The sequence below is a fragment of the Sceloporus occidentalis genome, unplaced genomic scaffold, assembly GCF_023333645.1.
Source record: "Sceloporus occidentalis isolate IW3139 unplaced genomic scaffold, rSceOcc1.0.p SCAF_173, whole genome shotgun sequence".
Taxonomy (NCBI): domain Eukaryota; kingdom Metazoa; phylum Chordata; class Lepidosauria; order Squamata; family Phrynosomatidae; genus Sceloporus; species Sceloporus occidentalis.
Window position 1 is genome coordinate 1571736 of NW_028317153.1, and position 124324 is coordinate 1696059.

Consider the following 124324-nt stretch of genomic DNA (forward strand, 5'->3'; position numbering starts at 1 on the left):
GCTATCTATGCCTCGGAGTTTCTGGTGATTTCGGAAAGTTTCATTTGGTATTCCTCTGCCCTGAGAAGCTGCTCCCATGCGTAGTCTTCTGTCGCGGAAATTCGTTTCTCCAGGGCTCCTATAGTGTTGTCTCTGCGAGCTATGTGCTCAAGCAAGGAAACTTTCTCATTCTGCTCACCCAGGCGTAGCATTAAGTGCTTTTTCTGCTGATGAAGACCGATAATGACCGTTTGTAGCTTGTTGACATCACGGTCGTGGCTGTTTTCATCAAGCAGATTCAAATCTGACTGAGATCTTCCGCTCTGAGACACCCGACAGCCGCCAGGACTTGCCTGTTGATATTTATCATGGCGTCTGGGTGACTCTTTTGCACGTTCCCATTTCCAGACTTCATCCGTTGCCCGTTTCGTGCGTTCCAGAGCCGAGACCCGGTCTGCAAGATGGGACAGGGAACGCCTTCGTTCTGTCTGTATCTGGAACATGGTTTGGTTTGTGCGTTCGATTGCGAACATAATCTCTAGGTAGAGGTCGGCTTCATTTGCCTTTCGTCCTCCACTACGTTTTCCTAATCCAACAAGTAATAAAAGCATCATGAAGGTGCAGAGGCACCCCACGATTATCAGAAGAGTATCTAACATCTTCTCACTCGCCTGCTCTGCTGAGCAATGAGAAGTGTCTGAGTTTCACCTGCTTTATATAACCTCCTATGATGACATCACAGAGATTGATGATGCAACAATAGGCGTGGCTGCATCAAGTGGGCGGGGCCTAAATCATTTCAGTTCCAACCACAAATGAGACAAGTCCCTTAAAGCCCGGCTTAATTTTACTGAAATGGATTTTTGTTTAAAAAAAAAAACCTAAAAAGGTAAAAAGTAAAATTTCATAAATGGATATTTCGGTTCTGTTTCATTTCTGGCTTCCAAAGTCGCGCAGAATAGTCGGAAAACAAAATGATTCCTTTTTGGTGCAAAGTTTCAATGTTGATCTTATCACCATGGCAACCATTGACCTGGTTCTTCTGCTTAGACCATTCCTATGCTTGCTATGGTGATAGAACTAATAGAACATTCCATTGGTTCCAACGTTCCAAATGTAGCTGTTGCTCTCAGTACGTTGATATTGCCCTTGATCAAATTAAACTGACCCGTTATCTTAGAACATTAACTGATAATTGCTAAATACCATACGTTATTTGTGGGAAATAATAATATTTTTAAATAAACAGCATGAACTATACTAAATGTTAACAGGAATTTTATTGACACGTTAAATTGGAAGTTCAGTTTACAGATAACATGAAAATCCTCTGGTGGAGGTCAGTGTAGGATGGTCTTGGACTCCATGGTGTAGCCAGCGAGACAAACGGTGGATTCCTCATGTTTCCTGACCATCTGGTGACACGGCCGGCAGCATAGATGGAATAACTTCCGCTGAAGAAACCAACGGTGTTCTCCAACTGTCCAACTGTCAAGGTGTTTGTCCATGCTCTGGGTCTCTTGCTTCTCCGCAGACAGCGGCTTGTCTAGGTGGTGGTTGACTTCCGCTATCTATGCCTCGGAGTTTCTGGCGATGTTGGAAAGTTTCATTTGGTACTGCTCTGCCCTGAGAAGCTGCTCCCATGCGTAGTCTTCTGTCGCGGAAATTCGTTTCTCCAGGGCTCCTATAGTGTTGTCTCTGCGAGCTATGTGCTCAAGCAAGGAAACTTTCTCATTCTGTTTACCCAGGCGTAGCATTAAGTGCTTTTTCTGCTGATGAAGACCGATAATGACCGTTTGTAGCTTGTTGACATCACGGTCGTGGCTGTTTTCATCAAGCAGATTCAAATCTGACTGAGATCTTCCGCTCTGAGACACCCGACAGCCGCCAGGACTTGCCTGTTGATATTTATCATGGCGTCTGGGTGACTCTTTTGCACGTTCCCATTTCCAGACTTCATCCGCTGCCCTTTTCTTGCGTTCCAGAGCCGAGACCCGGTCTGCAAGATGGGACAGGGAACGCCTTCGTTCTGTCTGTATCTGGAACATGGTGTGGTTTGTGCGTTCGATTGCGAACATAATCTCTAGGTAGAGGTCGGCTTCATTTGCCTTTCGTCCTCCACTACGTTTTCCTAATCCAACAAGTAATAAAAGCATCATGAAGGTGCAGAGGCACCCCACGATTATCAGAAGAGTATCTAACATCTTCTCACTCGCCTGCTCTGCTGAGCAATGAGAAGTGTCTGAGTTTCACCTGCTTTATATAACCTCCTATGATGACATCACAGAGATTGATGATGCAACAATAGGCGTGGCTGCATCAAGTGGGCGGGGCCTAAATCATTTCAGTTCCAACCACAAATGAGACAAGTCCCTTAAAGCCCTGCTTAATCTTACTGAAATGGATTTTTGTTTCAAAAAAAAAACCTAAAAAGGTAAAAAGTAAAATTTCATAAATGGATATTTCGGTTATGTTTCATTTCTGGCTTCCAAAGTCACGCAGAATACACGGAAAACAAAATGATTCCTTTTTGGTGCAAAGTTTCAATGCTGATCTTATCACCATGGCAACCATTGACATGGTTCTTCTGCTTAGACCATTCCTATGGTTGCTATGGTGATAGAACTGATAGAACATTCCATTGGTTCCAACGTTCCAAATGTAGCTGTTGCTCTCAGTACGTTGATATTGCCCTTGATCAAATTAAACTGACCCGTTATCTTAGAACATTAACTGATAATTGCTAAATACCATACGTTATTTAAGGAAATAATAATATTTTGAAATAAACAGCATGAACTATACTAAATGTTAACAGGAATTTTATTGACACGTTAAATTGGAAGTTCAGTTTACAGATAACATGAAAATCCTCTGGTGGAGGTCAGTGTAGGATGGTCTTGGACTCCATGGTGTAGCCAGCGAGACAAACGGTGGATTCCTCATGTTTCCTGACCATCTGGTGACACGGCCGTCAGCATAGATGGAATAACTTCCGCTGAAGAAACCAACGGTGTTCTCCAACTGTCCAACTGTCAAGGTGTTTGTCCATGCTCTGGGTCTCTTGCTTCTCCGCAGACAGCGGCTTGTCTAGGTGGTGGTTGACTTCCGCTATCTATGCCTCGGAGTTTCTGGTGATTTCGGAAAGTTTCATTTGGTATTGCTCTGCCCTGAGAAGCTGCTCCCATGCGTAGTCTTCTGTTGCGGAAATTCGTTTCTCCAGGGCTCCTATAGTGTTGTCTCTGCGAGCTATGTGCTCAAGCAAGGAAACGTTCTCATTCTGTTTACCCAGGCGTAGCATTAAGTGCTTTTTCTGCTGATGAAGACCGATAATGACCGTTTGTAGCTTGTTGACATCACGGTCGTGGCTGTTTTCATCAAGCAGATTAAAATCTGACTGAGATCTTCCGCTCTGAGACACCCGACAGCCGCCAGGACTTGCCTGTTGATATTTATCATGGCGTCTGGGTGACTCTTTTGCACGTTCCCATTTCCAGACTTCATCCGCTGCCCTTTTCTTGCGTTCCAGAGCCGAGACCCCGGTCTGCAAGATGGGACAGGGAACGCCTTCGTTCTGTCTGTATCTGGAACATGGTGTGGTTTGTGCGTTCGATTGCGAACATAATCTCTAGGTAGAGGTCGGCTTCATTTGCCTTTCGTCCTCCACTACGTTTTCCTAATCCAACAAGTAATAAAAGCATCATGAAGGTGCAGAGGCACCCCACGATTATCAGAAGAGTATCTAACATCTTCTCACTCGCCTGCTCTGCTGAGCAATGAGAAGTGTCTGAGTTTCACCTGCTTTATATAACCTCCTATGATGACATCACAGAGATTGATGATGCAACAATAGGCGTGGCTGCATCAAGTGGGCGGGGCCTAAATCATTTCAGTTCCAACCACAAATGAGACAAGTCCCTTAAAGCCCGGCTTAATCTTACTGAAATGGATTTTTGTTTGAAAAAAACCCCCAAAAGGTAAAAAGTAAAATTTCATAAATGGATATTTCGGTTCTGTTTCATGATAAATATCAACAGGCAAGTCCTGGCGGCTGTCGGGTGTCTCAGAGCGGAAGATCTCAGTCAGATTTTAATCTGCTTGATGAAAACAGCCACGACCGTGATGTCAACAAGCTACAAACGGTCATTATCGGTCTTCATCAGCAGAAAAAGCACTTAATGCTACGCCTGGGTAAACAGAATGAGAAAGTTTCCTTGCTTGAGCACATAGCTCGCAGAGACAACACTATAGGAGCCCTGGAGAAACGAATTTCCGCGACAGAAGACTACGCATGGGAGCAGCTTCTCAGGGCAGAGCAGTACCAAATGAAACTTTCCAACATCGCCAGAAACTCCGAGGCATAGATAGCGGAAGTCAACCACCACCTAGACAAGCAGCTGTCTGCGGAGAAGCAAGAGACCCAGAGCATGGACAAACACCTTGACAGTTGGACAGTTGGAGAACACCGTTGGTTTCTTCAGCGGAAGTTATTCCATCTATGCTGACGGCCGTGTCACCAGATTGTCAGGAAACATGAGGAATCCATCGTTTGTCTCGCTGGCTACACCATGGAGTCCAAGACCATCCTACACTGACCTCCACCAGAGGATTTTCATGTTATCTGTAAACTGAACTTCCAATTTAACGTGTCAATAAAATTCCTGTTAACATTTAGTATAGTTCATGCTGTTTATTTAAAAATATTATTTCCCACGAATAACGTATGGTATTTAGCAATTATCAGTTAATGTTCTAAGATAACGGGTCAGTTTAATTTGATCAAGGGCAATATCAACGTACTGAGAGCAACAGCTACATTTGGAACGTTGGAACCAATGGAATGTTCTATTAGTTCTATCACCATAGCAACCATAGGAATGGTCTAAGCAGAAGAATAAGGTCAATGGTTGCCATGGTGATAAGATCAACATTGAAACTTTGCACCAAAAAGGAATCATTTTGTTTTCCGACTATTCTGCGCGACTTTGGAAGCCAGAAATGAAACAGAACCGAAATATCCATTTATGAAATTTTACTTTTTAGCTTTTGGGGGTTTTTTTGAAACAAAAATCCATTTCAGTAAAATTAAGCCGGGCTTTAAGGGACTTGTCTCATTTGTGGTTGGAACTGAAATGATTTAGGCCCCGCCCATTTGATGCAGCCACGCCTATTGTTGCATCATCAATCTCTGTGATGTCATCATAGGAGGTTATATAAAGCAGGTGAAACTCAGACACTTCTCATTGCTCAGCAGAGCAGGCGAGTGAGAAGATGTTAGATACTCTTCTGATAATCGTGGGGTGCCTCTGCACCTTCATGATGCTTTTATTACTTGTTGGATTAGGAAAACGTAGTGGAGGACGAAAGGCAAATGAAGCCGACCTCTACCTAGAGATTATGTTCGCAATCGAACGCACAAACCACACCATGTTCCAGATACAGACAGAACGAAGGCGTTCCCTGTCCCATCTTGCAGACCGGGTCTCGGCTCTGGAACGCAAGAAACGGGCAGCGGATGAAGTCTGGAAATGGGAACGTGCAAAAGAGTCACCCAGACGCCATGATAAATATCAACAGGCAAGTCCTGGCGGCTGTCGGGTGTCTCAGAGCGGAAGATCTCAGTCAGATTTGAATCTGCTTGATGAAAACAGCCACGACCGTGATGTCAACAAGCTACAAACGGTCATTATCGGTCTTCATCAGCAGAAAAAGCACTTAATGCTACGCCTGGGTGAGCAGAATGAGAAAGTTTCCTTGCTTGAGCACATAGCTCGCAGAGACAACACTATAGGAGCCCTGGAGAAACGAATTTCCGCGACAGAAGACTACGCATGGGAGCAGCTTCTAAGGGCAGAGCAGTACCAAATGAAACTTTCCAACATCACCAGAAACTCCGAGGCATAGATAGCGGAAGTCAACCACCACCTAGACAAGCCGCTGTCTGCGGAGAAGCAAGAGACCCAGAGCATGGACAAACACCTTGACAGTTGGACAGTTGGAGAACACCGTTGGTTTCTTCAGCGGAAGTTATTCCATCTATGCTGACGGCCGTGTCACCAGATGGTCAGGAAACATGAGGAATCCACCGTTTGTCTCGCTGGCTACACCATGGAGTCCAAGACCATCCTACACTGACCTCCACCAGAGGATTTTCATGTTATCTGTAAACTGAACTTCCAATTTAACGTGTCAATAAAATTCCTGTTAACATTTAGTATAGTTCATGCTGTTTATTTAAAAAATATTATTATTTCCCACAAATAACGTATGGTATTTAGCAATTGTCAGTTAATGTTCTAAGATAACGGGTCAGTTTAATTTGATCAAGGGCAATATCAACGTACTGAGAGCAACAGCTACATTTGGAACGTTGGAACCAATGGAATGTTCTATCAGTTCTATCACCATAGCAACCATAGGAATGGTCTAAGCAGAAGAACCAGGTCAATGGTTGCCATGGTGATAAGATCAACATTGAAACTTTGCACCAAAAAGGAATCATTTTGTTTTCCGTGTATCCTGCGTGACTTTGGAAGCCAGAAATGAAACAGAACCGAAATATCCATTTATGAAATTTTACTTTTTACCTTTTGGGGGTTTTTTTGAAGCAAAAATCCATTTCAGTAAGATTAAGCCGGGCTTTAAGGGACTTGTCTCATTTGTGGTTGGAACTGAAATGGTTTAGGCCCCGCCCACTTGATGCAGCCACGCCTATTGTTGCATCATCAGCCTCTGTGATGTCATCATAGGAGGTTATATAAAGCAGGTGAAACTCAGACACTTCTCATTGCTCAGCGGAGCAGGCGAGTGAGAAGATGTTATATACTCTTCTGATAATCGTGGGGTGCCTCTGCACCTTCATGATGCTTTTGTTACTTGTTGGATTAGGAAAACGTAGTGGAGGACGAAAGGCAAATGAAGCCGACCTCTACCTAGAGATTATGTTCACAATCGAACGCACAAACCACACCATGTTCCAGATACAGACAGAACGAAGGCGTTCCCTGTCCCATCTTGCAGACCGGGTCTCGGCCTTGGAACGCAAGAAACGGGCAGCGGATGAAGTCTGGAAATGGGAACGTGCAAAAGAGTCACCCAGACGCCATGATAAATATCAACAGGCAAGTCCTGGCGGCTGGCGGGTGTCTCAGAGCGGAAGATCTCAGTCAGATTTGAATCTGCTTGATGAAAACAGCCACGACCGTGATGTCAAAAAGCTACAAACGGTCATTATCGGTCTTCATCAGCAGAAAAAGCACTTAATGCTACGCCTGGGTAAACAGAATGAGAAAGTTTCCTTGCTTGAGCACATAGCTCGCAGAGACAACACTATAGGAGCCCTGGAGAAACGAATTTCCGCGACAGAAGACTACGCATGGGAGCAGCTTCTCAGGGCAGAGCAATACCAAATGAAACTTTCCAACATCGCCAGAAACTCCGAGGCATAGATAGCGGAAGTCAACCACCACCTAGACAAGCCGCTGTCTGCGGAGAAGCAAGAGACCCAGAGCATGGACAAACACCTTGACAGTTGGAGAACACCGTTGGTTTCTTCAGCGGAAGTTATTCCATCTATGCTGACGGCCGTGTCACCAGATGGTCAGGAAACATGAGGAATCCACCGTTTGTCTCGCTGGCTACACCATGGAGTCCAAGACCATCCTACACTGACCTCCACCAGAGGATGTTCATGTTATCTGTAAACTGAACTTCCAATTTAACGTGTCAATAAAATTCCTGTTAACATTTAGTATAGTTCATGCTGTTTATTTAAAAATATTATTATTTCCCACAAATAACGTATGGTATTTAGCAATTATCAGTTAATGTTCTAAGATAACGGGTCAGTTTAATTTGATCAAGGGCAATATCAACGTACTGAGAGCAACAGCTACATTTGGAACGTTGGAACCAATGGAATGTTCTATTAGTTCTATCACCATAGCAACCATAGGAATGGTCTAAGCAGAAGAACCAAGTCAATGGTTGCCACGGTGATAAGATCAACATTGAAACTTTGCACCAAAAAGGAATCATTTTGTTTTCCGTGTATTCTGTGTGACTTTGGAAGCCAGAAATGAAACAGAACCGAAATATCCATTTATGAAATTTAACTTTTTAGCTTTTGGAGGTTTTTTTTAAACAAAAATCCATTGCAGCAAGATTAAGCCGGGCTTTAAGTGACTTACTTAAAATTGAAATTGATGTTTTAGCTAACTGAAGACTATTTAAAATTATGAAGCGTGGCAGTTAACGCCGTGATGACTCCATTAAAAACTATTTCAACCAATCAAACATTTTCAATAAAAAAAAAAAAAAAATAAGATAAAAATCTGGAACTGTTACTGGCTTAAACTGAGAAAAAAGATGTTTGGCTCGGAGACGAGAATTACTCTTGTGGTTTTGTATCGGAATGAGCCACATTTCTGCAAGATACTTCATTACCTACTTGTAATATACTTCAATGCACTTTATGTTACTGTAATAGACACAGACAATCATTTTTACTGGCTTGATTCTTCACATCTAATACAATAAATCTCTCGCTTCCAATATCTGACGCGCGGGGAGAGCGGAATAGAGAAGCTGCTCTGCTGGGATATTTCTAAAGTAACAGAATTTTCAGCAAATCCTTAAACAATGTTTCTAGATATTTTCCTTTCCTCCTTCCTTGGAATAACACCACCTGCTCCAGGAGTTTGAGTTTTAGAAGGAAACATCTCATCTTCTCCAACAAAGCTTTTACAAAGAGCTCAGAGGCCACCATGGAGAAGCGAAATAGGTCCTGGAGCTCTTGTATAGTTCCGTATATTTCCCCAATATAATGGGTTTTAGCCCAAACGAAAATGGAGTCTTTGGTCAAAGTTGAGTAGTTTTGAGATGTTTAGAACCTTTGCAGTTGGTGGTTGTCCATCTGACAACTTAGGAGAGCCCTAAAATGTGTCTGTTGTATGAGAACCATGGAGGCCCTAGGGGACCAAAATTCTGGGAGGCTAATCATTTGTATTTCATGTTGAGGATTTTAAGGGTTTATGGTAGGGAGTCGGGAATGTTAAAAAGAGGAGGGAAACGGAGAGGCTGAAGGGCACAACAAGACGCAAAGGAATTAGGGTTCCATTGAAGATGAGACCATCACTGACCAGTGTGTAAGAGAACATATACATGTCACTAATTTATTTTTTTCTTGTGCTACATCATACAGGGTAATATACAGAATTATGCTTTCATTATTGGTACTTCATTTCTTTATTGACATTTTTAGACTGGTTGTTTTAGTGGATAAAAATATAAAATTCTAAGGATATAAGTAATTATTAAATGCAAATGACGCAGGACAATATATTTTGGGCTTGTGTGACTTTGTTAATGGCTTCACCATGAATGGTAGATTAATGATCTATTTGTTTATCGGGATGAGTTGGAATTAATATTAGAGTCATCTGTAATATGATGAACTACTTAAATTTTTCATTATACATTGTGAGACCGTCCAATAAATCATCTGCACTCTGCGTACAACGATCACTGCCCGCGTCTGTGGAGGAGTCTCGGAATGGGACGTGTCACAGAAAGGTGTCACATGGTGGAGATGTCTCTCCGGGGTCTAATGTCCAGTTTTAGGGGAAGGCTCAGTAGTAAGACCAGCAGCCAGGAAGTATAGCTGCCAACAGTCCCAACTACTCCGATTGTGCCGTGTCATGGCAGATGTCCTAACTGTAGAGGCCGCTTGCAGTTCTGAATGCGCAAACCCCAAATGGAGCTCTAAGTAAACATTGGGAGTTCCAGAGATGGAATGTTTTATGGAAATGTAGGTGTTTTAGCATTAAACATACTGAAAATATATTTAAATAATATATACAATGTACATACCTCCCAACAGTCCCAGACTTCACAGGAAAGTCCTGATTTCTGGGCACTGTTCTGTTTTTGTCATGGACCTGTCAGGGAGATGTTGTGATCACCACGGACCAGATCAGGAAGCCTTTACAACTAATTGAGGTTGCAGAACAGACCTCCATTGCTGCTGGTCTCCTCATGCCGTTCTGAAACCGAGTGAGGTGAGGATAAGGTGGCTGCTTCTCTGGAACTACCCACTTTTTCTTGCCCCTCTCCACCTCTTGTGAAGCCCCCCCAACACAGATGTCCCACTTTACATGCCTGTAATGTAAGGGGTGTGAAAGTAGGGTATTTAGAACAGGTTCAGGTAATAAATCTCCTTTATCTCATGTTTTAGTAATAGATACAAATTTAATTTTCCCAACGCTAATAACCTTGAGTGCCGGACTTCCAGAATTTAGCTGAATATTTTCATTATAATCAAAATGCCATTATTCTTATTAAAAATCATAATATATTACGCCTTCATCTTCCCTGCACACCCCCCTCTCCATCATTATATTAGTGATGTACGGCACAGTCGGCAAAGTGACCTTTCCATATGTATGGTGCATGCATTAATCACAAATTGCCCTCCTCGGGGGATTTGTGGAAGAGATCTCGCACCTTAATGTATTTTTAATTGAGTAGCGTGAAGTAATTATGAAATCCCTCATTGTTCAGGTTGTGCGATCGACTGAAGCAAAGAGAATTTATTTAGAAGCCGGATGCACATGCGACCTTCTTGTAACGTGGCCTCAGCGCATTGATCAGTACCTTCACCCCAGAGAGCTTCTGGAGAAGGTTGTGTTGAGGGTATTAAAGTGACCCCTGTAAAGTCCAAAGATGCTCACACGTCATATCTTTGGCCACAGGTTTGCCAAATAGTTTTTCAAGCTAGCAGTTTAGACCCAGATTACTATATTGACAGATATAGAAGCAAGCTTGGACCACGCCAGGGGTGAGCCTAGGTTTAGTGACCCCTAGTGACAGTAACCAAAACACGCACACACATACTAACACGCAAACTCACTCTAGCACCCACTCATTCTAACACCATACACTTACACATACAAACTAACGTATCTCCCCCCTCTCTCTCGCACCACAAACCTTAAGGTCACCCCGACACCATATGCTGACATTCACACATTCATGCTAACACCATACACTTACACACGTACACTCAAACACCATACACACACGCTCACACTCTCTCTCCCATCATCACTGCTGCTTGCGCAGCTCTCCGCCCCTCTATCTGCACTCTAATTTGTTTCCCCAATACTTGGGAGTAAAAATTCATTTCGGGTCAAAATCCTTATTTATGAGTTAATAGGGGATATAATGCAAACTATTTCCTTTAAAGCAACAATTGGTGTTTTTCACAGTTAAGTGACAATGTGCGCGATTCTCTGTCATAAAATTACTTTTTACTAATCTACATTATTTCACAATCGATCTGTTTTTTTTTTAAAGTTAAATCCTATTTAGTTGAAAAAATAGAAAAAAATCTGACAATGTGACGCAAAATAAGATGCTGGCCGGAACCGCCGTCGGCAAGTGGTTTAAAAGCCCCGTGTTTGACGAACGTGACAAATGAACCGGCGAGCCGGCGCGATCATATAGATTGGCCGGTTTAATGGCTGGAAATCTGAATAGCGCATCCCTGATTAAAGGCCGCATCGACGCGCTATCAATCACAGCGCCTTCTGATTAAGTGGCGCGCCGGTCTTTGTCACTGACTAATGTACTTTTTGGCTGAGAGAAGTCTGATTGCTCCGAGCAATTTCTTAGAATTGATAAGAAAAAAAAAAAGAAGTCGAAATTATACCTCGGCGTTCCAGACTTCAGCGACGTTCTTTGCACAGGATTAGGCACGGCGGGGGGTTGATTTAACGCCGACTGGAGGCACAGAGTCGTCGGCTAACCCAACAATGGTCGCTCGTACCTCGCAAAAGCAACCGCTTCGTTCGGAGTGCGGATGAAAACGCTGCGACGTAATTCCTTGCTTTTCTGAGGAACAGACCCCTGGGGCAGATGTTTACGGATAAAAAAAAAAGGTCTACGCCGCTTATAAGCTTTTTTTAATTGTTTTACATTGAGAGGGATTGGGCTGTTTTGACTTGTAGGGTTTTATTCTTTAGTAGTGATGGCTGTCAAGGTGTGATGAGCTGCATCTCCGTTACATTAAATCAAACATGTTTAGGTTCTTAATTGAACAGTTTTGTCCCCAAAATTGCATAGAAACATAGATCGTCTAGTCCTGTTATTTCCTGTTATGTACCTGCCAGGTGTCCCATGTTTTGTTTGGCCAGTCCCTCTTTGGGCCCCAGGTACCTGATGCCCCTCATTTCTAGGAGGTCAGAATGTTTGCTGGGTATGAGGGGATCACAGGGTTCTACAGCCCTAAATGCCCCGATAATGTACATGTACGTGCTTTGTCATTAAGAGGGTAAACAGAAGTGTCACTCTTTGAAGCACTTTGCCGGCATGCATGTTTAAACTCCCTCACTGTTTATCCTCTGCCACTTTTGCTGGGAGGCTGTTCCCTTTATTGACCACGCTGTCAGTAAAGTGACCTTTTGACATGTTGGCAAGAATGATAAGAATTGAAGCCAGGTCATTTCCAGAGAAATCGAGACAATTTGGAGTCATTCTATGTAGAACAAGAGAAAGATATTATCTTGATTAACCCTTTGAGAGCCCTGCTTGAATGCAACGCATTGCTAAAGGGTTAAACTCACCCTTGGGGTCATTTTGTTCCCCCAAAAAATTTCACCACATGCTCTGGCCGTGGAAATAAAACGGTGACATTTAATGACAGTTAAAAGTGTCTGGCAATTAACCGTTACGCCATGGATGCCGCCGTCAGATGCTGGAACTTGGCCAGAGCAATACTAATTATCACCCGGGAAGCCTTACTTACTAATCAGCGCTCTATAAAGATTAGTCCGTTTCCTGCTGTCACTTGCCTATTAAATGGCATTTAACAATTCGGCCCTGGCCCTTACAAATATATATTCTTCTTTGAAAACACCCGACCTCTCTTTCATTATGGCCGCTCTGGCAGCGTCCTCCAGCCTTTCAAAATTATTCATTTTGTTTGAGACCAAAATAAAGAAAATTGGATTCTAATGGCTGGGGGGGGGCAATTGCCGATTTCCCTATTATTATTATATAAAAAAAAAAAACAAGACTGACTTAATAACATATATTTATATGTATATATATATATATTTATTTATATGTGTGTATATATATATCTATATATATATAAATCTTTATTCACATTATAATATATATATAAACTATAATATTAAATTTCACAAGATATAATTACATATTATGTATATGTGTGTGTGTGTGTGTATATATATATATATATATATATATATATATACATATACATTACCTCCATAATTTACTAGCAAAAAAAATTACAAAAAATAAGAGCTCATTTTCCTTAGATTTGTTTGGTTGTGGCAAAAAGAGCTTCTTTGAATCAATTTCCTCCCACCCTCACAATGGCCGCCTGACCCAATCCACAGCAATCAGCAGCTTAACAATATGGGAGAGAGAACCAATTGAGGAGGAATAATCGTGCAGATCCTGTCGTTTTTACGTAATGATAAAAATAACCGGGGGAAAAAACATTTTTAAGGCTAATTCTAAGTTAATTGCTTATTAGTCTTGGTGGTTAGAAATGTAGCTGCAGGGGGTCTCGCCTGCTGTGTGATCTTAGCCGTCTTCTCCTCTGGGGTAAGAAGGTCACAAGGATGGTGAGCAGATGTAGATAAGACTTTGGAGGCTGCAGGGAGGTTCTCGGCCCCCGTAACATTGTGAAGGTGCTGGGCGTTGCTGCCAATGGAGTCCATTGAGGTTACTCATCAGGGTCAGGGCCGGCCTTAGGGGTGTGCGACCTGTGCGACTGCACAGGGCGCCATGGTAGCAGGGGCGCCTGCCTGGGACTTAAATTAAAACATCGTTGTTTTTTTTAAAACTTTATTTAAAATTATTCATGTTAAATAAAGTTAAAAAAAAAACAAACGATGCTTTAATCTAAGTCCCGGGCAGGGGCGCCGAGCGGTTGCTCGTGAAGTTCTCAGCAACCGCTCGACGCCCCTCACTCTCCGTGACTCCGTTGCGGTGCCGGCATCTCGTGTTGAGCGCCGGACTATTCCGAAATGCCAGCACCGCGGCAGAGCGAGAAGACAGATGCCTCCCTCTCTCACCGCAGGACTCCGGCAACAAGGTAAGTGAGGGGGGGTGTAGTTTGAAGGGGCAGAGGGGAGGTGTAGTTTGAGGGGGGGTAGTTTGAAGGGGTGAAGGGGGGGCACCAGAGGAGTAGTCCGCACATGGCGCCACAACGCCTAAGGCCGGCTATGATCCTTGTATGACCCGAGGCCTTCATCGCACTCTTCATCATGTCGCTCTTCATACAGCCCCTCGCCCTCTGACTCTCCTCGTCTTTCACCATAACTTGCTTAATCACGAGAAATAGTTCCTGTTTTTTAACCATAATGTTACATTCTTTCTAATCAAACCCCCCGCTCGAAAATACTTTTTTGGGGCAAAAACAATACATTACAAACTCCATTAGAGCGTATATAGACTGCAGATTGTCTAACGGGAAACCGCTATACTTCTAGGGAATGAATGTTTGCCAATTTCCGCCCGCGGATAGCCTGTCACCAGTAGATGCGGAGGCCCGTCTTTCAAGCAAACTAAGAAAAGCAGCCCACGCCGGTGAAAAATTACTCGGAGGAAATGCAATTTAATTTATTTGGAATAAAGATAGATCTGGCACGGGCCATCTGCTCTGTGACAAATAGCGCGGCCATGGTGCTAGGACGCGCATTCTAATTTCTTCTATCAGTCTCGTATTGATCCGTTACTTGGAGATTACAAGATGGAAATTAGCAAAAAAATCAATTGCCCATCTCTCTAACCTGCTCCTTGAGTCTTTTGGTCCTCCCAGGACCCTGTAAATAGAGCGTTGATAAAGCGCAGTTGATGAACTGATACATTGTATGTCTGCGCATGATGTCTACAATGTCGGGCCATAGCACAAGATCATCATTGCCTGTTTTTTGTGATGGGATGAATCCCGGGATGTTCTCCTTCAGGTGCGAGTCTGCTGGGTTTATTGTCCAATCGTGGGAAGCCTTTTGTATCACATGACAGTTAAGCTTTCCCAGCTAAAAATATATTTAAGTCTTTAAAGTGGGGGTGCGGCCTATATTCGGGGTCTAGCGGTCGATGCCCGGGACATGCAGTTCCGGGCGCCGGGCAGGCAGCGGGGTTAGGATACAGATCCCCTCAGCGGTGCAGGGGACCCGCATCCTACTCTCTGATACGCTCAGACAGCCTCCCCTGCCAGCACTTTCCACGGGGGGAGTGCCGGCACAGGAGGTTGTCTAAGCGCATTGCGCAGACGTTCACCGGCAGCAGCGATGCGCATAAACAACCTCCGCTGCCGGCACGTCTGCACGATGTGCTTTAACAATCTCCCTTGCCGGGAATTCCCACGGTGGGAGTCCTGGCAAGTGAGATTGTTAAAGCACATCGTGCAGACGTGCCGGCAGCGGAGGTTGTTTGCGCGCATCGTCGCAGCCGGTGACCGTCCGCACGATGCGTTTTACCTCTGCCCCCAAGACTTACCAGAGCAGACTCCCGGGTGTCTTGCGGGGCCAGCGGGTGACATCTACGCAATACTCGTATACAGCTTCCGGTGCAGTTGTACTTCCGGACGTTGTATACACATATTGCGTAGATGTCCCCCGCCGGCCCCGCAAGACACCCGGGAGTCTGCTCTGGTAAATCCGGGGGGGGGGGCAGAGTGGCAGCATACCTCGGGGGGAGGCAGAGTGGCAGCATACCTCGGGGGGGGCAGAGTGGCAGCATATCTCGGGGGGGACAGTGGCAGCATATCTCGGGGGGGAAGGTGGCAGCATATCTCGGGGGGAGAGTGGCAGCATATCTCTGGGGGGGGGAGAGTGGCAGCATATCTCTGGGGGGGGAAGAATGGCAGCATATCTCTGGGGGGGGGGGAGTGGCAGCATATCTCGGGGGGGGGAGTGGCAGCATATCTCGGGGGAGGGAGTGGCAGCATATCTCGGGAAAAACTTTTTCTTTTAAAAAGCACCAAACTTTTAGGGTGCGGCCTATATACGGGTGTGGCCTATATACGGGGGCGGCCTATATCCAAGCCAATACGGTATTTCTTGGCGGGGTTTCAGCATTCAAATAGTAGTATGGATCGTGTGTAATGTTACTTTTATGAACACTAGAGGGGAGAGTTCTACAAAGGAGGGGTAAGTTGGTCCATCTCTATGACACACTCTTCTGATCCAACCCTGAAAATGTGTTGCAATCAGAGAAACATTCTGTCTATTTCCATGGTAACTGCTCCACATATAGAACGCTCTTTATAACTCTATCCCGGTGGCTTCTAATGAAGGACGGTCATTAAGTTCTAGAGGTTCCGAACCTTATTTGTGGATTGTTCTAAGTCACATGTAACCGAGTCATTGATACTTTATATCTTTGGGCAACATGCTAAGAATTGTCTGGTGGAACCACATAGAAGGATGAGGCCGCCTCAGACTTCTCCGTCACTCATTTTGGTCTCTCTCCCGATTTAGTAGAAAGAAATTTCATTTCTTGAACGTCGTAAAAGCTCAAGCTCAGCCCTGCTTGGACCTAGACTGCCTGGCTGCTACAACGTTGCGGTATTTTGCATCAAATGCACAAACCGTGGCTTCAGCTGCTTGTAGCTCCATCAATAACAAGGTCTTAATTGAAGCCGAGAAGAAAACATAATCATTGTGGGCAAAATATGTCACTAAATACACTCTCCGGAGACTCTCTGTAACGGAACACTCTACTGGAGACTTCATTTTCTTTCCAGCAATCCCGCTTTTGGCAGATGCTTTGTTTCATTTTACCGTCAAATTCAATTAGTTCTTCACCTGCTACCACCCGAGCTATTAAGAAACACTAGGAAGCCTCCGCCGAAGCTGTCTTTCAATGGGGTTATGATATAGGGACCCTCGTACCGGTGCCAAAAAATGTAAAAACCGTCAAAATGAAACTATAGAGAGATGGAATGGATTATCTCCTGTAAGTAACATGCAGGTATAATAAGTGCTTTGCTCATCGGTGATGTGTATCTTTTTAAGCCACAGTTAGCAAGGAGCCTTTTCATACCTACCAACTGCCAGGCCTGGAGTGGCCATCTGGCACGCCGGGCAAATGCCCGGTAGGCTGTTGGCCGGTATAGCTCCATACTCAGTTGGAGCAACAGATCAGGTGCTCACTGTGTGAACATAAAAACATTAGATCCAGTTGGTGAGCTCAGAGATCGCTCCTTGGTAACCAGTCCAGTTACATTATGGTGGTCTGTGCCAAGTCACCAAAGCCCCAACCATCTCTTCTACTGGGCACAATACATCCTTCTGAGACGAGGTGCTGGAATAGGACAAGGCGTTGGTTGTGGGGGGAGAGTCGAGATGCTGCCTGGGTCACGTATTATATCTCTTTATAAAACAACCATCTTTCCCCACTGAAATTGTTTGTCGTTATTGAACTTTTAGGAAAACATTTCAGAAAATCTTATATTATTTGGAAAATAGTTCTGTTAGCAAAGAGGCGCCACCTGCTGGAAAAGACACTTAACTGCAGAAATTAAACGTATTTCTGGACACAGGGAATTCCCAGGGCTTGGGTTCTATGTATCAATACATAGAACCCAAGAAATAATAGAAGTCTGTCTGGTTTTATGTGCTTCACACTTTGTGTATTTTACAAATGTTTCAGTACATTTTCTTGTAGATACACTAAGATAATATCTTACATATCGTATAATGCATGCAAAAATACCTTATTTTCTATTTTTACGTCTTGGCATAAGTCCATATATGGTTACTCTATCCCTACGCAGACAGGTGTATTGTATATTCAAATACATGGGTGCTCTATTAACGGAAAGCTAGAATTTGCCGGCATTCGGCCCCCGTCTAGTCTGCCCGTTTCTCCTGCTGTAAAGAGTCAAACCTTAATCAGTCGTTGGTCTCATCTTAGATTCAGGAGCCGTATGTCTATCCCATGCATATTTAACTTCCCTCGGTGTATCAGCCTCTACCACTTCTGCTGGAAAGCTGTTCCTCAGTGAAGTAGAACTTCCTTACATTACCTCTCGTGCCAAAGGCATATAAACAAACAGCGTATACTCATTATGAAGTATAAGGTGTAGAGTTGTATCCATAGAAATAAAAAGCATGTTATACCATTATTGGCTAACTGAAGTATAATAGATTGCAAGCTTTTGAGACTCTCGGTCTCTTCTTCAGGCACAATATTAAAAGTGTCTCTATGCTGAATACTTATAGGTTTAGGAGCACCACCTGCTGGCTATCAGTGGTACTGCAGCAACTATTCCTGCCTGCAGAGCTCTCCTTTAATTTGGAGGAATTAGATGAAATTAAACTAATAAAGTTAATAAAAAAGTTTATTTTTCTTTCCCACATTTTAAGTTAATGACAAGCCGTAGAAGCCAAGCAAAGCCCCAATAATGTGTATATAAACATCAAAAATTATTTATAAATCGTGTAACCTAATTTACTTCTAGATATTTGCCAAGACTTTGTGACCTACTTATCTATGAACAAAGACCTAACTACACTACTTAAAGCTAAAGTTTCCTTTTGGAGTATTAGGATGTATGTTTCAAATACCCCCATTACGCAGAATATATGTTTAATATTAATAATAAGCCACAACTGAATGTTTTAATCTTTTATTTCTTACACATTTTCCATTTAAAATGATAAGTAATAATATGTACACAATCTGGTTCCATTTCAGTAAACAAGACCAGTATTAGTTTTAAAAAATCATATATAAATTAATTCTTGCATTTTTCCTTTAAAACAGTGCATTTTAGAAATGCCCATATTTCACAACACTACATAAAAAAAACTGGCAGTTTCTGTAACGTGGGGGTTAAGAAGGTGGATGCCATTGTTAAAAGTCAATACAATTGGTTTAGTAAAAGAAAATACAAGTTTTTAAACCAGAAAAAAAAAAAAACGGCAGTTGCTGGCTGGAAAATTGTGAAATATTTAACCAACTTAAAATACGTTTCTGTACAATATACATTATTTAAAAAGAATTCAAAGACAATGGGTTAATTTTATGTTAATTTAGCCAATGCTTTTATTTTTAACCCATGGCGTTTTAGAGTCCGTCGTATGGTTAATTACACTTGACGATATCCCTCCATCTCCGAACTAACCCTCTTAATTAGAAATTACTATTTAAAAATGAACCAAACGTCCAAAAAACAAACATTCCGGGGCAGAGTCATTTACAAAAGCCAAAAAAGTACATGACATACATGAATATTTAAGTACAAATACTATTCAGTCAATTGGCTGCTTATCTGGAATGTATAAAAAAGTTGCTTTTTTATAATAAAAAATTAACAATTCGATTCCTGTAGATCCGATTGGCTGGGAGGAAGGCGGTATGATGCGTTCTGTACGGTACGGAGGAATGATAATCAATGGTCTCGGAATAATTACTGAATAAAACAAAAGTTTTATGAAGAAGCACCTGTAGGCGCTAAATGTTTTACTTTTAATTTTAAGGTTAGCGTTAAAAGGAAAACTATAGCTACTTTGTATTAGCCAGGTTTAGTCAATTTAGGGGGGAAATGTCTGTTTTGGATCCAAGTTCCAAACATTTATAAAGGTTTCTGGTCTAGACCTTTTTGGGGAAGGAGTTTTTATAAAGATCTTTGTATAGACAGAAAAGTTGGCTTTTTTAGCACTTTTTTGGGTACATTTGTTTAATTTCTTTTTTTTATTTGTCACTTTAAAAGCATTTCATCTCCTACAAATGAGTCAATAAAGTTTTTACATCTTTGTCATTGAGTTACTACAAACGTGATTTTTTTTTTTATCCTGCTATGATATGGAAACTTTTACGTATATTATTTGTTTTTGGAATGGAGTAAAAGTTTTTATCGGATGATATGTCATAAGGTCACTTTTTTCTTACTTTAAATCTTGAAAGAAAATGCTAAACCTTCACACTGATTAGAGAGGCACATTATTTTAGGGGAGCTAAAGGAGGGAGCTGGACGTAGCTGTAAGTCCCAGCAGACTTTCTAGGTGTTGAATCTTGGAACATTACGGTTACCCGATTTCCTGGAGACGTACTAGATAAGGCCACACCGCCCGTGTAAAGGGATTTACCAGAACCATCATTTAATACCCTGCTTTGTGAAGAAGTGGTTTGCAATAGTTTGCTTTTATGGTTCTCCAGTTACTAAGATGCTGAATTCAGATTAAGGCAGTGATGGCTTCTACCCATAACCTCTCTATACCAAGGTCATGGGGGTCATGTTATCTAAAGGCATAAGGTCCTTATATGCTTTCAAGACAACAGATGCATGTATTCTACCGATCAAAAGTTTGGGATGTTTTCATGGAAAACAAGGACATTTCTGGCTGTAAAATAATTACAAAAAGGGTTTCTAACCATGAATTATCCTACTAAACTTAAACTTGGATCAGCGAACACAACGTGGCATTGGAACACAGGAGTGATGGGAGTGATAAAGGACCATTGGAACACAGGAGTGATGGGAGTGATAAAGGGCCATTGGAACACAGGAGTGATGGGAGTGATAAAGGGCCATTGGAACACAGGAGTGATGGGAGTGATAAAGGGCCATTGGAACACAGGAGTGATGGGAGTGATTACAGGCCTCTGTACACCTAACATTTCCAGCTACAATACTCATTTACAACATTAACCCTGTCTGTGCTGGATTTCTTATCTATTTCATGTTATCATAAAGTACAATTTTTAAATTTTTTTAGTGACCCCAAACTTTTGAACGATAGTGTAATTTTGTTCTGTATAAGTCAACTTCCTTTTGAGCGTTTAGAAAATTAACAAATCTAGTCGCTGACCAACTCTTTGGTCATTTAAGTGAGATCTTCACTAGATCTCGTATCAGTTCCTGTAGACACCTTAGGAGATGATCACCTGCACAGCGGCTGTTTGTTAAAGTGGGCACTTCTGGATAAGCTAGGCTACGTTGTCCATGCGCATCTCAGTGAGGAACCAGCTGTGATTACAATATATATAAAAAAACCAAAAAACGGGTAAATTTTAAAAGTGCAGGCTGTTTTCTGAACATGCAAAGTTTTAAAAGTAGACATTGAAGTTAGAAGTCAGCGGCTTTTTAATGTGAAACCATTATAGCTGCCCTAGAAGGTCGAGATAGCCAAGAGTCCAACCTCAAGGGCCGTCCTACCTCTATGATTCAATTATTAGAGGGAATGATTCCTAATATCCGATCCACTATTATTCCTGGTTATTCACACTACACATTTATGACAGTATTATAAAAGCCGTGTCAATATGTAACAAATACCTATACAATAATGTACATTTCTTTTTCAATATACCTTAATTGACATTCCAATTAAATCCTAGATTTTGCCGATGTTTTTGGGGGCTCATTAATAAAACATTCCATTCCAACTTCTTAAAATATTAACTTTAAATAATAACAGTACATAGGATTAAAAGCGTAATACTGGCAGAAATTAAAGAAAAGTTAACATTTCCTCTCCTATTTACAAAATATTCAGTTTTCCCCTAAACTGCAATAATACCTGCGCTATAAAATTTAAATGTAAACCAGCGATGTCTTATAATTTATAAAAGGTTGGTCCCCTATCAGACAAAGTATTTATTTAATTATTTTTGTATTTATTATGGTCCAGACAAAAACTTCCCAGCAACGACCTGAGATTTTAGAGATACCGACCCGAAAAAAGGTTTGTTTTTTTTATATTTAGGCGTAAATGCGCAAGATAATCTTATCTTAGATTGCTACGATCAGATTTGTTTGTAAGAATTTATCTTTAATAATAAAATGTTCCCATTTTTATATAAAACATGTTAAAATATTAAAACTTAGAGGAAAAAAAAATAAAAACGTAAACACAGGAATTGTACAACGAAATAAAAGGAGGAAAAAAGTAAGACTTTGAAAATAAATAGCAAATGTTAAGATAATAAGATAGCTTTGTGCTGTTGGTTGCTGGAAAGTGCAGGTAGCGGTAATGGTGGCGCATCATACAGACTGTTTGTGGCGACAGGTTTCCCACCATCCGTCCGTTAGAAGGATCACTTGTGTTGTTCTTGTTGGGTTCTCGACATGTCCCTCAACTTGGCCAAGCAGCCGGTGGGCCAATAATCCCTTGGAATTTTCACGTCGTCGGCCATCGTGGCAGAATATTTAGTTCTCCGATTTTGAGTTTAGAAAAAACTGTTTTTGTGCTTCTTCAACGGCACTAACGTTCCTGTCCCTTTGACCCAAAAAGAGGTCCTTCATCTCCACCGGAGTCATACATCTACTGGTTTGTGTTCATAGATCACCATCTGCGGGTGGCTGACATAGTCTATAGAGTCTGGGAAAGGAAATATTGAAATATAAAATGTTTTGTTAGAGAATGACCTGCCTGATTAAGTCTTAGTGCAATGCTAAGGAACCGAGAAGAACGTGGTGTCGTGTGTGAGGGATGTTGGGTTTTTATCACCCGGTGGTCAAAGAGGACCACCGTATAAAAATTACAGAGAACGTGAATAGTTTAATAAATATTAAAGGTGTTAAGGGGGGACATTTATGATCATGGTGACAGGGCATAGAGATCACAGTAAGTAGATCTCCGTGTCCCACCTACCTCGGGGCAGACTGTGGCATTTGATCCATCACTTTTAGGTTTTTCGCAGATATTTCCACACGAGGACCCTGCAAAAATAAAAATAAAATGCATACTTAAAGCATTACAAATGGTATATAATGCGTACGTCCCACAGAGAAGAAAATACTTACTGGTTATGTTTTTAACCACAATTATGGTTGCTGTACTTTTTTTTTCATAGCACCAAAATTTGGCTAATTTGGCTATCTTGTGATTTTTAACTTTTAGTCTGAGGACTAAAAAAACAATCGTCTCAGAGAAGCAGAGACGTCATTCAGGTGTTAAAGACTCTGTTCTACGGAGTGTGGTCATGGAGAAGAACCAGAAGTCGCCCTGCCAGTTAGATGATGGACCATTCATTCCTAGCGGACGTTGTAAAGGATGGTTATCTTTACATGGCTGGTGCCTCTGTCCTTTGTGTTTATTAGAGTTCGCACGTTGGGAGCAGATCTGGAACGGTCTTTAAACTCACCTGTTTTCTCATAATGTCGGTGGCCTGCATGATACACTTGGGAAGGAGTCCGTGGCTCCGAGCCAGTATGGCTGCCTGCTCCAGGGACACACTTAATGTACTCCTGTGTGGGAAACGTCACAAAAATGGGGTTAGACATTGGCTAAAAAAAAAAAAGTTTTCTTGAAATTTATACTCCTAGTTCTGCCAACCATCCTTCTGAAAATAAAACCCTAGTTGTATATAGTGTTGGAGTATATAAATAAATAAAATATCAGCACCTTATCCCTATTATAATAATATAATATTATAGTATTATTATAATATTATAGTATTTTATATATATCATATCATATATATGACAGTATATATATATAAACATATATATATATATATATATATATATAACGTAATCATTTATTACATTAGTATTAATATTATAGTATTATATTTTATATATAAATATATTGTATTATATAATAACATAACATATTTTATATATTACATTAAGTATTATTAGGATATCCCATCACCAAATTAACTACTTATATATCTTGTATATCTGCGCATGTGACATCAATTATAATAGTAGAATGCATAGAATTCCATTGGGAAATGTTACAATGTGGTTTAAATGAGGAAGCCAGCAAGGAGACGGAGGGCATATATTTCATGGGGTTTCTTTCTAAGGAGAAAAAATGTTTAGAGGAAAGATGATACCTTTATTGGCTAACTAATTACTGAGATGGTGGTAGATAGGTGGAACCGCCTCCCAGCATATGTGGTAGAGGCTAATACAGTGAGGGATAGTCATATGGCTCCTGAATCTAAGACAAGACCAACGACTGATTAAGGTTTGAGTCTTTAGAGCAGGAGAAATGGGCAGACTAGACGGGCGCCGATCTGCCGACACGTTCTGTGTTTGTGTGCTCACCTTTGCATCCCGGTGCCGCACATCACGATCTGGCAGGCTCCCAGGCGATAGCAGAGCTCCGAGGAGATGGGTAGAAGTCCTGCTCCATAGATATTGGCGCTAGCGTATCCCGATTGAGGCGGTTTGGGGCTAGTGTAGGATTTCATTAACCGGCACAGTTCGTCTAATGCATTTATCGGTCGAATCAGCTGCCAAAACAATATATATATTTTAATAAGAAAAAATATGAAACCGAGCTAAATAGATAACTTGTAGAGCACTTATCCATGGTGAGTGACAACTGATGTGACTCAACTAAAGAGCTGAGCTCAGGTGGTTACAAGTTAAAAGCTCATGGAATCTACCGACTGATTTCATCAGAACTCACCAGGGGTACAAGATCCGGATTCTACCGGAGATCTGCTAATCTGAATGCCCCAAAAAGAAAGATATCCAAGGGCTCCTTCTCTTATTAACCCAACCTAGTGAACAGACTCCTTAACATCATCTTCCTCGCTTCTTACCGAGACCATCTCCATATCCCCCAACATCTGAAACGGCCCGTGACGGACAGTTCTGTTTTAAGAGCCAAGCGGTACTAAGACTACTAAGTACACGCCGCTTTCTGCCCTATTGCGGGGTATTTGTGTAACCGAGTGGGGTATTCAGAAGACGATTAATGGTTTTATTTACCCTGTTTAAGTTATAAAGCCGTTTCCTGCTGTTTCTATACACATTATTGGGGTTTTTAGGGCTGTAGAACCCTGCGATCCCCTCATACCCAGCAAACATTCTGACCTCCTAGAAAAGAGGGTCTCACAAAAAACCGACATGTTAAGAAATTGTGAGAATGGAAAACCAGACTTCGGTATTTTGGGAATCACATCAGCTGGGTTCATAAACCGTTAACCAGGATTTATGAATCTCTTCCCAATGTGAATACCGTGTACCTGATTTCACCAACCAGGCAAACTTCTATATTGTAGTTTCCTCCCGTTATAACTGTAGTATATAAATGTCTATATTAACCAAGAATATAAATGTTCCAAATCTACTAGGATCTGAAATACTTCCAGCAGACATACCCCAAGAGGTACATACACAAGGTTGAAGCAAAAGAAAAAACTACTATAAATTGTAGAAAACCATTAATTATTCTGAGTATGGCTTCTTACCTGATCTATTTTAATAGCAGTGGTATTGGAATCAGTTGACTTTTCAAGGTAAAATGCCCTTTAAGAAGAAAAAAGTTATTTACAACCTTGTCTACTTTTTTCCTAAGAAAATTCTAGATATCAGCCAATCGAAAGAGGCGTGTTATTCGTGTGGCCATACGTCAATCATTCAGCTCCAGGCTGACCACATTAGACGTATCATCATAACATTATGAGCAGATGGCGGTGTATGGGCATAAACAGAGACAACGCACCCTCCCAATAACAATAAACACGACCATATCTTCTAAAAACACGAGACTTTAGTCTTTTATGTTCTTAATACGTTCTGAACAGGAAGTCAGCGTAAGGCTTCACAGGAAGAGAGGTGAGCAGCGGACAATGGCTTCCCCCATGCAGTTGAAAACAAGTATTTCATGAACACTAGTTGCTAAGAATGACTGATACATCAACTGCATCTCCGCGAGGGCATTTTCCTCCTTTTACACTACTGCATTATCCATACCTGAGCTTGCGATAGTAGTTCTGTACTTTTTCCATAGACATTCGGTTTATTTGCTGCTGTAATTCCTCCAACGGGACGTTGGTACCAGGCTCTGAAAGGCCTTCCAAGTTCTCCAGAGCTGTGTTTGAAACATTTGTATTTTGAAAATGTTAATTGTTGCTCTGGACACAGTTACCATTTGGTGTAACCTTTGCATGCATAATAACATAGAAAGATGGCGACCCCCCCCCATAACTTCATAAATCACGCACCTTTTGTAAATAACACTGACTGAAGTTTTAGACTTCCACCGTGTTCAAATCTGGTTGGAAGTTTGGAGAAATGGTAACTATCGAGGTAAAAGATTACTTTCAGCGACTGTCGGCTTCCTTCCACATGATGGAAAACTGAGGTGTCTAAGAAAGAAAAAAGTAGGAAAATCAGTTGTCAGAATATACTATATCACAATTAGGGGAAAAATAAAGTAATGTTCTAAATGTGCGGCGGTAACCATGGAAACCGATGGAGTATTCCAGTCGACTGAGCCTCATTTAGAACTGTGCTACAACATTCTTCATAAGATCACAAATTCTAAGAACGCATCATCTGGTTTATTTCCCGTGAAAAGTGTGAGTGAATGTGTTACACAGCATGCGGGGGGGGGGCAGTATTTTGTGCGTACACCAGCGGATTAAAGGGACTCCTTGCAGTGTCACAAGGGATTGGATGCTAAGCAGAATGAGAAAGCCCTGAAATAAGGTGGGAATAAATAATATAAATATTTAACATTAAAGCCATTTTAGTGAATGGGTTTTAGTGCACCTTCTCCTTTTGCTATAAGTGAGACACTTAATAAAGATACATATTACACGCTATGGATGAGTCTCCCCAGATCCCATAAAACATCCTCAAACCGTTCAGCTGTAACGTGGTTAAAACCACCTACGGACTTTAAGCATCTGTAGGGTTAACAGAGAAGCGTATATACATATGAGATGCCATTCAAGCTGCAGCAGGTCACCGAGGATGACCCAAAAGTCTGTCCTCGCCGTTGGGTCTTTATTAACGCCTTACATCTCGGAATGTCCGTACCGGCGGGATGCAGTAGAAGAATGATCGTGCCCATAAGGACACTTTTCTCTCTTATCCCAGACCAGAACACTAAGGTTATCAGACCCCCACCCCTAGGCACACAGGGTTAAACGAGTGGGGAACAATCATTGGTGGAGTCCCCAAGAAATAGCTTGGGCACCATGTTATGTGCGGATGGGATCACAGCCTCGTAATCCATGTCTCGAATGTCCTGGGTGGATCAAACCATTTATAGCTGAACGTTTACTTACAACAGATGGGGATCCTTGACCTCCAGCCCATTAACTTATAGACAGAACAGATAAATAACTTGCCCACTCGGCACTACGCCTCAGGACGGCTTATATCTGCACTTGTGTCACCCCGTAATGTATGTTCTTAATGCAAATGGTTTCCAAAGGAAATATTCTCACAAGCACCGTAACAATATGAACTAATGGCCCCCGTAAGCGCTCGCTCTTACTCGCCACCAGGGTCTCGTCCATCTCTTTGAAATAAAACACGACTTTGTCCAGATCTGAGAGCGTCACTTTAATGTCTTCCAGCATCACCCGTTCTTCCTCCTGTAGAATAAATAAAGCCGTCACGTCGGGTATTCTGTTCCCTAAGTTTAAGATTTAGGCTTTTTCATCGAATTTTCCTCTAGAAAAGGTCTTTCCTTTAGTTCGGCATTAATACATATTACGGCCACATGATGGCAGTATAGACACGCTGGGGACCGGCCCATCTGTTACGCCTAATAGAATTTTGCAATTTTAGGAACAATTTCAAAATTCTTCTGCTTTTTTATCGCCAACAAGTTCTGTCGTTTCTTACAAGAAAAAATGATATTGTTGTATTAGTCCAACGGGAAATGGAGTCATGTCAAAGATGATACCTTGTAATGGGCATGCCATAGAAAATTAGCTTAAAAATAAGATTTAGGGACCTCAGAGGTCGCATTATATATATATAGATAATCTGAGAACACTCTACAGAACGGTAGACGGTGGAATTTGGGAAGCGTTAGTCTTGGTGTGAGGCGTCCGGGCCGGGTGATGACCGTTGACTTACCACATTGGGAGACAGAAGCGACTGGTAGTTCAGTAAGACGCCGGTGACAGATATCTGTTCCAGCCACTTTCTGCTGGCGTCTCGGCTGCTTTCCTCGTATTCTCCATTATTGTTGTATCTGTAGTTGAGGGCGGCCATCAGCTGCTCGGTAAAAGTGCATATGGCGGCGACGAGGGTCTGGCAGAAAATGACATCTCGCCTTATTTGCAGCTCGGTATCTATGGAAATCAAGGAAAGCGTCACCAAATTTAATGAAAGCCCCTCGATCCTCAGTGTTAAATGTGGTGCTGTCGCCATGGAAACAAATTATCATCGCTGCTCCATAATGTAAGAAGTTTGTTCTTTTGCAGCATAGACCTCAATCACAGCTCCTGCGTGGTCTACCCCTGAGACGTTAGAGCTGAGAGCCGGACGGGTAAGATAGCCGGATGGTCCAACTGTGCCCCCCCCCCCCCCCCCGCAAGGAAGGTGTCGCGCTTTGGACACCTTCACGTTGGGTTGATCAGCGTTCCAGCTCGTAACCGATCCCAATTCACGCGTTGGAGGAAATGTTTAAAACCAAAACGCATTGTGTGTGATAAGGGGCCTCGTGTAAAGTTTTGTTCCTTGAATCGACATAAAAAACATCCCGAGTATTTTTCTTTTCCATTACCAAACGGCATCGAGACTGTGACGTAAATTGCGATACCGGATCCGGCACCTCGCTCGCTATTTTAAGACTGACCTGATTGAACGTGTCTTTCTATAGACCGGGCACGCGACCAATGACAGATTATGCCACGGGGATCATGTTCTAACTGATAACTATATTAAGAACTTACTTTCCTAACTAAAGAAAGAAAAACCCAATATCCACCCGTCTCGGAAAATTAAATAAAATACAAACATTAGGACTAGAATGTCCTCTCCCTAAATGTCTTCTGCAATCGTCCAAAGTATCTCGAAGACGCCATCTGGTTCTTCCTTAAGGTATTAAAAGGCATCGGAGGCGACTGATCGCATTGTTAAATCTCTGTTTTTTGGGTTTTTTTTATGAGATTAGAGGCTACTATATTTTTTTTAACCTACTGAATTGGATACAATAATATAAATATTTTTGAAAATGATAAATCTATCAGTTATTATATAATTCTGATCTTTAAAATCCCCCAAAATACAGTTCTTCATAGTTAAAAGCGAAGGTAATTTGTAGAATGTGGTTTAATTACCTCGTGAGGTCATTGTCATAAAGGTTTCAAGAATTTCTAAGATATTATCGCACTTTATTGGCATTGTAATTAATGTGAGAGCTCCAGCCGAGCTGATTTTGGCTGAAACACGTGGATTCCGTGTACCGTGCCCCGTGAAGGAGTTGTGCTAATTGGGTCAATAAAAGTGAAATATCACCTGTGCATTTCAGCAGCGCCAGAAGAAGCTGATTCTTCCCATCTGGAAAAGAGAAATGGGGAGAAATAGCGGTTAAAATATTTATTGTTATTATTAGTTAGTGACCGAGATCTTCAGCCAGTTAGCGGTTTCAGCAGGAAACTATTTAAAGAGATGTTGCAGCTTAAATAAGATATTCCGTTTCATTTAAGAAAGGATACAAAATGACATTCATCAAAAGCGCATTAAAAGGAAAAAAACACGGTACTGATTCACAGACTTCAACCTCGTTTAAGGTGCAGGAAAATTGCATATCATTTAGGTCAACGCCTAAGACTCCACGTTGTGAACCCAGAAAAAACATATCTGGACCCCGGCTGGCAAAGCATTCTGGGAAATTCAGCCCGCCGGACTCGGAATGCTGGGATACGGAGCCCATGGAAGCCGCAGGAGCTCCGTATCTCACGTTGGCGCAGCCGTCGCTTGAACATGATACACAAATCACAGTTTCAAGAAATAATCTCCCTTAATGTCGTTTTAAAGATTGTTCTTGATTACTCTGCCAGCGAAATGTCTTCAGTACAAACCTTCAACATATTTCTGGATGCTTTCCACGAGAGTCTTGATGGAGTTTGGGAGGTTCCAAGGATCTTCTCGAATGCTGATCTGGATCATGCTTCTGCACTTTATGGTCCACTCTTCTTTCTTTTGGAATTCTAGATAGATAAAGGGAATCACATTTAGAAACATGAGGAAGACATAAAAGTGTCCGTGAACTAATTCTGTACCAAAATTATTACTTTCCGGGACCCAAAGTAAACCTGAGACGGAATCCATAATTTGTGATTAAAAACAACCAGCATTTACTCTCATAAGCCTCTTCGGTTGATACATTGTTGCCGAACCAGTAGCCCACGGCCCAAGTTGTCTTATGGCCTCTTGGGTTGAATCGGAACAATTCAACGCAAATAATGAGATTTACAACCCTTTTATAAAACATTTTTAATTAGTCAATCTCAACAATTTGACCATCATTTTTTCTTTGATTACGATAAATATTTGGGTCTCAATGTGGAACACGCCAACTCTAGCAGTGGATGGTATGAGGATATATATTTATATACGGGCAGGAGAGGCTGAGCTTGCATAATGACAGGCAACCGTCTGGCGTCCCCAGTTTGCAAGTGGTCATGGATTAACCCATTGATTGCTTTAGTTTGAAGGGGTTAATTGTACCTTGCAGGCTGTGATCCATCGGGAAGTGCTTTGTTTCCTCGAAGGCTTTGGACATGACGTTTCCTTTGAGGAGTGCTATAATGGCATCCACCTGGGGAAGAAAAACACCAGACTCAATGACAAGTCCTTTAACCCCTTCTTGACAAAGACTGATTTTACTTTTTGTACCCTTCGTGACAATGGCCTTTTTAACATTTCTGCGCTGCTCGTGTTTAGCTGTAATTTTCTTCTTTCCCGTTTACTGAACCCACACACATTATATATTGTTTTTTTCAGGACAAGAAGGGCTTTCTTTAGATGACATTGTTTTGATTGTATTATTTACTATTAAAAAAAGTATAAAATATGGTGAAAATTTTAGAAAAAAATGACTGTTTCTAACTTTTAGTTGAAAAATCTTTTACTCATCTATAAAAGGTAATGAAAAAACCTGCTAAATAGATTCTACTATTTGTCCTGAGTTTAGAAATACCCAATGTTTTTATGTTTTTTTGCTTTTTTCTACCCATTATGGGGCAATAAGTACAGGTAGCGTTTTGCTATTTCAAAGCCATTTTTTCCAAATCTGGTAATTCTTCCCCCCATGTGCCATTTCAGGTATCTTTGAAGCCGGCCAATGCAATTTACCCCATCAAGTCATATATTTTTGAAAACTAGACAGCCCAGGGTATTCCAAATTTTAACCCTTTCCAAGCACTAATTCTACCATCAGCCTTTGTCAAACTTTATGGTAGTAATTTTTTTTGCATTTGTTTCACACACATTTTACTTTAGGTATGAATAAACAGGTTCTGGTATATGTCACTATCATAAAACACCCCAATATGTGTTTAGCAACATATCCTGAGTACAGCGATACCTCACATGAATGATTTTGCCTGGCTGTTTGGGGGCAAAAGGGCCACATTTGGGGCATGCGCATTTTCAATGTTGAACTTTGGCATTTGGGGATCCACTGCCCATGCCCTATTTGGTACATCTTTGAGCCGGGCCATTTCAGTGTGCCCAACAAAACCATATATTTTTGAAAACTAGACACCCCAGGGTATTTTAAATGCTGGTATTTTAACTCTTTGCATGCACACATTTTACCACCAGCATTTTTTCAAAGTTTGCAGTAGTATTTTTGTGTGTGTATTTTTCCCACACATACCTACTTTATGTATGAATTTACAGCTCCTGGTATATGCCGCTGTCACACGACACCCCAATATGTGTTCAGCAACATCTCCTGAGTACAGTGATACCCCACATGCATGGGTTTGTCATTTTTTGGGGGAACTAAAAGGCCACATTTGTTACGTGTGCATTTTTCTAATTGGAAATTAGATGTGTGGCCATCCTCCCCCCCCCCGTGTTAATTGGGACATTGTTGAATCCGGCCAATTCAATTTACCCCATCAAATCATAAATTTTTTTAAAGTAGACACCCCATGGGCATTTAATATGCCAGTATTTTAACTCTTTCCATGTGAGAATTGTTTTAAGCTAATGTGCTAATTTTAGGACTTGCACACAAAAATATATTTTTTATATATATATTTTAATTTTTTTTTGCCTTTTTTAAAACATTTTTAACATTTTTTTTCAACTTGAAGGTTCCCCTGATAATTATTATTAATTTTATTTTATTTTTAATTTATTTTTTCTAATCACACTGTGATTAGAAAGCTGGGCTCCATTGACTTGCATGGTTGAATGCAGTACCTGTAATCGACCTGCAAGTGGAGCCAGAGTTCTCTAGAGGGTCAGGAGACCGTCTAGCGAACCTTTTCATCTTTATTATTTTTTTTCCCGGGCCGCCGCCATCTTGCTGATGGCGAAGATCACCGGCAGCTGCGGCTGTGATAGCTCTCCGGAGCGGTCACAGTCCATCAAGAGGTAAGTGTTTGGTGTCGCTGGATGCCTCCTGATCGAGGCATTCCAGCGACACAGTTTAAGTTTAGGAGGTGATCGTTGATCGCCTCCTAAACGCTTTTAAAACGGGCGTCCGCCGCCATACATTGTATGGCGGATGTTGACGCCCCGGGTAGGGGCCAGACATGGGCCCTGATTCCGATCATGGCGTTGCTGGATGCCTCGAAGTCGAGGCATTACAGCAACGCCGTTTGGGTAAAAAAAAAAAAAAATCGATCACGGATCGATTTTTTTTACCCGTTTTAACAAATGACGGTCCTGGCACGTCATTTGTCGTTAACGACATGTTTTTCTGTGACGTGCCCGGACCGGCAATTGTCATCAAGGGGTTAATCTACAAACACGTAAAACCCCAAACATGGAGAAGGAACGGAAGAAAAGCGTTTGCTGTACCTGGTTAAATAGATGTTCCAGGCAGCCGTGGAGCTTGTCCTGCTTATCCGATGGGATCCTCATATCACAAGGAAGCTCGTCCCCTGTATAGCAAAAATAAGATCATTATTAAAAAATCCCCCCACACACACACCGGCTAGAATCTAACACTTTACAGCCGCTAAAAAAACAAAATGTCATAAATATATAACGCAGACCATTTAAATATCCCTAGTATTGTTGCCAATAAATTTGTCGCAGTTAAAACACGCAGAGGAAGGATACATTATTTGTAAAAGAATGTTTGATCCGGGCGCTGTTAAATCCACCCCAAATCGAGAGTAGTCACCGTAGCAACCAATGGAATGTTCCATTTTAAATGTCGCTCCAGAATTGCATAATCTCTGTTGTGTTTGTAGGGACGGTCCTGAGATAATCAGTACATGCTGAATAATCCAATTCCACCCCAAAATCTTACCGGATCCCATCTCGTCGCTGCCCAGGTAGGAGCTGTTACTTCGCACGCTCGTGTAGGACAGAACAGAATCCCGATTGCTGTTGCATTCACTAAAAGAAAATTAGGGAAAAAAAGTTAAAAATAAATATAAAAAATAAGGACTATAAACAGCAGTTTCGAATTCTATATTTTACATGTAAATGCCTTTTTTTATTATTATTATTCCAACACTAAAATGATGTATTCAAGTCAACGACACGGAAACAACTTTATATTTATGATTCTTCTTCTAAAGATTTACTAATACACAAAATAAGCAAGTAATAAAAAAAGGGAAAATAATAATTTTGATGGGTAAAATGCTTAATAAATCCGGTATTTAAAAAAAATAAAAAAAATATTTGGAAACACGATTTGTCCACAAAGCTCAGATGGTAAAATATTTGGTGCTCGCATTACGTACCTAGCAACGGGGCCAAAAACGGCCAAAAAGAAACCCAACGCGGTTTGCGATTTATCAGAAATGCGTCAACACAAGGTCTCATATCTTGGGTTTTTCGGAACGCGATGTGTAACTGCATTCTAGAACCTTATTTTTTTTCTTATTATTATTTTTACATATTTATTGTGTTGGTATGAATTTGATTAAGATGCTAATGATATTGACGTGTTGTTTTTTCCTCCCCAAGAGTTTTCTGGAGATGTCATAAAGCACCTTGTGATTCCTGCCAGCGTTTGTACAAAGCGCTCCTTGTGTTTTCTCCCCACTTGCCCCGTGACATCCGTATTTTGTTGGAAAAAATATTTGGCAGAACACTCTGTCTACTTCAAAAAAAATAAAAGACAGTTCTAATTTAATCGGTTTTTTTTTCCTTTTATAACCTGAGCTTTTACTTTTGCTGTTCCTCGGAAAATATGAGACGCAGAGTTTGAGGATTTAAAGGATTGGCTGGACAGGTGCGCGCTCTCCAAACTTTACAGAAAGAGTTGCAGCGGGATGTCATATTATTACGTCATATCTCAGAACCCACGGCTGAAGCACTGATGGGTTGGGGGGGGGCAGTTATCCAGCTGGGGACCTCGCCGCCTCCATTATTATTCTCCTTTCTTTATACAGTCCCTACAGCCAAACGGTCTGACAAAAACTAGAATGGACAGATGAACCGATACATTAGGTAAGGAGGGCTTGGCTTGTGAGCTTACAATCTAGAGGCATGGCCTAAATGAACAGCACATGTCTTAACATTACTATATATAGATAGATATATAGATATATCATGAAGGCAGCAGTAACGTGCGTACGTTTTCCATGGGCTTACAGAGATTTGGTAACTGCGATTATTATAGTAGGTCCGATGAATAGTTTTAAGGCGATTTGTTTATATGCGGATTATTAGCATAAATAATAAATAATATATAATAATAATATTATATTCCTACCTCCTGAGAGCCAGGGAGGCTGAAATGCACCCCATGCAGGTTTTCTCCAGGACTCAAAAGGTTAATGAGGAGGTTAGGTGCCAATATATAAATCACCCAACCGAGAGAGCCCTCTACACGAGATGCCATGAGAATAAATATCTGCGATAGCACCGAGCCTGCGGTCGTGCACCAGAAAGTGCAAAACCAAAAAGTGTGATAGGTTGGCGCTCGTAAACCACGGGGACCTGCGGCCAAACAAAGCAGGGGAGCCGGGTCATGGTTTCTGAGAAAAAGCACTTCCTCCTCATCCTCAGAACACGTTATGCTTTTGTGCAACAAATTATTTCAGCAACAGAACAAAAAGAAAAAAAAAAAAAGACCAATTGTGTGAGGTTCCCAAAACAACAAGACTTAGCCGGGTAGCCTCGACTTCCCAACCAACGTCCATATTGGATAATCCAAGAACCAAGCAGGAGCTCATAGAAAGAACTGACCTGTACGAGTCTCTGTAACTCACGGTGTCGTGGCCGGAATCTTCCTGATCCTCTTCCGATACTTTGAAGCAGACCTTCTTTATTCCTCCGTGTTCTGCTTTGTCCAGGTCCCCTTCCTCGGTCATCAAAGATGACGGCGGTGTCCCTCCCGGCGGCATCGCTTCGCACGTAGACTGCCCGGCTAAAGGCTCGGTTATGGTGGAGAGTAACCTGGAAAAGAACACACAAAGTGTAGGCATCGGTGTGAGAGAACAGAGCTGACGATGGCGCATGCGCTCTAGTATTTGGTGTCGTAGCGGGTTGTACGCAGAAGCGGCGCTTACTTATTAATCTGGGTGACGTATTGTTTCATTTCTTTCACGGCCACATCCAACTTGTTGAAAAGCTGCAGGTACGCGTCCTGTATCTCCATGTCTTCGTGGTTGAGAAGATGGCTGAGACCCCGATCTTTGTGGCTCACTCCGCCGTTCATCTGGGAGAAGCTGCAGCCCGAGAAGCTGTTGTTCAGAGCGTCTCCTTCTTCTGTGTCGATGCACTTCCAAGCTGGGGCCGCCATGCTGGCGATGCAGTGTTGAGAATAGGACATCGGGTTTAAATTGCCAACTGGGAACAATGAGAAATGTGTTAAGCCATTGATATAAAAAGGCTGCCCATCAGCAGCGCCACGGGAGGTGAGAATGGATTCATTTTCTGGCTAGGATAGCAGACCAAGCATCACCAGCAGGTGGCTTACAAACTATGGCTAAGCCGGTTGCGCCTACGCAAGACACGGAGACATCTGATGTAAGAGGATTCTTGAATAAAAAATCCTTGTGCGGTTGTGGTCAACCTTGAAACCCTACGTTTAAAGATATACATTTTGTTTGGGTAGAAGGTTCTCCATGTCAGACACCAAAAAAACACAGCGGGGACTGAATACAACCGGAAATTTGTGAAATTTTAGTTAAAAGCTAACGTCTCCTTTTTCTCTATCTGATGGCTCCACCATCATCATCATCATCATGAAGACGGCTATCATCTAAAGCATCTCAACCCTTTTGTCCTCACAAGAAGCATTGACTCCTGGGTCGCTTAGACCAGTTACCCTTATGAGGCTGGCACTTTATAACATAAAATATGACATAAAAAATAAACATCCCAGACCTCTTGTCTGCTCAGAGTCAGGAGGGTAACCGGACATGTGTAAAGCCCTCTTTACCTTGATCAGGATCAAGACCAAAAAATGAATTTTTCCTCCCGAATCGAATGCTGAAGGACCTTCCCACTGAGGTTGTGCTTTTGGGATAAGACACCTCCATGAGATTAATGTGGCAGTTCGCGGGGCAGAAATCCATGCTCTGAAGAGGGTGCGCTTCTGTCGTGGCTTGCTTGAAAGAGGGACTGACCTTCATCTTCAGTTCGTCGGCAAACTGGAGAAAGGAAAGAGAGCAGCGTGAGGCAAAACAACCCGTGAACGCAGTTAGATTTACATCGCGAGGCAAACAACTAAACTGCGGCACAAAAAGGTGGGTTAGGGTTGAGTTGGGGCTACCGTCCGTATACATCGTCCATATAAAATGGGCACATTACGAGTAATCCTTGTTTTGGAGGAGACTATGGAGAAAATGAGGTGGCAAAGCGCATGGAGCTTTATTAATGCAGGGATATCGCGGGGCGATGTGTAACGGAGAAACACCTCTTGGTAGCTCTTGATCCTCTCGCAGATGTTTTCCAGTTTGGTGTCACAGATGCTTCTGAATTCGAACTGGGGCATGGTCATCACGGACTTGCTCATGGAGATCAGCCTCATGCAGTTCTTCACAAACTGATTGTCGTCGCCAACAAACGCCTGGAGAATCTGAAGGCACAAAAACCAGCGTCCAAACCATTAAAGGGTCAGCCGATGAACGCCGCACACATTATTAATATTCACTTACATTTAAATAGTTTCTGTGCCTCTTAGGTTATTGTTTCTCTTCTTAACCTCTCCGGATCGGTATCACTTCACTAACAGCTACTATAACACTTAAAAACCTGATCCACCGAATTCCACTGGACTGAAACCGATTGAAGGTCTTTAGTCTAGAACTTCGGCAGCTCTAGAACGCATCTGGGTGAACGTACCTTTGCGGTGATTCCGAACGACCCTCTGGGTTCCACGATTTTCTCGAGGACGTAGCATTTGATGCCCGCGGTGCTGGCGTATTCGTAAACCACTCCGTGCTCCATGTGTACGTTTTCCACGCTCAGGCTGACGAGCGGCGCGTCCTCGATGAGCGGAGAAGAGGCTTTCTGGATCAAACCTGCGGAAGCCAAAAGGCAGCTCTCTTACCCAATAATCGCGATTCTATTTCTTTGTATTTGGAATAAATAAAATAAATTCGGTAACAAAAACGTAAAATAGAATGTAAGCAGCATCGCTAGAAATACATAGAATTTATTTAAGCCGATATAGGATAATAAAGCCGCTGCAACAATTTAGTCCAAATTACACCCGTTTTCTGGAGCCACCTCAGAGGAGCTTCACCTCAGCTCCAGTCCTCGCAGCAGCGCTACAACGTGTCAGCCGCCAACATCTATCGGCAGAAGTAAAAACAACTACGGTACGATATATGGACGTCTGAACATGCGCATCGCAGACTGTATAAGTGAAGCACAAGGAATAGGGAGTTAAGTGCCGCCAGCTGTGGGCATCAATAATAAATGAGTTCCTGGGTTTGGAGCTCGGTGACTTCGATCGTCTCTACGGTGTAGCAATGGAGTAAAAGAACTCGCTGAATGGGAGTGCGCACTTCAGAACATCGCCGACACGGAAGGGCGCCCCGCGGCCGCCACCACTTGACCTTTGACCTATTGTATATTCTCATCAGTTAGTGGAACTTTGTCTCCGTGAAGGCTCCAGACTCTCTGCAAGCTGATGTTCTAAGTTAGAACACAATGGAACATGTAATGTAGGGATTACATTCCAGGGCATCTTCACGGCTGTCAAATAGGATCCTAATTCTATTATACTTCTTAAATCTGCATCATCTTTATATTACCTTTCATGAATGAAATTGTGATTTTTTTTTTGTAGCAGATCCGCTTTAAATAGACAATGTTTTATTTTTTTATATATATTTTTTTTATAGGATACCTGCTTGGTTTTCGTGGGTGCCGTCCCTCCTTTCCACGGAGAAGCCGGCTCTGGGGTCCTCACAAAGGTCTCCATTTAAGCATTCGTCAGACTTCACTTTCTGGGCCCGGTCCTCTTCGGCGTCTTCGTGTGTTCTGTAGATCCACTGGAACAGTCCCTGGAAGGGGTGACAACCATTTTAAGCGAGGACTTTCCTACAGCTTCCAGCGACCCGGCAGGTGAGCAGGACACGGTAACCCACTGAGATTTAGGTCAGCATTCCTTAAATAGTTTAGCCGTTTAAGTTATTACAATATAATTTTATTATATTTATATTATTATTTATTATAATTTTATTTATATTATAATTTCACTATAATAAATATAAATATAATAAAATTATAATAAATATAATTGTATTATATTTATATAATATTTTATTATTATTTTTTAAAGACACGGCTCCATCTTTCCTGATCTCTTTTTCTAGACTTAGGAGTCTAGAAGAGGAATACACCTTTATCCCGTAGCGTTAGATTGACAGATTTCTTGATTTACCCATTTAAAGTGAATATCGGCATAGAAATAATGTCTCTAAAACAGGTTTTTAGCTCGCGCTCACCAGCGGATTTTGAGGGTTGTTGCGATAGGTTGCAAAGTGCTCTAGAACCTCGATGTAGCTGTCATGGATCACATTGTTCCCGTTCACCTTCAGAACGCATTGTCCCGGGTGCAGACCTGCCGCCGCCGCCTGAGATCCTGAAAATCACGTTACAAAATATTACATGGCTGAGAAAAAACACTTTTATAAGAACATTTGGAGCGTTTGCTCATGAAATCGGGAGTGAGAAGCCCCGCCAGGTCCATTGAAATGAAATGTTTAGTGGTGTAAACCGTGGCACTTTAACGTGTAAATGCCCCTCTTTGTGCTTTTTTTATTACCCTTCAGGGCCAATAAAACGGTCTGCTGCTATTTCCACCCCGCACCGAGAAACATCCTATACGCAAAAACAAAACAGATGTTTGGGGCTCAGAACCAGACCAGCGGTCCCACATCTGTCGGGGAATAATAAAAAGGTACGTATTCACAGGACGTTAATCTCCGGCACGACCGAGAACTTGTTTCTGACATTAAACCGAACGCTCCGAAGAGACGCGTCGAATAAAACAACGAGTGGGTTGGACGGTAAGCCGAGGCCACCTTAAGAGACCCGATCTTGTTACATGTTGCATGCTCTAGCTTTCTGTAACACGTATGTAACTGCAACCACATGGCTGCTTTAATGCGGCGCAGATCGCCGCGTCTGCACGTCATTTATCCTGTTCCTTTAAGAACCCACCGGTACCGACAGAACGCAGGCCCGGATACACCTGGGTAACGCGGCACCTGGGTCCGCCGAGGGCTAGCACTTTGCTGTATCTCACGTGTACATTCGTTATAGATTAGCCACTTAAATCCTTTTAAGAGATTAAATGTTTCTATCCCATCCCCTCTCACTTCTACAGCCCGGAGGGAAGACGAGACAGGAGAGAGACCCTTAAACACTTACAGGAAGTTACATTACAGGAGGGAAGGTTATTTAAAAGGAGAAATGTTAGAACAAGAGAGGGGTCAGAGGCTGAGATGGAACGGAGGGATGTTTTACTTTACTGAGAGGGTGGTAGATAAGAGGAACAGTCTCCCAGCAGAGATGGTAGAGGGTAATACAGCGAGGGGATTAAACATGCATGGGATAGGCATACGGCTCCTGAATCTAAGACGAGACCAACGACTGATTAAGGTTTGAGTCTTTACAGCAGGAGAAACGGGCGAGTAGACGGGGGGCCGAATGGCCTTATATTTTTTGCTATTCTTTTGCAGACTACGTCGGCCATCAGAAGACGGTGATTTATGAAGATGAAAGACCGTAGACAGAAGACTTCAGAGGAGAGCAAGAAACTCTTTGGGTTGAAGGAACAGAAAAGCAGGCGACTAGACGAGGGCCGAATGGGTCTTACCAGTTTCAATGTAAGCTTCTACCGGACATGAATCCCGAAGGCTGATAAGGCTCAGTGTGTCCAAGTCATGTCCAGTAGACGTCCCACTCGGCCCCATCCAAGCTGCCCGTTTTTTTACATGCTTAACCTTTTACTTTATAATAGGAAGAACATAAATGTATCATATATATATATATTCTCTCACAGGTACAAACACTCGCCTCCGGAGCTCCTCTGCCACGAATATCTGTGTTTACATCAAATTATACGTTTTTTTTGCTGTTTTAATGTCTATAACCCGTGAATCGGTATTATGCTAATAAATCCAGAATAATTTGGGATTTATTTTTTCTTTTTCTTTTATTGAGGGCACCTTTTCCTTACCTCTTCCTACTGCGTGGACGTACGGCGGACATGCGCCTCTGATCTGGAAACACAGAGCTTGGGAAGAATCCGGGATTTTTATAATTCTAGGAAGGAGAGAACAAAAAAAAGAATTAATATTTTATTGTTACCACTGAAGGAGACGATCCGTCTCTAGGAGGTCATCCCGCCATCCGCTTTCCTCTATTGTGTTTCATCTTCTATACTCTTTTGTACGTAAATAATTTCATTGTAACCATTAAGCGTTATCTATTAAAGAGTCTATGATTTGCATTAAACTCTTACTCTTTTGACTTGGTTGCAACGAGTATCCGAATGGGTCGCCTGGAGCAGAACGACTGGTTTAACATGGTCTCCACCTCGGAGAACGGTCGGAGGAACACCAAGTCCTCGTTGATGGAGTAGATCTTCCTCCCAGCCTGCAGTCCTGCCATCTACAAATAAAAAGGAGCAAAGGGCAACACTTGTCAGGTTGTTTTCCCAATATTTCCTGCGCAGTCCAACTTGGCACCAAAGCTCTGCACATAAATACAGTCACAAGAGGAGTCTGTGGGTAAGAGGGGACCTGCGGCCACTACTAGTTTCTGGGTGGCCACTGAGGGATCACGGATCTCTCACCAACTGCTCTTTTATCTTTTGCGCAACCATGATGGTGTCACGTATCTGTTGGCCGCGGCTGAAATCCACACTGCTCGGGCTCCAATTAGCAAAAAATGTCACTTAATTTTTTTTTAAAAATGCTATTTTCTGTCCTGTAGAGAAAAATTGTGTTTCTGCGCAGTTTCCATGGCCGGCACATCAGTTATCTCCCAAGATGCCCCTTAAAAATGCCTCTCAAATGAATTGCCCTAGGTAATCCAGCCATCTTTTCACAAATAAAGACATCTCCAAAAAAATTTAAAAAACCCAAATTTTTTTTAACATTTTTGAAGACATTCGCGTTTACACGTTATCTACCTGCCCAGGAAACTGCGCAAACGCAGCTTCTGCGAAAATTGCAGCTTCGGAAGAATGGATTTATATAAATATAAAGAGCCGAGCGGCACCTATTGTTATTTTGTGAAAGCGAAAACCAGCCCCGCGATAATGACTGTTTTTAAGAACGTTCTGTCTCTTTTGATGCATTACTCGAAATGAATCATGACGTTCTAAGAGTACGAACATCAATTATTTCAAAAGAAAGAAAGACGCTCGCCACTCGTAGATACGTAAAGAATTCTCATCTGATAATCACCCTTTTTTTTTTTTCTTTTTAGAGATACAAAAAAACTATCATTATATAAAAAATGCTCTGAAAAATACCCCTCGTCTTCTAAGTGGGGTCGTCTTCTAAGTGGGGTCGTCTTCTAATCAGACCTCAAATAGAGGTCTGATTATGAGACTAAGATCCAGATCCCCCGCACCGCTGCAGGGGACCTGGATCCTCCTGTCCCCCCCACACACACACTTACCGGTGCTTCCTGCTGTATTTCCGGGGCAGCGGGTTGACGTCTACGCGATCCGCGTAGACAACGTCCGCTGCAGCCGGAAGGAGGTGTGGCTAGCAGCGGGGGTTGTCTGCGTCCGTCGCGGATACCTTCCCCGACTGTCAGAGATCAGAGTTCCCCGCACCGGTGCGTGGAACTCTGATCTCTGATCTCGGGGAAGGTATCCGCGACGGACGCAGACAAACCCCCGCTGCCAACTCCACTTCCTTCCGGCTGCAGCAGAAGGAGACGTCAACCCGCTGCCCCGGCAATACAGCAGGAAATTGGAAGCACCGGTAAGTGTGTGTGTGTGTGTGTGTACGTGTGTGTGTTAAATGGGGGCATAGGGCATTTCTGGAATGCATTATACCCCTATATGCCACTCTGGCACTTAGGGGGTTAAAAGGCATATTATGGGGCAGAGTGGCATATAGGGAGGTATAAGGCATTTCAGGAGGCAGAGTGGCGTTAAGGGGGCATTTAATAGAGCACTCTGCCTCCTGAAATGCCTTATACCTCCCTATATGCCACTCTGCCCCATAATATGCCTTTTAACCCCCTAAATGCCAGAATGGGATATAGGGGTATAAGGCATTTCTGGAGGCAGAGTGGCACATAGGGGGTCAAAAGGCATACCATGGGGCACAGTGGCATATAGAGGGTTAAAAGGCATATCATGGGCCACAGTGCCATATTGGTGTGGCAAGCCTGGGGGCAGATGTGCGTAACTGGGGGACAGGTTGGAAAATACAAGGAAATAAAAACAAAAAAAATATTTTTCTCAATCATAGCTTTTATTTAAAAAAATAGTTTACATGAATTAACATTTACTGGTAAAACTTTTTTCCTTTAGGGTCGTCTTATATTCAGGCTTTTTCTTTTTTTTCCTAAGTTAATATTCAGATTTTGGGGGGTCGTCTTATAATCGAGCAAATACGGTATATTTTTCTTTATTTTTGTGGTTAATACTTTTGAAATTGCCCTTTAACGGGCGTTACAGCCCTTATTAAACAATGCAGTTTACAGGAAAGGTTAAAGGTCGCGACGTTTATAGTGTTGCGATAATACATGAGGGATCGGCTTTATGTTAATACTTCAAAGGGTTAAACAATATATTTCAAAGGATGGGAAACGCTAGGACAATTGGCCAGAGGCTTAGGAAATAGTCAGTCATGGAGAGAGTAGTGGATAACGTGAACAGCTTTCCATCAGAAGTGGTGGTACTATGGGATAAGGATACCTTGAATATAAGACAACGAAGGTCTGGGGGTCTTAAAGGTGCTGGAAAAATAAGTGGATAAAATGGGTTTAAAGTGTTCTTATCTTCTGTTATATTCCAAACACATGCGCGGCTCAAGTCAGATTAGAGTCCGCGGTGAATGCCGACGTCACCGGAGACCGGAAAAAACCCATCAGCAAACTTTAAAAAGTCACCTCTCCACCCCAGATTGTCTATATTCCGAGCACATGCTCTCCGCTACCCCCGACCGCCTCTCCAAACGATGTCTGCCCGTCAATCTAAATGCGATAGTGTGTCTGGAAAGCGGAAGGCGATGTCTGAGCGCCAGGTCACAATTACCGGCTTCCAAGGTTAAGAGCAGCCCGGCTGTAATGGAAGGTTACGCTCCGGCGTAGGAGACACGGATGTTTCTATCGCGCTCTCCTCCTACGCCATCCAAGCAAATTATAGCCCATGCGGGATTCCCGAAAGCCGCCAGGGACTCCATATCGCCAGCGCGGCAGAGCGAGGTATGAACTGGATGATGACCCGTTATACGTCCTAAAAACTTCATATATTTTTTCACAATAAAAAAAAAACAACTCTGCTGGTGCAGATCAGTGTATGGAGAAGGTTATTTGAAGACCAGAAGGTTTTTGAAGTATGACTTTTGCTTCCATTTAGAGAAAATGTAACACAAAAAAAGCCAAGAAGAGGGGAAAATTCTAATAACAGATACATAAAATATCAATCATTTTTAAATTTAAATATGTTTTTTTGCAGAGACAGTGCCGCTTTGGTCTGCAAATCCCCGATGCCTCTCTCTCCTTCCCCGATGCCCCTCTTTTCTAGGAGGTCAGAATGTTTGCTGGGTATGAGGGTATCGCAGGGTTCTACAGCAGGAAACTGATTTATAAATTAAACGGGGTAAATAAACCCATTCTTCTTCTTCTAATTGCCTGACTCGGTTACACAAATACCCCGCAATAGAGCACAAAGCCACATAAAAAGTCCCAGTAAAGCTCTGTCCCCGGTGTCACGGAACGTCTCACCTCTGCGTAGGATCCCTTCCGTACAGATTTCACAACAATCACTTTGTTCTTCTCTTCAAGATCGAAGCCGTAATCTTCTTCTTGAGGTAGAATCTGAAACATGAACAAAAATGGGGAAATAACATGCAATAAACTTCCAAAAGTATAGAATTTGATTGATGAGAGGTAAATTAAAAGGAATTTACCCCAAAAAATAATTTGAGTAAAAAAAGTTTGGCTTCATTTTGCTTATGGAATGTATGAAATATGGAATGTATTGAATGTATAGGAATGGAATATGGGATATATGGAATGTCTAGGTATGGAATGTCTAGGTATGGAATATGGGATGTATGGAATGTAGAAGTATGTAATGTAGAGGTGTGGAATGTATGTAATGTCTAGGTATGGAATATGGAATGTATGGAATGTCTAGGTATTGAATGTCTAGATATGGAATGTGGAATGTATGGAATATGGGATACATGGAATGTATAGGTATGGAATGTATAGGTGTGGAATGTATGGAATGTATAGGTGTGGAATATGGGATATATAGAATGTAGAGGTATGGAATATGGAATGTATAGAATATGGGATATATGGAATGTAGAAGTATGGAATGTATAGGTATAGAATATGGGATATATGGAATGTATAGGTATGGAATATGGGATATATAGAATGTATAGGTATGGAATGTGGAATGTATAGAATGTATAGTTATGGAATGTGGAATGTATAGGTACGGGATGTATGGAATGTATAGGTGTGGAATATAGGATATATAGAATGTATAGGTATGGAATATGGAATGTATAGAATATGGGATATATGGAATGTAGAAGTATGGAATGTATAGGTATGGAATATGGGATATATAAAATGTATAGGTATGGAATGTGGAATGTATGAAATGTATAGTTATGGAATGTGGAATGTATAGGTATGGGATGTGCAAGTATGGAATATGGGATATATGGAATGTATAGGAATGGAATACTGAATGTATAGGTATGGAATGTGGAATGTATGGAATAGATGGGTATAGATTCTCTAGCCTATCATTTGTCAAAATTGTATTTTGTGAAGAAGCGCATTTCCCCTAATGGAATCGCTTCACCTTCCTTACACTTTATCCAGATACAATCAATAATGAGCGTGACATATAATGATTTAAACACCTAAATGTGATTCTTTCAGGAGATTGTGGAATAAAAACCACCACTAATACCGACTCAATGTCTACGTGCGAGACCGTAACACAAACACTTAACGAACTAGAAGATGTAAGAGTTTCTTCAAAAGTTTACTTTGTATCAAAGCCGCTCCCTGCACGGTTGGACAGAACTCATAACCTTTCATTTGTTCTGCTTCCAAGAACTGGGGGGGGGGGTTCGACGACAAAAGAGCGCCGTGACGTATTCCGAGAGTTTACGAGACCGTCCTTTTTTTAATCTTTGGAATGAGGGGTAAACTCTTTGCAGTCAGCGTCAGGTCTGTGGAATGCGAGTAAACGGCGGTATTTATATCCACAAATGAAAGGTTATGAGATTCCGATGTGGAAAGCAGCTGCTGCCCTTCTGGCTTTCGCGTTTTTCTCTGGTTTTGTACTAATTAGAGAGTTCGTCTGGATTTAGAGACAGTTCATCACTATATTCGTGTTATATATTTATCGTATGGGCTCAGACCCGGGATAAACAAACGGGGTCCTGCAGGCCCAAGAAACCCCACGACTCTTAGCTTGGGGGCTTCATGAGATGTGACTGTCTGGCTGAGCAAATGGGAGTTATATTCCACCTGGAATGCCTTACCCCTGCTCAGACTTTTACTTGGTTAGAAAAATAAAACATATACGTTTCTAAAAGAATGAAAACAGACAGAAAAAGAATGCAGAAACGTTAACCGACGATAAGCGACGGCCAGCCTGCCGGGTAGAAACGTACCGACGCCTCGGGCCGCTTACCGACAACCAACCCCCAAATGCAACGCTTTGTTCTGAAGAAGAATGTTTCTATGTTCTAGAGTGTGTGTGACGTGTAGCTGGGGCTGTGACGGCGAATCGGGAATAAAGCCGAGTAAGGAGGTTCTGGGGACGCAGACGTGTTTTTAAATGCTTTTTAAACGTTTTTTTTTGGGGGGGGTTGGGGTTTTTTTTTTTTTAGACGGGGAGTCCGTACCAGGAGGCTCTTGGCTAAGATGTTTTCGATGATCCTGAAGTCGTTCCGCAGCTGTTTGTTCTTGGAGCTGGTCCCCTCCATCTCTTCGTCGCCGTGAAATCGGAAGAACTGAGACTCGTCTTTAAACTCGCTCTTCTCCAGGACTAAGAAACGGAGAACAGACATCATATTAGCAGCGCCACGTTTCAGTACCGTGTAACACGTCAGCCTATTGCTCTATCCCTGAGTCAGAGAGATCCTTCTCTCCGCTTCGCTGACCCTTATCCTAAAATTCCACATCACAACTGGAAACCTAGAATCTGCCAGCAGATCCGGCCCCATTTGGCCCCCGTCTAGTCTGCCCGTTTCTGCTGCTTTAAAGACTCAAACCTTAATCAGTCGTTGGTCTCGTCTTAGATTCAGGAGCCGTATGTCTAACCCATGCATGTTTAATACCCTCACTGTTTTACCCTCTACCACTTCTGCTAGGAGGCTGTTCCACTATATACCACCCCCCTCTGTAAAGTAAAGCCAGCAAAGCCTAAGTAACACAATTCATGATGCCGACAGTGAGCTTCAAAACAAAATCACAACCTGTACGCGTTTTAAAGTGGCTGTGTTACTTCTGAAAAGCTGGCAAATTACAAGCCTCCAGAAGACCGCAAGTCTGGGATTTACAGGCGATCAGCCTCCGAGCAAACACAAGAGCTAAAAAAGGAACGACTAAATAAGAGAGGAGAAGATTCTCAGATACCAGGGGACACGCTGGCACCAAAATAAAACATTCCTTCATGGAGCAGAAGAGAAAACGACCAGGAGTCCGAGGACCTTCAACCACGAGAGCTTTTATCGCTTATTTTAAGGTCACAAAATGTTTTTAACTATTATTTATTTCCAGCGTAAGAAGCCAATTATGTTTCAGAGCACAATGGAGTTTATTTTTCCAAGTCTCCGTTTAATAAAAGATCAGGTATACAACAGTGTGTTACATCCGAAAACATACCAAAAGGCACAGGTATAGAACAGAAGCACAATGCACTGCAAAATAAAGCACGACGAATCAATGGTCATAGGCAAACGACATATCGGTTCACAGGGCGATAATCATGCATGACAGAGATCATCGTGATACGGAACGAAAGGGAGAAGTATGCAAAAGTACATAGTGTGGAGCAGAGGTGCTCAAGAAACAGGGTATATAAGTGGAGATCAGTGTCCAACAAAGACCCCCACAACACAATGCGTATGGTAAAAAGGCACATAAGTAAGCACACGGAGATGTCCGTACGGAGAGAGCAAACAAAAACAAACAAAACAAAATCATGAACACAACATAAAAATCAGAGTCAGATGGCGCGTGTCGCTACAACCACATAACACCTAAGTGCTAGCGAAGCAGCCGAGGGACACAAAGAGAGGGGAACACCCAGAGCAGGGAAGGGTGAGCCGCGCAAACGGACCCAGGGGTGGCAAACCCACACGACCGAAGGGGCTCCTCAGGCGGACTGTAAAAGAGCAGGAAAGCGCGGGGAAGAGGTGAGCTCCTTCCACCAGAACCAGCGCCTGATAAACAAATATTCCTTGCCCCTGGAGGCCCACACCAACTCCTCCATGTGGGCAATAAAGTTCATCCTGCTGACCCAAGCCTGGATCGGCGGAGTGTCACGGCTTCTCCAAAAACGGGGGATAACAGCTTTGGCCGCACTTAATATATGGTACGTCACTGAGTGTCTATAAACAGCGACCGGGAGCGATGTATGGTGCAAGAGAGCCGCCTCAGGGGTCAGCACATAATGAGGGTCATTTACTTCCCGAATCACCCCTTCCACTAGCTTCCAAAAGGGGGTAACCAAGGGGCAAGTCCACCAAATATGTAAAATAGTGCCAGGGCCCGTCTCACACCTCCAACAACGGTCCGGGACATCCGGGAGGAATTGATGTAAAGCGTGTGGGGTGCGATACCACCGAATCAATAACTTGTAGGAGATTTCCTGGATTCTACTTGAGATAGCGCCCTTATGAACCAACTGAATAATCTTATCCCATACCTCATCCCCGGAGAGAGCCGGGAGATCCCGTTCCCAAAGGGCCAGGAAATACGGCTTAGAGGAGCACTCAAGAGTAAGGAGGATGGAGTACAGTGTGGAAACCAGGTGGGGCGGCTCAGACTTAGAGGTGCACAGGCGTTCAAATTCCGTCAGAGGTCTGCGGTAACTCATCAAGCACGGTAAAGAAGCAATAAAGTGGCGCATTTGGGCATAAAAAAAGGTGTCTTGCGGGCGCGGCCGAGACGCCCCTAACAGAGTCTGCAACGGTTTGACTGAGTCCGAGTCAGAAATATGATAGAAACGCAAAATACCGGAAACTAAAGGAGAAAACGGTCTAGTCCTGCCTGTTCTGTAGCCAGGGGCAAAGGCAGGATTGTCAGAGATGGGGAAGAGAGGGCTAGTGGAGGACGTCAAAGAACCCTTGGACATGTATTTCCGGAGGATCCGCATAGTCGGGGAAATGGTGCAATGTTTAAGGCGAGCGGTGGGCCGGGAGGGGGTGGACAGCCACGGATAAGAGTGTATGGGGTGCGGGAGAGCGTCCTCCTCCAGTGTCACCCACTGCTTAGGAGCCCTAATAGTCCACTCAACCACACGACGCAGATGAGCTGCATGGTAATACAACTCCAAGTGTGGGACACCCAGGCCTCCCAGGAGCTTAGGACGAACCAGATGGGAAAAAGCGAGGCGATGGTGTCCAGACGACCAAATGTACTTCAAAAAGACTCGGTGGCATTGCTTAAAATAATCCCTGGGAATAAAAATCGGTAGGGCATGAAAGAGGTACAGGAACCGTGGCAAGATGTTCATCTTAACGACGGCAACCCCACAATGGAGTTTATTCACTAACCTCGCATGATACATTTTATCCCCTCAACTTTACTTTTCATTAAGAAGGGCCGAACCTGGGGAGCTTCTCCTGCAAGGAGGACTCGGCCAGTGCTACGTAATACAATACAGGGTTACATTTTGGGGAGAGATTCTTGATTTAGTTACGAGTTGAAGTGTTAGTGCAGCTTAGTGAATAAACACCAGCATGGGACGTTTAGGAGCCTCCAAAGCTAGCCTAGAAGTTGCTGGTCCCACCGCCCTGTTTGGCGGGTACCACTACAGGGTCACCCTGATCCGGCACGTCGGCCGTAAGAATAAAAAGCCACCATCCGGACGGCCGCCTTACCGTGATGCATGAAGCCATTGTTGCAGAGGCCAACGCCGAGGGCCACGGCTTCCTCTCGCGTCTGACAATCGCCCTATAAAGAGAGACGAAAGTTATTTCTCAGCCAGCTTCCTCATGCCGAGAATACCCCAACGGCCTCAAAAAGACTTTCTAAAATTAGTCCATTCAACGTCTAACAATTACTTGAATCGTCACAATCCTTCATTCATTCACATTTTTTTTTCTTTCGTAAACATTTTCGTCTTATTTTTTCCCGCAGGAATTGCCAAAACGAAGGGAAAAAGAAAACTTACAAACAGAATGCAGACGCATTATCTCGGCTAAATATAGAGGGTTTGGTTTTATACGCAATTAAGGATATTGTTTTATCGAGGAGCGGAGCCCCGGCGGCCAAACGCATTCCTCCAACGACTTAATACGCAAATAACAACCATTAAGATTTCTCGTATTCCGAGCTCGTATCGTCGGAAAACGTTTCAAAGGCAGGAAATAATTGCTTTGACTACTTTTCCTTAAATTGTTTCCATATCCAAAGCAAACTTTGTGGACTTTTTAAAGACAAACGGGTTGATTGCGTATTTTCTTGAATCCCGTAGAGCGAATCTTTTTTTTTTTTTTTTTTCCTTTCTTTTTTTCGTGATATATCAGAATTAAAAGTAAGGGTTCTCCCGAACTGCAACCCGATCCGTATCGTTACATATTTCAATGATTCTAATTACCTGGGATATGAGCCAATCCACAAGTTTACTGCCGGGAATAACGGATTTATACGTCTTTAAATGGTAATCCCGATCTCTGAAAAAAAAGAGAAAAAAAACACATTCATCACAAATAAATGTTCTAAATGAATTAATTAAATGAAAATAGCCAAGTCTGATTTGGTGCTCTTACAAATATATGTAACTACATTCAATTTAATATATATATATATATAATATATGTATTTCTTTTCAGAGATCTTTGCTGGGTTGGGGCGCCTCGAGAATATCTTTATCAAAGCCAGAGATGATCAAACGGCAGGTGATCAGCAATTTCCAAATGTCGTCATGTGACCGTCAAAATTCATATTCCACCTTAAGACACCGGGGCTTATTTTAAGTCCGACTCTGGCCCCGTCCTTTACATATTCTATCATCTCACGGAAATAATGTACAGACGCTTTCTTTTCTCTGTTCTAATCCCTGTTGAGTTGCATCATTGACTGATATTACCTACATTTACTACAAGTAGAAGTACAGACAGCGCGAGTTCATGTTTTGTTACATAGGAGATTGTTGGCTACACAACGACACATTGTTTCATTCTGGGAATTGTTTAAAATAAAATAATATATTATATATATCATTATAAAAATATATTATATATATCATAAAAATAATATATTATATATATTATTATAAAAATATATAATATATCATAAAAATAAAATATATTTTTATTATAAAATTATATATTATTATTAAAATAATATATTTTATTTATCTTTTTAGCTTTCCCTACTGAGTATTGTTACCAGCACTATGCATGTCACATTCCCGGAACATTAAATTTAGTGAAATTAGTAAATATATGGAGCCAATGAGAAATTGCATATCTGCCCTGCTCGCGTCCCATTGGTTGAGCTCTATTCGAATTCGGAAGACTGATATAAAGTATTGTCGAGCGTCTTGTAAGAAATCAAATTTAAAAAGCGATAAAAGACATTCATTCACAGCATGGAGATTATTAGATTTGGAGAATAATTAAGGGAAAAAGACCGTACTGTGATCAGAACACTCTGGAAGCCAAAAAACTTTGTACAAATCACATTTTTATCATTAAATTCCCCCCTCCCATTTTCCGCTATACATATTTTATTGCCGCTGCTTAAAGCACATGGTTTAACCGCGACTTTCAAGATGCAGAAATAATCTATTTAGCTCCAGGTCACAAATTTGGGGTCAACGGTTCAATCCATTTAGTCAAGAGAGCAAAGGTTAAGGGTCAAGAGTCATCAATCACTTATCCCAATCCCCCCAAAAGCTGAATCTTTCTGAAGCGGACGAATGCAGCGAGACAAAAACTTTAAAAAAATGTTTTTACCCTGCAAAAAAATATTAAAAATAAATTAAGATCAGTGCCATTTAATTTAGTTCAACCCTTTCACAACATTAAAAGAGTAATATTTGCAAAAAATAAAATAAAATCAACAATATTTTGTATTAATGAAGGTATTTGTGGTTGGGTTTTAACCAATGTAAACGTCTGTGTATTTAAGGAAAAAATGTGCAACATCCCAGAAAATGTAATAAAAATATTTTATTTTCAACAATGTTGCAAAAAAAAAAATAAAAAAAAATCTAAACCCTTACACAACATTAAAAGAGAAACGTTTGCAAAAAAAAAAAAAGAAACACATTACAAATAAATAATATTTGGAAGGAATGTATTTGTGGTTGGGTTCTAACTTCTAACCAATGTAAATATCTACATATTTAAGGAAAAAAATTGCAACACCCCAGAAAGCTTTGCTTACTCATATACCACAACCTGATAAAAAGTGTCAAAAAAGCACAAATTCGGCCGGTAAGGCAAAACTGCCTGTTTTTCTTCTGTGTGTTAGTGAGATTTCGTACATAAACAGTAAATTTGCAAAATCACAGACTTTTTTGCTGCACAAAAGCCGCGGACAGTACTTTTTCGCTGAGATAAAACTTTAAAAGTGTAAAAATAAACTGACTAGCCTGTTAACCCCTGCTATCCCATTTCCCATAATACACAAAGAATTACGGCACATCCAGTATAACATAAAATGCAAGAGAAGTGCTGAGGTTACTGTATACAGTGCTGGGGGGTTATATTACTGTATACAGCGCTGGGAGGGTTATTACTGTATACAGCGCTGGGGGTTATATTACTGTATACAGTGCTGGGGTTATATTACTGTATACAGTGCTGGGGTTATATTACTGTATACAGCGCTGGGGGTTATATTACTGTATACAGCGCTGGGGGGTATATTACTGTATACAGCGCTGGGGGTTATATTACTGTATACAGTGCTGGGGGGTTATATTACTGTATACAGCGCTGGGGGTTATATTACTGTATACAGCGCTGGGGGTTATATTACTGTATACAGTGCTGGGGATTTGGTCACATGATTTGCCCAAGTATTTCTTCATATCGCTCCACGTCTCCCTTTCGGAGGATCGGGGTTCTGGCAGCCATCGGAGGAGTTCGAAGAAGGAATGCAAGGGCAGTTAATAGCAGGATCTGCCCCGCACATCATTAAGATTCACCCCATTGGTTTTTAGCCAAATGTTTCAAAGGAGCTTCACAAAATTAACCCAATTAATCAATGTAAAGCCCGAAAGGGAGAGAATACCGACTCGGTCTTATCGGGATAGATCCAGGAGGAGGCCGGCCCCTGACTATTAACAGATAAAGACAAACATAAAAATAGTTGTGGGATATTTTTTTTGGAATTAAAGAAGATTCCAGCTCATCAGAGCAAATCCTCCAACATATTGGAAATGTTCTTGTAAAAGCAAAACTAATTCCACGGCCAAACCGCAAGCAGACAGCAACTTGTTTCAAAGACACGTGGGGAGGAATCAGGAAAACATCTGAAGCTGAAGAAAAGTAAAGACTTGTTGGGTGGGGGATTGTATGACAAGCGGGTTGGGAATCATTATGGGAAATAACAAAAATCACTATTTCACAATTCTTAAGCCAATTGTGTTTTGATTGGCTGTCGTGCATCCGCATCATGGTACAGGATAGGGGGATAAAGAGCAATTCTGCAACTGCCCGCTTTTACCAGCTAAGGGACATTGAAAGTGGGACGTGTTTCATTAAATAAAAAAGAGAGAGAAAGAGAAAGACAAAAAAAGAAAGAGAAGGAAGGAGCAAGGGAGAGGTGAAGAGAGAATGACAAAGAATATGAAAGAGAGAATGAGAAAGAATGAGAAGGAGAAAGAATGAGAAGGAGAAAGGGAGAGAAGGTGAGAATGAGAAAGGGAGAGAAGGAGAAAGGGAGAGAAGGAGAGAATGAGAAGGAGACAGGGAGAGAAGGAGAGAATGAGACAGGGAGAGAGACTGAGAGGAGGAGACAGGGAGAGAGAATGAGAAAGTTGTGTTTATCACCTTGCTTTTATTAATAAGTGGTTCATTATAGAGTTCCACTTGCCAGTTTGCTTTTTTATGACTATTTAAAGAACTCTGTTCTCGAGGGAGGAAGCCGAGCCGACTTGAAGTTATGACCACATTTCCTGCTTTGAACATCTTTACAACTTGCCAGAGAAACAGCTGTTCCAACGCACGGCCATCGCCTTCTCTGCGGCACGTCTGAGCGACAGCTCCCGTCCTGCCATACTGTATACAGTCACACGTCCAAAGAGAACGGGGCACCGGGCTCCCAAAACCTCAGCACCGGGGGCCCCTTACCTGTTTTATCATCATAAAGCAAACCGACCGGACGCTGCATTACTCTACACAGAAAGTATCCGAAAACGGTGCCTGCTAAAAAAAAATTTGGACCTTATTCCAGCCATGGCGTGGATGCCAGAAATCCCATGAATGCCTCTTTGGAACACATTCATTATTAGTGCTAAGAGGCTCCGGGAGAAGCTCCGTTGGTGGTCTCCATCCATAAATCAGAACAGATCACACTTTCTGTGCGAAACACAAAATAACAAAGTTCTTTAAACCAAACGAGTCGTGAGTTCTGTACTGTAAGTGGGGCATACGCCCCCCCCATTTTATAATCTACCCAAAACACCCCCTTTAGTTTAGGGGAGTAGCCAGGGACGATGTCTACTACTTGATCAATCAATTAACAAAAATCAACAACATAGACAATATTTACATTTAATATCCCTATAGTTCAAATGTCCCCTTTTCTTGGCAGCCTGACGAACGTTCACTTTGGCCGCAATGTTATTTTTGAGAGTAAACAGGAGATATTTTGCCCCCAAAAATGTAGCAACACTCTCCAGCATTCCGGAACTCTTGGGATTTTCCTATTTCATCAAAATCTTAACACCGGCATTAAAATATTTACTTCCTGTATACTAAATTCCTGAGCGGAGTGCGTCTCAAAGTGACCTCAATATCTCTTCTGGGGTCACATTCGCAATTAAAGAAATAGAATGATGAAAAAAATAATAATTCCGTCCATAAATTCTTTACCGTTATTACCTTCAATTATTACACGCAGTTGAGAATAAAGCTGGGAATTCTTTAATAATCCATAGGGACAATTTATATAAATACATATTATAAATATATGTATATTCTTTTGTATTAAACCTTTTTTTATTATTCATTTTAGTTATTTTGTTACTTTTCTTTTGGGTTCGGAAAATATTTGCCACCATGCACCTAGACCCCCCTTACGCATTGGCCGCTAACTTTGCATGTACAGAAACCTCAATGAAGGGTTAATACGGGCAGGTAGACTCAACTCTATCATTAAAAATGATCTCCGCATGTATTTCAGCTTTCTGATGAAAATGTAACTATGTTCTGTTCTCTTCCGCCAGAAGGATCGCTTCTTATGATTCTTCCCAGACATGGCCGCTCATCCATTGATTAATATTTCCAGCCGTCGAGAATGACACAATGTCATGTAGTCACGGCTCCGCGGCGATTGGTATTAATGTATGATGTATTTTCTCCTCTCGGGGTTGGCGTTGAGTCACGCAGCCTGAAGAAGGCATTCATATGGTAATAGGCATCTGGAAGAGGTGACCTCATGGTGGGATTAGCGAGGGGCCGGTGGCAAGGGCTGCACATCTCCGTATTAAGAAGCTGATCTAAGATGAACTTCGATTTACCCTCCAAACCCATATTATGATTATTGCTACGGACCCCTCTCCCACCCGCACGTTATATTTATAGAATCGACCAATGGCAAAACCCCATATAGAATGAATATTATCTATAGAACATCACACGCTGGTTACGTCATCATCCGTGAAAGGGTTAAAGATTTAGTGCGCTTTAATCTTTGGTTATTAGTCGGATGCACGCGGCTCAATGGTTCACGGGAGAATCTTCCCCATCCCAAAGGTCATGAGCCCCCCAGGAACAGGACACAATGAGGGCTTTATGGCCCGTAGGAATGCGGGTCGGACATCCGCTTTTATTACTGCTTCCAGCGGAGCCGACGGTGCAGCTTATACAACACGGAACACGTAATACCACGAGACACGTCAAACACGTGGGGGGAAAAAAAAAGACAAGGGAGATGTTACATCCCAAATTAATATGCATACTTAGAAAACCACATAGCTGCCAAGTATCCCAGGACTGGCAGGCCAGCGTCTGTTGTATATAATATGCCCCCTCCAGTGAGCAGTTTCTCCAGGACATGGGAAAATTCCACGCAAAGTCCATCATAATAGCGATTTCTGGGTGATTTATCTGTGCCGTCAGCAGCTGGGATAGGGCAGACACCCGCGTCCTGCTCCTGCCATTGTATGATCATATATGGAAGGTATATAACCCCAAGAGTCATCTCGTAGCCAATGGGAGATGAGCGCCAGACAGAGAGGCTGGAGAGAAGCTAGATTTATGGAGGATTCTGTTTTATAAGCTAGTTTACCATCGAGTATGGAACGGGCTTCCCATAAACACTACGGTACACGCTCGCCCCCGGTTAACGTGGAAACTGAATGACGCTACATTAATAAGCTTGCGACAATTAAGAGGAGTCCATTAGAAACCGTGATTTCCCCGGTCCGAGCGGTTTCACACATTAGATAATTGCATTTTTTAATTATGCAAATTATGATCAATGACGTGTCAACACCGCGGGTCGTCTTTGCATGACAAAGACCCGACTTCTGAGCTCATCGCATCTGCCATGAACCTCAGCGACAGAGGCTGCCAGCCAAGGAGAAAAACCCCAACGATCTTTGGCCTCAATGATGCAGCTCGGATAATTTGTGCTTCTTCACTGGATCTAAAAACGATATCGTCGTCCGACATCAAAGGGAGGAAGCATCTCTGTTTCGCACATTTCCAGCTATTATTTGGAAATCAGCATTTGTTCTGAATTATAAAATTAAGAATCTTCTGTTTATGCGACTGGCAGCGATATCAACAGAAATCATAAGCTTGGCTGGTGAGCCGAGACCACCGAGCAGATCCACAAATATAAAACATCCTTTCATTTTAAATTATCTCCAGTCCTTAATTAGCTCCTTTTTTCCTTTTATCGTTCTTTCTTTCATCGAAGCCTGAAGCGACCCGCGCTTCCCTGCCATCATGTGAAGAAGAGGTGGTAGGGCCACAGTAAGAACCAGATCGCCAACCAGAACTAAGATGGCACTCCCCACGTTGGGACGAGCGACCCCTTCTTTTCTTCCGAGGATGAAGCCTAAAAGAGGGCTGATCTTCTAGAGGTTTCCAACAAAAGAGGGCGCACTGAAGTTTTCAAGGAGGGGTGGTGGCTGTAAGGCGCAGCCCACCAAAAACAGAGCGTCCAAGCCCAGGCTTCCCTTGACCTGTACATGGGAGCGGCCATCTTGCTGCCCCATCTCATGGTCTAAATTGTCCTCTCGCCAGAAGATATTTGTGATAATAGCTTTACAGAGGGACCTGCGAGTCCAGAAACAAAACTCTAGCGTTAGAGGCTCATCCACATGCCGGCGGAAGGATTCCAATGTGATCTGCCCTGGGGGGTCATGAGGAATTAAGGGTAATTAGCATGAAATTCCAAGCTATCCATCCGGGGACATCAGAACTGGGAAATATAAATCTAAATACCCTATAAACAAAACATTTACAGCTTAGTGACTACAGGCCGCTTCACCGAATCCCTCATCCCGCCTGTATCTGTAACTATTTGATTACACGCTGGATGCACTTGTGGCTTTCGGCTTACGTGGCCTCGCCGACCCCCAAAAAAAATATTTGCCGTGTAATTTTCTTTCTAAAAACAAGTCGTACCCTGATGAGAAGAGGACGTTTCCCACAGAGAACCCATCATTACGCGCCCCGGCAAGCTTATCGTTCAGACTTACTTGACCACTGGTGTTAAAAGGCTGTGCAGCCGACAGTAGAGTCTCACACCCTGTGAAATAAAAAAAAAGGACACCACGGAATTAACTCACTTACGTCCAGCGAGTCAGATATGAAATATACATCAAATATATTCGCTAATAATGTAGATTTTTAAGCAAATGTCGACTGAGCTTTATAAAGATTAGAAAAGCAAAGCTTTCTTCCATCTGAAGAAGAGACCTCTGAGATCCTCAACGACTATGTTATTTTACATCTCGTACTAAGCCGGGCCAATAAAATGTATCCATACCCAATTATTTTGGGGGTAGATTCTGATATAATTAGACAAATTGTTACAATGTAATAAGAGTTTTGTAAAAGGGCTCTTTGGGTCCCCTGACTCGGGGACCGCTGTGCTCTCATTTAAGCTGATTTATGGCTATAACAAACGTGATACAGCGGGAGGTTACCCTGCCATGACGTGTACTGTAATAATATTCGGGGATCTCTCACACCAGCCATTAGTAAATCTTCCGGGAGAGTGGGTTACGCTGTCATGTTATGTCACGACACAATCACGACCCATTAAACAGGGTTAGACGGGTCACATCTGTCCCCATATTAGAGGAAAAGCCTTTTATTCACTTAAAGTGAGGGTCCAATCAACCTAATGGACTAATTTAACATGCAGGGGAATAACACATTGATTTATTACGCGCTCTGATTGGAGGAATGGTCGACCTACTTAAAGGGCCGACATCATCTTTTTTTTTTTTTTTTTCTTTTTTTTTTATCATCCTCCATCTTAACTTAAAATTACGGCCGGACGGCATTAATATTAATATAGATAAAACTCTAATTTCTAAATCCAATTTCTAGTACTTGGACTGGTTCGTCATTTTCAGCCTCCTAAAAATATCTATAAAAAATGTAAAATATGCCTTTTAAATACAAAATGATCCCACTCTACATCGGGGCAAAACAATAAAATTATTGTTTTTGCTTTGGGTTTGTTCTTTTAAAATTAAAATGTTAGATTAAAAATGGAAATCGTCAATATTCAAATAATATATAAATATAATATATATATTTTTTATTTCTAATCGACCAATCACATGAAAGCAACGTGCCTTGGACATGATGTCTTCGAGTTCACTTCGTGCCTTGTACGTCCCATCATCGTACCGGAATCGGTAAAGGACTTGTTCGTTCTTAAACTGGTGTTTGTCTGAAACTGATAAGGAGATTTGGGATTTGATATTTGCATTAAGTAAAAAACAACGATTTGATTATTTGAGTACGACTGGTGATAAAGTTAAAATTCATTAAAATCGAGCAATCAAGGAAAAAAGGAAACTGTTATATATCTAATCATTTAACGAACTGCATTCTATCTGTGTAAGTCCTAGTTAAAGGAAATATGTCCAAGAGGTTAATAGAAACTTATAAAAATGTATGTTTTTCCTATTACAGTAATAACCCCCCAGCGCTGTATACAGTAATATAACCCCCAGCGCTGTATACAGTAATATAACCCCCAGTGCTGTATACAGTAATATAACCCCCCAGCGCTGTATACAGTAATATAACCCCCAGTGCTGTATACAGTAATATAACCCCCAGCGCTCTATACAGTAATATAACCCCCAGCGCTGTATACAGTAATATAACCCCCAGCGCTGTATACAGTAATATAACCCCCCAGCGCTGTATACAGTAATATAACCCCCCAGCGCTGTATACAGTAATATAACCCCCAGCGCTGTATACAGTAATATAACCCCCCAGCGCTGTATACAGTTATAACCACCCAGCGCTCTATACAGTAATATAACCCCCAGCGCTGTATACAGTAATATACCCCCCCCCAGCGCTCTATACAGTAATAACCCCCCCAGCGCTGTATACAGTAATATAATCCTTTATCTGCAGACCTGGAGCCGCCATTGCTGTCAGTCATGTGATATTTTGGGTGAATTTCCTGCTCAAACACCACACTGAGCTGATGCTTTATGGCAATGCTAATGAAGTCTGTTCCTTCAAAGACTTTCATTAGTTAGGGTGTTCGCGTGGTGATTAAGACTGAGTCATTCTATTATTCCTCACAGGCAGTATGATAAGGAGTCGGGGTGTCTAGTAGATCGGGTTTAGATAAAAGAGTGAGAACTCATACAAACGGCTGATAAGCACTTACCATGATGAATGATGCCATTTTCTAACAATGCTTGGCCCAAGTTGACACCTTCCTCTGCTTTGCTGATCTCTCCGTTCTCCATCAACCACGAGACAAATTCACTGCGTCAGACACAAAACAGGGTGAATTATGAATCAGCTTAACCATGTCACACAGATTCGGCGACGGTAACCGCTGTGACGTCGCATGCGAAGCGGTAACTAACATCCGGAAAATCAGATGCTTCTAATCGTACATAAGCCGGGCAGTTATTTCTCCCCCAAATCCAACCAAAAAATATAGTTAGTTTCCTCATTTCACAAAACAATATAGTAGAGCATAAAAGAAAACTGATACTATGTAGTATTAACACATTCTAGAACAGGCTGTAGGGTCTGGAACCTGGAAGCTTCTACAGAAGCAAAAATACTCTTAGGTGACCTACCACGTTATATATATCTCTACCTAGAAGAAAAGCTTTAAGCCCCCCGCAGTACCCTGAAAGGCTGCCGCCTCTACAAGAAGGATTGTATCGGGGGCTTCAGACATGGCTCAACTAATGATGTAATGTGTTTCCCAATCAATTTGGGAGGTTTAAAACCCCTTCATCGACGGGCCACCGGCTGGTCAACATCCATAGACCATGTATCATAAATATATATATATAGACAGAGCGTATAGAATGTATCCTATTGCCCCCCCCATATGATGTTTTCCTGGCCGTACCAGATCTTACCAAGCGAGCTCTGAGATATATTTAGATATATTTCGCTGTTAAAGAGACACCAGTTGCTCTTGGAAACCGGTAGGATCCAGCTGCAGACGTTATTACGCCGGCTATGAAAGCAACGATTTTAAATTATCTATGGCAACCAAAACAGAATACGCAACGAGCTGCCATCGCTTCGTCTACCGTGCAATTAGACGTCGCCGCCACGGTCATTACTTAATTACCGAAAGTCCTCAGATCTGTAAAGCGCGATGAAAGAGCTTTCGAGAGCCGATCTCTTTGGGAACATCTCAGCGTCGATTGTCCGAGATCCGGACTTCTTTCTGTTCATAAGCGGCCGCAGCGGCTTAATTAACGCTAACAAAGCTCAACACTTGTAGGGTTTCATCGGCTTCTAATAATCTTTAAAATGTTTTACTTTGTTTCAAATGTTCCACTGTTCTTTATGAACATTTCATGACCAGAACACGAAGACAGTGAGCTTCTCCATAACCTTTCAAGGACGCTCTCCAGATTAACTATACATTAAACAGGGCTGGTTCAGTCCTTCCTGCAGGCCAAGTTCCCCGAGGTCGGCCCTTCATTAAGTATAGTGGAGTCACGGAGATAAAAATGCTCAATTATTTTTTTTTATTTTTTTTTTACAAACATTGCCTTTGTAAACGTTACAGATGCTCGTACGTTATCGGTCTCATACCAGGCTGCGTCAAACCAGATGGTTAAACGTCTGCCAAACATACAGCCCATAAAACATGTAAGGACCATAAGAGAAAATACCGAAGTAAAACACAGAAAGGGGATATGGCCCGTTCCAAAAAAGAAAATAATTGAAGAAATTTGGGGCATAATGCGGTCGTAAAGAATTTTTAAGCGAAGAAATGGCCAATTGGTTCTTTTCTGCCGTCACTTTGTATCCAACTAAGCAAAGCTGCCTGACCATTCTGATGGAGTCACTGAAGACATCGCGGGCGTATTAAAGACCATAACAAAAATACGACATCAACCCATAAAAAAACGAAAGCTGTTTCTACGCTAAGCTTTCTGGACCAGAACAGAACCCAAAATCAACGGCACTGTTTAAAAAAAATATATATATTATTGTTTCTTAAATTCCATCTATTCGTAGTACAAAACCTGGAAACGCTCTTAAAATCCAAAAGGGAAGATTCTTATAATTAGCTGCGACCACATTTTTTTATTTTTTTTTAGGGTTTTACATTTTTTAAGGGGGCCTTTAAAACAAATAATATTCATTTTATGGCAAAACCACTTCCTCAGACATATTAGAATTGACGTTTTTGAAGCCGGTGACCACAAAGATTCTTCGCTTAAAAGGAGAATCAAAAGCAGACAGCGTGCGAAATACGCTTAGAAAATAACATTGTCAGGATTACTAGTAGGATTCCGTTATATTTTTCCTGGGAAAAGGATATTCGCCAAATTAAAAAAAAATGCTTAAAACGGAATTAAATATATTAGCTTTTTTTCCAAAGGGAAAACAGAAGCTATGCAAGGGCCATCTGTCCTAGATGGCCCTTGAGCTTTACTCAAAATCAAAAAAATAAACTTGAACCAGATAAAATATATCCTTTTCCTCTAGATTATTTTTTCTTTCCGTTATTAAAATCTCACACTTTGGAATTAAATCAGTAGAATAATCCAATCATTGATCTGTAGTTATCTAATTAACAATGACCTGGACGTGGATTATGGATGCGCGATTGATTGGGATATACTGGGATTTCATTCTGGGGACTCCTGTGCATTCCTTGAGTGGATTTAAAATGGAAAATACCTCAAGACAAATGTGTCCCGGAGCTTTAATCCTTTAAGTGCCAGCGACCCGCGCATCACAAGACTTAATGCAATTTTTTTAAATCAGGCTACTTTAAGATAGCATGGTTCCAAATATGAAATGCTCTTATTTTCAGAGATTAGGGTATCATTCGCATGGATACATAGTAACCGTTCTTAAAAAGTATTTTCCCATATTGGAATTCCATCAGGAACCCCTGGACAAAGAATACATCCATCGATCATAGACTATATGGATACAATAAGATGTTATAAAGAGTATGAAGTCTTAATGTAGTCGGCCGACCCAATAACTTGCATGAATTACCAAAGATAACGTTCGCTAACGTAGATCAGTCCCTGTTATATGAACTGGCCGACGCATGGATGTTTAGAATTTAGTAACATTGTAACTCTCATGTACTTTGTTTATGGTCGTTAAGGTCGAAGGAAGTGATATCCGGAAAACCCCGAAGGGTAAAATACCTGAATGACCCTCTTCCTGAAGGCCAAGCTCGGGATGTTCTGAATTCCTGGTTCCTAAGGACATGGACATGTATTCCATTTTCACAACGAGCATTCCATGAAGCTGGAAACATTCTATTCCCTTAAATATATTCTGCATCCGATGCCACGAACGGCCCTTTCCCGTCCGGAGCTGCACTTACTTGCCATGAAAGCACTTTGGGATCGTGCTGAACTTTCTCCTCCGGTCCTTGATGAGGTTGGCTTTCTTGCTCACCATGTGATACAACTTTTCCCCTTTCTCGGCAATCATCACATAGGCGTCCCGCTCCATTCCCAGCTTGAGACCTGATTGGGTGGAGAACATTACATGCATCAGAGAGAGTACAGAATACATGTATATACCTCTCAACTGTCCCTGATTAATCGGGCCAGTCCCTCTTCTGACCCCAAATCCCTTTGTCCCTCTCTTCACTCCAGATGTCTCTCTTATTTCTGGTTATAAGTGTATCACTATGTTTTCTCTACAGAGGGCACCATAGTCCTCCGCAGAACTCTACAATCCATGTATCCATGGTGATAAAGTCAATTTGATAATGCTACAAAACGCTCATTTACACAGAGGGTAATACCGCTCATAGTCCGCGGGACCGATATCAACTAGGTCGCCTCTAAGGACCAAAAATCCACATTATTATCACTTATTTTAACACTTCTGATATCATCTTCCAGGTGCGTTATTATTACTGGAATAGAGTTTTAGGTGATAATCACAGTGTTAATTGTTGACATATTGCTGCTTATAACCGATAAACCCCGTTTCAAGGTCAAATATTATATTAAAGACATACATCTATGTATATAATCATTTTATTGCTTCTCTTTTGGCCACACAAGGAAAGGGACTGCCGTAAAGCAAGACCCTTGTGCAGTGCGTATAAAAATCAATTAGCTTTATTTATAAAGAATACCCAAACAATAGCAATGATATCATTAAAAAGTATAATAAAAACTTGGTTAGATAGTAAAGAGAACGCAATACATCCCTCAATATTCAGCCAGAATAATAAATGCTTTTATTATACTTCTTTTTCCTTAAAACATAGTGTTTAAAATTTAATATGTCAGCTGTTGCCGCCGTGAGCGTTCATCCATTGTTCTTCAAACGACCTTCTAACCCAACGCTTGCATCATTTCCAGAAACGATGGTTTTGAGCACGTTCCCAAAGGACAGGAGGACAGGGAAAGTCACCAAAACCGAAACGGGGTCCGTCGATTAACAAGACGCGGGGTTAAAAATGAATGGTCATGTGGTTCACAGGGGAGCAATAATATTTCATTTTTTACAATCTGTTATTGGAACATATAAAACGACATACTTAGTAGTATTCATTAAAAAAAAAAATCCTTGATGTTAACGTTTATGATATAAGGGAGAATCCTATTCAAACTCCCGGTTTAAATAAAGTGAAACAAGTGCATATTTTCAATATTTATTAAAAAATGTATGTGTATTTATTTTGGGGGGTGGATATTTTATGTTGCGGAAGTAACACGGCATTAGATACTTGGGATCTGGGCTAAATTTCTGAGTAATTACCATCTATGCCGATAATGTGAGCCCTGTAAGGTTCACTACATCAGAAAGCCCTATAGTCTGGGCTTTTTAAATGCTTTATGACATCACAGGTGATGTCATAACTCTTCGGGTTTCTTTGGGGGAAGTGCTGGTTCTCCGGGTCACTTCTCCTCCCATCACTATCAATTTTTCTGCGTTTGGGGCTAGCCCCGCACACAAAGTCAGTGGCAGAAGTGCGATAATTTACGGATAACGTCTGACACCAACACATTTTTCTTAAAAAAAACCCAAACTGAACCTCTGTGTCAGCCGAGTTTCCTTGGATGATTCCCAGTCCCCTGTCATCATTCAAACGCTCCACGACGATGGTTTTCAGCCAAAATAATAGTGTTCATTAGGAAATGTTATTTTTATATGCACACGGAACACTGATCACTTCAACAGAGAATATTATAGTCCGCGTGTGAACCAGCTGGCTTATATCTGTTTTATCTAATAAAAGAAAAGCTACAAATGCATTTAATTTCTAAAATGAACCCGTTTCTCAATCATTTTTCCAATATTCACAGTCTATTTGGCAGATACAATTTACTGGAAGTTTTACGCAGCTGAAGAAAGCCATGAACGACGTCTAAAGACAATTTCAGAAGGAACGTGTCAGGGTCAGGAGGGTTCCAAGTTTGGCTACATAGAGAAGACTTTCTGGCAAAGTCAGCACGACCCAATGTGGCCAAGGAAGGTTATTCCAAGAAGGTTATTCCCATCTGAACAGGCTGGATTGGTGTAATCCAGCCTGTTCAGATGGGAATAACCTTCTATATATATTGTTTAGATACAGATACATAATTATAAGAGACGTTGGGCACAGGTGGAATCGTGCATTCTGATGGCTTTGTAATATCGCCACCTCATCTCTTGGTGTTCTAACCAAACAATAGAATAGAAGATATGAAATCATATCTAGTCCCCCTTCTGCCATGAGAGTCACCAACTACCCTGGTGAGCCATCTAAGGTCTAAGTAACTATTCTACTTAGATGTCACATTGTATCTCCATCGGTGGTGGTGGTGGTCAGTGGATGAGAAGTTCTACCTAATGACAGACACTCAAAGAACTTTGGTTTTAATTGTTTGTTTGAAGAGCAACTGAGATCCATTCAAGTATGTTTGTCGAGGGGCAGTCAGGGTGTGAATATCCAAATGGAATACAAAAGAAGCAATTTGGATCTCTTGAAATATCTAGTACAGGTTTAAATTCTCGCAATCACTAACAGCATAATCTGTCCTCATATGTCCACCAAGACGAAAACACAAATATGTCGCATTGCTTCGGAATGTTCAAACATCTCCAAGATTAACATTGTTACTACTGTGCCTTCATACATACCAACTATTAAAAAAAAAGTAAATTACCTAAATTTCCTTCTTCTTATTTTTTTTAAACAACGCTAGGCTCAATGCCTTACGTGTTGTAACTCCAGGCTTGGCTGATTAAGGTCATATGTGGTGTACAACATTATTTAAACATGTACAGGAGCTCTTAGAACAAACATAAATTATTCACAAATTAAAGCAAATAGTGATTTTAAAATGAGGAGCCTCCATTAACTCTTTTTTTATTTAACCGATAGATTACGAGGAGCTAAATGAAGACTTATAACAGATTCTGAATATTGAATTTATTCGTCCCCTGCGTTAATTTAGCTAAAAAAAAATACATTTCTGAAATTAGGCAGAAAGAGGACATTAAAAAACACCATGTTTAAAGCGGTATTTGATGTGAGTATGAGTATGTGCTCCAACTCATATTTATATTCAATATCTGTAATAAATATATCTTGTATCTATTTACAAAACAAAATCAGGGCTAAAAGACGACTGTCTATGGACACGGAGCTTTAACGGTATGAATTTAATGGCGAATAATCTGCTCCTCCGTGTAATAAAATATTCTCTCTCTCATACATAGTGCTACCAAAATATATAGATTATCATTTCAGTATCGGAGGTGCGGAGGGGGGGTCTGGCAATCAAAGTCTCATTAAATAAACCCCAACTTAAACATTGGCTCGGCATGCCATGCCCTCCATAAACTTAAAACCGCTTGTTTATCCGGAGTGAGTCCAGACGACTAATCTACAGATCGCCTAATTGACACTTAAATGTGAACGGTGTCAGCAAACAAGCACATCGTCCGAATACATTAAACTTTCTGCGAGCAGAGCTTTCGGTGGCTCCTGAAATCAATACAAAGGGATTAATGGTCCCTGGACGAGGTAGGATGAGGTAGGATGCCGCTCTCTCTTCTCCGGGTTTGTAATTAACCGTGGAAAGAGTCTTCCACTTATCCGCGCTCCATCAACTCCAATTAAATGTTTGACTTAGAGTATTTCCCAGAGAAAATCTTTATTCTCTCGACATACATGACGACCGCTATTATCTGCTACTTGACCATGACATACCGCAGACATTTGAGAAGTATTAATATATACAATACATATTTACCAAACCTCCAATGTGGGGCGTCACATGTGGCACTGCCAACAATATGCGGGTCATGTTGTGATGTCACATACCATATATATGACATCACTAAACATCCTATCTCACATGTACATCACACACGCTGAATTGCATTTTTTTTTACCCCCCCCAAAAATGGACATTTGCTGAAACAGCCCAGAGAGAAGCACAAATTGTCAGGACTCTCCTAACAAATGTAAGGACTACACCTGGTTGAACGGGCACAGGTAATGACGAGGGGAGCCCCCCCGACATTAACCCAAAAATCAGAGGCTGTACATAGGCATCACAGGAGGGTTTATGACTGATGAAGTGCTATGGGATACATATCCCTGTATCCACTACTCACAACGGCTCATTGAAACGTAACAGAAAAATATTTACTGTCCCGCTTGCCGTTGTTAATAAATATCCGGGTTGTGTTACAAGGAGTGTTCTATTATTAACGCGTTATTTGTATCTGTTAGGAAAATGTATTAATTCCATAAAAACATGGATGAGCAAGACAAATAAAAGGTCATCAACTAATTACTGACAGGTTTTCATTTTCCGCTACATAGTCATATAGTACACACGCCGCCATCCTAATGTTACAGAAGCAGATTGCATGTTCATGTTTTTCTGCATCATGGTATTAATTATGCATCTGTTTCCCGATCAATATCCATTAGGATTTACAACCAACGCAGGAATTATTACTGCAAAATACGGGCCACAGGTGCACGCGGAGAACGAGAGAAAGCAGGCGCTTTATTCACCACTCAAGTGCCATATGAACCGAGGGAATTCGAAGAGATATACAGAGTCTACTAAGTGGTTTTGGTCAAAGAGGGAAAGGAATGGGAATGAGAAAAGGAATTCAAGATGGCGGCTCTTGTGGCGTGGATAACGTGGATTCCTGGTGTTATTTTAATTTTCTTTCTTTTAATACATGTTAATTGGTAAATTTGTTAAAACTGAAACTTGCTTGAAGGCTTAATATGTAATACAATGCTTTATATTTTAAAAACACTGAAAAGAGCAGAGCCAGGGAGTAAGTGAATGTATTTCAGTGAAAACATCACAAAATACTAATTGCATTTAATGTTCTAAAAGGTTATAAAATCACTAGGCCTGGAATCCATGGGAACGGCACTAGGCCTGGAATCCATGGGAACGGCACTAGGCCTGGAATCCATGGGAACGGCACTAGGCCTGGAATCCATGGGAATGGCACTAGGCCTGGAATCCATGGAAACGGCACTAGGCCTGAAATCCATGGAAACGGCACTAAGCCCGGAGTCCATGGAAACGGCACTAAGCCTGGAGTCCATGGAAACGGCACTAAGCCCGGAGTCCATGGAAACGGCACTAAGCCCGGAGTCCATGGAAACACAATTAAGTGGTCTTTATGGAAAAATGTATATAAATTCATTGTATTCTTGTATTTTTTGTTAACTTACTCTCCCTTTGCTCTCGCTCCTTTAAGACAGCGTCCATCCACTTTTGTTTCTCCTCTGCCGTCTTCGCCATGCACACAAACCATTTGTTTTTGGCGGTGTTGTGGATTTTCCACCCGTTGGTGACCGTGTAGCCGTTGCTGTGATAGTCGGCTGAAAGGCAAACGCAAAGAAAATGGCGTCCGGAAATACACAATACATCCCATAAGCTCCCGTACATCAGCGTTTGGTTCTTATCCTGTGTCACATCTATCTGTTGGGTTTCATCTTATCGGGTTTCTACAATTACAATGTATTAGGTGTAGAACTGTTGGAATAGAGTATATATTCTTAAAAAAAAACTAAATTGGGTATACTTCTTTGGAGAAAGGGATAGAGGGAGGATAGGATAAAGAGAGACAGAGAAAAAACGGATACAAAACGAGTCTGCTTGACAAGTTGAATGGAGAAGGAATTTGATAGCCCTGGGGGTTGAGAGTAAAAGAACAGCTAGTTCTGGGCACATATATTTCACAATATCCCATTCTAGTCTATTACCAACGATGTGTTCATCCTACCTGTCCCATCCTCTACATTCTCGACCTCCATAACCTCGGTGTTAATCCTCCCGCGGAATATGTATAAGGAACCGTTGATAGATTTGGTTCTTTTCGTCGATTTCTTTCCCGCAACTCTGCCAAGAAAACCAACAATGTTTCAATGATGGAATATGAACTCAAACCTGAATGATTTTCTCGGAATTTAGAAAGATAACGGGCTTTGAGGTCTCCGTTCTTTTTAACGTATTACTGTATGTTCATCTATATTATCAATAAGCCATTAGGTAAATCCAATCTTTTTGAAATAATTGAGATATTGTTTGGTTTTCCCCAATTTGGAAGAAGACGAAATGAACACCCAAGTGTTTTGTCCCAGGAATAAGAGATTTAACAACCTGAATTACTAACCTCAAGTCACCACTTGAGGTCTCGTTTTATCCTTAGAAACTACAGTTTGTAGGTTTATTCAGACTATTTTGCAAAATCTATTGACTTCTCCTGCGATAATATCATACTCTTGTTTTATTGTCAAAATATTATTCCAAGACCTTTATAGAACAACAAGTCCGACCATAACCTACTCTTGTACCATAAAAATGTAAATGTTCTGATTATTATCATCATATATTACAGGGCCCTGTAAGACAACGACCTTTCTAGTTTCCACATAAGTTTATTGTTCTTCATAACCGGTCCATGGGAACATGTTCCAAACATGTGTGTGTCAATGACCGACCCCTGCCTCCCTACAAAGCATTTTGCATATAAGATGGCTGCACATCACTATGTAGTATCTTTTATTACCTGGACTTCCTTTTGCAGTAGACCAGAAGGTTGTCGAAAAGAAAAAACATCCTTTCCTGGATATTTCCGGCCGAGATCTTCAACAGTGTTCCTTGTAGGAGAAGCTGCGTACAGATGTCAGTCAAATTGGATCCCTAATAACCCAAGGAAGATGGGAAGGTGTTAATTTTTCCGTGATAAACTATATTATGTAGCAAATGACCGGGTCCTATTCTGTCTAACCTTAGTGGCCAAAATATTTGGTGGCCCAACATTCTAGCTGGAACACTGACCACACTAACATATTGCAACTAAAACCCTGAGCAGGAACAACCCAGGGTATCCAGACAGAGGAGAAATTCTACTTCAAACAACTCATTACATCCCCTGGAACTGCTGAACCACAAACAATGAACTATTAGGGAGGGCTTCACATTTTTTTATGGTCCCTCAATGTCCTCTTTCTCTAGAACGTCAATGGTGCAATAGCATGCGCATCCACAGAAAAAGTATAAAAGGGGTTAAATGGGAAATGTATTTGCGTCGGTGGCATGGGAATACAGAAGAGAAAGATCAATGAATACATTGAGAGTGTATAGGGCTTTATCTCACCCTCAAGAACATGTCATCACATGCTGATTTATAAAGATCATTTATTCCAGTTTTACATAGAAGAAAACATTAAAAACAATGCATTCCACTCCCCTCCCAGAATCCTCGCTGCGCTTGTTTATACGGAGCTGGGTGCAGCCGGGAGGAGGAATGTCCTCCCGTACCGTCGGTCAGCGGGGTCAGGGTGAGCCAGACCCGGCTGGGGGTCCGAAGCTGTACACAGATCTCCGGCGGGGAGACTAGGAAAGGGTCATTAGCGCAGAGGGAGAGCCATTCATTCCAGACTCGGGCTGATATAGGTGTAGCGTTAATGTATCCCCAGGCTGCATGGGTGGGTCATTCAATGGAATCGAAAGAATTCCACCGACACTCTTATTCCGTCACTTAAATAAAAAGAAGAGGGGGTTGGATCTGATTCAGACACAATCTATTAGCATAGTTTGGTTCAGCCGTATTCACAACTTGAAACATTGTAACATTCCATGGATTAATGTATCCAGCGATAACCTCCAAAGAGGGGAGTTCCTGCAGAGGGTGCTTCATTTGGGGGGGGTCTTACAAGCTTAGAAGCCAATCGAGCCAAGGATATCAAAGGACACCACTGCAATTTTCATTGCCGAGGGCAAGTAGTCAATAATTCAATGCTTTCCTTGGATTATTTTTCTATATCTTAGAATACACATGATGCGGAGGAGCCTGCGTGTGATCGAGGGAACGATACGTGTTCATGTTTCCAATAAATCTCTTGTGCCGACTGCTTTTCCCCGAAATAAATCCACTGTTTGCTAAGCCTATAACCTCCGACCGCTTTCATTTCACGTCCATACATAACATAATGCCAAGTGGAAAATAAATACGTTTACCGTCCGTGCCTTGGAATTATTCCTGTGCGCTTTTATCTTTTATGGATTTATTACTCTTGGAAATACAGCCAAATCCCAAAATATATATATATATTTTTTAATGCCATTAGCCATTTCTTAATTTTGACACTTTAGGATATTTTTACTGCATTTTATTTTAGTCATTAGCATTAGAAAATAATATTTCTGCCTCATTTAACTCCGCCTCTGGCTGCCTCTCCTGGAAACAGGAAGTGAATGCAGTATAGCTACTTCCTGTACGTCTTCTAAGCAAAAATCAGCGCGTGTAGCAGCAGCCAATCACCGGTATATCAATAAAACATCACTGCTCAGGTGGCATACATTTGATTGGTTGACGCTATTCCCACTGATTTCAACAGAGGCTTGGTTCTTATTGAGTGCTACTGAGCATGTGCAAGAAGAATATCCAGTGTGTCAATCATGAACCCCGTGTAGGTGGCACAAAAGGACCCTGTCACTGTCAACTGCAAATGGAGAACTAAAAAAATAGAAATAAAACACTTTGATTCTCTTTAGTTAAATTAGAGAAAAATAATAATATTTTTTTGACCTCCCATCCTTCGATGTGAGATTGTAATTGCTCGAGGGCCTCGAGTTTTTCCATCTGGCGTTTGGTTTCATTGATGTTGGTGCAGACTGTCTTCATGGCCTGGAGAGCGCCGAGGGCCGGGTGGTGGTCCGGGTGCTTGGCTGGAGTCCGTTTAGCCAACTCCTAATAAATAAATAATTTTTAAAAAATCAAGTCTAGAAGTAAGATTTTTGTAAAGTGAATATTTAGAATTCGGCCATAAGACAATATTAAAAACATATTAAATGGGAATCATTCATTATAAATAACCCCCTAAAAATCACCAATATATTTAAATGAGATGCAGAAGCACAGCCCAATGGGTACATTTAACCTTAAAGGGACAGGGAAGCCTAAAAGACAGGTTAAAAGCAGTAAAAAATGTGTTCTATCCGCTATTCTTAATATATTTTTGTATCATCTGGGCAAATTCGTAGAGCCTCTAATTGTACTAAAAGAAGAAAATAATATACTGGGGACGAGATATTATGGATGCCTGTGAGGCCCAATCTTATTGTGTAGGTTCGAAAACCATTAACCAATAAATCAAGACACGTGATTCACAGCCAAGAATCGACCGACTGTCAAAATGGAAGGTTATAAAGAGGACCGTTGAGGACCACTGGCCTTGGCCAAAGTCCTGAACATGAAACAAACGACAGTTCATGATAAATCGCAATGTACGAAGCAGGCTGCTTAGTAAACCGGGGCCTATTCTTTAAGGAACCTGGAAAAAGTGGCACCGTTAAAAATAGAGTTAATCTTGAATGTTTCCATTTGAAAAAGAGACCTCTGAGGTCCCCAAAGCCTTTACATGTTTTTCTATGGTGGCCCAAAAAAGGTATCAACCTCAACTAAAGACTCTTTCTCACGCACAAAACATCTACAAGGAATGATGGACACAATGCAGACATTAAAGGTGATCTTTAATCCAGAGTCCCATGTTTGGCGGTTCAAATGCAACAGGTTGAAAGCCTCGGTGAGAAGTTTCCGCTGGTTTCCATGGTGACATCAGCGGAATTCCAGCGAATGATCTTTTTTTCTCATTCTTCGCTCTCGCTGGTTCCCAAACATCTGCTTTTCATTCAGATCCATTGTCCGCAGTCTGAATGTGATCTCTAATCTCTGTCTGTGTCACATGAAGGTCACTCACCGCACACAGAGGGGCAACAAAATCAGAGCCCCCCTCGCCTACACTACTAAATACCCCCCCCACACACATCACAAACTGCCACTGGCCAAAAAAAAACACACAAACTGGGACCTGGCAAAAGAAAATCATCAGCAATATTCATACCAATATATGGCGGAAATTCCAGTGCAAAACAGCAAATGGGGTGGTTGCTATGGTTAATGTAAACTTAGGAGTTTGCCCAAAAATTTGCCCTTTGTGTTACTTTGTGTTACTAGAATTGCATTCTCTAACCCATCTCGATTAAGGTGCTAGTTTAGCTGGTTTATTTATTCTCATGTCTACATGTTTACCTCCAAGCATCTAAAGTCCGGTATTACCATCCCTGCTGGACTGCCAATCTAGACAACCACTGCGGTTTCCAATTAGTGTTAAATTAGTCCTTCAATACATCCTGCGTGAGTGCTAAACGTCAACAAACCCATGTTTCTGGCACTCCGTTTAATTCCGTCACATCGATCTCCTACAATCTTCTGCCATTCATTTTAAAACAGAAAACCAGACGCCCAGAAACTACTTTCTGAAAACCTGCCAAGTATTCGGGGGACGTTTTTATTGGGTGCGGAATAAACGTCGGAGAAGCTTGTTGTGCTCCGGAGATCGTTAAGAAGTCTCTTGATTGGAGTAATTTAAAATAGTCCTTTAACTTTTCATAAAGGGGAAATTCCCACGAAAATATTGACAAACGTGTATCAACCCAATTCAATAGAGAAACAAAAAACAAAGCGTAAGGAAGTATTACTTTACAGAGAGAGCGGTAGATAAGTGGAACATCTTCCCAGCAGAAGTGGTAGAGGCTAGTACAATCGAGGGAGTTTATGTATGGGATAGATATATGGCTCCTAAATCTAAGACGAGAGCAACGACCGATTAAGGTTTGAGTCTTTAAAGCAGGAGAAACGGGCAGACTAGACGGGGGCCAAATGGGGCCAATAGGTGTGATGGGAGTGTTACGTTATTTGCGCGATAGGTGTGATGGGAGTGGTATGTTATTTGCATGATAGGTGTGATGGGAGTGGTATGGTATTTGCATGATAGGTGTGATGGGAGTTGTATGGTATTTGCATGATAGGTGTGATGGAAATGGTATGTTATTTGCATGATAGGTGTGGTGGGAGTGGCATGTTATTTGCATGATAGGTGTGATGGGTGTGATGTGGGATTCGTGTAATAGGTGTGATGAGGGTAAGGTGTGATGAGAGTAAGGTGTGTGTGATGAGAGTGAGGTCCTTTTAAACTAGAAGTTTATCTAGAAGGTAATACCCATTCTGCGATGTCAGAGATGGGCAGGTCGAGCAGAGAAGACAGACACGATTAAGAGGCCCTGTTTAAAGGTTTTTCACCAAAAATACAGCAAAACATTATTTTTTTTAAAAAGAATAAGCTTTTTTTAAGATGCTAACAATAGTTCTGTATTTTTTTTTTTATGCCATTAGCTTTAGATTTGTTTAATATACAAATCTAGGAAAGTTGAGGGGGAAACAGAACCTTTACCAGAAATATATTTCAGATTAAAGACTGTAGACACCTTACAGCCTAATACACCAGAGAATGTTTCATCACAATTTTTAAACGCACTAAAAATAAAATAAAGCGTCCCTTTAAAAATATAAGTCTATAAATTTAAAAGAAACCTTTTTGTGTTCACAGACCCTACTTATTTTTTTGCTTGAAGGCTAAGAATACATGAAAGCTTCCCTGCGGGGACGAAGCCATCATTTAAATGTCATCACCTCTCAGTAATGCCCCCTTGCCCTCACCCCTGGGTTTGTGAATGAGAAGCTTCTGAGAGTGTCTATGACACAGTCGGGCTGCTAGAACACGATAAAAGAGGAGAGAGCCATATCCACATGCTGGGTTCTTGGCAAGCATTATGCTTTTATTACTAAATAAACACTCCGCTTACACCAAGTAAGAAATCCGCATTCCTACCTGTTGGCGTAACAGAGGAGCCCAATTTAAATGGCATGGAGAAATCTAACTCAAAATATATGTACTAATAAATTAAAAAAAAAATCTAAAAATGAAAAATACGTTTTAAACGGTTGACAAAAAATAAGAATTAAAAAATATATATTTTTGTATTTAAAAACAATAAATTAAGAAATAAAATGAAATGTTAAAATCATCAGACAAAATGGTTAAAAAAAAAAAAAAAAAATAAAAAGGGAAAAAAATATTTATATTTTTCCCCTGGTGCTTTGGACACATGACTCAGTCCTAGAATCAGATTTCTCTGCCTGTTCAAAAATCAGAATAAAAGGTGTTTTTTGTTGCTGGTATAAAAATGTTATTTTGTAAACTCCTTAAAAAATCATAAAATACACACCGGACAAAATAGTTAATACATTTAATGACATATATACTAAATTTTAACAAAATGCAGCATTTCATCATTCCTAGCCCAAAAACATTACTAGAAATATATATATATATATATATATTTTATAATTTTTTTTTTTTTTTTTTTTAATCACATAAAAGTTGGCTTTATTTTTAATTTAGCTGGGAATGCTTTATTGTCACATGACACAGAAGCAGGCAGAGATAGGCTGTTGCCATAGAAACAAACAAACAAAAAAAAAGATTCTTATAAGATTCTGTAAAAGGAGAGACCTTCGAAGAGAATGTAACGGATGAAGTTACATATTAGTTGATAGTATATTAGATATCTAAATAAATGTGCCGATTCTAAAACTATTTGTATTAATAAACACAGCTGCGAAGCTGTCACGGTGAACAGAAAACAGGAATTAGGGAAAAAAAGGGAAATTTCTTCATTTTGGAATCTCAACTAAAAACTTCCTGGCGTTTATTTATATGAACAGAGTTTCTTGGTTTCCCCGTAAGAATAAACATGATTAAGAGGTGGAATTATGAACGTATCAGCTTCGGCCCCGTCTAGTCCTGCTGTAAAGACTCAAACCTTAATCAGTCGTTGGTCTCATCTAAGATTCCTGAGCCGTATGTCTATCCCATGCATGTTTAATCCCCTCGCTGTATTACCCTCTACCACTTCTGCTGGAAGGCTGTTCCACTAATCTACCACCTTCTTAGTTAAGTAAAACTTCCCCGTCTCTCTCTTCTCTCCTCCAAGCCGGACACAATCAGATCATTTAGTTTTGGCCCTTTGCCTTAATCTCAGAGGACCTTTGGAGAGTTTGGATGAAAGATGAGGACGGCCAGCGAGGCAGTCTTCTAGTCGCAGCTCTGTGCATACGCAACAGGCTTTTGGGGAAGTTGCTGAATGAGATGTCAGAAAGTGGAAGGAAGCGACGAGGGGGGTTTTTTATTTTAAAAATACCTTGAGGAGAAGTGGATACTTGCAGATCCTCTGAATTGGAGTGAGCAAATAGCCTTCTAAAGGAATGTCCGTTGTCTTCCTCCCTCCAAGTAACATACAGCTCTGGGGAGAAAAAGGAAATTACAGCCTTTATAACGCGAAGATTCGGAGATATCAGAGTCATCATCTCTCAAACTGCGGATGGCTTTAACTGTTCAGGAAATCCCACCATAAACATCCAATTTAAAAATGTTCACAAATATTCTGCTGTTTATCATACTGCCTGTGAGGAACAATAGAATTGCTAAATCTTAACCATCCAGCCAGACCCACTGACTAATGAAAGTCTATGAAGGAAGGGACTTCATTAGCATCGCCATAAAGCATCAACTCAGTGTGGTGTCTGACCCGGGAAAGTCAGCCAAAATATAACATCACTGACAACAATGGCGGCGCTAGGGGGGGGTTGTTACTGTATACAGTGTTGGGGGTTATATTACTGTATACACCGCGGGGGGTTATATTACTGTATATAGTGCGGGGGGGGTTATATTACTGTATACACCACTGGGGGGGTTGTTACTGTATACACCGCTGGGGGGTTATATTACTGTATACAGTGCTGGGGGTTATATTACTATATACAGCGCTGGGGGGGTTATATTACTGTATACAGTGCTGGGGGTTATATTACTGTATACAGCGCTGGGCGGTTATATTACTGTATACAGTGCTGGGGGTTATATTACTGTATACAGCGCTGGGCGGTTATATTACTGTATACAGCGCTGGGGGGTTATATTACTGTATACAGCGCTGGGGGGTTATATTACTGTATACAGCGCTGGGGGTGATATTACTGTATACAGCGCTGGGGTGATATTACTGTATACAGCGCTGGGGGTGATATTACTGTATACACCGCTGGGGGATTAGATTACTGTATACAGCGCTAGGTGGGTCATATTACTGTATACACCGCTGGGGGGTTATATTACTGTATACAGCGCTGGGGGGTTATATTACTGTATACAGCGCTGGGGGGTTATATTACTGTATACAGTGCTGGGGGGTTATATTACTGTATACAGCGCTGGGGGGGTATTACTGTATACAGTGCTGGGGGTTATATTACTGTATACACCGCTGGGGGGTTATATTACTGTATACAGTGCTGGGGGTTATATTACTGTATACAGTAGCTCATGGGGGGTTATTAATGTTGTGACAGAAAGCAGGGGATGATAATGGAGGGAGTGTATATATCCCCTTATATTTTGCAGGGTGGTTACCCACAATAGGTTTTCTAGCCCCAGGGAGATGTACTGTTAATATTGGACTTATTAACGTCTGTTGTTATTTGTGTGTTTTGGGTCCCTGGGGTGGAGCATTTGGAGAGTAGGGCGGGCCAGTGCTCCACTCCACAGTTTATGAGCAGCCGAAGACCAGCAGGTGGGAATCCAGTCCGGAGATTATCGGATACTCTCCTAGTACTCACCTGGTTCCACTAATTAATGGGAGAGGCAGTTAAGTAGCCTCCTGGTCTCAGGGCAAAAGAGAGATCATTTGGCTCCCTGAGAGAGAGGGAGAGAGCTACCAAAAACACTGACTGCTGCAATTATTGCATATATTGTGTTATTTTGTTTTGTTGGAACGGATAAGCCGTCCAACTGCAGTTAGGTTGGAGTAACTTGTATTAGTTAGTGCTCACAAGAGCGAGGCTTTTTGTTTTGATTTATTTATTTTCTGTTATGCCTGTGACGAAAAATAAAAACAGGCCCAGCCTTTTATTTTACCCTCCTCGTGTCTGAGCCGTCTCTGCAGCCTTGAAGACTGTGTGTAAGTAAAGATTCCCGGACAGAGTACCAAAGTGAAGGGGTATTCTGTCACAATGTATACAGTAGCTCGTGGGGGCTTCATCTGAGCACCCATTGAATTCCCAACATGCTTTGCACACAGCAGATGAAGAGCTGGAGCACAGCTTGCACACGCGCAACTTTTATGACAAGCAATTCAGTTTCTGAGATTAACTAAATCTGGTTTTATTCAGCCCAACACATTTTTGAATCAAAGTGATACAGTGTTTCAGCCAACAGCAAAACATTACATTTATTTCTGTTACAAAACACTGAGGTCTGTGTTTGAGAGTAAATTCGGTTTATTAAGACTCCCACTCAGTACCTATCACTCTCATCATATGGTCTTAATTTAATTTTTTAGGGGAAAAAAACAGCTTTTTCAGAAACTGCCACGTGGACGCAGATAACACATTTTGCTAAAATGTGACTTTGGGAAGATTCACTTAGATTAAAATAATTTAGCGTTTATAAAGTGAATATGAAAAAAAATAAGGGCTATCAATGAGATAAATGTCCTTTAATAGGGACATAGAGGCAACACCCTTCTAGAGTTTATTTTGATGTTTTTTTTTATGTATATAAATATGGGATGGGGGTATAAAGGGGTATTTAATGACCCCCAACCCACTGCGTACAGGGTGGTAGAGGGCGGCTGTCCCCACCTTGGTGATCCCAGTTTTATTTACCATTGCTTATTTTGTTTTTCATTTTAATGCAGCAAAGGTTGGTTAATTTTGTGAATTACAGGTGAGGTCAATGCAAATTCACATTGACCTTGAATGCCCTCGCCAATAACTTTATTAATAGCATCTGTCTATATTCATGGATGTTCAACCGTTATGAGCTTTTATCGCAAGGAAGACCAAAGCTGGACCTTTTTCACATATAGGTTACTAGTGGACATAACATCTTTATCACACACAACCCAAACCAACCTCATAACATTTCCGTAAAGAAGACCTTACCAGAAGAAATGCTCGGACGTCCGGAATCTTGTTTAACTCCATGAGAAGCCTCAAGGCCTTTTCGTGATTGCTGCAATACTCCTCATACACGCAGAAGCGATCTTTCTGCGAGAAGAAAAAAAAAGACACCTTCTCAACTATCCAACAACAATATAATTTTATAATCTCACATTCATAGATTTTACCCTAAAAAGCTATGAATTAAATATGGGGTGGAAAAAAGAGTGAGCAGAAAAAAAGAAAATGTAAAAGGTAAGGTTAAAATACATGTTCCCTTTAAGAAAAAAGCATTTGTAGGCGGGGCATTTGTGGAAGGAGGGCGGAGTACGCAGAGAAACGGAGGTAAGGTGATACATGAGTGGCGTTACTAGGAGTAGGATGGGCGCAATTAAGCCACACCTTCTTATCTCCGCCTACTTCCTTAAAGTGACCCAAACTTTAAAAAAATATATATCCGTACGGGGCATCATTTTGCAAGGATCTGAAGGCTGAAAAGTTCATTGAAAACGACACACAAAAAAAAAAAATAGACTCTGGAGCGGATTGCATTGATTTAATTAGCACAAAACGATTGCACTTTTTGCCGAGCGTCTCCAGGGAAACGCCAATTTTAATATCCTCCAATTACTGTCGGAGCACTGGCTTTTAATAAGCACGTAAAGACATTAAGGAGCACTTAAAAATTAAACCAATTTGATTTTTAAATAGAAGACTGCTTCTCGCATTTCTACAGCCCTGTTTGTTAAATCTCTCTGCAGCATTACCTTAATGTTCTCATAAAGCATACATTGAGTCTATCAAGTTCCTCACTTAAGACAGGACCCCCTGCCCCCAACGCTCGCGATGGGGCCCTCAGACCCCATAGCGCCCAGATACAGGTAGCGGACCGGCTAGCAGGCCAATCACAGGGGCCGTAACAGATCAAAGAGTCCATTTTAACCAAATAGTCTTGGTCAGAGCCATAAAACAAAATATACAGGCAAAGACTGAAGAGAAAATGACCATGAAGAAGATCATTTGGTCGAAACGTCAATAAAGGTCATCATTTAAGGAGCAGAACAAATAATATCAAAACATTTCAGTTATTAAAAAGTTCTCTTTTAACGGCGGAATTCATTTTTTTCTTTCACCGCTCCATTCTCTCCTCCATGACGGACAGAAGTTATGTTATTTGATTTATTAGATTACAGGTAATAGGACGTGGAAGAGGACTCGGCATTCTTGACAAGCCCCGTCTTTCGAAAACCCTGCCCGAGGCCCGCTCGGCGAAGGCCTCCATCACGTTGGACTCTTTGCGTGCAATAAATAACGAAAGCGCTACATTCCTTGCATAATTCACACTACACGCACGGGCACATCCACACTCCATCCCCTGACAATTAATGTCAAGCGATTTGCCACATTTGCTCCCTCGAATATTTCTCAGACATCAGTGCGGTTATTCCGAGCCAGAGGGGGGAGGCTGCAGGTTACCAAGAGAGGGACTTGGGGGGGGGGCACCCTAAAAAAGGGTATACATGGAATCAGAAAGTATTAAAAAGTGAACAAAACTAATAAAAAGTAAACATGCATAGGATAGACATATGGCTCCTGAATCTAAGACGAGACCAACGACTTATTAAGGTCTGATTAAGAGTCTTTACAGCAGGAGAAACGGGGGCCGGATGGGGACCGATCTCCCTGCAGGTTCTATGTTTCTTCATGACTTTTTACTGAATACGTGCAAACATTCCAGCCTGAAAAGTGTGTGCAACGCATTTCCTGCTCTACTTCCATCCAAAAACCCTTTGGTGGATGGAGGGGAGAGGACTGCAGGCTGGACAGACACCTCTGCTCATGTCCGGTCAAGAGATCACTTTTTCCATAGGAAGTGTAAGACGCTGATGGGATTAATAGGATTTAAAGGAAATAATATTGTATCTACGTACGTGATCTGCTCGAAACCTCTGTTACCAAGGCAACCACAAACATGGCACCCACACCTGCGTATGGCACACATTACCCGAGTTACATTTTTTTTTTTTGAGTGTGTTACAGATGGCTCTACAGGAGGCATAAGGATTAAAGTTCCTACAGATCCTGGTTTACCGGGAAAGATACCGGATTTTACTGAGAGACATCTGTATCCTGGGAAACAATGAATCTCAAACAATCCGAGGGACAATCAAATGGAACATTGGATCAAGTATCCATGTGCCAGACAGAATGTCCAAAACTTGACCAGCATTGTTCTATAGAAACACAATACACGTGTCCAATCTCAGGATATTTCTAAGGACAGTAAACGGAATTATGATCTTAAACAAAAAAAATTTCTAATCCTAAAGATTGTCTTTCTTCCTCCTCTCTGGGAGATGTTGGGTTACGGAGATCCAGTACCTCTCCCACGTTTAAACGTAGGAAAGCTCAGATAACTCATTGTGGAATAGGTTTCTTATTGGCTAATCTTACAAACAATAAATAAGAGCTTCTTGGTCAGGAACTCAAAACGAACACTGTAGATTTTTTAGGGTTAAATCTACGAAGGGTAATAGTGAAGGAACTAGAAAAAGTTGTCTAGAAAATAAATACTTTAAGGGTTTGGGTTTTTAATGTTTAGAACTTATTTCAAATCGGCAAAGAACGTTTGTACAGATGCTTCACTTTTCTTTTTTTTGTTACTTTTTTTAATTACTGGTTTTTAATAAGGAATCCACGAATGTTTTTGTTTGAGTTTGTCCCATGTTTGGCAAAAAGCTCCTTGTTGTAGGAAGGCCGGAAACAAGAGAACATGTGGGAGGAACAGATACTCGCGTTCAAACAGGTGAAAAGGGCAAACGTCCAGCTGCTTCCACATCTGCCAAGTCCTACGCTGGACCCCTTTTGGCGCGGTTACTACGTGACGACGCTAAAAAAAAAACAAAGACGATGGCCCAAACCGCGGACAATGAAGACTCTTTGTTGACAATCATCTCGTGACAGGTGACTCACCCATATTAAGGCACAAAACTTGCTATTTGTAACAAATTACTAGAAAAAGAAAAAAGAATTGGAAACGGCACGTTCTGTCCGGACATGAGACTCAGAAATTCCTTAAACGAAAAGACACTGACCTGAAATACGAAGAGCAGAGGCAATACGACTCCTAACACAATCTTGTAAAGACATTAGTTGGGATGAAGCATTTAAGGTTTAGCAGAGTTTTTGTTCTTCCAAGAACCCTTTCGCTCTCCTCTACTCGGCGGCCAGATAATATTTTAAGGTGTCGAGCTCTTTAGTCTGGTGGGTTCCACCAGTAATGACCTTCCAGAAGAAGAGTTCTAAAGTTGGGCATTATTGAGGACCTATCTTTTAAGCTCCAGATCACATAGACCATATGACCATAAAACATAGGTTTTAGAGCATTTTCAGGTGGGGGAAACAGGGAACATTTTTACTAAGGAACAATCAAAAGTTCTGGGTGACGTTTTTTGCAACTTGTGTGGCTGGGGAGGAGAAGTAATGCCCTTAAAGGGGAACTGTTGTCATCAAAGTCTTAACCACAACTAATCTATTACAACAACTTATAACTTACTTACATAGAACCTGCTGGCAGATCGGCCCCATTCGGCCCACATCTAGTCTGCCCGTTGGTCTTGTCTTAGATTCAGGAGCCGTATGCCTATCCCATGCATGTTTTAATCCCCTCACTGTATTAGCCTCTACCATCTCTGCTGGGAAGCTGCTCCAGTTATTTAAAACCCTCTAGGTAAAATAAGCAGTTAATGTCTGTATATTTTCTGCCCGTAAATCTTTGTACTGTGCTACAGAATATTACTATATAAATCAATAAATAATAATAAATCTTCATTCCCTAAAGACATTTTTTCCCAAGTATTATGCCATCATTTTTTCCACCGGTCAGGAAACCCGGTTTAAGAGATTAACGCGCGCTGAGTGTCTAAGGACCGGCTATGATTCTATCAGCAAGGAGTTTGAAAGGGAAAATCTAAAATGTAATTGCATCTAAAAATACCGGCTAATTTGTTTTCCCGAGTTCTATAGATCGATCGCTGACGGGTCGGCTACATTGTTTCTTTTTTTCCCCCTACTTTCCCACCATGGAGGGTTCCTCGGTTTAATGGAATGAAGCCCTGCGCGGCGCAGGTTCCACGTTTTGATAAGTAGGGTCAGCTACGGATCACGTTTCAAAGGCTTTGTTAAGAAACAAGCGGAGAGAGGAAGCTGCTTTCCGCAGATAACGAAACTTACAAATTTTAGGAAAACATTTCCAAGCTCGTGGTGGGATTGCGGTTCTGGCTGTAATGTGACCTCCAGCACTTCCAGAAATTCCTTGTGGACCTCAAGAATATCTTCAATATTGGAGAATAAAATCTAAGAAAAAAAATATAGAATTTTAACGTTTTAGAATGTTATTGATTTTTTTTTTTTTTACTATTTGTATATAAAGCTATAGATTTATAAATTATGTGAGCGTCGGAGTCAGATTAACGCTTAAGGAGCCCTTTAAAAGGTTAGCATCTCTGGCCCTAGGCACTCATCAATGGTCACTTACAGGTGATCCAACCAGGATGTAGCTATACAAAGGGGAGGGGTTTGGGGAATAGATTCAATCCTGGTCTCTCATTGGCTGCACGATGTTCTAATTCAGATCCCCTGAGTTATAACAATACTGTGCAGCCAATGAGAGCATAACATTTATACAAATGACTGCTTTTGTAGAGTTTTCAAAGCTCACATATAAATTACATTTTTGTAAATAATGAAATTCAACATTTTGTAAAAAATTCCATTGTGAGACGTACAAAATCTGAATGTAAAATATCTTAACATGAAAATGCTGAACGGGGCCACGGACAATGCTGAGAATCTAAGGAACAGATATCGGCCAACAGTTGAGTGGATTAGCGGACATTCTAATACCGCACACACTTTATAATCGCTAATGTGACAGAATGATGGAGGCTCCCCCCGCAGTCGGAAGACCTTTGATGTCTCTGTTGAGACTGCGGTCCTTTCTACAATAAAAGAAAGTTTAAAGACGTCCGCGCTTCTTCTAACATCTTCCCCGTGAATGGGTCTTCAGTGAGCTGTAAACAGCTGAGTGGGTTAATATTAAGTCACTTGGGAGGAAAAATGCTTTCATTCTTAACGCCATACAACGTGGTCTCAGCTGCTACATTCACGGGCTTCTTGGTGGTTCCCCCCATTCACGATTCCAAGGAGACATTTGCCAGAGATGATGCCAATCAGGGGCTCTCTATAATTTATTCCCCTATCCGGACAGGCGGTCCATTAATAAAGGGGCATTAAAACCTTCATATAATTATAGCACAGAATGAATGTCATTAACTGCTGGTAATAGGCTTGTCGAAGGGTACGTTTTCACTATTACTCTATGGGTATAAGTTTTCCATGGAAAGTCAAACATATGCGATACGTCAATTGAACCGACAAACTCGTCGGAGTATACATAATGGACCACGGTCAGCAGGCACAGGCTAGCTATAGGGCAAACCAGGCTAATAGCGGTGGGCAGGTAGCCGACGACACCTTGGTGGTACCTTTATTCCCATTCATGGGGCAGATCCTCTCCTTGGTATATGGCACTGACTGGATACAAGCACCCGCACGCTGGCATAAGCGTTATTGCATCGGTCGCTGGCCTTAAAGTGCCGGGATGATCCCCTTTCTGTATATTTTTTGCTATGGTTTTTTAGGCTGTGCGCTCCTCTTTCTGTATATTTTTTGTTATGTTATTTAGGTTGGGTGCTCCTCTTTCTGTATATTTTTTGTTATGTTTTTTAGGTTCTGCGCTCTCCTTTCCATATATTTTATAGTGTGACGGGATCCCTGATATCAGTGTTTTTGGAATGTTTTAATCACTGGACGTGCGCTTTGTTTCATATTAGTTTTTAAAAAGCAACAATTAAATAAGTAAAATAATAAATTGTAATAAACTTTTTGGTATTAAGATTAAAAGACTACATCCTTTTATATCATCTGGGAAGATTAAGGTAGTCGCAGCCGCAAAAGTTCTGACTACAAGTGGTCACATAATAACTTACTGGAACCAAATACAAATTACATTCAGAATTAATATAAACATTTAATAACAACATTATTTCCTTTCAGATAATTAACACTCAGTTTGTATCGGGCAACAATGGCTTCATCAGGCGGTTCTTGAGTTTGCCAAAGAAAATACGAGGTTTATCAAGGAAGAAAAGAAAGCCCCGATATTTCCCATACTATTGTTGGGTAAAAGTGGGATTTTTTTTTCGTTTGTGTTTTGGTTTTTTTAAGGTTTTGTTATTCCAGGACCTGGCTGTCAAACCTCAGGGTGCTTTGATTTGTTATTCTTCCCCTGTGCGTTTCCCTGGTGGGGAGAATTTGGCTCCTGCGATCTTAAAGGCTGCCTGCCAATACGTCTTCACAGCCGTTTCCTGCTACTGTATCGCGAAGCCTTATCTCCCACCATACGGACTTGGATGAATTCTCAACAGCTGGGGGACTGAGCCTCGTAACGGAGTGTAAACCCGACAAGGAGATGTGTGCATGTACGGTCCACAATCATGCACCCCCCAGCATTTCAGGTGTCCACATCAGGACACCTATATTGGTGGGGGGGAGTCTTTCTGCCGGAGGGGGCATGGTCGGACCCTTGAGATCAAAGGGTTTCACCAAACGGTCCATGATACCCACTGCACCCAATACCAGGGTTGTCCCATGAAAACCAGTACATTTGGGAGGTACGTAACCAGAAAATTATACGCATTAAAAAAATAGAGGCCACCAACAAAGGCTTAACCAAACTGGTTTGTGTGGAATTTAAACAGTTGACCAATAGGATACCTATATGTTTAACCCTTTTGGTGTAGAGGGTGGTGTAACATAGCAGGGATCGGTACAGATAGTGGGCTCGGACATAAAGTGGCAACAAAGGGGGAGCCTAATTTGAAAGCTCGTGCAGGGATCGGTCGGCCGGCTAACATGGCGTCAGCTCTCTAAGGAGTATCAAACATTAGCCAGTTTCAAGCATGGACATTCTAATTAAGAACAGCCAATGGGGATCTCTATGGATATTGTAGACTCCCAAACTCTCACGACACTCAACCGGCATTCTAAAATAAAAGAAGTCTGCCTCAAGCCCCTTTAGTAAGTGAGAGACAGTAAGAGTTCTGGGGAAGAAACGGTCTCTTGAAGATACCTTAACATGTTCTTCAGAAATTTTCTCCGTCTTGTCGATAGCATTCTGTCTGATCCTGTGCAGAAACGCCTAGGAGAGAAGAAGACGATACAAATTACGGGGCGAAAGTTCCCAATATTCATAGTTTACATGTTTTTAAATAAGGTCTTTAAAAAATAATTTTCATTTCTCATCAACCAGCTGAAAGGAGAAAAACCACGAGCTTCTGACACTATATTATGGGCTGAAGGAACGATCGGCTCAGGACAGCTTCTCGGTACGGGAATCGAGAGGCTTACGTGCCAAGAAGTTTTTTTCTTGGAAGAACATACTTTCAAAAAATACGACCTACAGAGAAACATTGTTACACGAAAGGAATGCCGACAAATTAAATGACAAGAGAGGGAAACTGTTGCTACGACCAAGTGTCTCCGAACGCCTCGGTTTATAACAAAATGTATCAATGAAGCCCCAGCTGTTGAATAACCGCGTCTGTTTCGCGACCAGGAAAATTCATATGTAAATTCCCGATTTCATCACGGTCAGATGTTCATCTGACTTCCATTAACACGAGAACGAGCTTGATACAACTCGCGGCTTCCCGAAAAGACAGCAAAAATAACCCGGGTTCAGCCAACATCAGGCTCACCGGGAGTTGTAGGAAGACCACCTCGCCCAATGCTTAGGATTAGCTGATGGGAGATGAAGTTTCACAACAGCTTATGATCAAACTTCAACTCCCATCAGCTAAACCTAAGCATTGGGCGAGGTGGTCTTCCTACAACTCCCGGTGAGCCTGATGTTTAGTAACCTAAACGGTGGTCAACGCGGTTCACTTAGTCGTGACTCAAACCTTCTCCTTTTTGTTATTATACAAAAGTATTTGACATTCAGAAACTGTTTACTTTACGACGAAGCCCCAATCTAAACCGAGTGTGTAATTAGGGCTCAGCACAATGGATTTTTATCATGAAATCTTTTTGGGTGGTTGAAGCAACAGTTGTTTGAGTTCCCTTTAATGTTCAAATTGGGGATTTCATGTCTAATTATTCTTAGAAACGCACATTCGCACGGGTGCCAAGAACGCTGCTCACCATTCCCATATGCTACAAATTTAATTCATTATCAGAATAAGCATGTGACGGTTAGCAAATGCTACAAAATATCTCCGGCTGGTCTATTTTGGGAGTGTCGAATGTAGCTATTAGTATAGTTCTGGCAAACTTTTATTCCTGGATGACAGGGGCTTATGGGTATTGTAGTCTCAAGAAAGCCGGAGGTCCGTGTTTCATCTTTGTTTCGTAAATCAACTCTTGGGACCCACTACCAGTCTTTGGGGTCTACCGAGAACAAGTAGTATATCTCTTTGGATTAATCAATTATTAAGGGTTTAATGGGAATCTCAATGCCCAATGTCCTGTCTACTGCACAGAATGGGATCTTCTACTGTATCCGAACAATATATCGCATTATTGGCCTTCAAGTAATTGAATGTCCCTTTGCTAGGGTGGCCATGTTGACAACTTCCAATGGACAATGGCTGGTGTCTCCTAAACCACTTCATATTTTGGTGGCTTTAACGGTCCTCAATACTACCCTTCCGATATCCCTCTTCACAACCCTTTCTGAACCTCTTCCCCCATTTATGATCTTCTACAAGCCCTATCTCTCTACTCCATCATGGCTCTATCCCACCCTCTCTTTCCTTCACGGCCATCACAACCGTCTCTGTCACTTAACCTGATGCTCACACTTCATCCTGTGGTTTTTACATTGAATCTCAATGTGGTTCACAAGGAATGTACTTCAACTTTTATTAAAACAGTTTGATTATGAAGAAAACATGCTTGTAAGATAGCCAAGAACTGGAAGCCAAGTTCTAGTGCATAAAACCAACAGATCTCAACCGAAGACCCAACTGTTTGCGATCAAGGTAGCGCCTCTCCATTTGGGCTTTCAAGGGTTGGGTCATGGATGAGGGCATTTTTGGTTTTGATCGGGTGTTTTTAGGGCTGTAGAACCCTGTGATACCCCCATATTCCTAGAAAGAGGGGCATCAGGGTGGTTTGGGTCCTAAAAAACAATTTAGGAGGGGAAAGAGAGACTGGTTTCCTAAACAGGGCCACTTGGGAGGTATGTCAATGTCCGTTCTTTTTTTGAAACTCGTGCACAACATCTATTGTATTCCTTGAAAAAGACCAGGACATCCCCATTTAATCTGTGTTTGTACAGCTTGCGCTCTAGAATTTCCTCGCACCTTAATCTAGATAGAAATTAACTGTTTTGTGCGCAGAAACGTTAACCCATCACGTGGATCAGATAAAAACGCCAACGACTTAATAAATCGGGTAAATTAGGCACCATAAAAAAATACTACAACTCTCGAAAGTCGAAAGAGATCGGATCATTCATGATACGGTTCGAGGCGGCTATCATTTTTTTCCAGCCTCATGTTATTTGTGATTAAGCCAATGTCCCCAGCAGCACGCGAACAGGAAGATGACACATTAACGAAAAAGGACCACACAGCCGAGCTTTAAAAACCACACGTCCCTCTTCAACAAACACCAACAGATCCTAGAGCCGGCCCTGGAAACGGCAGAAGCCACCGGCGGGCTTAATGGGTAAATAACGTGACTGCCGGGGACTAAAGGCATTAAACAGACCTTTTCAAAGTATGTTTGGGTCTGATATAAATAAACACAAGCAGACAGATTAACCGTCTTTTAAAAAAGCGCGTAAACGTCCACTTTTAGGCGCCGCCAGGACTTAAAGGGGCCCATGTCCACTAAACTGTCCTGCCAGGGATCAACGGCGCAAACGTTTTACTAAATATTATAATAAAAAGGAACGGCTGTTAAACCGGGGTAATCGGATACGGAGCTTTTGTGCAAAGCTTTTTGTTCTGAAATCAAGATGATTATTCCTTAAATATAAGCATACCTCCCAACTCTCTCATTTTAAGCCAGGCAGTCCAAATTTTTTGGCCATTACCTCTCATGACTGGGCGTTCCAATGTACCGATTTATCTCTAACCATGATTCGCTTCCGAACTGATACGCTTCTGATAGATATATATATATATATATATATATATATATATATATATATATTATATATTATATATGTTACTAATTTCTGATGTTTTTTGCTTTAAAATTATAGGGGGGCGAAAAAGGAGGCGTTAGGACATTAAAAAAAAAAAGGTATTCTTTAAAAAATAATCACTGTATTTGCTACCAAAATGCGTCGTTTTATTAAACCGACCCCCACGTTATTCCCTGGAAACGTTCTTACAGACGCGGTGTAAACGCGAAGCAGTCATCTGCGTCTTTCATGTCTCTTGCAGCGAGAAACGACCCCGCTGCTTTCACTGTTACTGAATTAGAGCATTTAAACGCACTTGACATTTAAGACAAATCACATCTCCCACCTTAAGAGGTAATTCTGCCAGCACAGAACATTCACGGGCAAAAGGGAAAAAAAACACTAAAAATGCCTGTAAAACCCACGCAGCTTCTACGCCCCCCGCTGCCCTTCGGCGATTACATAGAGATATTCAGATTTTATAAAGATACGCCTTCCTGCAGCCCAAGCAACTTTATCTGCTGCAGCTTTCTTGCCTCTGAGCATTTCAAATGGCCAAAGAGGAACATTTTCTTTAGTGAGGTGTGGCTGGGGCTTTACCCAGACTTTTTATGTGACTTTGAGCCCCATTGCGGGTTAAAAATTGATGCCTTTTGTACAAGAAGTCAAGGTTTAATAACCAAGATCGTAGCAGAGAGTGACCTTCAGCTTGGAAGCTCTGGATGGGCTTCACTTCCCGTCATCTCAAAGGCTGGCAGAAAAAGCTATGACTACTTTACCCTGCTTTATACAAGCCACGCTATTTTATGGAGGAATCGCCATGGAGATCATGGAGTCTTCTGTCCGAGTCCAAGAAGATCCTTAATAAATGGTTTGTATGCCTGTGAACGTTGGTCGACCAACTTGGCCAGACTCCCAGTAAACATGTGCTCAAGAGTCCTTCGCTTTTCTGTTCCCATGTGGCGATATAGTTTGTTGGAGAAAGTTTTTTCTCCTTAGATGTTTTTTATGACTTTCAATAACATCCCTTTATCTTCTAAACTCTCATCCCCCTTAGGGAGACGTTATATTATATGACAATGGGGTTAGCGCGTGGTCACCGACCATGGCTCGTTCTGTCTAACAAAATCAAGGTTAAGCTATGTTAGAAAACACAATCCATTCAATTGGCTTAGAAAAAAAATAATAATTCTGCCAAGAGTTTCGTTGGTTAAATATAAAAAGTAGGATACCCCAATATCCCAAAATCTGAAGCATTTAATATTCAAGTCCCTTCTTTTTTTTGCCTCTTTGATCATCTAATAAATACTTTGCCTAAATTGTTGGATAGTAATCATTGATTTACAAGGACAGCCTGAAGGTGGTAAATGCCGTTAACTTGAGGGCAAAGGGAACAAGAACTTTTATACATTCACTACAATAGAACCATAAATTAGGATGAATCTGTTTTTTTTTTTTATTCTTGTTGGGTAAAGAAGGCCATCAAACCAACCTACACCAGTTGGATAATAGGGTCATTGATGCCCCAAGTCTTTCTACTTGATACATTGTTTCTGGTCGCGTTGGCCCAGTCTATCCCATCTAACGCATCCACAGACTCCGTGCTCCTCATCCGATTATCGTAAAGGAACCTCGCCAGTGGAACCGATGACCCTTTCCGCATTAAGGCAGCCAACGCAGTGTTAAAATTAGATGTCCAATTTAGCAATATTTGGCTTTTCTCAACTTCTCAAATTTGTAGAAAGACAAAAAGCAATTTGCGAAATGCATGCATGTGATGTGTAACCCAACCATTATTACTACATGCGCTACTCTTCCGGGTAATATTGCGACATGGGGTGGGGAAGTGGACATTCTAAGAAAGAGTGAAATATCAATGGTTTGGGTTTTTTTTCCTGGATGACAGTTTTTCTAGATAAATAACATATATTAGAATTTTCGTTTTTTGGGGTTTGAGGTTTGTTTTTTTTTTGTCCCCCCTCCAATCATTTTTCTTTGTTAGATCGCGGTGCTTGTGAAAAGCATAATTCACCTGGCAGGTTTTAGAAGTTTAGTGAAATAGTCACTAAAGCCACAAATGGGCAAAGCGTGGGCCGAAACTAACCCCAAAAAATCATTCTGATGGCGCATGTTCTGGGATTCTATTTCCTGTCCTTTGTATCAGAGCCGGCCTTGGGCGTTGTGGCGCCCTGTGCGGACTACTCCTCTGGCACCCCCCCTCACTACCCCCCCTCTCTGCCCCTTCAAACTACCCCTCCCCTCTGCCCCTTCAAACTACCTCCCCTTTGCCCCTTCAAACTACCCCCTTCGCCCCTTCAAACTACACCCCCCCTCTGCCCCTTCAAACTACACCCCCCCTCTGCCCCTTCAAACTACACCCCCCCTCGCCCCTTCTAAATTCACCCCCCCTCTGTCCCTTCAAACTTCACCCCCCCTCTGCCCCTTCAAACTTCACCCCCCCACCCCACTTACCTTGTTGCCGGAGTCCTGTGGTGAGAGGGGCAGGCATCCGTCTCCTCACTCAGCACGAGATGCCGGCACCGCGACGGAGTCACGGAGAGTGAGGGGCGTCGAGCGGTTGCTGAGAACTTCACGAGCAACCGCTCGGCGCCCCTGCCCGGGACTTAGATTAAAGCATCGTTTTTTGGTTTTTTTTGTTTTAAATTAAGTACCGGGCAGGCGCCCCTGCTACCATGGCGCCCTGTGCGGTCGCACAGGTCGCACACCCCTAAGTTCGGCCCTGCTTTGTATGACTCTGCTGCAGTAGTCACCAGGGTATGATGTCATACATCAATGTGGGCAATTATTACAAAGGACACCAGCAGAAATCTTGGGTTCCAGCACAAGCCTAAAGACAGGGACCCCCCAAAAAACCCACCACACCCCATGTGCTCCCCACTGCCCTATCCCATGCTGGCAACAGGACCACTAGACCCCAAAGCTCGCAATGTGGCCACCAGGTCTAAATGTGAGATGCTGTTCCCATGGCAACTACTGCCCAAATTGTAACCCCTTCTAATTTACATATGTTACTGCGCTCACTTTACAATGTCCGCCACTACTCTATTTATGTCATGTGATGCAATATAAGGGGACGTAGAAATTGGGCCAAAACGCAATTGGACGCAAAACGCAACATTGGAATCCCCCAAGCCTAGACTCCCCCGGAGGCCGGTCAACTGGAAAAATACGTCCATTTTTTTATTGGCTATAAACTTATTGTATACCACATTATTATGTATTGTTTTATATAGCGCCATCATATTCCATAGTGCTGTACAATGGAGCGTGTCCCAAAGCGGGCGAAGGTACAGAACAAGTCTACGGCCTCGCAAGGCTTGGAGGTCCGCGGTCATCAATCGGGATATTTCACGGAGCAAATAGCCGATCGGCCGCCGATGTATAGATCAAACCTAAACAAACAGGCAGTGTGATACGGGCCGTGAAACCCAAGCTCTGTCCCCCAAGCCGACACAATTCCTCCGCGAACAGCTGGACGGCCCTCCTGCCATCACACAATGAGCGCATTAAAGCGGAAACACTCTGCACTTGTGCAAATCCGACGAGATTTTTTGAATTGCTAGAGGCCCGTCCAAGAACAAGCCGTGCGCGTCAATAACGCCTTTCATGAACCTCTTCGCTAAGGCGACTCGGAGGTGCCAGATGTAGATTAAGAATGTCCCACTAACCCTTCGCGTGCCAGAGGGAGGGTTTTTTTTTTTCTTTTTTGTTTTGTGGGTTTCATCGTGTCTTCCTATTGGCTGACAAAACCGGATTTTATTATTTCAAGAAAAACAACTTTGTATTACTTACATCACGCAGAGAGTAAAAAATGCGTTAACGTTTTTTAACACACGGTACGCAACTTTTTTTATTTTCTATAAGTTTTCTAGCCCGTCGTAAAACTCACTATGATGTTGGGCATTTTGAGCACTCATCTAGAACCCCTCCTACTCCCTGCCCAGTTGTACAACACATTGCACCGATTTACACTCTAATCATACAGTTTGTCAAACAAGGGTGGGTTTAAAATATAAAAAAAAAAAAAAAAGCCATAAAAAAATCCAAGGTCAGGAATATTTAAATCCATTTTTAATTGATTTAATTTTTAATTAAAATAAGTTTTCCAGCCCCAAAAATTCTAAGTTACCACTTCTTCCAAGTATTAAGCCCATTAAAAAAAATTACTAGTCTTTTAGCAGATGACCTCACATGTTCCCGATGGGCTACGGCTATCATTTTAAGCGAGTCCTTCCTCATTATTCCCTCAACGCATTAATAGTCTGGGCTGATTAACTACCTATCCTTTTCCCCATTGTGATGTATTTCCCTGATGAAACCGCTGATATGTCGGCCCCTGGGTGGCCCCTGTAGCAGTACTTCGTATCCGAGATGCAATTCCCATACAAGCCCAGAATACGTCCGCCTTTATATTGGGCACAGTGACAGGAACTTGGCCGGCGGCCCTAAATTCCACAGGGACAATGGGAGAAATAAACTCATTAACTGGGAGACAATGGTCAGGGCTGGTAACACCACGGACAGATATCAGCCGAGCGAGTAACATGCGGGACTCAGCTCAGTATAATATGCTTTTACGATTCATGACTCCCCTAAGCATAACCTATAGGTGGATATGATATCATACTTCGTCATCTTCATACGGGGAGGTCTGGTGGGGAAGCTTCAGAAGCTACAGATCTTAGTTGCCCTCATCTGATGCACGTCATGACATCATAGCTTCAGAAGATACAGATCTTAGTTGCCCTCATCTAATACACATCATGACATCATAGCTTCAGAAGCTACAGATCTTAGTTGTCCTCATCTGATGCACGTCATGACATCATAACCCACGACCCGTTGGATATCACACAGGAGGAAGTGGCCCTTTAATTCCCCCAGATCAAGGAAGTGATGGAAATGTAGGGGGGAGGAGCTTACTTTCTTCAACTTCCTGGAAGTGACAAGCTATTACCATATTTGGAAACATTGAATAAAATTTAGGTCCAAGTTAAACAAAGCACTAAAATAACATGATTCGTACTTTCTTTTCACATCATACTAGGCATGAAAATTAACCCTTGACTGAAAAGCTCCCCTGATCACAGAAATCACTATTGGCGGTAGAGGAAGATAAGCAAATCCCACAATGTTTCTGGAAATTTTTTTCCATCTGTAAACGAGCCTCGGACACAATGTTTGTGCAACGAGACCACAAATTATTACAGCGACGAGTTAAAATAACATCGTGGTGGATACGTCATCCATCGCGGTCAATCAGCCCGTGGAACTACAGAGCCCCTACAAGGCGTCCACGTTACGGAAAGGAGCCTAAAACTTTTTCCAACTTTTCGGCAGAAGATTCCATTGGATTCCACGTGGACGGCATCATATCGAGCCCCAGAAATCGCCTTAGTAAATAAATAGCGCCCACTAACGACACCCGATTAAACCCAGGCTTTCTACTTATTAAGGGCTCCTCTTTCTAAGACTGTTAAGAAATAGGAAGTCTCCATTACTAGAAAGTTCATATTTTAACTGAAAATCTTGGCTCCCGCTTATATTTTCATTAGATCTTATCTGTTTAAACTGTGAAGGGCTGGGAGCAAAAGGTCTGAAATTTTACACCCCGCTGTGATCTCATCAACGGATGATATAAATTGGTATTTTTAACTTGATATACAGAAAATGCAGACAGTCGCCTCATTCCTAATATATAACAAAATAACAAGCACCTGATTTAACCCTTGCTTTAGAAGGTTACGTGCCCTTTCTCCAGCTCAGTTTAACACTAGGACCATCCCAACCCCCGCCCCCCCGCCCCCCCGGGTCTGTGACTGGGGGCAGAAGTGGGGTTAGAATCTAAAACAGAGGGGTGAGTTTTCTGAACCAGGAAAAAGTTAAAATAAATAACAATGAATTCCAGAACAGTAAAGGAGGAAATAACACAGAAAATTGCGATTGTCCAAAACCAAAAGGAGAAGCCCTTTTTACAGGAAAAAAGAAGTTACAGAAAAAGCCGCGTCACAGAGCTTCAGATTCACGGACGGGACGCGCAGAACCGAGAGCTCGGAACGTTTCCATCTAAATGGGATAAATTCATCTAAATATATTATAATTGGCCTAAAATATTTTTTTACAAAATTAATAAATATTCTTATTCCTTGATTGACATTTTTTTATAGGCTGATGCCCCCCCCATAATAAATACTGAAAACACATCTGATGTCCAGTATCTGATAAATAATGTAACAGGCAGGAGGTAGGCGCAGGTCACATGATCCTAGTATCGTTAGTTTGGGGGGTTTCTGAGTTTCTCATCTAAATGATTCCTCTTCATACCTTTAATCGCAGGTTTCTCGCTTCACAGCGGTTGCTGCTACTTACTTCAAAGCGCACAAAAAAAAGGGAACAGAGAAGACAATCGAGAACTGCGTGAGTAAGACGACAAAAATAGTTAATTCCAATTACAGCTTCAGCCTTAAATTTATCTCCTTGGATACGGCTTGTGATTTTTTTTTTACTCTTTTACACTTTTATCGTAACACTTCTGGATTCAACGCGTTTCGCGGCTCCCTGTTCAGCGAAACGCAAATCTGCCGTGTTTTAAGATAAACGTTGGCTGGATGATAATCCCTCGCTTTCAGTGTTTCAATTAGATCGTGAGAGGTCATTGTTATGGGGAGCACCATAGTGGTCAACCATCCCAATTTGTAAGGGACAGTCCTGACAATGGTCCTATGACAGCTGCTGGTTGGCCTAGCCAGGGAACTCTAGCAACTATGCTGTGATATCATGGAGCCACCCGTGTAATGAGGCAGCCTGATGTGTGACATCATTCGCCGCTCAGTAGCCTGGTGAAGGGCACCCAGAGGCAGGAAAGTAAGAACGGGGTGCACAGTAAACTAAATGGTAGGAATATATAGTACAGCAGTCCAAAGGATTGTCTTCTGAAAGACTATCTGATGTCTACCCGGTGGCCCAAAGAATCGGACGAAGCTATATTGTTATTCTATAATATGTGGCACAGACAGATCTTCTCCATCGGGATTATAGATCTCCTGCTCTCTCCAGGTAGACTACAAGCGAGAGCTTGGTTGCAGGCAGCGATGGTGTCCACGATGGTGGCCTCCCATCTCCACGTTCCTCTACTGAGCTGAACCTTCCTTGTCGGTTGTCCACATCCATTCTCTCCTTGGGGTCTATTCACCACACCCTTAGTAAACTCTAAAAACCCCCAAAGTCTTGGCTGCCAAAAAACAAGTAATCGCCAAAACCGAAAAGTTTCCCCACACGTTTTGCAATTTAAGTAAATGATAATAAATAATACGTGGCAAAGGTCCAAGATGTTGAGGACCCCCACAAGTGACCCCATGAGAGGGACCAGCTACCTAGGATGAAGTGTTGGGGACCAACCGTCCAGTTTTAGACCCATTTGACACGATCTACTGAGACACATCGTCCATCCAATCCAAGTCCTCCAAAGATGTAGTTAACCATTCTGCTTTTTTAACCCTTTACATTCTACCAACCACAATCAATCAATTTGTACCCCATACAGAGTAACACCAGTAAAAATGATCCTACCACTTAACCCTTCATCTTGTGCGAAGGTCAACGACCCCGGGATCACAAGACGTTTGCCCCCTTCGGATTTCAGGTCAATTGATTATTGAAATATGAAACCACAATGTGCCGGCAGACAGACGCGGGAAGCACATTCCAAACAAAATGGGCAAAAAGTCTTTTTTGGAGGATTTCTTTGTCGAGCTCGGATTTATATTATTTTTTTCTATATAGCACAACCATATTCCGTGGCGCTTGCAACAATATTACAATGTTTTTGCGCCAACTAAAAAGATATATATATATATATAAATAGAGCGAGGGTGGTGGACTCTGCCTGTGTGTCTTTTTCACGAAGTTCGCTGAAACGCTGCCAACCGGCAGTGAAGCTGTAATGATGAGAGAGCGTAAGACGCTCTAATTATACGATCACACCTTTCGTACGTTTCTATATATTCTGTCCATTTGCCCAGCTCGCATGAGACTGGGGTACAGGGGTCGATATGTCTGCGCACGGAGGGCTCGTTCTCCCGATATTCGGGATATCACCGATGAGGGCGTTTTCTGTGGGGGTCTCTGCAGACCGTGCTCCTAACGCTTTTATATTTAAAAGGTTATTAGAAACATTGATTGGCTGTCGCTGTGATAAAGCCTGCACGACGCAGCCCACCGGCGCCTGACACAACGCACAGCAGAGCTGAGACACCGCACTGGATTCCACTGCATCGTGGTGCGAGTTCCACTGCAGAGCTCACCAAAACACCATGCAGCCGACAACATACCTCCCAAGTGTCCCTCTTTCGAACGCAACACTCAATGTCCTTCTCTTTTTTCCCAGATGCCTTCCTTTCCTCCTCCTGATGCCCTCCTTTCCTCCTCCTGGTGCCCTCCTTTCCTCCTCCTGGTGCACCTCTTTCCTTCCCCTCCTGGTGGACCCCATTTCCTTCCCTTGCTGGTGGACCCCTTTCCTCTCCCTGCTGGTGGACCCCTTTCCTCTCCCTGCCGGTGGACCCCTTTCCTCTCCCTGCCGGTGGACCCCTTTCCTCCCCTTGCCATCCTTTCTAGGAGGTCAGAATGTTTGCTGGGTATGAGGGGATCGCAGGGTTCTACAGTCCTAAAAGCCCCGATAATGTGTATAGAAACAGCAGAAAATTGGTTAATAAATTAAACGGGGTAAATAAACCCCATTATTCTTCTGAATGCCCCACTCAGTTACAAATGATTAACGTATCAATTTAATTTATTTATAGGGGGTTAGAATATTCTTTATCACACGAGAGCAGACATGACAACGACTACAAACAGACAAACTGGTGGAGGACAAAACCCCAAATCCCCGCAGTGTTTTTTTTTTTTGCCCACACTTGGGGGGCTGTCACTGGGGGGCTCTGACTGTCCTTCTATTTGGACATAAAAAAACTAAACTGGAAGCAACAGAGTCTTTTTAGGCTGAAAAAATCCCCTCCCAGACAATGGACTTCAGACCCGAACAATCCCCGTTCACAGGAGCGTCGTGTATAAGGGGCTCTTTATGCGGGGGCCGCGAGAACAAGGAAGCGCTCTCTGTGCCCATGTCTGAGGTCTCGGCTCAACAGAGACCTCCTTTTGTTACCGAGTCCAACAGAGAGGCACAAAAGGCTCTCTGCGTAACGATTGACAGAGACCTACAACCCCCTCCCCGAAAAAAGGAATCATCATGCGCGAATCCCAGGGAACGAAGCAGCTGCAGACGACGCTGGGCTCCCTCTACGTTATTATTATTCTTTATTGATTTATATAGCGCCATCGTATTCCGCAGCGCTGTACAACGGGTAGACACGACATAACGGGTTGACTTACAGAAACAATAGGTGGGGAGGGCCCTGCTCTTGGGAGCTTACAATCTATTTGTACCTTATGATTAGATAAGATCGATGTATATATATATATATATATATATATATATATATATATAAATCAATAATTAATAAAAAAAGTTATTTTTGTTTCATATAATACATTATTTTCACAAACACCACTTTTTTTTATTTTTTATTTTTTTTTTTAACATGAATGTACCATAGTTACATAGGCAGAAAAAAAAAAAAGACACGCGTCCATCAAGTTCAGCCTTTCCTATATATAACAGATCCGGGAGTTTTCTGATTTTTATCAATTTAATCAGAATTGGTTAAAAATAAAAAATTAAAAATGAACAAATAAATCTCAGTGGATTTACTATAATGAGAGTTATTATTATACTATATTTATTATTAAATATCAAGCAAGCGTGATAAAGAGCTATTTTTTGCCCTATTACACAGAACTTCGTATTCTTTAACACGGCTCAGAAAGATTAGTTGAGATCCTTATTACCACCTCTGCCCAGAGACGTATCTCTGAGGCTACTGGCCTTACATGTTGTGGATAGTCTAATGTACTTCGCTCCATACAGCCATTAAAGTCTATTAACGCACAAGCAGACTCTATCAATGACTTCATCAAAAGCACATTTCCCGGGAACGGTCGCGCATGCGTTACCCTTACAGACACACGGAGGCAGCCGGATGAGTTGGGACCGGGGGGGGGGGGGTGTAATTTTTCAAAGCTCACATCCCGAATGGTTGGAAATAACGGGGGTTTAGTGCTGCAGAGACACCACATTTTTAGGCAGATCGGCCCCCGTCTAGTCGCCCGTTTCTCCTGCTGTAAAGACTCAAACCTGAATCAGTCGTTGGTCTCGTCTTAGATTCAGGCGCTGTATGTCTATCCCACGCCTGTTTAAATCCCCTCGCTGTATTACCCTCTACCACCTCTGCAGGGAGGCTGTTCCACTTATCTACCTTCCTCTCAGTAAAGTAAAACTTCCTTCCATTCCATCTCAGTCTCTGACTCTCTAGTGTTAGATTCCGGTCTCTTGTTGAAATAAATTCCCTCCCGTCCTTTAATAACCCCTTTATTTATTTAAATGCCCCCTCCCTCTCTTCTCTCCCCCAAACTATACATACAGTCTCTCCCGAAGTTTTTTGGAGAGCCTGATAATATATCACATGGCTTGCTCTGCGACACCCCCTTTATTTGAGCTTCATATATTTGGAGGGTCTGTACGAAACATATGGGGTCTTAACGGGGACCCCTGCTGGGTATCTTTCAACGACAACAAAAAAGATGCCGCGATGACATCAAAGGTGTCCTACATTTTCAAATAAACGGCGACGGCCTTTCTCTAAAGACCGCAGGATGACTTTGTTGTCACGAGGCTACAGCTCCAATCAGCCTCTCCGCCGAGGGGGGATGGGGTGAAAAAAGCATTTAATTCCCAGCACCTCCAATCGAGAACTTTAGCTTCAGTTATACACAATAAACAGGTTCTATTTTATTTCCTATTTGGGCTTTTTAAAAAAAAATGCCATAGACAGAAGAGTAGAGATAACAAAGAAGTTTTACTTTACTGAGAGGGTGCTAGATAAGTGGAACAGACTCCCAGCAGAAGTGGTAGAGGGTAATACAGTGAGGGTATTAAACATGCATGGGATAGGCATACGGCTCCTGAATCTAAGACGAGACAAACGACTGATTAAGGTTTGAGTCTTTACAGCAGGAGAAACGGGCCGACGAGACTTTTTGGAGCAGCCTGCAGTTTAAGGCGTGATTAGGCAATAACTAAACAGCGATCTTTTCCTAATGTTTCACTGACAGTTCTGGAGACTCACTATTACTGAATCAATACAATCCCTCCGCTCTCTCTCTACAGCCTCCTCCTGCTTCTCACGAAGCCATTAGAGAAGATGAAAGGTTCCCTGGGCACTGGAGCAGAAGACCGGCCGGTGCCAGAGCTTCTCAATAAGCTCACCGCATAAAAGTACGATCAAAAAAAAAAAAGATGGCCGTTTCCAAGGAAGCAAAACTCTTTCCTCTCTACAATCCAATCGGGACATTACGGCCGAGCTTTGACCTACTTCGTGTATAAAAGGTCCGCGTTTGTTCTGCAGCCCCGGCTACGGAATTCTCAGCGACTACTTATCATAAAACTCAAAAAGAAAAGAAATCTGCTAGTTTCCTGATCCTCCTTCCACGTTTGTGGCTAAAAACCTAAACAATACCTGGGAACGCTCAGGGTTTGCCCCGGAGTCTCCCCCGGGGGTTTTGTCCAAATCTCAGGGGCAGATTCTCAATATAATGTTTTCAGGCAGCCGCATATCAGCCGTTTGTATGAGTTCTCGCTCTGTTATCTGATCCCCCCCATCTACTAAACACCCCGAATCCTTATCATACTGCCTGTGGGAAACACTAGAATGGCACTGTCTTAATCACCCAGTCGGACTCTCTGACTAATGAAAGTCTATGGAGGAAGGGACTTCATTAGCATTGCCATAAAGCATCGGCTCGGTGTGGTGTTTGAGTCGGGAAAGTCACTCAAAATATCACATGACTGACAGCAATGGCGGCTCCAGATCTGCAGATAAAGGGGTATATTACTATATACAGCACTGGGGGGGGAAATATTACCGTTTACAGCGCTGGGGGGGGGTTATATTACTGTATTCAGCGCTGGGACTTCCATGGGACTTCAACTCTGATGACACAAGGACTTACAACATTCTGTAGGGAGGATCCTGCACACACACACACTCTGGCTCCAAAATTCTTGTGTTTGAGGTATTTTTATATAAATAGGTTTACTTTAATAGAAAAATCCCAATAACATGTATAAAGCCGTGTAACACACGTGCCGTTAAACCCTGTAACACTTGGCTTACGCTCTAATGCTTTTGGTATGGTCCACACTATATTAATATTGGATGGACTTAACTTTTTGTCACCTAACTTTTTCCACATATGCTTTTCTTTTAAGTGTATCCTATGAAATGACTAAAACTCTCTATTTTTCCCAGCATGCCCTGTTCTTTTTGTTGGCTGTCCTGTTTTCCCAGATCTTTGGCAGACGTTAAGAGTCTGTATAGCCCGACGGGTTTCTGTCACAGCTCCAGGCACCAAGGGACCCGGTCAATGTTCATTCACAATCTTGGAGTCACACACGGGGGGCCAGATCTCTAAACACAATGGCTTTCTTTTTTTTTTGTCCCACTCAATGGACCCCTTTTCTTCCTCCAGCAATTAATTTCAAGAAACCAAAGACTCTACGTTCGGTACAAGGGACCCTCTCCAGAGCTGCGACGGGAGGAAAGATCTCTCTACATCCCTTGGCCAGAGAAGAACGTCACCTGGAGGACAGATGGACCTTATGTTCCAATATTACATGTCAAGCTCCTTGAGAAAAGATTTTATCGGCGGCTGTTAGAATATCTGCTAAAGGTTCAGAACACAACGTCATTTAATAAAATGAAGATTTACTAGATTTTATTATTATTGGTTAATAATCTGAGCCTTATTGGTCAGCTTTTAATTTAAAATATAGAATTTAATTATATATATAATTTATTTTTAATTAATTTTTTTGACTGATGAAAGTTTGTCATCTTATTAGCCTTTCTCAAGAGCTATTTTTTTAAAAAGCCTCACTTTTTGACGTTGAGAAAAATGAGGTACGTTGTCAGACTGCCCTTAAGTGTAGTAAAGGCACAAGGAAGACCAGGGGGTTGGGCCATTTAGAGACAAAATGGCTGCCTACATGCCTGTAAAACTGCTGAAAAAAAAGCAAAAATATAAATACCAAACTATTTGATATTAACATACCTAAAAGCTCGTAACATTATATGGTGTTACAGCACAAGTGAAGGGTACATTTTAAGCAGAACCCCACAAAAAAAATTGTATCTTTACAACATATACAGAGGGCTGAAAAAAAACATGCCATGATGCATAATTTAAATGCTGCAACATTTGTCTCCCCAAACATACTACATTGCTCCACAGAATATTCACGGTGGGTTATTAAAGGGTTAATATTTCAAGCGTCTCCGAGGGTAGCAGAATGTTCCCAGGTACAGTCATGACGTTGGCTTCCGGGTTCCTGGGATACGGAGAGACTTTATCTCAATGATAATGCCGTTCCCAGAGGCGGGAGATGTTTTGTTAGTAGAGATACTGGAGACGTTGTGTTTTGGCCTCCACAAGGCCTTCAAATGGTCAACAATAATTAGGATGTAACCAGCTTGGAGTTCTACCCACGGAATGTTCAGAGCACCAGCGATTATGGGTTATTTATGACTCAGACTTAAGGGGGTCTCAAAAAGTCTTTCCTGGGTGACTTCTTTATATTCAAAAGAAAAACATTCAGCGGTCCTTTGAAGAAAATCAGAGATAATCGTCTCGACGGAGAAGGTCATCACGGAAAACAATGGGAAGGAGAACCCTACAGGAGTTATAGTAATGGGAGAACGGCGCCCTCTTCAATGAGCAGGAAATCCTCTATGATTTGTTGAGACAGACAAATAATCGGATTCTATAGAAACCCCATAATGCTTATCCAGCCGACGTATAGAATACTTTGTTTCCCCTCACGGAGATCGGGCCGATTGGAAAGGAAATCGATGAAAGAGTTAAATGACTTGCCCTGTCTTGCAAAACCCTTCCTGCCGAACCTCCTCCTCCCAGCCTCTTCCCTTGTCGCAGACTACACAATATCGTAACACTGTGTAACACTGTATAAAACGCTGAATAAAACATGTTCCCCGGCACAGAAACCAGAAACGCCAGGTTAATGTAGCACACGAGACGTTCCTCCGAGCGGAGGCCGCTGCCGACTCCGCCATGCGCCAGCTCCATGATGACAAGTCAATCACAGCACCTGGAACGGACTAGGTTTGGGTTGGATAATCCAGGGCCAGATGACCCAATCATGATTTAGAATGGCTGCTTAGACAGCATAAGGTCTTGACTTGTAGACATGTCTATGATTAGGCACCACTAGGCATGAAGCACATCAGGGGCTTGCGGTTTTCCTTTTGTAGTAACAATGTATTTCCGTCGGGCTCTTCCCCACGCCTAATCCGGATGGCCCCCTCCGTGGCCGCCATCTTCACCCCGCAGCGCCGGGATATTAGGTCAAGGCGGCGATCTGCCCCCTTTCTTTTGCGGCAGGGGGACGACTCGCCCGTTAGGTCGGAATATGTTGCTGGGTCTTAAATAAAGTTCAAATATTGTGTTCCATTTACCCAGGACAAAATAAATTAAAAAAAAAAAAGAGGAATTTGATGTCTGAACTTTGCACGCATGGACACCGCCAACTATCCATCAGCCAAAAACCACAGGTCTTCTTTGGCCATTGACTTTTTTTTTTTTTTTTTGAAAAAAAATAGAGGAAACACAACTTGGCGCTTCAGCAAAAGGAGAAGAAGAACCTTTCATGTTCCAAACCAGGGCATGAACAGTCAGAACTCCTCCGTCCGAGGAATGAACGTTAATATCGGCTTTACGCTCTTCCTGGACTAGACGGACATAAAAGTTAAGGGACTAGATGATGTTCAGGCATTAAGCGGATCAGTCACTTTCCCCCAAAAAAAACGTTTTCGCACTAAATAAACTGACACAATGTCTAATAATTAAAATAACGTCTAATCGTTTAAATCTTAACCTTTTTCTGATTAAAGTAAGAGATACAAGGGCATTAAAACGCCCCAATATGTGTATTTTTGAGCAGCCATCTTAACTTCCTGTTTCTCGGGATCTGGCTTCCTCCTCGTTAAGTTATCCCTTCCCTATTGTGAAGTCGCTGATTGTTGTTGATTGGTTCAGGTAGGATTTATAAAGAGTCGGAGAGGAGGGAACCTCAACACAGGAAATTAATGAGATAATGCTGGCTCTGCCACAAGCTGCCGCCGATCTCAGCTTACATAAGGTTTATACTAATCATCGGCAGCTTTAATAAATAAGTTCCCGTTTAGAGATTCAGCCCACAGGAAATAAACTCTACATTAAGAGCCTTCTCGACTTACGAAATCCATCCTGTAGAACATCCTCTTAGTCTCTTCCTTCCGTACAGACTATAAAATAAACCCGTCATATACGCTTCTATAACTTACAGACACGTATATCGCCATTTTTAAACCTTAACCCTTTTTTAGTGAATAAACGGTCCGCGAAGCAGGGGAGACCCGGCACCTTCTGGTCTGGGGGGCAGGTATAGCCAAGTGGCCCCATCGCTACTTTGCCCCGACTCACCAGTGATTAACATACACAGTGGCACACATATTTACACTAACCAATACACTCAAGCTAACACACACACACTCACGCCGACACATACTTACACAGACACATTCATATGAACACACACTTACACGCTCACACATACAGTCTCACTATAAACATACATTACAGCTCCACTCATTTCGACTGTGGGGTCACTTAACGTGACTCTACTGTGTTTCTGCCTCCGCAGTTATACCCCCTGCCCCCTGGGCCAGGACTATATTACACAACAGCTATAACTAGACAAGGAAGTAAACAGCAGAGACATTTCAACGAGGAACAAAAATTAAACTTTAACAAAAGAAAAAAACAAAAAAAAAACTTGCATTACAAAGAAGGTCTTATTTCATAAGTTTCGAAATCTTCAAGTAGCGCTGGCCGCAAGATTCGGAGTCTGATCACAAACATCTTTAACCGGGTGGATCTTGGTTGAGATGCTTCGGTGGAGGGATCGAAAGGTTTTGAGGTTAAGGTTAGGCGTTTCCTTCCTTCTGTTCACAAGATGGTTGCGAACAAACCATGTTTGTGAACAGCATTGGTTAATATTTGGGTTGGGTTTCCTCTACTTGTCAGGTCTACCCCCCCAACCCCCTTTTTCTTTGTTCCTCTTTGCCATAAAACCTTTTGGAGAAGACCTCAGCGCTGGGACTTGTAGGCCGTTTTGTTGACCATACCCTGGGACTTGTCTACTAACGGGACGCCGTCCTGCTTATATCCTCTTTGGTTAGAGAATATAAAGGATGCAGGTCAACGCAGGCAGTGCCGGCCTTAGGGGTGTGCGACCTGTGCGACCGCACAGGGCGCCATGGTAGCGGGGGCGCCTGCCCGGGACTTAAATTAAAACATCGGGGTTTTTTTTAAACTTTATTTAAAATTATTCATGTTAAATAAAGTAAAAAAAAAACAAACGATGCTTTAATCTAAGTCCCGGGCAGGGGCGCCGAGCGGTTGCTCGTGAAGTTCTCAGCAACCGCTCGACGCCCCTCACTCTCCGTGACTCCGTTGCGGTGCCGGCATCTCATGTTGAGCGCCGGACTATTCCGAAATGCCGGCACCGCGGCAGAGCGAGAAGACAGATGCCTCCCGCTCTCACCGCAGGACTCCGGCAACAAGGTAAGTGAGGGGGGGGTGTAGTTTGAAGGGGCAGAGGGGGGGTGTAGTTTGAAGGGGCAGAGGGGGGGTGTAGTTTGAAGGGGCAGAGGGGGGGTGTAGTTTGAAGGGACAGAGGGGATGGGTAGTGTGAAGGGGCAGAGGGGGGTGTAGTTTAAAGGGGCAGAGGGGAGGTGTAGTTTGAGGGGGGGTAGTTTGAACGGGTGAAGGGGGGGCACCAGAGGAGTAGTCCGCACAGGGCGCCACAACGCCTAAGGCCGGCTATGAACGCAGGTCATATAGATCGCTATCAGCCTAGGTCTACAATAGCCTTCCCCCAACAATCCTATTAATTCCGCCATTTTGGAGATAGTGTCACTGTTGCTGTCATTAGTCTACTCTTTGTGTGTCGCGGGACACTTAATCCCTGGTAACGGGGACGGTATTTCTTTTCAGATGAGCTGCAATCGGCTGACAGCGGATCTTAGAAAAACAGCTACACAGGATGTGGTTTCATGACAGATAAGGTTTGGTTGGAGGCAAATCCGGAGTTTTCACGACCAAGTCGTCCTCTGGTCTCGACATATTCTACAGCGACGATCATTATGGCTGCACAACACGGGGCGACCGAGCCCGCCGGGTATTTCAGGATAGCCAAAGAAGGACTTTGATGCAAAGTTTCTCCTACACGCACAGGTGTATTCTGGCCAACTAGGGACGCAGGCCAACGAGGAGAACAGTCCTATCACAAAATTGGAGGGTCAATCAGTGCCGCCTTGTGTGCCTCTGCTCAATGGGCCAGTTACAAGGGCCATATGCATACCCAGGAGCTTTCTGGCTCCGGCTGCCCCACTTCCGAGAATGCGGGTAGGAGGTCCCGCTGATGTCAGTGGGTGGTCTTGCTGATATCGGTGGGCTGTCCCACTGACATCACGGTTAATGGGGACATGGGTGGGGAGTGGGGAGCAACACCCCCCTCCTGACCCAGAGATTCCCCGTAGTGACTCGGAGACTCAGACAAGCGGCGCTTCACCCGGAGTTCCCAGGTACAGGAGATACGAAGCCAGCAAAGCCTCCATCGCATGAAGCAAAAGGTGCTGTACTCATTTATGATGTCATAGCCCAGCAATGAAGAAAGCGCTCGCAGACAGGGTGGCTGAGGATGCTCCCCTGGGTCAACTCCTACAATCCAACACAAACACTAGAAACGCATAGAATCCGCACAACGCGGGAAAACCTGGCGCCAGAAGAGCAACCCGAATGAAAATAGGATTAGTTTAGCCGGGGGGCCGCTTCTAACGGGCAAACGAGGCACTGGAGAGCAGAGACGCTCCGGCCATCAAGTGCATTAAGATGCCGCGTGGTCCCTTTAAATGTTTGTGGCGGTGGTTTTGCAAAGGCATGGCGGGGGGGGGGGGGGGGAATTCTGCATTCAGAGTGCATTCTTCTTTAATGAGGGTGTCAAGGACATTAAGCAGTCCCTTTAATTCTTATGTCAACAAGAGTGTGACAAGAATCCATCAGGAACCTCTGTAACACGAGAGGAGCAACGCCACATCGGTCTCTCACTTAGGTCTCTCAGCTCAGGGACACGAGGATGACATTTCCATGCGACCTTTTATCTCCTGTGCCACCAAAACACTGGCTGGAGAATGATGTGCTTTGCTTGGAATAACCACAGAAACATAGAATCTACCAGCAGATCGGCCCCTTCAGACCCCCCCATCTAGTCCTGCTGTAAAGACTCAAACCTTAATCAGTCGTTGGTCTCGTCTTAGATTCAGGAGCCGTATGTCTATCCCATGCATGTTTAAATCCCCTCACTGTATCAACTTCTACCACCTCTGCTGGGAGGCTGTTACGTTACACAGGTCCATGTCTAGAAGGATATTTTTGGAGATAGCTAGATAGAGATAATCCAGGAGGACCCAACACCTTTCCAACAGCGTATAGTTACCCCTGAATCCCACTTTCTGACACAAAAAATATATATTTTTATCACAGTAAATAATTGTTAGAATCGGTTAAAGACGCGTTTTGGATTTTCTATTCAAACTCCAAGACAAGGGCAATTCGCTCGCCTGAACGGGAAATCCGTTGCCGCGTCACCCGGAACGGCCAATCCGTCGATGAACGTCAGGCCTCCCGGGAACGGCTTCGGGAGAACGGATTTATTTTTATACGACAAAAAATACATCGCGAGGTTTCTCAGGATCCCGGCCGATAAGGCGCTCGATTCAGGGTCACGAAAAGCAAAATACGCGATTAAACACGAAAATACATTCCTGCAGGACCCAGGCGGCAGCGAGACATTATCTGCTTGTTATGGATAATAAAAACAGAAACTACTGGCAGATCGGCCCCATCCGGCCCCCGTCTACTCGCCCGTTACTCCTGCGGTAAAGACTCAAACCTTAATCAGCCCTTACGAAAAAATTACCGCAGTTTTTCTGAAGTAATACTGCAGTTTTTTGGACATGAAAAAACTGCAATACTGCACTTTTACTGCAGTTTTACTGCACATTTACTGCAGTATTACTGCATTTGGACTTCACTGTACTGCAGTTTTACTGCAGTTATTTTTGTAAGGCAGTACAAATGCAATAAAGCTGCAGTACATTGAAGCACAACTGTAGGTTTGCAGTATATAAAAAAAAAAAGTGCAGTAAATGTGCAGTACAGTGAAGTACAAATGCAGTAAAACTGCAGTAAATGTGCAGTATTGCAGTTTTTTCATGTCCAAAAAACTGCAGTATTACTTCAGAAAAACTGCAGTAATTTTTTGTAAGGGAGTTGTTGGTCTCGTCTTAGATTCAGGAGCCGTATGTCTATCCCATGCATGTTTAATACCCTCGCTGTATTAACCTCTACCACTTCTGCTGGGAGGCTGTTCTACTTATCTACCACCCTCTTAGTAACGTTAAATATTTGCTATAACGAGGTGATGACCTTGGTGTATTTTGCTCATTGCGATCATATATTTTCTGATGCATTTGTTGTTTTTTTTTTCCGTTTTTTTTTAAATCACACGCTTAAAACATACGTGTAGAGTTTGGAAATAACCGTAACGTATCTAAAGAAATTTACAGCACGTGCAGTTGGGTTTATTAATGTGATGTAAATAAATACACAAAAAATAAACCCTTCGTGGCAGACGGCAGAGACACACTCACTGCTACAACGTTTCCATACATCTGCTACTGTAAACAAACACACATACATACATATACAAATAGACACACACTAACACATGCGCGCACTACCGCTCAAAAGTTTGGGCTCACCTAGAAATGTCCTTGTTTTTGAAAGAAAAGCACATTTTGTCCATTAAAATAAAATGAAATTGATCCAAATCCAGCACAGACGGGGTTAATGTTGTAAATGAGTCTGAACACGGCTGATTTTTAATGGAATCTCTTCATAGGCGTACAGAGGCCCTTTATCACTCCTGTATCACTCCCATCACTCCTGTATCACTCCCATCACTCCTGTATCACTCCCATCACTCCTGTGTTCCAACGGCCCTTTATCGCTCCCATCACTCCTGTGTTCCAATGGCCCGTTATCACTCCCATCACTCCTGTGTGAATCTTAAAGGTTATGTCATTAAGTTATCTCTCCCATTGGTGAGTTGCTGCTTGTTGCTGATTGGCTCAGGCAGCCTTTGGAAAGGTTGAGGAAGAGAAGAGGAAACGAACTACATAAAAATAAGTGAGTTTATTTACAACGAAACCCGTGACGGAAACCATACAACGAAGAAGCGCTCCTTCTATACATTCCATCTGCCGTATATAAGAAGCCGTTTGTGGGGAGCGTCCAGGTTATCTGGAAACATCCAAGCATCGACCTCGTCCGGACTGCAGCAGCAGCAGGAGGCGGCAGATAAGATTTTACACATTACAAAAAATCAACGGGCGGCAGCCGTTATTGATAATAATATACATTTCACTCCGTAACGCTATCTCTGGGTATCAGACGATTTACAAAGACTGGAACCAGAGGTTGTAATTTAATCAGAAACGGACCAGAAACCACCTCCGGAATTCTGATGCCGAGAGCATTCTGTATATACCTGCTGAGGCCGATTCTGTGTTTTGTATAATACACCCTAACACCCTCTAGAGTGTAAGCTCCTATGGGCAGGGACCTCCTTACCCCTTGTTTCTGCAAGCCGAATTGTTAGGTTATATATTACTAGTTATGTCCTGTTTACCCGTTGTACTTCGCTACGGAATATGATGGCTATATATATATATATATATATATATATATATATATATATATATATATATATATATATATACACACACACAGTAATAAAAATAATAAAAATAATAATATGCATTTTAATTTTCCAACTTAATTGACCTGACACTGATTGGTCGTTTCAAGCAGCCAGTCAGTGGTGTAGAATCATCAGACCCTGGAGGAGGTGGTAAGCTGCAGCTTCTACCAAAGGGAAGTTTTTTTGTATTTTTTATTTTTTTTTTAAGAATGCGTATTCACAAACAGTAACGTGCATTCTGATTTGGGGAGGCCGCCCGTGACATTAAACTGCCCCTGTACGATAGAGCAAGGTTCCAGTTCCTGGTCTACGATGTCATTGAGGTCACTGATCAGGAACACGAAACATTTCTTTATTACTACGATGGACGCAAACTACGGTTTCCAGCCAAGCAGTGAGATAAGCCCTGAATAAATTGGCTTAGAGACCCCCCGAGAGATAAGAGTTGGAAACACAGCCAACAACCCAAAAAGTTGATAATTTTTCCGCAAATAGCCCGATCCGAACCCATTTGCCAATATCTAAGCCTCTTAAAGGGCGCAGGCTTTACGTACAGAGGACGAACTTTCTAATTTGCAAAGTTAATTGGATAGATTTTTTTTTACGTCAGCCCCGGAGCCAAAAGGAAATCACAACATTTAATGAGATTACGGAGGGAAATCCTGCTTCTTTTTTTGAATAGTTTTCCCCCGGAATGACCTTAATGACCTGCGTGAAGAAATCGGCCCTCTCAATAACAACCATCTGGAGCACCTGGCCGCACTCCTGCCATGTGCCCCCCGGATCCTATTTAAGAAGGGGCCGACGCTCACTTGGAGATATTAAGATAAGAGAAGCGCTCCGGGTCTCTGGTTACGTTTCAATGTCTCTGGGAGGCCAGGATTTTCCAAAACACGCACACGTGCGCACACACACACACGCTAATCCCGTTATACCGGACCGGGATTATCCTTTGAGGCGGGGGGGGGGGGTGTTCTGATCTGTATTCTAAATATTAAAAGGTGCTAATAATTGATCCATAAAAAAAAAAGAAATCTCAGGAGGACAGCGAGTGGGTTGACCGGTTGAGAATAAAAATATGACTTTTAGGATGAACATTCCACCCCCCTGATGGCATATAAGCAGGGTCAGAGGCTTAGATGGAATGGAAAGAGGTTTTGCTTTGCTGAGATGGAGGTAGATGAGTGGAGCAGCCTCCCAGTAGAAGTGGTAGAGGGTAATACAGTGAGGGGATTTAAACATGCATGGGATAGACATACGGCTCCTGAATCTAAGACGAGACCAACGACTATGATTTGAGTCTTTAGAGCAGGAAAAGTTTATTATTCATTTATTATGACTTTTTAATAAGACGTAATAAGTCGTAGAGAACGAGGCTGCTGCCCCTAGCAACACCGAACACAACAGAGCGGCAGCGAAGGAATTTCACCCCGAAGACACACTCAGACGTCTTTATGGCGTGACGCTCGGGGCAGACATTACACGGACTCAGAAACTATGACTTGTCGGTGAATTCTGGAGACTTTGTAACAAGACACAGGGACAAAATTAAAGGGACGGCTCGGCGCCCCCCCCCCAACCAGGAATGCCCATTAAAGTGCTTTGTAAGTATGGGGGGTCTTGTTAGACCTCCTGGAACTCTCCAGAGTAGAAGATGCCTTTTGATGGAACCTCCTGCAAGATAAATATTTGGGGTGCAGGGTAAGAGAGCAAAATTATTTTGAGGGGGCGCAATTTCTCATTCTGAAACCAACGGGGGAACTTTCCACGCAGGCGTTCTGAACAGACCCCAGGCCGGACGAGATCTTTTTGGCCGTATATATCTCCTGCGTGCAGATAGCGGGGGGGAAAGGGGCAAATAGATATGGGGGGGTTCTGCAGGATCCCCCCCCATGCATTTGGAAGGGGGGACATGGCTATTTAAAGGGACCACGCAGCCATCATATGCATTGACGTAAATATACCGGTTACCGGAGTATAACACAACTGATAAAGTGAATCGTAGGCTTCGCGCCCAGCAACAGCCAGCACAGAACATAACGGCCACAAAGGGCGGCTTCACAAACAGAACCACTTCCTACTTCCTTTGCCTGGTTTTTAAGGCTTAAGAAGCAAACGTCCAAAACAAAAAAACACACCAAAACTTTATAACGTCTTGGACGCCAAGAGCTTCCGCAGCAGCCGAGGCCTTCACGCTGCACGCATTCTGATCTCCACTCATTGAGTCTGTGACTTAAAGCACACGCTGCGTATTAATTCTATCACGTGTGATGCCATTGATATGCACAGATTGTAATCTCTCTCGTTATGCGATTCCGCAAGAAATCTAATTATTGTTGGCAGTTGGCTGACGGGATTAAAAGCCCCGACACCCTTTTGTTGTGGTAAGGATGCCCTCCGTCAGATAAGTGGATATATATCTACCCCCCATTTGGTTAGTAGTGGAGATAAGGGGGCATCCTTGCTTGGCTCCTGGAGCTCATCAGCCACAGATAAAAGGCAGAATCCCCCTGATCGAATCATCTGTTACCCGAGAATATCACACATCACACCAAAATTCACACTAACCCCTCCGTATTCCAAATTCTTCTCTGCTCCTGTAAATAATCCACATTAAATCCAACGTAAAATACCCACAAATCCGTTACAATTACAAGAGGTATCTGCCGGCCATTTATTTATTTCATGTGCCCCGTACCCCGAGCGTGAGGTTGCATTAGATACAGGAACTCAAAGACGCTTCTACAAAATCTTAAAACATTTTAACCGCAAAGACACAGATTGCAAAAAATATAAATCACTCGTTACATCCTGTTCCTGACGAATTAGGGATGTGATCATGTGCAGCTGTGAAGACACAATTTAACTAATAAGTAAAAAAATAAAGTATTGGGTCAGATTAAAGGGACAGAGTTTGCACCTGACGCTTCTAAAGTTAATAGTATGTAAATTGTTGGTGCTATATAAAGATAATAATAATAATAATAAATGTATGTAGGACACATATAAACCAGGTTATCTGGGGGCTTGAGGACAGATATATGGGACCCTCCGCAGGATGTAGAGGAGAGGAACAGTGGAAATATTATTTAAAACGGACAGTCTGTAATTACATTAATTGCTTAAGTCAGAGACTTAAAAGAAGAATAATGGGGTTTATTTGCCCGTTTAATTTATTAAGCCGTTTCCTGTTTCTATACACATTATCGGGGCTTTTAGGGCTGTAGAACCCTGCGATCCCCTCATACCCAGCAAACATTCTGACCTCCTAGAACAGAGGGGCATCAGGGGAGGAGAGAAGAGGCATCAGGGGATAAGGATGGACTGGACTTCTGGAACAGGGGAACCCAGGGCCGGCCCGACAATGGAGCCGAGTGGGGCAGCCGCTCCAGGCGGCACTTTTGAAGGGGCGGCACTTTGCCGCCCCAAGCCCTTTTTTTTTTTTATTAAAGCGAAAGAGAGAGAAAGGGGCGCCGAGTGGTTTTCGCTTACAAAGCTGTCAGTACCTCGGCGCCCCTCTCTCTCTCTCCTCTGCGGCGAGTCTCCCTGTTCGGTCTCGGTGCCGGCTTGTAATGCTGAGCATTACAAGCCGGCACCGAGACCGAACAGGGAGACTCGCGGCAGGACTGCTAAAAGGTAAGTACAACGGGGGGTAAGGGTAGATAATGGGGGGGGGGTAAGGGTAGATAATGGGGGGGGGGGTAAGGGTAGATAATGGGGGGGGTAAGGGTAGATAATGGGGGGGGGGTAAGGGTAGATAATGGGGGGGTAAGGGTAGATAATGGGGGGGGGCATTTTAAAATTCGCCCCAGGCGGCATTTTGCCTTGGGCTGGCCCTGGGGGAACCAGAACATACATCATTGCATGCGTCATTATTGCTCTGCCAATTGCAAAGTTAAAGAAGAAAGTTGCTGGGGAAAAAAGTCTGAAATAAAAAACATATAAATGTGACTCCTTATACCCCCCAGACGTCTTTCTTCAGAGTTTATGGCAAATATGGTTCTTCCACCATCAACGCCTAACCCAATGATTGCGAGAGCCCTTCAAGAGTTATAATAAATGGAGGTAAATAAAGCAAACTCGAAAAGCTTTGAGGTGATGACTATCAGCTAAAGGAGAAAGAACCTCGTAGAACCCGACGTCTGTGGAGAACGCATAATGATGACCCTGGTTTTGCTGATGTAGTTGACTAAGTGCTACCTTTCTTCTTGACCGATAGGAAGGATGCTGCCAAGACCTCAAGTCCAGCACCTTCCAGCCATTGTCTGGTAATTCTGAAGGCTACATCCCAGCCCTTGGACCATTTGTTTCTTGGTGGGATATGAATTCTCAGCCAAGGAGCAGATGGACTACAACGAGTAATGAGACTATATGGCAGGGTACACCCGATATTAGATGGAGTCTTCTAAGCCTCATCTTTAAGGTCTTAGACACTTCTCCGGCCGGTGGCAGCCTAAACTCTGACCTTATTCCATAAAACCCAACAAACCCTTAGAAGAACATGGAAGGAGTAACGGTCCTGGTAAGTAAGTGGCCTACAGATTAACAGAACAAGAGGAACATCTTAAGGAAGGACCTCAGGGACCTGACAGTTTATGTGAAGCTACATCTCGGGTACAAACGTGAAACGTAGCCATGACAACACAGATCAGGAGGAAAAAGCTCAGCGCTCTCATCTTCTGTGTTCAGAAATGTTAGAAATAGACTTCTTAATGACATCATTGGTGGGTTTGCCCCTGGTCTTCTCATTCATCATACGACCTTAAACTACATTGTTTTATATTAAAATATTGTGGTGATAATATTGTGGATAATGGAGAAGACTGCAGAAGAAACCCAAGGGATGTCCTACTGATACTTTGTTTATATTTACACAACTTGTACCCCCACAACAAATACTGAAGACACTAAAAGTGTCCAATCTAGAAGAATTTCATTCAAGTTTGAAAACACAAAAAGGAGCCAAAAACCTCCACAATGGGTAGAAGAAAAAAAGTATAAAAATTAATCAGCAGGAAGCACTTATACTATATGGTCACTCTCCATTTAACTCTTTAAACCTGGTCACGTGTCACATAGAATAAACCAAATACATTCTCTGTATTATTGCAATACATTTGATTACCATCTCTGCTGGTGTCTATTCCATGCATCCAATAAATGTTATTTACAAAACTGACCCTTTGCGTGAGAAAGGCATGAGCGATATAGTTTTGTTTTAAAGTATACCAAAGACCCCGCTGACACAGAAGGGGTGCGAAGGTGACACCTACTATGCATCCTGTTGGTTTCGACAGCCACAAAAAAGCCAGTTTAATTAAAATACTCTTTTTTGGATGACATCAGAGCAGTTTTAAAACATCATACGGGCAAACATCAGGAACTGCCCTATACATGCTTATTGCTCCATGTTCAGTACCCAGTCATGAGTTTAGATGGGACTCTCTGATGAGGGGATGAGGGGGGGGGGATTAATTAGGCAGGGAAGAAAAAAAAAACCAACTCTGCCCATTTATATCAATTACTATGAATTTGGCTAAAACAGTTTGATTCTTAGACTTTTTGACACTGAAACGGTTAAACAGACTTAACCCTAGCATCTCCCAACCAGCTGAAGCAATAGTTACTGGTCACAAAAGCAGAAACAATGTAGCAATCTATAAATCCAAGCCTTAGTGTTCGATTAACCCTTTGAATGCCAGAGATCAAGCGCCCACACACACACACACACACTGGGGATCAGATGTAGGGGTAGGCAGGGCTGATCCAAAGAGCTTGCACTCTTTTTGTTAGATTATAGCTGTTAAATAAATCAAAGCTGGACATGTGGGGGGGGCTTCATATCTGTACCCCAACATGCGCCCCACATATAAATAACCCTTTACTCACTGACTGCAGGAAGTGCAGGGTCCCCACGTAGTCCCTCTCCGTGTTCAGGATCTCATTGAGAACACACAAGCGGAGCCGAAGCTGCCGATCAGAATCCTTGCTGCTTTCCACAGTAGTACCGAGCCCCTCTGCCTCCATGGCGGAAAGATCTGCCCACTCCCACCCAACTTCCAAGGGGGTTCACAGCCCCCCAAAAGTTCCCAGCCCTGTCACTGGGTGCTGAACCCCTGCTCAGTAATCAGAACTTAATGTAATCTTTACAAGTCCTCCGCGGTGCTGCGATACTCTGCAGGCAGACAGGGGACCCCAATACCATCCTCTAGGGGTACACGAGGCATCCAAATCCAGTATGGAGTGAGCGCTCTGAGCAAAGTTTGCAGCGGGCTCCCTGTGAGTGCACTCAGCTGCCTGTGGCGGGTCTGCTCTGGTGCCAGGGCTGTCCGTGGGGATGCATGTCCCACTCACACTCACGAGCTGCCCACGGGAGGGATGATGCTGCTGCTGCAAGCTGGGTGTCTACTGCTACTGCTGGTGGAGAGCGTCTGCAAACAGCCCGCTCAGGCTCAGGCGCACAGTGTGCGGCGCAGGGACAGCAATGGGGGAGGGCGGGAGCTTGCGCTACACTCCCTGCACACACACTCACTGCTGCTCTGCCCTAGGTGCAGGGTTCTATGATCTGCAACTGTATCAATCACATCATAATAATAACAGTAATAATATCAATAATAACAATAATAATAATATCAATCATTATATTATCAATAATAATAACAATAATAAAAATAACCACAATACTACTACTACTAATAGTAATAATAGTTATAATAATACCGTCAGTAATAACAATAATACTATCAATAATAATAGTAATAATAATAATATAAATACCAATAGAAATAATAACATATTCATCTATACAGATACAATAAATTGATTAATTACAAATTAATTTACTGAATACTGTGATGATAGATAGATAGAAAGATTAATAGATAGAGTGTTTATCTGCTGTCATGTTTATGCACCACAGAATGTATTGCCACTTTCTAACAGATATAATATTAAACTGTATAAAGCAACAGTATAAAATAATAAAAAAGAAATAAAACCCTATGCACCAAGATTCTTTAAACACATACATCCTCAGGGGCGGGGCTAGGTTCTTAGGGCCCAAAGGAAAAGAAAGATTTGAGGGGCCAAACTCTAGCAGAAGGAGTGGATTTCTTTATACACAAATGAAGGAATACGATATGTATGATCATGTTATTTAAATACATTATAGTGATTCAACATGATAGGTCAGTACTGGGGGGGCAGCCGCAGAGGGCCAATAGGGCCCTTAGATGCATGATACTTGTATGGGCCACCAAAGTATAACATAATCTGTTTTTATTTGAGAAAATAGGATGAGGCTCCTTTAAAATCACACCAGGTTTAGTTATAGTGGCCTGCTGTAAAAGTTCGGTAATGTCGCCCTCTGGTGGTATTTTTTCCTAATTGCAGGACATATAAAGGTCCAGAACTCATCACTAAAACTTAATTTTTTATTCACTTGGAAAATTAACAAATGTTTTATATATACAGAAAAATGCAACACTTACAACATTTTGAATGATCCGCTAAAAGTGATATTTTTGGGAGGGAAAGTATTTTAATTATAGACAGTTTTACAAAAGGCAAAAAGAGTAGTGAACTGGAAATTAAAGGTTAGAGAAAACATACTTATTTACTTATACGGCAATTAACTTTGTTATATTATTAAACATTTACCAGTAAAATATTACATTATTGTAACTTTATCTGACCTTGTAGCCCTTTGGTGACACTATATAACGAATCTTTAATTTGGTGGGAAATGCATAAAATTATGTGATTTAATGTAATCTTGGTAAATTGCCCAAAATCCCTCACCTCAAGCTCTTTCAATGAATATCTGAGATTGATCCGATTCCATGCATACCTTCCCTCGTTAGCGGGACGCCCTGCACCTGCTGACCTGTGAACTGAAACCCATTTAGAAGGCGACCGTCTTTCCCCTCCAGATTTAAGTATATTTGATCTTTTTATAAAATGATCACTTTCCAAGTGTTAAAAAAAAAACAATAAAACAAAGAAAAAAAAAGGGCAGACATAAAGAAAAGTGAAATCCTGCAGCTAGGGAAACAATAATGCACAATACCTGCTGCACATCAACACACAAAGACAGATCACCCTGCGCAAGGTGACACATCAACGCCGTGAAAACGCACAATAGTGCTAATGAAAAGTGTGCAGACACTAAATGATATGTAACGATGTAACCATGTAACCATGTAACAATGTCAATGATAAAGTACTGTACCGGAAAGCAAGCAGTTAAATAAAGAAAACATAGCCTAGTGTATTACAGCGTAATGGGTTAAATAAAATATAAACCAAGAAAAATAAACTCACCAAAAGAAGCCCCGATGATAACGTAGAGCTACGCGAGTGCGCTTTAGGGGGACCACCAGGTCCTAGAAGAAAGTCGAAGAATGTTGTCCTGTACGGTGTTAACGTGTGTGCATGTGACTGTACGGTGTTAGCGTGTGTGCATGAGACTTACGGTGTTAGTGTGTGTGTGCGCGATACTGTACAGTGTTAGCGTGTGTGTGCGCGATACTGTACAGTGTTAGCGTGTGTGTGCGCGATACTGTACAGTGTTAGTGTGTGCATGATACTGTACAGTGTTAGCATGTGTGTGCACAATACTGTACAGTGTTAGTGTGTGTGCATGATACTGTATGGTGTTAGCGTGTATGCATGATACTGTATGGTGTTAGCGTGTGTGTACGAAACTTTACGGTGTTAGCGTGTGTGTGCACAATGGTGTTCCCAGGATTGTATTATGACATTATAGTGTGTTTGGGTATTTGTGTATGGAGTGTTTTGGTCAGCCTAGGCGTAGTGATGGAGGGAGGTGGTGTGTATGTATGTGTAAGTGTATTGTGTCAGAACGCGTGTTTTATACATTGCACCCAGGTGCCACTAGCCCTAGGCTCACCCTGTCTGAATCTTACCCAGGGGATTACAGATAGGTAAATTGTTTGCTTTTGGTTTATATAGCACCATCATATTCTGCAGTGCGGTACAAAGGGCAAATAGGACAAAACAGGTCAGCATCATGTGACGTCACCCACACAGAATCTGGAAGCTATTGTAGGGTTAACTCTCTGCTTTTCTGAAAATACGGCACTGCAGAATCATCCTTTGCATAAATGTGGTAGGCAAGGGGTTAAACTGGGTTACCTAGCAACCTTTAATGCAATTCTTCACAGCTTGAATGCGGCAGCATGATTCAACACGACCATCATCATCATCATCATTATTCTTAAACAGATACTATTATAGTGATTTTATTCAGGAACACGACGTCTAACTAACCCCAAGTGCTGTATACACAAATATACCCCCCCCGTGCTGTATTTAGTAATATAACCCCCCAGCACTGTATACAGTAATATAACCCCCCCGGTGCTGTATACAGAATAACCCCCAGCCCTGTATACACTAATATACCCCCCAGCGCTGTATACAGTAATATAACCCCCAGCGCTGTATACAGTAATATACCCCCCCGGCACTGTATACAGTAATACCCCCCAGCGCTGTATACAGAATAACCCCCCAGTGCTGTATACAGTAATAACCCCCCAGTGCTGTATACAGTAATAACCCCCCAGCGCTGTATACAGTAATAGCCCTCAGTGCAGTATACAGAAACAACCCCCCCTCCTGGTGCTGTATACAGTAATATAACCCTCCGGCGATGTATACAGTAATATATACCCCCCCCCCCTCGGTGCTGTATACAATATAACCCCCCCATCACTGTATACAGTAATAACCCCCCCAGCGCTGTATACAGTAATAACCCCCCAGCGCTGTATACAGTAATATAACCCCCCAGCGCTGTATACAGTAATAGCCCTCAGTGCAGTATACAGTAACAACCCCCCCCTCCCGGTGCTGTATACAGTAATATAACCCCCCGGCCATGTATACAGTAATATACCCCCCCTCTGTGCTGTATACAATATAACCCCCTGTCACTGTATACAGTAATAACCCCCCCAGCGCTGTATACAGAATAACCCCCTAGCACTGTATAAAGTAATATAACCCCCAGCATTCCCCACAGGCAGTATGATAAGGAGTTGCGGTGTTTAGTAGATCGGGGATCAGATAACAGAGCGAGATACAAACGGCTGATATGCAGCTTCCTGAGAACATTATATTCCGGGGCAAAAACTACAACTGGGGTAAAAGAAAACAGCAATATTTATGAAAAATGATTTTTAAAATGATAGTAGAAAGGAAAAGAATTGTCAGGCGTCACGCGATTGCTTAAAGCGATTTATTTGGCTTTCGTTATTTGACACGGTCGTCTCAAAACGTTTCATTTACTGTCAAACAAATAAGGATCGGAAATAATGTTGATGAATCCGCATGAAATTTCACCCAATTTCTGTGTCAGATTAAATAAAGAAAAAAATGCGAATCGTTACCCTAAGCCCCGGAGATATAATTAGAGACTTTTCCGCTAAAACTCTCACCATCAAAAGGTTTCTTTCACCAAACGATGAAGAATGAATAGCTATTTTTTACACCCGATTATTAATGACCCACATTTTTAAAGATTTGAGGTTTCTTTTAAATCAAATCCTTTAAAAGACAATAGAAGAAAAAGTGGGATTATATCTTATTGTAATATTTTTATAGAATGTTAAAATGCAGCCTTTTAAGACAGATTTGGGGTGAAGGGTGCAAAGTTTGTAAAGTGGTTTATTTACCAAAATAAGTAATGGAATATTTAGCTGGTTGCTATGGTGATAGCATTCCTTTTGAAAGCTCTGCGCCAGAGTCACTATATCCTCCATGGAGGTTGTTAATGAATTCCTGAAAACCAAAAATTGCCCCCAAAACTCCCCGTGGGTAAAGTCTCGGTGAAGCTATGCTCCGTCGTAGGTCTCTGGTGGTCGGTGGACTACAGGAGATCCTGAAGGACTCGGGCTGGGGGTGATTAGATTTCCTCTGACAAGCAAAACAAATGACTCAAGGAGGGTTAGCGATGGTTTCTATCCAGCCTCCCTGGTTGAAGGGTAAGTTCTCCTCTCTGCCTCGGGAAGTCCTTGAGGACCATCATTTATGAAACATGGCTGACGTATCCGTTGAGTTCCTCCACACCTGATCCATGGGAGGTGAAGTCCTGAACAGTCATAGTGAGTCAAATAACTCCGAGCCATGAGGTGAGTACGAGTCACCGTGACTCATTCTGGAGACTTAGATTTGTCGAAAATGCACAAAGACCTATTTTTCCCAAAAATATTTTTTTGGGTGAACTGTAGAACTGATGGATCCGTCACAATCTCCTTTTATGTGGGTTGGCGTGTGTTTGGGGGGTGTAGCTGTACGTCCCAAGCGTCCCTCTTTAGAAAGGCAAGTCCTTCCTTGCTCTCCTGATGCCCCTCTTCTCCAGGAGCTCAGAATTCGCTGGTTTTGAAGGTGAAATTGGAATCCGGTCGGTTTTGTTGTGTTGATACGTGTCATGGCTGGGATATTCCTGGGGAGAAATAACCAGCCTACCTCTCCACGTAGACAGTGTGACTTCAATATGACATCATATCAGAAGACATAACAGTCACAAGTATCCTGAACGTCTTAAACTGACATATCAGATATTAAATTAAATTCTGAACCAGCCAATCACGTTAGGTTTTTTTGGGGGGGGTTTTCCAGGTTGACTCATTCTGCCCCCAGCGGTCCCCATTTTAGCACATAATGAGTGGTCCACGTAGGGCCGCCGTTTGGCCAGTTAAGACCTGCCAGAAGCCCTACTCCCTGCAGTTGGGGAATCCACACAGAGTCCCAATGATGTCTCGCAGACTCTCCGCCCACATTATGTTAGTGACATCATGGTGTTGCATCGCGCGCCAACAGTTGGGTGCTGGCATGTCTTGGTATTCCCAGAGTAGAGTTGGCCAAACGTATGGTACTTTATTAAATTAGGACTAATTAGGCTGGGCACAACTGGCGAGTTGGTCCATGTTTGGTCCATGTTATGTATGATCCTAGTTCTTCTTAATGAGTAGACTCTTGACGTTTGGTAGGAGGTGACCATCAATGGTAAAGCTTAACCTCATAAAAGTAAATGATTAATAAAGATTTATAGTCTTGGAACTTTCCTTGATTCTTCCGGAAGGCGGCTTCTTTCCACTAATCCATCTTTTGCCTCTTAATCTACTTTCTTGGACGCGGTTGAGGCTCTCCTTTTAATCCTCGCTGCGCCTCGTTGGTTCGTGTGCCGTCGGGGGACCGGATGGTGTTACTCGTCCTCGTTTATATTTCATCCGGATCGAATCACAATGGGGGGAGAAGCGTTACGTTCCTGCGACCCGGTTACAGCGATGGGTTGGAGACGCCTGAATCCGTCGCTTTTCGGTGGGAAGCTGTCAGACGGCGAGCGGATAAATCTCTTCGCTTTTCTTAGATGTTGAAAGACTTTTAATTAGGAACAAAACATTCACAGCATGAGGTTTTATCTCAGTGGTGTCAGGCGCTAGTCCCAACTGTCTTGCTTTGTGCGGGGCAGTCCTGATTTTGCCACTCTGTCTATCTGTCTCGCCGAGCTCTACTTCTCGCAGGGCTCGGTGGGATTAGGGACCTTGTTATGTGGCAGAGGGGCTGTCACCTTCCTGAACCTGCAAACATTCTGAGCTCCTAGAAAAAAGGGGCATCTGGGTAGGAAAAAGGGGCAACAAGGGGGAAAAAAGGGGGGATTTGGGTCCAAAATGATGAAGTAAATGGCTTAGTCGTGGTCTCAAACATAGGCTGGATGAGCCAGCTGGAGGTTGGTGCTCAGGGGCAGTCAGCGCAGAATTCCAGTGGTTTACAGCAAGTCCGTCGATTTACATTCCGTGAAACAATCCAGTTTTTACAACGCAGTAAAATCTCTTTTTACTAAAGAACTCAGCTTCCTGTTTGCAGAATTACCCAACCTTTCCGCAGGCAGCAGAATCGCATCCTGCCCGAGAGTCATGAATGGCCGCCTGTCTCCGTCCCAAACAGGAAAAGAGCCCTTACTGCGCCCGGTCACCCCTCTCTCGGGGGTCTTTTCAGATGTGCGTGGCCCACAAGGGCGTAACTTGGCCTCTCCAGCCCCTCCAGTGCAAGTGGGGACCCCGGGTCCTAGGGGTTCCCCAAAGTCATCTAGATGGATAAGTGGATCCTCTGGCATTAATGGCGTCTCCTGCTGCTAACGAACACTGTAACTATTTATCACTCTGGAATATTTAAGGCGTTTCTCATCATATGTAGCGCGTTTTTGCCTAGGGCCCCCTATTGGGGCATCAGACTCCCTGCAGCGCCGCTGCCCAGTGGGCTCGTCCCCAACTGGCCCATTAACACTACGGAGAACTGAGCCGGGAGTTGGCACAACCGCCATAGTTTACTTCCGCCCCACGCCACACACGGGATGAGGAGGAGGAGGAAAGTGGCTCGGAGGGGGTCCCTGCCTCGGCTTCATTAAGATTAATACGACACTGATAGAGCTTCTCGGGGGTCTCCGGAAAGCTACGGGTGGCCCCCAGGCACCGACCCGGCTCTGGAGAATTACCCGGTGTCTGGAGCATGCAGGCCTTTCCCAGAGAACGAAATGCCGTAAAACCTGTCAGACCTGAATGTGTGTGGGGGGGCTCTGCCCAGGCCCTCAGGGGTTAACAGCCCATAGGTGACATCATGCCCCCTGTGTGCCCGCGATATACACAGCCACATACTCTAAATGCAACATATATATATTTGGCTAGGGAAAGACTTAATAATATTATTATTAACAATAATTATAATAATAATAAGTAAATTCTGCCCCGTGCGTCATAAACCCCGCCCCCTCAAGGGGCCGCTCCCCAGAAGAGGTAGAAAATAACAGAGAATTAAAGGTGCTGTTCCACTTACTCACTTTTTTGTAACTATATGCAGCTCTAGACACAGCAGTCGTAATACTGTTAAATGCCTAAACCCATCCCAGCAATAATGAGTTCATCAAGTCAAAGTTTGTGACGTTCATACATTTTGCC

The 124324-nt window shown here is 42.4% G+C and overlaps 1 protein-coding gene across 1 annotated transcript; it reads right to left on the reverse strand.

The window, feature by feature from the left end:
• Nucleotides 1-22309: 22309 nt before the first annotated feature.
• Nucleotides 22310-116369, reverse strand: LOC149279294 (phosphatidylinositol 3,4,5-trisphosphate-dependent Rac exchanger 1 protein-like). The gene is made up of 40 exons (XM_089501396.1): nt 116232-116369; nt 86201-86269; nt 83242-83364; nt 79012-79116; nt 76209-76310; nt 71695-71856; nt 69670-69803; nt 68884-68999; nt 68330-68479; nt 62990-63134; nt 59819-59919; nt 58755-58858; nt 57645-57694; nt 50352-50427; nt 49633-49705; nt 46429-46571; nt 44270-44362; nt 40818-40966; nt 40533-40618; nt 38794-38930; nt 38193-38349; nt 37181-37359; nt 36753-36914; nt 36276-36486; nt 35401-35680; nt 35078-35287; nt 33183-33271; nt 32726-32808; nt 30416-30506; nt 29767-29895; nt 29201-29242; nt 27815-28032; nt 27225-27324; nt 25942-26085; nt 25691-25808; nt 25186-25243; nt 24032-24219; nt 23119-23221; nt 22626-22693; nt 22310-22352 (listed from the first exon to the last, which is right to left on the reverse strand). Exons 1-40 carry the CDS (start codon nt 116367-116369, stop codon nt 22310-22312), a joined length of 4929 nt encoding a protein of 1642 aa, XP_089357522.1.
• Nucleotides 116370-124324: the final 7955 nt, after the last annotated feature.

Excerpts from the sequence above, each read along its gene's own strand:
- LOC149279294 (XM_089501396.1), bottom strand. The coding sequence starts at position 116,369 with ATGGAGGCAGAGGGGCTCGGTACTACTGTGGAAAGCAGCAAGGATTCT. Across the intron at positions 68,480-68,883 it reads GAATGTAGAGGATGGGACAG|CCGACTATCACAGCAACGGC; the intron begins GTAGGATGAACA and ends TTTGCCTTTCAG. Across the intron at positions 29,243-29,766 it reads CATCCAGAAATATGTTGAAG|ATGGGAAGAATCAGCTTCTT; the intron begins GTTTGTACTGAA and ends TCTCTTTTCCAG.